This window comes from Mytilus trossulus, chromosome 7 (assembly GCF_036588685.1).
Source record: "Mytilus trossulus isolate FHL-02 chromosome 7, PNRI_Mtr1.1.1.hap1, whole genome shotgun sequence".
Lineage (NCBI taxonomy): Eukaryota > Metazoa > Mollusca > Bivalvia > Mytilida > Mytilidae > Mytilus > Mytilus trossulus.
Window position 1 is genome coordinate 78,413,564 of NC_086379.1, and position 144,179 is coordinate 78,557,742.

A 144,179-nucleotide genomic window follows, 5' to 3' on the forward strand; every position below is an offset into this window, starting at 1 on the left:
CTCTTCAACTTTGTATTTATTTGGCTTTTTAACAATTTTGATCTGAGCGTCACTGATGAGTCTTATGTAGACGAAACGCGCGTCTGGCGTATAAACTTATAATCCTGGTACTTTTGATAACTATTTACACCACTGGGTCGATGCCACTGCTGGTGGACGTTTCGTCCCCGAGGGTATCACCAGCCCAGTAGTCAGCACTTTGGTGTTGACATGAATCAATCAATCAAATCAATCAAATCAATTATATGGTCATTTTATAAATTTTCTGTTTACAAAACTTTGAATTTTTCGAAAATCTAAGGATGTTCTTACCCCAGGAGTAGATTATCTTAGCCGTGTTTGGCACAACTTTTTGGAATTTTGGATCCTTAATGCTCTTCAACTTTTTATTTATTTCGCTTTTAAACTATTTTGATCTGAGCGTCACTGATGAGTCTTATGTAGACGAAACGCGCGTCTGGTGTATAAAATTATAATCCTGGTACTTTTGATAACTATTTACACCACTTGGTCGATGCCATTGCTGGTGGACGTTTCGTCTCCGAGGGTATCACCAGCCCAGTAGTCAGCACTTCGGTGTTGACATGAACATTAATTATATGGTCATTTTTATAAATTTTCTGTTTACAAAACTTTGAATTTTTCGAAAATCTAAGGATGTTCTTACCCCAGGAGTAGATTACCTTAGCCGTATTTGGCACAACTTTTTGGAATTTTGGATCCTCAATGCTCTTCAACTTTGTATTTATTTGGCTTTTTAACTATTTTGATCTGAGCGTCACTGATGAGTCTTATGTAGACGAAACGCGCGTCTGGCGTATAAAATTATAATCCTGGTACTTTTGATAACTATTTACACCACTGGGTTGATGCCACTGCTGGTGGACGTTTCGTACCCGAGGTTATCACCAGCCCAGTAGTCAGCACTTCGGTGTTGACATGAATATTAATTATATGGTCTTTTTTATAAATTTTCTGTTTACAAAACTTTGAATTTTTCGAAAATCTAATGATGTTCTTATCCCAGGAGTAGATTACCTTAGCCGTATTTGGCACAACTTTTTGGAATTTTGGATCCTCAATGCTCTTCAACTTTGTATTTATTTGGCTTTTTAACTATTTTGATCTGAGCGTCACTGATGAGTCTTATGTAGACGAAACGCGCGTCTGGCGTATAAAATTATAATCCTGGTACTTTTGATAACTATTTGTAGATAGAAGTCTTTGTGTTCTGTTAATTTTTTCCTTTTAAAATTGTTACACGATTATGACTGCTGTACTCATATTTTGACTATCTTATGTATTATGTCTGTTTAGTTGACGCATCATTTTAAATATAACGGAATTTGAAGAGACTGTCATCAAAGTGAGAGGTTTAGTGATATAGAACCAGGTTTAATCCACCATTTTCTATTTTTGAAAATGCCTGTACCAAGTCATGAATATGACAGTTCTTGTCCATTAGTTTTTAATGTGTTTTATTATTTACTTTTGCCAAGTGTTTATTGACTTTCCGATTAGATTTTCCTCTAAGTTCACGATTTTTGTGATTTTTACTTTTGACTACTCAGACCCAATATAAATAAATTTAAATGCAAAGTCAAAATATGGACATTGCAAATATAACCAGGATGATCGCTTACTTTAACTATGCAAGTTCATTTTGTGATTGCTGCAAACGAAGTCTTGGAAATAAAAAAAATGAAAAACATCAGAACCAATAATTTATTCAGATTGCATATAGTTAATTCATAACATTTTATTGTTTTAGTTTTGTTACGGCATACCAATTCAAAGAAGGGTGAGAATATAAAACTTTTACGTGAAACGTTATATGTTAAGATAGCTTGCTGAACACGACTTTTCGAAAGTCATTTGTATCCGTCAACAATTAAACTAGAAAACCAATGGCCGTACGTGTGGTCTTACGTGTGGTAATAATAATTATCAAAAGTATCAGGATTATAATTTAATACGCCAGACGCGCGTTTCGTCTACATTCGACTCATCAGTGACGCTCAAATCGAAATATTTATAAAGCCAAACAAACACAAAGTTGATGAGTTGTGCCAAATACGGCTAAGGTTATCTATGACTTGAATGAGAAAATTCCTTGTTTTTAAGAAAATTCAAAGTTTTGAAAATAGGAAATATATAAAGAAAAACAACCAACAACAACGGAAAGAACATGCTCATTGTTTTTCTTTATATAATTTAAAGTAGCCAGCACACAGTAGCGACATTATGATTTCAACTTTACGATTGCAGTATTCAGATAAGTCAATTTTTAAATAAGGTCGCCATAGCACACAATTAAATACATATAGACGGGATTTAAAGAGGACGAAAGATATTAGAGGGACAGTCAAACTCATAAATCGACAATAATCTGACAACGCCATGGCTGAAAATGAAAAGTACAAACATACATTATAGCTTTTTGTTCGATGTGAACCAAGGCTACGTGTTGAAGGCCGTACATTGACCTATACTGGTTTACTTTTTTAAATTTTTATTTTGATGGAGAGTTGTCTCATTGGCACTCACACCACATCTTCATATATATATATATATATATATCTATAAACAATAGTACACATAACACAACATAGAAAACTTAAGTATAAACAACACGAACTTAGCGCAAAAGACAAACACAATTGGTTATTGTTTTTTTTTTAAATAAAGGTATATCAAACCAATATTACAGCTCTCTTGATCTTAATAATATTAACAATCGCATATTAATATTAATTTAGCACCATTTGTCATATACGCTTGCATAAAATGTTCGCCAAAAAAGAAAACACATGAAATTTTCTGAGAAGTTTACCAGTAACTCTAATCAAATTAACGAAATTGGTTCACGTATAATATAAATCAACCACTGGACATTTTTGCAATAATTTACATCAATTAAGGATGGCTAAACAATGTTATTGGACATTTATGAGACTATAAAAGTTCATGTATAAAAGATTTTATCAATCGGATAATTTACAGAATGACAATATTATATTAAAAAAAATGGTTTCGTAGTGTTTCTGGCTCATTGACCAATACCTCTACTACCCCATTACAGATACAGATGAAAAGTATGACATGCTAGTAATAAAGGACTTTTTAAATGTTTATGTTTGTATTTGTACTTTTTCGTTCCGTTCTTTTTCTGGCCCTTTTTTTGATAATAAAAGCGTAAAAAGTAAAATAACAAAAATACCATACTCTGGGCTTACCCTTGAAACCCTGTGTCATGGTTTTTTCAAATGCGTAGTCCGTTTCTGTGTGTGTTACATTTTAATGTTGTGTCGTTGGTCTCCTTTTATATTTAATGCGTTTCCCTCAGTTTTAGTTTGTTACCCCGATTTTGTTTTTGTCCATGGATTAATGAGTTTTGAACAGCGGTATACTACTGTTTCCTTTTTTCACTTGCTGCTGGAATTGTTAAAGTTTTATAATGATCAGAAAAATAAACAAAAAAAGGAGATGTGAAATAATTGTCAATGAAACAACAACTATGAGGATAATACGGGAAAATATCTTTGAAAAAACGTTACAAAACATATATTTGCAAGATTCCAAGCAGATATGTCTAAGTTATTGATGTCTTTAAGTTTTACCCATGCAAAGAGAGGAAATAACTGCAAAAAATTACCAAATAGTATCGTTAACATTAGTATATGGTGCTAAATGACAAAAATTGAGAAATAAAAATAAAAATATCAACTTGGAGACAAGATTGTTTTCTTTTTACTTCTCTCTCTCTCTCTTCTGCTGCTGCCTAAGTTTTTAAAATTAAGTCGATAATATAACGGAAACTTTTATTTTGATAACTTATATAATCTACGTTTTTTTTCTTATGCAACATGTAATATATATTTATAGAAATTTCTAAATGGTATAAATATAAATTTGAATTGAACGGCATCCGTGTAATTTCAATTATTTAAACAAGCAAAAAGGATTTAAGTCAATAATGTTGTATAATAAAATGTAATGTGAAAACAGATAATGACTTCATTCTGAATAATTATGAAATATTAAGCTTGTATTGACATATATTTTATTGTTATCCATTTTAATTAAAATTGGTACTTGAAACATCCTTGTCCTAAAATGAAGGACGAAAGATACCAAAGGGACAGTCAACCTCATAAATCTAAAATAAACTGACAACGCCATGGCTAAAAATGAAAAAGACAAACAGTCAAACAATAGTACACATGACACAACAGAGAAAACTAAAAAATAAGCAACACGAACCCCACCAAAAACTAGGGGTGATCTCAGGTGCTCCGGAAGGGTAAGCAGATCCTGCTCCACATGTGGCACCCGTCGTGCTGCTTATGTGATAAAAATCTGGTAAAAAATCTAATTCGGTAGGTCACATTCAAAAAAGGGAAGGGGATTGTAGTTACGACGTAAAGAACCTATCCGATATCATTTGTACAACGGTTATTCGATAACGGTTAACCAAATTTACGAAGGAATGATTTCAACTTCACCATTTGGAACTCTTGGTTTAATAGCTTCCTTGTAAGCAGCAACCCTCTATCAAGAAAATCATGATATATACCCGGTATGCAGGTGCTACTGGAATATTGCTTCTTAAAAATGGAAAGTTCACAATTGGAAAGCTGAAATTATCTCTTTTGTCGTAAAGTTTTGTTTTTAACCGACCCTCATTTCTAGATGTAAGTAAAGATATAACGTCGAATTAACTGTATCTGTAGTATCCTTTATCCCTAGTTCGATGGGATAGATGCGTAGATAGGATAGATAAAAAATACTCAGATTATCTCCGATGCAGACAAACAAAGTTTGGTGTAGCCATATTTCAAAATGTTTCAATCCATATAAAATGTACTGAATATGTCTGTTGCTGTGATATTTATTTTGATTTAAAGAGATTTAGAAATTTTACAGCATCTTGCTTACGACAAAATTCAATATAGCAAGACATATAGTGAGGCTACAATTGGTCAACATTAAGGGTTACTAAAATTTGACAATTTTAACAAAATTGCTGTTTATTCATTCTAGAAATTTGGTATTTATTTTCGGTATTACTCTATTATAATCTTTTTAAAACCTCACAGTACACAATACACGGGATTTAGGAAATTATTGGAGGGTCTTTCAGAAATATAATAGCGTCAATTTAGGGTAAACAGACGATGTTACCTTAAAGATTAGCCATTTAAACACAATACATTTATTGAATTTCATCCGACATCAACCACTTATTTAAGGTAGCACTACAGTCTAACAATGATTTTTTGAAGATATTTTTTTATCACATAATTTTGAAGTAGGAACTATTCTGCACAGTTTGTAAAAATCCCAAATTCATTATCATATTGGAACAGGGAGTAAATAGATAATTGACTTATGTAAATAAAAGCACATGGTAATTAATCTAAATATATAGGCATTTGGGAGGGGCTAATATGTCAATCATCTGTTGATGCCAGTGTCCAGCTGTTAATCCCTGACCATAAGATAATTTTTGTAGTCTTATCTCATTGTTCTGCAACAAAAATAATTTATATAACAGGAAAGTGAATAGAGAAAAGAAAAAAAATCTAAAGGGAACAAAAACTACCAAAAATAAAAAAAAAAATACTTTGGAAAAGAGTAAGAAAGTATTAAAAGCCCCTGACTGCCTGTATAAATTTATTTCCTTGGTCTTCTTCATTTGAATACAGTTTTATGCATTTAAACTAATTTTCAGTTCATGTGTAATTTTTCAATTCCATTAAATTAAAAAAATTCTGAGGAAAAGTGTATTTTCAAGAAGAGGATGGTCTAACTCTTGATCTGTTTTTTATGCACATTTTTAATGTTCAACCATATTTCAGACATAGTTTATTTCTTTTTTAAAATGTAAATGAAAATTATTCTTTATATATATAGAGAGAATAATGATGTTAAGCATTGATTATATGCAGCTGGTCAATCATGTTATTCTCTTATCTTAGACTGTCTGGAAAGAGGCGGAGCTTTGTCTATATTTAATTACTACATTATAGATGTTGGTCAAATCTGTGACGTCACACTCCCGCCAAATGCCAAGTTAGTGTTGGACAGTTCACATATAATGCTAAATTTACAGCATTAGAGCATCAAAGACATAAAGTGTGTGGTTCTATTGACATAGTAATGGTACCAGAACACTCCTAGGGTGTTCCCAGTGGAATTTTTGTATTTATATTGATTTTACAGAGGTTCTAAGGGGAAAATTCAGTTTTTAGGTCATTTCTCAGAACAATTTTTCATGAGAATTGTAATGAAAAAATGAAAATAGAAACTTTATGGGTACCCCCTTTGGCTTGACTTTGATATATATGATTAAAGGGTGTATTTTCTACAATACCGTGTCCCAGTTTTTGGATAATATGCTTCTAAATGAATTTATAGGTCTCCAAAGATAAAAGGTAAAATGAGGTTTGGAACCCAGCAGTTAAATCAACATATCTTCTTACTGGAGGCATATATCAAAAATCTAAGACACGGTTTTGTTGATTTTGTATAGTTGATTAAAGGGATGAAAACAAATTTTTACTACCATTTGACATGAATGTGCCATTTTGATTTAAGTTGCAAGACCACTTTTTTGGCAATTAATGAGCTGTATTTTGAGATTAATCAAACCAAAAATATTTTTTTAAATAGATTAACAAAGAGTTTTATTTCGGCTTTAAAATGAGTTATAGATTTTAAAAATCCATTGAGTAGTTTAAGAGAAATTAATGTTTAAAGACTGTTGATTGGAGTCAAAAAATTCTGACTGTAGTGCTACCTTAAATAACTTGCTCTTCGTGTCATATATACTGAACAAAAACGAACTTGGATAGATTATTGCATACTCTAAATCATCTCGGACAAATGTGAGAAAATCAGACTTTTTAAGTAATTCAAATTTTTGCCAACTTGAAACTATCAATAAACTAGTGTTATCAAGGGGGTCTCATTGGGGTATAAGCGTGACACGGGATTGTCGATTTTTAAGCGTAACACGTGAAAGTTAAATTATTGTGCCGTGAAACGAGAAATGAAGTCTATCGGGACACAGAAAATAACAAAAAAATAAGAATTGCTTCCTTGCATAGTGTAAACGAGATACGGCAATCTGCCAAAACAGTAAGTGGGATGCTGGATGAGACCCCTATCAAGGAATGTCGCAGTTCATGCATGTATTTAGCACTAAAAAAGTGCAATAAGTGTTATGATGGTAACCTTTTCAATTAAAAAAAAATTAGTTACAAATTCAATAAGATAATCAATTATAAATTCTAAACATTAATACCAACTCCCGAATGTGTGTGGTAGTTGTAACCTTTTTCGCTCAAATTAAATTCAAATTCTATTAGAAAGTTATGTTTAATCTATATAATTATATATATATATCAATACTAGTACTAGTTCCTGTATTCCTATGGGTTATATACAAAAAGTAATACGAAAATATGGTAAGCCTAGTCGTAGGTGTTCTAAAGTAGCAAATACCATATTGTATCCTTGTAGATTAGAATTGTTTAATAGAATTAATGACGTGGCTTTTATGGAGAACTAACAAAATAATTTGCTAACTTTACTTCTCCTTACTCCTAAATGTACTGCTTGATGGCAATGAGTTAGTAACAAAACACAACAAAAAAACTCTAATAAAAAAACTACAATTATGTAGATCAAGATGGCTTTTGATCTTCAATATTAACAAAAAGGCCTGAATCGATTCCTGTTTTGTTTTGCTTAGATCTTTCATCAACGATTACTTTAACTTTTCAATATCGATTGCAAAAAGAGGCATTTTATCCCCTTTGTTCAATTTTAGCAATAGTGGCTATGTTTCTTGACGTACCAAGACATAAAATACAAAATGCATACTAGATACTCTGAATCTTTTTCTCAAATTGACCTAATGCACAATTTTTCGTTCTTCAGATTTGCTCTAAATGTATTAGTGTTTGAGATAGAGGCTGAAAACTGCATTTTACCCCTGTGTTCTATTTTCAATTCAGTATCCATTTTTGACGATAATTTTGTGTCAAAGTTTTGTCAAAGAATGATCGAAAAAAAATATATTGACGTCATAAATTTTAAGGTCAATAAGCGGGAGGAAAAAAATAAGAAGGACAAACAGAAGAAATAACTGCATAAATTAAAAAAAAATGTATCGTCCACATTAATATGTAACGCTAAAAGCTTTCCTTTTACATCTCTCTTCTCTGCTTTTATAGAAGCTTTTTGTGTTAGTCGATAGGCGAAATTTTATTTTGATTATTTATAAAATCTTTTTTTTATTGGAACATTTACTATATTTATTACCATCTATTTTATCAGCAATCAAAGACGGGCTTCAAAGTTATTGGGAAACTGCCTATTCTAGATGTGGCGTAGCTCAAATGTGGATATATAAAAATTCCAAAGATCTACATACAATCTAACTCTCTTTCATCTTGTAACAGTAATAAAACATTGACTTTTCTACTATTTACACAAGTATTCCACATTCCAAACTAAAAGACAAATTGAAAGAGTTGGTATTGCATTGCTTCATAAAAAAGAATGGCCAATGTAGATACAAGTATCTTGTCTTAGGGAGGGATAAATCCTACTTTGTAAAGGATCGCTCAGATTCAACCAAAAATTCTCTGAAACTGATATTATCAAGATGCTTGATTTCTTGATTGACAACATATATGTTACGTTCCGAGGATGTGTTTTTCAACAGACTGTAGGCATTCCAATGTGAACAAACTGTGCCCCTCTACTTGCCGACTTGTTTCTTTATTATAATGAGGCTGACTTCATGCAGGAACTCTCTTAGGAAGAAAGATAAAAGGTAAGCAATATCCTTAAACTCAACTTTCCGCTTTATAGATGATGTTCTTTCACTAAATAATTCAAAGTTTGGTGTCTATGTGGAACGCATATATCCCATCGAACTAGAGATAAAGGATACAACAGATGCAGTTAAGTCGGCCTCATATCTTGACTTACATCTAAAAATTGACAATGAGGTCGATTGAAAACAAAGCTTTATGACAAAAGAGATGATTTCAGCTTTCCAATTGTGGACTTTCCATTTCTAAGTAGCAACATTCAAACAGCACCTGCATACGGTGTATGCATCTCCTAATTGCTACGATATTCCCGTGCTTTCATTTCCTATCATGATTTTCCTGATCGAGGGTTGCTGCTCACAAAGAAGCTATTAAACCAAGAGTTCCAAATGGTGAAGTTGAAATCATCCCTTCGTAAATTTTACAGACACAATCACGAGTTGGTTGACCGTTATGAATTAACCGTTTCACAAATGATATTGGATATGTTCCTTACGTCGAAACTAAAATCCTCTTCCCTGTCATGAATGTAACCTACCGAATAAGACTATTTACCGGATTTGTTATCATATAAGCAACACGACGGGTGCCACATGTGGAGCAGAATATGCTTACCCTACCGGAGCACCTGAGATCACCCCTAGTTTTGATGGGGTCCGTGTTGTTTATTGTTAAGTTTTCTATGTTGTGTCATGTTTAATATTGTTTGTCTATTTGTCTTTTTCATTTTTAGCCATGGCGTTGTCAGTTCATTTAAGATTTATGAGTTTGACTGTCCCTTTGGTATCTTTCGTCCCTCTCTTTAATAGAGATTTCTAATTGGTATACGGAAAATTTGTATTAACTGATATCCGTGTTATTTAATGTAAACAGTTTTTTTTTAAGTTTCTTTCTTGCATGTGACTTGGCTCTTTGATAAAACATCCTGTCATTGTATTATTGTGTCATGGTAAATGTTTGTTTATATATCTGTTTGTTTTTGTAGTGATGAAGATAATAACACAACGTTGACTAATGCACCACTTTTTTGACATGTTTATCTTTTATGTCGGTTTCTTTTGTTCACACATCGTAATAAATATAATAGATTTTTTCGACTGTAAAACCAGTAAAAGGTTTAGCTAGCTATATTTCTAGTTTTTTTCCAACCTTTTCTACAAAAGAAAATGCCTGAACCAGTTCTGGAATATGACAGTTGTTGTCCATTCGTTTGATGTGAGTGAGCTTTTGATTTAGCATTTTGATTTTTTTCGGGGTCTGTATTTTTGTAATTTTGCTCTTTTTTGTTGTGTGCAAAAAATGATTTTTTTGTGAAAACAGATTAACAAAGTATTCTTATGAATCATAAAATATGAACATTGCATTGAAATACCGTTTGTTGTCATCCATTCAATTTTGTACTTGTTTGGCTTTAAACTATTTTGACTAGAGCGTCATTGATGAATATTATATAGACGAAAAGCGCGTCTGGCGTATCAAATTATTATCCTGGTACATTTGATAGATATTAATTAAAATTGTTACTTGCAACATATTTGTACTAAAATTAACAGCGATATAGACAAAAAGGTATGGTTAGTCATATTTCAAACTATTTCAATCTATATAAAATTTTTGTTTATGTCTGTTGCTTTGATATTTATTTTAGTTTAAAGAGATTAAGAAATTATGCAACACAGGTTTTTTTCACGTCTACGACGTATTCGGAATAGTGAGACATAGTCAGTTTACATTTCATCAACATTAAGATTTACCTTTATTAGCCAATGTCATGAAAAGTACTGTTTTAAGCATTCGACGAATGTATAATGTCGTCCTGTTCGGTATTATCCAATAATAACCGTGTAAAAACCTTATAGTACAAATTACAGCGAAAAATAGGTATATTAGAAGGACTTTTTGTATTTAAATAGTCAATTCAGGAGAAATTTATTTAATATTAGTCATAAAACACAATACATGTATGAAAAATTCAATCAATACCAACCCATCATGTCACTGATGAGTCTTATGTAGACGAAACGCGCGTCTGGCGTACTTAATTATAATCCTGGTACCTTAAATAACTATTTGCATGACATACTCTTAACGTCAAATATGCTGAACGAAAACGAAGTTGTGAATTCTATTTCAAACTTTGAATCATTCCGGACTTAAACAAATTGTGAACAAATTAATCAAAAACTATTAATAAAACATTTGTTTTTTCAAAGAGTGTCATAGCCTATGCATGTACTTGGCATTAAAATGGAAAAAGACAATATGGTTTGTTGTGGTAACCTTTCAAAATTAACAAATTGATAACAAATTCTATTAGAAAATTATGTTTAATTCATATAATTATATATGTATTAATACCGGCTCCTGGACTTGTCTTGTGGTGTTAACCTTTTTAACTCAAATTAATTTCGAATTCTATTAGAAAGTTATGTTTAATTTATATAATTATATATATTGATACCAGTGGATTCCTATTGAGTATAAACAAAATGTTAGACGAAAAATTAGTAAACCTAGCCGTTTTGCAATGTCTCTAGGCATTATAAAAGAGCAAATTGCATATTGTATCCCGGTAGATCAGACTTATTTTTGATGAAATTAATTACGTGGCATTTATGAAGTACTTCACAAAATAACTTGTTTTCGTCTCCATACTCCTTAACGCAATGCTTAAGGCTATGGTATAGCATTCTAACGACACATAAACCCTCGTTTGTTTTCGCTTGTATCATACATGCTTTCAAATGCTACTGTTGTGTGTTGTTTTAAGTCTTCTCTGAAATTAAACCACCTATATTTTAATAAAGGACTATATTTTAATAATAAGCATGTTAACTTTGTTGGGATAAATATGAGGAACAATGAGCTCTCTTTGATGCGGAATGGTTTCTTTTTGTTATTCTTTGTATCTATTTGACTATGTTTATCATTGAGTTGAGCGGGTTTCCTGTATAGATTTATATTGTGAGTTCTGCTATGTATCGTTAGTTATTCAACTGAGCGAGATTCTCGTCCGGATCTTGCTTTTGTTAAAGTCATAAGAAACCTCAAATAAAAAAAAAATAATGCATGTTTATTTATTATACAATGGATAGTTTTCATTATAAAACTTATGTAAATATACTTTTTTTATGAAGAAAATTCTTAAATTTATTCATATTTAGAAGCAATTCCCCCGACATATTTTCCTTATGCAAAGTGACCTCAGTGTGACCCATCTCGTAAAAATCCGATGATCACAATACGCATGGATGTCCTTAAAATAAACTTTTATCTGAATTTACATGTTACACACGTGCTCAATTTCCATACTTTTTGTTGATTTTTTGTCGATTGTTGACAAACAGGTGACAATCGTTAAACTTCGGCTTCAAAACACGAATTTAATTACCTGCCATTTTTTCACAACAACACTGACCGATTGAAAAAAAAAACCTGACGATTATACGAAATTTACACGAACAAAATGATAAATTCGTGCACAAAGTCTAAGTTTATGATGTTTGTATGCATTGGTTCAAGAATTGGAAGATTATTATTTTTCACCTGTCACTCGTTTCTTATGACTAAATGATGGTTTATTTTTTTAGGAATATGGTTGACGGCAGATTTTTTAGGCGATAATGTCAAAGTCACAGGCAATCTCTATATAAAAAAAACAAATCATATTTCAGTTTAAATGTTTTCATATTTACACTGTTTTAATCACCTTTAAATTGTTGAAGACCATATAATATGTTGATTTAGATAACTTTTTTGTTTTCTTTCTAAGGCATTCAGTCTTCCTTCAAAGTATACATTGTCGAATTTGATATTTTCATTTACAAAAAAAATAAAATACAAGAAATAATGAATTAGGATGCTAACATAAAATATCCCAATTTGATGAATTGAAAAAATATTCGAATATTTTCACCCTCTTGAACCCGATTGAAATCTACTTTGAATCGGAAAGATTCACTTTAACCTTGTCATTGAGGGAATCTGAGTCAGAGAGATTTTCGAAAAAAATGGTTACCCTTGTATCAATTGGTCTAGGCAGCAACTGTTCAACTATTAAAGTCATATGAAACGAGTGATTGGTGAAAAATAATGTTTATCAAATTCTTGAACTAATACATGTATTATATATGACATAAACCTAGTCTTCTGTGCAAGATTTTATCATTTTTTACGCAGCTAAATCGTATAATCGTTAATTTTTTTTTCTCTATGTCTGTTATGAAGTGAAAATATGGCAGTTCATTATTTTTATGTTTTGAAGCCGTAGTTTACCGATTGTCACCTTAAGGTAAACAATCAACAAAGAAGCATGGATATTGAGCACATGTAGAAAAAAGGACAATCAGATAATAGTTTATTTCATTGACAAGCCCATTTTCGTTTTACTTTTTGGAGAAATTATTACAATGTATCTACCAAAACTATTTTATTATGAAGTATGTGTCAAAAGTGAAAAACTTATATTTGCGACACAAATAAAATTACGATGTTTTATCTTCAATCGAAGTTCTATGCAAAAACATTAATTTGACCAGGTAACACATTTGAAATACGCAGAAAACTTAATAGAAATTAATAAATAATTGAAGACTAAAACTATGCTTAAAAAAATAACACTTCGGGAATAACATTTGTTTTCATAGTTTATTTGACTGTCATATAATGGAGATATTGGGAAAGCTTGTGCAATGGTTCTTTGTTAGAATTTTGATTACTTCATAAAAGAGGGACGAAAGATACCTAAGGGACAGTCAAACTCGTAAATCTAAAACAAACTGACAACGCCATGGCTAAAAATGAAAAAGACAAACAGAAAAACAATAGGATACATGACACAACATAGAAAACTAAAGAATAAACAACACATTGTCAACTGAGGCGAAGCCAACAAGGTAGTTTTGTTTGGTTTGTTTTAGTGTGATAGTCTATGCAAAACGTTCTGAGACAACACGTAAGATTTGAGCATTGTCTTCAATTATTTGATGTAAATTTGATTTAGTGCTCTTAAAATTATTGATTTTGATTGGTCTACAAGAGAGGGTCACCTTTTCAAAAAATGTATCCCACTTTTTCTTCTTAACACATTTTATCGAGTGCAAACATTCGTTATATTTTCATGATTCGTTAAATAAGTTTACAAGTCATTTGTCGATATCTTGATTTACATGTACTTTAGTATGGGTATTGCTTATCTACACTCTGGAAGTACTATTTTTACAATATGAAATAAGGTGATAGCGAACCTTTTACAAACTAAACTAGAATGCCAACCTATAGACTTTAGTCATACAAACGACATAGCTGTTTTATGAAATTCATTTATAACACGGCGACAAATATTAAATAGAAGTGAAAAGCTAGCTTTGTTCTATAACTAATGCAATGTGACAGAATTGTCAACAAAACACAATCTTATTTTTTTTTAGTTTTCAGAGCATAATTTGATCATTCAATCAAATAATAACATCATAAAAAGAGATAATTAAATCCGATGAGACAAGAGACAGGAATCATCAGAAATCTATCAGAGTCGAAAAAGTCCGTGCGACAATGGAAAATGCACCCAAAATGTCTTATATTGAGACCAACAACGATTTATTTCATATGTATAGCGCTAAACGCAAACATTGGACAATAAGTGGTATAGAGTTGTGAATAATCATTTCTTCAAATATTTTCAAAGCTATACTAATTAAATGTTTCTTTTAATTTTGTGAGGGAAATGTTAAATTTTATATATGACCTATAATAACAAATTAATGATTTGCAAATACTGACCGACAATCAGGTCACTATAACTTCAGAACAACCGGTAGTAACGAAGGTATCCAAACTAATATGCATGACGAATATCCAGCATACGAGATTCGGAGTTGTCATAAATGAGATTATATATGAATTAAAGAAGTTGTTGCGTTATACGTCAAATAAACAGTTCTGAACCCAATAAACAAAAAGATACATATAGCTTATGCATAAAAAAAATTGATATACACACGGATCATTGATAAGTACTAGGATTAAATAGCTTTAATACACAAGGTTCAAATATCAAAAGTACAAATGTATTTTCAGAAATGTGTCTAGTGGTTTCAGAGGAAAAGATTCCTCGATAGATTAAAACTAGTCTCAGCAATAGCCCACATGGCGAATTGGAAATACCGTCTTTATCCTCTTTTTTCAATTTGAAAACAAATCTTCTCTGTTACTCTTAGAAGAATAATAAGATATAAAAAGTAATTTTCATTTGACGAAATATTAAACAGAACAATTCAATCAAACAGAAAAAATTATTTGTTTTCCAATGTTAAAGAAAATTATCTATGTCATATTATTTCCTTTAAATATATTTATTACATTGGTTGCAATGAATAACCGTGATTTCAAAACGAAATGAAACTGATTATTTCACATGGGAAATTAATAGTTCATCATATAACAAAGGTGTTTTCTAGACTTTGGTATCTTTTGAGTTTAGTGTAATGTTCATTTTCCCTGAACTAGTACATATTTTTGTTAAGAAGCCAGCTGAAGCCCGCCTTCTACGCAGGATTTCCTCGCTGTTTTGAAGAACCCATTGGTGGCCGTCGACCACTTTGGCCGGGTTGTTGTCTCTTTGACTCATTCACCTTTCCCCATTTTTATTCTCAAATTCATTTGTCAAAATTTGTATCAAAACAAGATATTCAGAAATTCAGAATGCGTAGAAAAGGACATTGTGCAGTTCCTTTCATTTTATGCTTTAATTCCTTGATCAGTGTAATAAAAAGAACAACTAATTGAAGAATTAAAATAATCTGTGTGTGTGATGCATTAAATGCAATCATGAACTAATGTACTCTTTGATAATTGGTTAAATATTTTTCTTTATTTTAATTTTGGACTAGTTATTCTATTATAACATACCTGGTATTAATGGTAAAAGAAATTGTCTCATATTAATGTTGTAGATCTCAAACAAGGATTTTGACAAACAATTAGTATATACCGATTTGTATTTTCATAGTGGGTTATTGTTTTTCTTCCATTTATTCAATTCTACCGTCTTTAAAACTAAAACAGAACTTACGATCAAATTATGAAAACAAGAAAGTGTCCATAGTACACGGATTCTCCATTCGCATATCATTCCATATCATTCCATATCATTTGCTATGTTCAGTGGACCGTGAAAATGGGGGTAAAATCTCTAAATTGGCATTAAAATGAGAAATATCATATCATAGAAAATATGTGTACTAAGTGTAAAGTTGATTGGACTTCAACTTCACCAAAACCTTTCACCTGAAGCGGAACAGACGAATGAACAACGAACAAATGGCGCACAGACCAGAAAACTTATGCCCATAAATGGGGCATACAAATTATAACATAAAAACAAATTCATTTTCAGATGTATATATTTTGGTTTTTATCTTAGTCATGACATACACAATTTTTGATGAAATGCATGTTTTATGAACCAATAAATTATAACAAAAAAAACCCATAAATAAACAAGTGCAAATATTCAAATTATGCCTAAAACAATCTATACAGATTTAAGCCACACAAAAAAGAAACTCAAAGGGTGCAACAATACTTTGAATCACCGGAACTGCCAAAGGATTACTAGGTATAACAGTTTCCCTTGTTACAAAATTGATATCACAATTCTGATCTTGAGGTCAGTTGTGCTGCCATTTGTATCAGGATAATTAATATTTTTGCCAAAGATTTTGTAGGAGTGCAATTCTGATACATATCAGGTGATGACGGATAACTATCATTGGCCTTTTTTATCAGATGAATGAAAGGAATGTTAAATAAGTTGGCACAAAATAGCTTTAAAAACTTAGTCAACTAAGAATTGACAAATATTTTTTTTCATGATTTTTTTTCTCCAGAAGTCAAGGACATTTAGCACTTGAAATTATGTTTTGTTTTACAAAAATAATGTTTAGTTTTTCCTAACTGTATGTATATCTTTGTCTATTTGCCGAACACCTTTCATGCATTTACAGGTAATAGCACGCCTCTTTTCTCTAATAAATATTCTCCAATAAATATTTTTTATATAGAGAATATATCGTTGAATAGCTATTGTTTAAAAAAAGAAGTATTTGTCATACTATATAAAATAAAAGATCAGGTGACCCATGGTTTCCTATACCAATTCATACACAATAATGTCAGCTCAATACTTATATATGCATGAAAAACATAACAAAAATCAGGTTCCTTAAATCCATTTATAACTTACAAGATTCAAATTTAAATTTATAACATATGTCACTTTAAACATGAAAAAACACACAGAAAGTTACATCATTACCAGCTTGCTTAAAATAGGTTGAATGTCAAACTACATGCATCAATCCAATCATGGAACATACAACATATATACAGACTTTAATTAAATAAATACATTAAAGGTAAACACATCACCATACTCAATGTATCATAAAAATAATGACTGGGCTAGGTGATCCATGTCAAATGCAGACATTAACATATACATGATTAAATAGAAAAAAAAAGAAGTAGACCATACACATCAAATAAAGACCAAATATGATAGAACTGTACAGATATAATAGTCATTATAATATCAAGTCATGGAAGCAAGATAACAAGGTTGCAGACTACTAATATATTTTTAAATCTTCAGTTTTAAATTAAACAATTCATGCCGCCCACCCAACCTCAAGTTGAGAATGCATATATCTTATTTCAAGATATATTTATCAGACATCATACAAACTGTAATCTCTGAATTGACTTTTTATCTTTCTTTTCTAAATATGTAAACTTGTCATCCAATGTCATATCAACAACAAGGAAGATGCATTTCTTGAAAAGGAATTTAATGATGAATATAATGAGAAAACAGCTCGAAAAGATGCATTCATATGGCACAAATAAAAATTATAGAAAAAGAAAACTTAGTTTGATTCTAAAACATCCCTGAAATGTTTTTTTAACACCTGAGATAGCGACATACATCCTATTACTCTAGCCTGGGAGTTAAAGAGATTAAGGTGCATTTTGTGTGGAAAATAGTCTTGACATAACTATTCTATTCCAAATTTGTAAATTTTACAATAATCTGTGGCTTCTTTACATTAGATCATAATTCTGAGCAAATTTTCATTTCTAAAACTGGTACAAATTGTTATTAGGGAAACAAGTTTAATCATCAATTTTTTCTATTGTAGTGCTTGTACTTTGTCAAAAGTTTGGACATTTGATTGCACTAAAATATAATAGATTATATAATTAACCATACATGCTTAAAACCAAGATTCTTGAAAGGAGTCTCATTGAAAATCGGACCGCAATGAAAACTTGCTGTTTAGCTTGTAGAATTGACATCAATGAAGCTACCAGGTTTTTCACCTATCCTTCAATTCCTGACTGGTTAAATGATTTTGGTTGCAACATTTATGTATTTCTTTTAAAATGTAAAACTAGTCAAATATAAAATTAAGCTTCATATATGAAATTATTGCAAAAGATTTAAATTAAGCATGAAAGATTTTAGCATAATAAACCAGATGCTCCGCAGGGCGTAGCTTTATACGACCGCAGAGGTTGAACCCTGAACGGTTGGGGCAAGTATGGACACAACATTCAAGCTGGATTCCACTCTAAATTTGGACTGTGATTAAATAGTTGACACAGCATAGGTTTCTGACACAGAATGAATGTATTCAAATGAACTTAAAATTTTTGTTTTCTCTTAGAGCAATACACTATGCTGTTGAATATTAATCCTCTCAAAAAAATGTTTGAAGAAATTTTCTTTTTATTTATGAAATTTCAAATGAGAAAAATTGAACCCAATTTTTTATTCACATCCCCCTTTCCCTTATTCCAAAACTAATTTCAATTAAAATATTCTAATGGAGTTTGCAACAATTACTACTCATTTAAATACATCATAAAATATTAAGATGTAAAAAAACTGCTTGTTATCACTGAATGGTAAAGATTATTTAAATTTATCAGTTGGTAGTAAAAAGTGAATATACATTGTATATTGTATATAACAAAGATTTAAGTTGATTCTGGACAAAGAAAGATAACTCCAATTAAAAAGAATTCTTGCAGATATTTCTTGCTTACTATACTGGACAAAGAAAGATAACTCTTAATTAAAAAAAAATTTGCTATTTCACAATATTGTGAAATTAGATATTTCTTGCCATTGCACAATACTGTGCAATTGAAAAGACTTGCTATTGCACAATACTTAATATAATAATTTTAGATCCTGATTTGGACCAACTTGAAAACTGGGCCCATAATCAAAAATCTAAGTACATGTTTAGATTCAGCATATCAAAGAGGCCCAAAAATTTAATTTTTGTTAAAATCAAACTTAGTTTAATTTTGGACCCTTTGCACTTTAATTTAGACCAAATTTAAAACTGGGCCAAAAATTAAGAATCTACATACACAGTTAGATTTGGCATATCAAAGAACCCCAATTATTCAATTTTTGATGAAATCAAACAATGTTTAATTTTGGACCTCGATTTGGGCCAACTTGAAAACTGGGCCAATAATCAAAAATCTAAGTACATTTTTAGATTCAGCATATCAAAGAACCCCAAGGTTTCAATTTTTGTTAAAATCAAACTAAGTTTAATTTTGGACCCTTTGGACCTTAATGTAGACCAATTTGAAAACGGGACCAAAAATTAAGAATCTACATACACAGTTAGATTTGGCATATTAAAGAACCCAATTATTCAATTTTGATGAATTCAAACAAAGTTTAATTTTGGACCCTTTGGGCCCCTTTTTCCTTAACTGTTGGGACCAAAACTCCCAAAATCAATACCAACCTTCCTTTTATAGTCATAAACCTTATGTTTAAATTTCATAGATTTCTATTTACTTATACTAACGCTATGGTGCGAAAACCAAGAAAAATGCTTATTTGGATCCCTTTTTGGCCCCTAATTCCTAAACTGTTGGGACCGAAACTCCCAAAATCAATACCAACCTTCCTTTTGTGGTCATAAACATTGTGTTTAAATTTCATTGATTTCTATTCACTTTAACTAAAGTTATTGTGCGAAAACCAAGAATAATGCTTATTTGGGCCCTTTTTTGGCCCCTAATTCCTAAACTGTTGAAACCAAAACTCCCAAAATCAATCCCAACCTTTCTTTTGTGGTCATAAACCTTGTGTCAAAATTTCATAGATTTCTATTAACTTAAACTAAAGTTATAGTGCGAAAACCAAGAAAATGCTTATTTGGGCCCTTTTTGGCCCCTAATTCCTAAAATGTTGGGACCAAAACTCCCAAAATCAATACCAGCCTTCCTTTTATGGTCATAAACCTTGTGTTAAAATTTCATAGATTTCTATTCACTTTTACTAAAGTTAGAGTGCGAAAACTAAAAGTATTCGGACGACGACGACGACGACGACGACGACGACGACGACGACGCCAACGTGATAGCAATATACGACGAAAATTTTTTCAAAATTTGCGGTCGTATAAAAACTAAATAAAAACTAAAGATGTACGGTCAGGTCTTCCACCAATGATACATGTCTATAAATGATTCACATGTACAAATAAATGAGACTGCAGCTGTCATTTTTAAAAGTTTACCGGTATAAATATAAGAATTATCTACAAAAAAATCATACAAAGAGTACAATAACTACATGTAATTCTACTGAAAAATAGGGTAGCTTTCAATTAAATTTGATTCACAGATCCTAATCATACAGTGGGAAATATATCATAAATATTACGGATACTAGTATATAAATGCCATATGAACATTCCATACCTTGAACTGATGTGAGGAGTGTGATTTGTAAGGCATCTGTTTGCAACATGGGATCCTATGTTAAATAGTTGTTTGACCCGAAAGGCATCTTAACCTCATGTATCTGATATAAGTATGCTACAATGTAAATACTATGGCAGTGGGAAACATTTTGTTCTTATAATTAAAATTGCATAAATAATTGTAAATCTATAAGTTATTGTATTTCAAATTATACCATGACAATAATTAGAAAAGTACTGAATGCGAAAATCTTTCTATGCATTGTTTTGGTCCCAGAAACTAGGAAATATCCAGGTTGCACAAACAAGTACTTTTCCTAACCTGATAGTGTCATCTCTGTCAAATCTGTTATATTTACAGTTATTGTGACATTTTTATTTTTATTTTTAAACTGATTCAAAATAACCTTTATAATTTTTATCATCAAAAGAGCATTTCTGACTTTACTTTGAAGTTAAACATTTAAAGACTGAGTATATGTTATAGGTAAATCATGGAGAGCTATATGACAACTAGGGACATAAAAATAGCCAAAAATTGACTGAGAGAGTCGGAACCTTAGTTTCCTGATAAATTCTTACATTGCCAATGAAAAATATTGACCGTCTCTCTAATATCTTTCACCCCTATTTTATAATAGAGTGATTAAAACCATTCAGTCCCAAATACTAATACCCTTCAGAACTAAGATTTCACATGCATTGGTATCATCACAGTGCTTGTAAATGACAATAACAATTTTCATATTATCATGATTTCAAATGTTAGGAGCTATGTGACCAAAAGTGACCTAAAAATTATAGCTAAACTGATAAAAAAAAATATGTTTTTTTTTATTTATTTTTTTTATTTTTTTTGGGGGGGGGGTATATTAGGTCAACTTTGCCTGTGATTAAAGAGGCTGTAATACTCATAATGTTATGACCAAATTATTACTAAAAAAAAATGTTTTTTATTCTCAAAGCAATATATTTTTTTCCTATATATTAATTCACTACCAACATATATACTGTATGAAACACAGCCTATCATTGTTATTAGTTAATGGATAAAATATTTTTAACAACAAAAATAAATAAATGAGAAAATAAACACTTTACATTTCTTTTGATATCTGAACATACTTTTCTACTTTGAGATTATTAAGCATGCTAGTTAATATACATCACATTTACAATTGCATTTGATTAATTGGAATATAACACTGGTATAAATAAACAATAGAGAAAATATAAGATGTTTCATTAATGCATTCATCCCTTCTATTTGCTTGCATAATCTCATAATGATAAACATATGAAAAGAGGAAAAAACAATAACAGAAGAAAAAAATAACCAGCAGGCCATACCAAGTCATTTTGTGTTCCTAAAATTTTCTTTGATAAAAAAAAATAAATGTGCATAAAATCATTTTACATTGATTGATTGTTTTGAAAACACAGTTCTTAAAAAAAAAGGCAAACCATATATCTGCCATCAAAAATATTTTTTAGAGAAAACAAATAATTCTATAAGCATTATTTGCATTACAAAAAAGAGAAACAATACATATTTAAAGAGAAGTATTATATCAGTATCATTTCTCATCAACAAGTGTAAATGATTTTTTTTTCAGTTTGACTATTGACTTCTTCCCTATGACCCATAATTTAAAAATAATCATCTTTGCTTTTCTAACATTTTTTAGGAGTAAGTGAACTGATAAAACAGCACATTGATTTTGGTATGGTCTAATGAAGCACTTGGTCTAGCATTACATTGAAATATCACAAGTTTTGGCCTTTCATGATTTTGTACAATTTTTCAAGGTTCGAATATGGTGAGAAATACAAAGCTACATAGAAGAAAAAGTCACAGATCCAATTAGGAATAATTGGCCACACTATTATACAAAGTACCATTGTCAGGACTCCTTTACCATGACTTTTCAACATTTGCATGGTATCCCTGTAAAATAAAACAAGAATGTCATTAAAATAAGTATAGATTTAAATTTTCATGACAATGATAACCATCTATAAAATGAAAGTAACAATGCTTTTGTCAATAATTATGTATCACATAATGTCCTCTGCTAGTGGCAGGAAAAATATGAATTATAAATCAAACAAAAATCAGAACTTGCAATTTGTAACTTGTCATTCTTGACCTTCCTACTAAAACCAGAACAATAACTACTAGCACTACAAAGTAAAGATCATAAACTGTGTAAATATAAGTCTATTCTAATTAACAAAAGGTCAATAAACAGACCACAACCATCATCTCTAAAATCTTTACAACATTACATACTCAGAATTAAACCAATAGTTCTGGCCAAATGAACACAAAATTTTAGACAAATATATCATCAGCAATGTAAATATCATTTTCCATGGTCTAAAAGCCACTATTGAGTCAAAAAGATGTCACCCACTAAAATGCATGCTGAATATATAACTTTCAATTACCCTATATACTGATGAAAATCATCACCATAAGAAATGACAACTGCTATTTCAGGCTATTATGAAGGATGCCAAGCATGAAGGATTACCAAATAAAACAAATCAACAAAAGACTAAGGGCCAAACAAATGTGAGAAAATCAGACTTTCAAATTCAAATGTTATGCCAACTTGAAATCCTTCAAAATAAAGGCTACTTAAGATATGTTTGTTGTGATTTTGTGACTCCAATGAAAAATCAATCGAAAAATTCAATTAAAAAATGTCCCTAATCAAATGGCATAATGGGATAGTTTTTAACTATTGAGTTGACCTCTAAAGTCATCCAATGACCATATGATGTCAATGTCAATAGTTTGTAACTTTTTCTGAAACAATGAAACAAAATAAAACCTGTTAATCAGTATTTGTTGAAATATATTCTCTAATGAATCATTTTAATTGGAAAGCTGTGAGAATAACGTGTGCAGACCATTTACCCATTTTGCAGACAGACAAAGGAAAAAAACACAAAAAAAAATATTGATGTATGAAAATCCAGAGGTAAAATATCAAGAAGACAATGTCAGTAATTGTGTTATCACTATTTTTAACCTGATTTCCAAAATGAATATTTTATAATCAATATGAAAGTTTCATGTTCACAGAAACAAGACATTGAAATTAGTTTAACGTGTACAGGAACAAGACATAAAAATTTAAAAGAACAGAATTTATCTTGTAACAAACTATTAACATAGAAAATATCTCATTTCGGTAACCTTATCACAAAGTAAAACATTTGTCAACACAACCAATACTCATACAACAACTGCAAATGTCATCCAGTCACATACAAAAATATGCTACAGGCAATAAAAACATTGTACATCAATACTTCCATATTTCATTGTCAATAAACATATTTCCATTGACGTTTTTTCACTTGTATTAAAGTTCAACAATTTTACCCAGTAACATATACCAGTGTTGCAGTTGAAGTGAAACATTTCAGAAAACTGACAGAAGAAATTGACATTTTATTAAGCTCATCAAAACATTTGTGGCAGATCATTTTTTTTCTGAATATAGAAGACTCCCCTCAAGACAGTAAACTAATTGAAATCATTTCCCTAGAATAATAAATATTGAAAAGGTATGCAGCAAATGTATATTGGTTAAGCCTACATATTTTCCCTGGTTATTCTTGAAAGGTCAAGTAAGAGTAAAGCTGTATAGACAGATTTGATAAACTCAGGCATATTACTTATCAAATACAGAAAGGTTACTATCAAAAAATCATTTTAAGAAATTAAATAGATTGTATTTATATGCATATTTGATATTTTATTGTGTGGTTTTCTATGTTGTGATGTTATGCTATTTTTTCAGAAAAAGGGAGAAAGTTTGGATCTATTAAAACGTTTAATCCCGCTGCAAATGTTTGCACCTGTCCTAAGTCAGGAATCTGATGTACAGTAGTTGTCGTTTGTTTATGTAAATTATACGTGTTTCTCGTTTCTCAATATAGATCAGACTTTTGGTTTTCCCGTTTGAATGGTTTTACACTAGTAATTTTGAGGCCCTTTATAGCTTGTTGTTCGGTTTGAGCCAAGGCTCCGTGTTGAAGGCCATACCTTGACCTATAATGGTTTACTTTTTTTAAATTGTTATTTGGATGGAGAGTTGTCTCATTGGCACTCACACCACATCTTCCTATATATATATATTTAATAAGAAATGTTTTTCTTAAAATAATAAGAAAGGCATATACAAACTACATTATGATTATAGTTCTGAAAGGTACCAAGCTTATAATTTGTATACACCAGATGTGCATTTTTTGTCTACATAAGACTCATCAGTGGTACTCAGATCAAAAAATTTAGAAAGCTAAACAAGTACAGAGTTGAAGAGCATTGAGGACTCAAAATTCCAAAAAGTTATGAGTGATATGAGAACTGTTAATTTCTGTACTGTAAATCCTATTATTATTCAGTATGCTTTGTAAGATTGTAGGAAAATACATGTAAAAAAAAGATCTAGAACTTTCACATATAGTGTGTGATACTAAATTTCCTTTAATTAAGCACTCATTAAAAATTGACCACCATAAAACAGCACAATAGTGTCGCAAAAGTGGTGTTAAACACCAACCAATCAATCAATCCATCGACCAACCAATCAGTCAATCAATCAATCAACCAACTAATCAATCAATCAATATATTCAATAATTGTTTAAATAAATGGACTAATACTTTTTTGGAAGCAACATTTTTTTTACATGCTTGATTCACATAAGGATTTTTTCAATAAAAAAAATCATCAGATTTAAAGTATGAATGCATTGCGAAAACTAATATTTCATCAATGAAATTTCAGTCAAATATTCTCATGAATATACTTTTTATATTAGATACAAATTTTACTGAAACAGATTTTTTTGTTGGCAAGATATTTCAGCTGAGGCAAAAGGCATCATTATGGAGTAAGGGGGTGAGGTCAAAAGGCGTCATTATGGAGGAAAAGATTAAACACTATTTCAACAATACCATTAGTTCTATTGATAGTTTGATACCTTGGATTGAACTTATTCTGACATTATCTGTAATCATACAGACAGCTCATGATTCTAATAAATGACAAGGAAAACAAACAAATACTGTGTCTTGCAAATTTCATTTTTGTCTTGTTTATTTGAAATTCAATGTTAATCTCATTTTATATTATTGATTGATATTCCATTTATATACATGTGAAAATAGTAATTTTGTCATTTTTAATATTTGAATTTCATTATCAAAGATCTATTCCTTACTTATTATACACTGTACATGTTTATTCATTTAATAGAGGTTATATTTCAGCTTACCTCCATCCTCCAGACATCAGCCATCTGACATTTGCAGCCTCTATTACTGTCAGTGCTAAACAATTGACCAGAATAAATCTTGAGGTCCAGTAATGTACACTAAGAAACTCCCAGGCAAACTGAGCAACTAAGAAGTAGGGTAGAAAAACTAACTTGGTGAAAAATTCTATCTTTTGGTTGGTGGATAGTGGTTCATACTGAAATATAAAAATAACTTTAAACAGTTTTGTATATACATTTCTGATTTTTATAGTTTGAATGGTGAAACTATATGAAAATCTTGCATAAGCACTGTTATATCTGTATACTACAAGTCAAATGTACAATTCACTTGTGCAGTCAAATTTAATAAGTTATAAAATCATACAATGATATGCATGATATAGCTGTGTAAATTTTTGGCCAAAAAATGATTGAGAATTAAATGTACAATTTTCCATACTTAAAACATATGATTAGAGTTGGATACCAAATCTACTCAATTTGATCATTTATATGTCATACTTGTCCCTTGAAGATAAGGTTCAAGTTTAGTCCGAAAGAATTTTATTATGACTAAATATCTGTTTTATACATAAGTATTCTTAATCAATACCTTTGCTCTTAACAATGATTCATGAACAATGTCTACAAAATAACAAAAACAAGTAGATGTTATGATGATATTAGTTACATAGCTATTATTTCCATGACAATGTGATCAAAACATTGCTTGTACTAAAATCACCTCTTTTTAAGTTATCATCAAGATCCCCTGGAACTATTTATCTGGAAAAATGTACCAGTACTCAAGTACTATGCACTATATAAACTTGACCTTGGTTCCAGTGGTGAAATTCTATGAGGGATCCATCCATAGATGACCTTTACCTGATGAAGCATAACATTTCAATGAATGAGTGACGCTTAGGGAGCTTTCTTCAGTTTGGCTTTAATGAAGCATACTATAGTTTGAATGACAGAAGCTTACATTAAGGTTATTGTGACTTGATAATTCATTAAGTATACTGAAGTTCCTAACCTCAATCACTTTTGCTGAACATGAAGCTGACTTTCAGGTTGTTGTGACTTGATAATTCATTAATTATACAGAGGTTCTTAACCTTAATCATCCCTATTGAACACCTGACTGGTAATAAGCTATGTTAAAACTTTCACAGGAGGAGGCACAATGTTATCAGTACAAATGAGGAAGAGGTTGAAGTGTTAACTATTGTCCAAACAGACATCAAGACTGCTGTTATATTTACATAACATCTAATACTGCACTCTTCTGGCAAATACAGGTAATTAAACCAGATTAAAAATATTTGCACCCAAGTATCTTTCAAATTATTAAAGTATTAGATGGTTTGTTTACCAAGTAATTACATAACTATTTTGTGATGGTGTTTGAAAGTCTTGTTTACTAACACTTATATACAGAATTAAACCTGAAATACTAATTAGTTTAAAAGTTTGTTGAGTCTTGATTTACAAAAATAACAAAATCATCAAAGCAAAGCATATCTTCTTATATTGCAAACAAGAATAAATGCATTGAAGAGATAAGCATACCCCACACAAATTCATAGTATGGAAAAACAGGAAGTATTGTTTACACCAGCATTGGAGAATAGTTGACAAATTTATTAAAATTTGTTCTACATATCAAACACTAAACTATTGGCAAACTGTAAATAGGTATTCTACAGATCTGAAAAAGTGCACATATATTACAACTGACCACATAGGAAATCAATCAGTTATTTAGTTCTTAAAAAAGTTTGGTGGAAAACAAGTGGACAAACAGACAGGTGGACAAGATATCTGCAATATTTGTTTTTTATTGAAATATGGTCAGCTTCGAACATTAGAAAGTACAATAGTATGTGAGATATGATTGCCATTCCAGATCGCGTAAAATCAGGTGAAGAGAGAATTATTTTTTAAGATTTAATGAATAAGTTATGCTCTGGGAGAACTTCCAAATGGTTTATTGACCTCTGACTAACAGGAATAGGTGCATGTAAACACAACATTATATTGGGTTTATAAGTGAGAGAGAAAACCCAACCTGCATGATCACTCACTAAAAGTTTGAATATTGACTTTTAAGAAAACAAATATCCACAATACCAGGCTATCTGACATTTTTACAGATTTACGTTTGCTTGTTTACTACATCTTATAGTATTAAGATATATTTTGTAAGATGCCTAACAAATACATGATTACATGTCTAGAGCAACATAGTATATTTATATTGTTTACTGCATGTGACAGTCTAAGCTTGAAGAGAGTTGAATCAGTAAGCAATAAAACTGTTTATGGTTACATGTTTATAACCTTCTAATTACTGATTTTTAATCTGCAAAACTAATATAAAATTAAGTTCAATTACGCAATAATGATATCTCCATACCAATTAATATGATAAACATGTTCCATCCTTATGTAACTAGCGGGGAAACAACTTATTTCTGATAGCAAACAAAACTTTTAATAGTTAATTGTTTACACTTGGTTAATGTTATATTGAGAGAAAGTGAATCGCTGCGGTACACAATCAGAATTGAATTAACAAAGTCTTGAGGGAGAGTGAGATAAAGATGAAGTTTGATTACTTTTTAACTTGTCTCCATCTATTCATTATGAATACATCACTACATCCCTCTATGGATGTTAAGGAAGTAAATCTAATATTCCCTCATAGTATTACCAATCTGTCAACAAACTTATATTATCACGACAAATATCGCCAATGATAGGATGTAAAAGCCAAAATGGAAAACTCACTGAATTACGAAAAACACTGCATTATCTAATTAGCAATATCTCAGAAGGATAGTAAAAATGACTTCATATAAAACTCAATTACAATACTATTATGAACCATGATGCAACAGGAACTCTTTTATAAATGATATCATAAAACTATCTTGGTATATTAACTTAGACTATAAAGCTGTTAGCTTAGTCTATATGTCACTTTCAAGATATCAGACCACCTACTATAAATTAAAAAGTATAACAAAAATAGCAAACTCAATAAGTTAATTCAGGAAGTCCATAAAAATTGAAAATGTCAAAGGTTAAAGTCTTCATCGGCTAATGCAACAAATGCCATATAGTTAACTTGGTACAGGCATTTTACAAAGAAAATAGAGAGTTAAAACTTGTTTTAAACCTAGCTTAACCTTCCAATTGTATGACAATTGTTTATAGTTTTGTTATATTTATAAATTTGGTTGAGTAACACAATCAGATATTATAAGTTAATGTGATCAAATTAATTAGGATCCAGCATCCTAGACTGTATAAACAAACCGTACAGACATTAGACACAACGGACTTAAAATTCAAACAAACAAACATATAAATCTAACAAAGACTGATTTACCACTTCTATATGCAAAGTCAGTAATAAAAGATAATTGTAGAAAACTAAAAGCATTTCTTGCAGTTCAATATGAGAACCTCATTTGCCATATTTAGAAGTTATATCTGATAAAAGATAATTATCGTCAGTGTTACATGCAATTGTTCCACGTTATCTGTACAAATAATCCATCATTTCTGATCAAATAATTCTATGAAATCATATTCTAAGAATGATAGATTGTCTTCTCAGAAGATCTTCTTTCCAGAACAGAATAGAAGTAATATCAAAATATTGTTTATAATTGAATGAATGCTTGATTTTTAAACAACAGCAAAATAAATTCCAGGTTTTTAAGTGTAGACCTTTACTCACTTGATACATGTTAAGTTGATCACAGCCTTTTGTATTTAACTTTTTTTCTCTCTTAAAAATATTTTCAAAACTTTGTGGCTATTTTGATTTGTTATGTGGTCTCATAATGGTACATCTCCGAGTATTGGTGGTTCTTGAGATAAACAGATTTTAGAGGATAACAGCACAGACTGGTTATCTTGTGGTCAAATTAACATATATAAGAGATAAGTGGAATTTCTTCTTCAAAATGTTTACAAAACTGTCTCTTGGTAGTATGCCCTTTCCTTGCAACTGCTGTTACCATATGAGCTTTCATGACAACTTCTAACATAAGAATGTATTATACTGGTATTAAATTTGGTACTGCTACAAAATGACAGATGACATGATTATAAGGTTTATGATCATTTCCAATTCTAAGCTGATCATATTGATTTTCTTTCAGTCTTTCTGTAAAAATTCTGTAACCTTTTAAGGTTCAACCTTTGTTTTAACATAAGAAATCTACGATTACAAAGTTAACCTTGTCCATACGTTTGCTCTATAAATCGTATATATCATTTAAACCAGTTTTAAAGAAGTAAAAGTTAGTTTCATTGAGAAAAAACTTGGTAGTTACATACAGCCAGACAAGGGTAAAATTTAATGCCCTCTTCACTAGAACTGCAGAGGCATAAAAATCTTATTGTCCTTTCCAATAATTTGTTTTACTCTTGAGTTGAATTTGTTGGACCTTTTTAACTTAACCTTTTTGTAATAGATTAACATAATCTTATTAAAAGAGAAAGGTTACTCTTATGAAAAGAACTGTTATATTTAGAATTTAGACTTTTAATAAGATTATGTTAATCTATTACAAAAAGGTTAAGTTAAAAAGGTCCAACAACTTCAATACTGAGACCTTTTTGGTGTTTTATGTTAAAGTTGATATTTTAGGCCATTTTGTCCCATAAGTGTCCTTCCTTGTCCTTTCAAAAGATTGAGCCATAGTGTATGTCACTTTATCAATACAACTAAATATATCACAGCTGGAAAAACATATGATTGATTGATTGTTGGTGTTTTAATGCCACTTTTAAATGCCACTTTTGGGCTATTTCGTGGTGGTTAGTTTTTAAAAGTGGTAGAAGCCAGAGTGCTACGACCTTCAATAGGAAAACTGATAATCCTCGTCAAATAAGATTGAAGTCGAGTGCACTCACAGGATCTGGATTTGAACTCACAACCTCAGTGTTGACTGGCTAGTGATTACAGTAGTAGAACTACTTAGACCACTTGGCCATCAAGGCCCAGGAAAGACATGTGGATTCTGAGACTGATGTGGTTGAAATGAAGAAAAATAAAATATCTTCAACATAAAATTTCAGTGCTATAACCGAACATAACGGTTGGCGGTGACCAACTATAAGCGAGCTAAAGGTCAGGAACTCTGCGAATTTGCCAAATCTGACCCTCGAAAATTTTGGTCGGCATTCAAACCAATGAACAAAAATAAATGTCTTGCTGACAGTGACTTACTTATTAAACATTTCGAACAGTTACTTGGTGGAAACCCCCCTGATATCTGCGAAGAAGTTATGAATTTGATTGAATCTAACTCGTTTTTAAATGACATTGTTATAGATTCGCTGGATACTGAAATATCCGAAGATGAAATTTTGCAGTCTATTTCAAAACTTAAAACTGGAAAAAGTGCGGGAAGTGACAGTATTATTAATGAAATGTTTATTGCCGGGCCGCACTTTTTTGCTCCGATATTGAAAATGCTATTTAATTTCATATTCAATAGGGGAATTTTTCCTGATTTTTGGACAGAAGGAATCCTTATAACAGTTCAAAAAAGTGGAGACTTATCCGACCCAAATAATTACCGTCCTATAATTTTAGTTAGTGTGATGTCCAAAATTTTTACATCTATTTTGACTAACAGATTAATCAATTGGGCCGATGACGAAGAAAAGCTTATCGACAACCAGTTCGGATTTCGACCAAACCGATCAACAATTGATGCCATATTCATTTTACATGGAATCATATCACACATATTACACCAGAAGTCTAAAGTTTATTGTGCTTTTGTCGATTTCCGCAAAGCCTTTGATAAGGTAATTCGGAGAATTCTCTGGTACAAGTTATTAAAAAGTGGAGTTAGTGGAAAATTTATAACAATTATTAAAGCAGTATATGAAACCGTGCGTCTACGAATTAGAACGAAAGATGGCTTATCTGATGCGTTTGTAAACTTTCTTGGAGTGAAACAAGGGGAACCACTCTCTCCTCTCTTGTTCCTATTTTTCATAAATGATATAATTAGTGATATACAAGTTGATAACAATGGTGACATATACAAACTTAATGGTTACCTCATATATTTGATATTATTTGCTGACGATACAGTTTTGCTAGCAAAGTCTCCCGATGCATTGCAAATTTTGTTAGATAAACTTTCATTCTACTGCAGGAGATGGAATATGACTGTAAATACGGACAAAACAAAAATTGTTGTTTTTCGCAATGGTTGGAAGCCCGTAACTGACCATTTTTATTTCGAAGGCCAAGAACTTGAAATCGTCAAATCATATATATACCTTGGTATGCTGCTACATTTCAATGGCAAATTTGTTCAAACTCAAAAAAGAATGGCACAACAGGGAGCTAGAGCTCTATCATCTTTAATAAACTCTATGAAAAGAGTATTCATTGGTCCAATTCAACAGTGTTTTTTATTCAATAGTATGGTTGGATCCGTTCTGAACTATGCCTCCAAGGTGTGGGGATTTCATCGGGCCAACGAAGTAGAATATGTTCATAATCGTTTTTGTCGATATATACTCAACTTGGGTAAAACTGTTCCAATCTTGTTTTTATGTGGTGAACTCGGACACTTTTCGATGTGTATTTCAAGAAAATATAGAATTGTTAAATATTGGTTGCATTTAATTAAGGACCAACCAAATATTGTGTATGATGTATATAAAGTTTTATGTATTGATGCTACTAATGGCAAAACAAACTGGGCATCCAATGTAAGAGACCTTTTGTTTAGTTTAGGTTTGAATTATATATGGATTAACAAGGATCACATAAATGTGTCATTTGACCTTATTAAATCACGTATCAACGATCAATATTATCAAAGCTGGTATGCTAATATTAATGCCTGTGAAAAACTGTCTATCTATAAATGTTTCAAACTAGATTTTTGTATGGAGAATTATTTACAATATGATTTTAATACCAATATACTTACAAAACTACGTAGTGGAAGCTTAAAATTATATTTAGAAACTGGTCGCTTTTACAATATCCCTAGAGTCAATCGTATTTGTAAATGTTATTGAAGATGAATATCATTTTGTGTTGATTTGTCCTGCATATAGATCACTAAGATGTAATTTTTTGCCAAAGTATTATTGTTCATGGCCAAATACATGAAAGCTAATTTTTCTGTTACAAGCTGGGTCAAAAAGCTTAACAAAAAATCTATGTAATTATCTTAAAGCTGCATGGAAACTAAGATTGCAAATTATCAGTTAATATATGATTATTTATATTATTATAAGTTATCTCTGCATTATTTAACCTATTTAATTGTTCTCTGTATTCTGTCATATTTGTCATATTTGTATATACCTTGTTTTATGCTAAAGCAATGTTGTTGCTAATGCAATAAAGATTCAATCAATGTTAAAAAAACATAACAAAGGTCATGAAAATGCAAATTATATTTAATTAGTACCAGTATAATTTTCATTATATTAAGTACTGATTATGTGATTGTTGTCTGGCTAATGGCATTTTATGCTTATTAAGGAAGACAAAAAACAAATAAATAGGTTGATTCTGGAACATTACTTTTAATAAATTTAAATATGAGGCTGGGAACAAATGAAAAATATAATCCCTATCCAACATTAACTGTTATTCAATTATGGAAAAAAAAAGTTCAGGCATCATTTTGTTTTATTATTTCAACATCTTGACACATTTATGCTATAACAATTACATATTAGGCATGAAGATGGGTGAGTTAATTTGGACAGTTAATTCACTAATGGCTTTTGATGTATGAATACCAATGGACTAATACACTCTGTCAGATAATTGTCATATTAAATTCACAAATTCTCCCCATAGGACTGAAATAGAGATCTGAGTCAATAATGATTGACCAAAAAAGATTAAATGTAATTATTTGTTACTGATAAATCTCCTTTAGGATAAATAAAATTCATTAAAACTTTCTCATCATCTCTTACAAAATGCACTTTGTCCTTTTCATAAGCTACAAAATAATGATAAAATCTAAGAGGTTATTTTTTATAGAGATACTTTTTTATGTAAGTAAAACTACTTACTTCATTATGTTATGTAACAGTACTTTTATATAAAACTGATTATGCTTCATGAACGTCAATTTCCAATAATTTAGAACAATGGGAAATTTACAGAATTGATGCATTATAACAGTTTTAAAAATCTGAAAATTTTGTACATTTTTCTAAATTTGAATTGTTGCATTGGTTCAATCTAAAATATTTCTTAATTCTTTTTCTACAGATTGTATTCTTCACTTTCAATCGTTCACTTTCATTTATTATTCTATCTGCATAAAATAGAAATTCATACAAACTTGAATTTCACTTAAAATATTTCAATGCAATATGCATCTGCTTTTATTTTGTTCTAAACAAAAGATTGAAATCCATTTTGTAAGGAATGTGTTTTCAATTTCTTTTTCAATTCAAATCACAACTTCTTGAAAATAATCTCAAAAACAATTTAGAACACAAACAGGTTTTTTTTTCAATTTCATCATGTAAATGAAACAAATTAAAACATTTAGACTTGGCTGGATTCAAGGATTCTTGTGTTGAATTCCTAAATTGCTATTCAAAATTTCTCCATTTCGAAATGTCATAGCTTAAGGATAGTTCCTAGCTGACTTAATCTGATAGATTATAACTAACTTGCTATTTTGGATTAAATGATTTTCTCTTCAAATTTTCTTTATGCACTTCCTAACATTTTGATAAATTGGTAATGTGTCAATAATATCAAACAACTGCAGTTTAACTGGTGCCATAACAACAGACCACTATACATGGTCCAATTTTGGAAACCTGGGTAACATGGATTTCATTTGATTGTAAAGAAATCCTGGTGACAATATTGTATAGATAATGCCAAAGCTTATTCAACAAGAACATACAAGCTGAAACGTCTCGCCTGCTTTACTGGCTTAAAATAATGATAGTCTTAAAATCAAAATTGAAGTAAACTTTACACAGGAGCATATATATTGACGGGACTTGATACTACCTAGTTGTAGACATTTTTTTCTTAGATAATACCAGAGCTTATTGAACAAGAGCATACAAGCTGAAATGTCTAGCCTGCTTTACTGAACATGATTGATGTTGATAGTCTGAAAGACATAGCTTAACTTCAACATTACAAATGATCCACAACAATGCTTGAGTTCAAGGTTAGATAAAGCAAGCTAGGAAAATTGATATTTACCAATGAACCACAAAAATGAGGTCAAGGTCAGATGAACCATGCAAATAAATCATCATAGATACCAGGACTAAATTAAGTATATACGCCAGACGCGCGTTTCGTCTAAAAAAGACTCATCAGTGATGCTCGAATCCAAAAAAGTTTAAAATGCTAAATAAAGTATGAAGTTGAGGAGCATTGAGGACCAAAATTCCGAAAAGTTTTGCCAAATACAGCTAAGGTAATCTATGCCTGAGGTAGAAAAGCTTAGACATATATTTACATCCTACAAACATTCCATACTCTAAGTATAGTTGACCTATTGTTTATAGTGTCTTAGAAGAGACCCAAACTACAGAAACAAAACATTTACCATGAACCATAAAAATTAGGTCAAGGAAAGATGATACCTGGCAGACAGACATGATCTACTACACCTTAAAATCATAACCATACTATATACAAAGTATTAAGCCTTTAGAGGTATTAAAATTGGTGTAAACTTCTTTTTAACAGTTTATAATAATATAGAGTTAAATCTTCTTTTGAAAATTAGCTGTTAAACATTTCAGTACAAAAAATGGAAATTTTATGGTAAAAGTGCAAGAACTACAGGATTGCTAGATATTTCTACTACAATACAACTAATTGACTATTTTTTATTTACATTCCCTAAACTACTGAACTGAAATGAACTTATTGTAGATGTGTGTTTTAATTCAACATAAACAATTTTATCAAGAACCACCCTGCAGTAATCTTTCCCAAATGAAAAGAAAATATACATTATCATCATCACAAACTTTTAATCAATTAACATGTAAAAATACATAGATAAAACTGACAATTTTCAAGCATGTTGTAACACTGACATTTAATAAAGACTTGGAAGTTTACCTTAAAATGCACCAGTTTTTAGTATCACACTGATCTTATGCAGCTATAAAGGTTTCTTTTTCAATATGATTGATTGTTGTTTGCTTTAAACATGTTAAACCCAGCAGAAATTATTATTCCAATTCATGACTGAATCTTTATCTGAATATGTACGTTGCAGGGCTAGTATATGGCACCAATTGCAATGGAATATTAGTCTAGCGATGTGAGAGAAACTGTTAATTCATAAAAGAAAAGAATTGTTCACTTTCTTTAAATCATTTATATCAAAAGGAAAATAATTTCTACAACTTTTAAAACATCATTTTACATTATACTGTTCAGAGAGTAGTTTTTTCTGTTCTATTTTTCAAGAAATGTGTGCCATTATCCTGAATTCAACCTCCTAATCTGGGTATTGATGAAGATTTAACCATCCAATTCTATAGTTTATAGCAAATATTCTACATCTTCTCGATAAGAACAACTCTCAGACCAGTACCATAAAAACAAAAGCAAACATATCAATCTAGATTTGTTCAACTTTAATTGACCCTTTAAGAAGAGATACATTGTTTAGTTGTCTCCCTTAGGAGGGACATACATTTCCATCAACAATTGAGAGCTAGCAGAAAGAGCAAATTTATCACCTTTTAATCACATTTGTCCTTTATAGTACCATTTAATGGAAATAAAACTTCTTCTTATAGTAATTGTCCAGAATGGACAAAGGAAAGGATTTTTTTTGAAAGTGTGTAATGACAGAATCAAATAGATAATCAATAAATGGCCTTTTGAAGGATTACTTTAACTTATAAGTTTTGCCATTTTATAGAAGAAGAGGTACAATTCTCAACAACCACTATAAGACAACTATTGCTCCATTAGTTAATAATCTGCTATACACACATCAATGAATGATGAAAATTGATGTAAACTGCTTCCAAGAGATCACATGACCTAACTTTTAAACCTAGATGATCAAAATTGTCAGCTCAGAAATTACACCCATTGTTTAAAAAAAAAAGGCTTTTTTACTCTAAAGTTTACAAATATATATATATAATAGAAAAGTATACTTTATATTATGAACTTTTTACAGAGGATGACCTTGAGGTCACTCCGATGTATTGTTATCGCTTAAATTTCCGTCATTCATAAATTCTAGTCAAATTAGTTTTGGGTTTTCAACACCAGTGAAAAAAGTGCATTTTCATACCTGTGATTTCTGTTCTCCGGTTGTACGATGTTTCAACAAAATATGGAATCATTTCAGTTGTTGATTTAGTGGTGAATATTTGACTGAATTATATCTTAATAAATACGATTTTATATGTTTAATTGGTGTTTCAGAAAGAGGTCAGGTGCTCTTGTTCATTCATAAAATTGTCGTTCATTCATAAATTTATCGTAAAATAAAAATCACTACACAGGTTATACGTGTGGTGTAAATGACCACCTGTAATCTAAAAATAGCGGTCTCACTAATAACGTCAAGAAGAACTTTTAGCGATAAGAAGCGTCAAGAACGGACAAGAAGAATAAATTAAGCGACAAGAAGACTATTTAGCGACATGAAAACTTCTCGTACCGCATGAGGATGACCCATATCAAATGAACAATTATGTGTGGGACTTAGTTTTAAGAAATGATGTCAAAGTAACACTATGAAAATATTTTTAGTAAGCTGAAATATATATTTATTTTTTACATGTTTATGTCTTGTAAGTTATTTTATTTCTGTCCCATTTTTCAACATTAGCGTCTCGAAAGGTGAAATGTTTTAACTGAATGGTTAATTTAACTTAATTATGAAAATTGTTAAAATTAAATCAATAAAAGTAATAATTGCCCAGTTACAAACACTACCAGGGGATAATCCATAATTACCCCCAACTTTAGCCTGGTAAACTTGTTGTCTCCTTGTGAAATATAAAACATATTAAAAATGATTTCCTGCTTAAGTCTTTAATTGATATAAAGTCAAAACCTTCTTGCTTTTCACTAGACAACCATGTCCTGTCAGGTTTAATTCTTATATATGTAGACGAAAAATAAAAGTGTCCAAAAACATTAACATGGCAGCAATTGCTTTTACAGCCTATTAGACTTTCATTTTTTTACAGAAGAGTGTCCACCATGCACTTGCACTGCACTATAATAATAGTAGAATAGAATTATCATATATACAAATAGATGAAAATGACATTTATCGGTTGTCCAACTGTCTATATCAATCTGCTCATCTCTTAATAAAACTCCATATCACGGCTTTGTGACGTCAAATACGTTGACCTGGCCTTAATAACTTCGACCCGGACATATCAGCGACGTTATAATGTTTGAACCGACGTTGATAAGTTTGCCCCGAACTTATCAAGTCAACTTCTGGTTGCTGATGAAACTAAGACAATACTTCCAAAAGACGCAAATGCAGCCCGATAAATCGATTATCAGGTTATCGGCATATTAATATTGTAAAATATCAGCTGCTCGAAATAATATGAAGGCTTTTTGATCTCGTTCGCTGCGCTTACTCGACAAAAAGCTTAATATTATGTCTCGCAGCTGATATTTTACGATATCAACATGCAGACAACCTGATAATTGGTACATACATGCAATCGTAATATTAATAATATATATAACAACAAACCAGTGTATTCTCTACGACTATTATTATACAAGTATAATAGTCCAAGGTATACTGATTTCTTGCACTACAATATAATAGTTATCACGGTGAGGTTGAATTTCCTATCATTTATTCATCATCCAGGCACGAACTTGTATCAGAAAAAAATATCTCTGTAAATTAACCCAAGTTTCAGGTATAGAGATGTGATCTGTTTCTGTGACATGTGCTTTTGACCATCCACAAGAACCTGCGGTCATCCGATGTTCAGTACTTCAGTACTTTGATTATTCATTACCATCTCTGACCTTTAATCTCTTAACTAATTAGATGTGCTAACAGATGTTGTACCATACAAACAAAGATTATCTCCCCTGATAAAAATGATGGTAATATATAATCAACTATAACCAAGCAGTAACACAGCATGCTGAATGTAGAAAAGGTTCTCTAATTCATCAATTCTTTATCTATTGATGCTTTAATACATCATTAGTGAAGTTTATCACTTAACAAAATAATTGATAACTTTTTATTCTGATTGAAATATAAATTATTACTTAACCTGTACATTGCATCAGTAATTTAGCCCAATAAAATCTTTTTTAAATAAATAAATGTTTAAAACATTTCTTTGATCACTTCCAATTCATTTAACGAAATGTAATAATCAAATACAAGAGGCTGTCTAAATGATAGCCAACTGGGATTTTATTACATCTTTTAATGTCAAGGGCAATAACTCCTGATCATCAATATTGAAAATCTTAATCTTATTGTACCTACATTTTGTCATGCATAATAACATTAAATAAAGAGCTGCTCCATGAGCGAATGATACACCCTTCACTTTTCAAAGAATAAAATTTCATGATTCATCAATGTCATAAAAGGAATTTATAAAAAAAAAACTAAACCGAATTTATTTTGATAGATATAAACCAGTCAACAAAGTTTCGTGAAAACCTCTCATAGCACTTTTGGGGAATAGTCTCAAAACTGGAAACCACCACCTCTTTCTTTTTTTAATAAAACTCCATAACTTGGGAACATAAAATCTACAATTTATAAAAATCAAAACGGATCGAGCCCATGCCAATAAATATAAACAATTCACCAAAGTTTAATGTGAACTCGTTAAAGCATTTTGATGATGAACATACCCATGATAGGACAATAGTATACTATAATAAGTCCTGTAAACAGGAGTAAAATCAAAGTACTGAAGTACTGAACATCGGATGACCACAGGTTCTTGTGGATGGTCAAAAGCACATGTCACAGAAACAGATCACATCTCTATACCTGAAACTTGGGTTAATTTACAGAGATATTTTTTTCTGATACAAGTTCGTGCTTGGATGATGAATAAATGACAGGAAATTCAACCTCACCGTAATAACTATTAGATTGTAGTGCAAGAAATCAGTATACCTTGGACTATTATACTTGTATAATAATAGTCGTAGAGAATACACTGGTTTGTTGTTATATATATTATTAATATTACGATTGCATGTATGTACCAATTATCAGGTTGTCTGCATGTTGATATCGTAAAATATCAGCTGCGAGACATAATATTAAGCTTTTTGTCGAGTAAGCGCAGCGAACGAGATTAAAAAGCCTTCATATTATTTCGAGCAGCTGATATTTTACAATATTAATATGCCGATAACCTGATAATCGATTTATCGGGCTGCATTTGCGTCTTTTGGAAGTATTGTCTTAGTTTCATCAGCAACCGGAAGTTGACTTGATAAGTTCGGGGCAAACTTATCAACGTCGGTTCAAACATTATGACGTCGCTGATATGTCCGGGTCAAAGTTATTAAGGCCAGGTCAACGTATTTGACGTCACAAAGCCGTGATATGGAGTTTTATTAAGAGCTGAGCAGATTGATATAGACAGTTGGACGACCGATAAATGTCATTTTCATCTATTTGTATATATGATAACTCTATTCTACTATTATTATAGTGCAGTGCAAGTGCATGGTGGACACTCTTCTGTAAAAAAATCAAAGTCTAATAGGCTGTAAAAGCAATTGCTGCCATGTTAATGTTTTGGGACACTTTTATTTTTCGTCTACATATATAAGAATTAAACCTGACAGGACATTGTTGTCTAATGAAAAGCAAGAAGGTTTTGACTTTATATCAATTAAAGACTTAAGCAGGAAATCATTTTTAATATGTTTTATATTTCACAAGGAGACAACAAGTTTACCAGGCTAAAGTTGGGGGTAATTATGGATTATCCCCTGGTAGTGTTTGTAACTGGGCAATAATTACTTTTATTTATTTAATTTTAACAATTTTCATAATTAATTTAAATTAACCATTCAGTTAAAACATTTCACCTTTCGAGACGCTAATGTTGAAAAATGGGACAGAAATAAAATAACTTACAAGACATAAACATGTAAAAAATAAATATATATTTCAGCTTACTAAAAATATTTTCATAGTGTTACTTTGACATCATTTCTTAAAACTAAGTCCCACACATAATTGTTCATTTGATATGGGTCATCCTCATGCGGTGCGAGAAGTTTTCATGTCGCTAAATAGTCTTCTTGTCGCTTAATTTATTCTTCTTGTCCGTTCTTGACGCTTCTTGTCGCTAAAAGTTCTTCTTGACGTAATTAGTGAGACCGCTATTTTTAGATTACAGGTGGTCATTTACACTACACGTATAACCTGTGTAGTGATTTTTATTTTACGATAAATTTATGAATGAACGATAATTTTATGAATGAACAAGAGCACCTGACCTCTTTCTGAAACACCAATTAAACATATAAAATCGTATTTATTAAGATATAATTCAGTCAAATTTTCACCACTAAATCAACAACTGAAATGATTCCATATTTTGTTGAAACATCATACAACCGGAGAACAGAAATCGCAGGTATGAAAATGCACTTTTTTCACTGGTGTTGAAAACCCAAAACTAATTTGACTAGAATTTATGAATGACGGAAATTTAAGCGATAACAATACATCGGAGTGACCTCAAGGTCATCCTCTGTAAAAAATGAAATCATTGCTTCATAATCTATTGCATGGAAACAACCCTAAGTGTCTCTTTCAAATCAACAACAGGCATTACTCCTGAACAGTAAAATAAAAAATTGACAAAATCAAACAAATATGAAATACCACAACAAATGACAACCACTGAATTGGGACAATCACATAAAGAATGTGGTGTTAAATGAGTTTGGCACCAAACCCTACCCCTAACCTTGGGACAGTGATGTAACAGTACAACATAAGAACAAACTATCAATATCAGTTAAAAAGGGCTTTACCTAGGTAATATGCTTCATAAGATATAAGACAAATACTTGTCGTTTAAATCCTCTTGTTTTATTTCTAGTGTTGTCAAATCGTACACTTTTGCCTAACCGGTTACTCGGATAATTGTTCGACCGATTAACCGGTTAACCGGTAGTTTGAGTTGGTGCTGTAAAGCCTTATCAATAGTACCCTATACATGTGGTATGGGTGTCAATTTGACAACCTTTCACCCAAGTCATAAATTTACGCTTTTAGAATTGAAGTTTGTCCTCTTTGTTATAAGGCTTATGTGTGAGGATTCCTGTCGAAGTTTGACTTTTAATAATCAGCTACACCGTATCAACTATAGCGTTTGTACCAACTTCAGATTGAAAATAGAAAACCCTTCTTGATCTCGTAGAATTGGATATGTCTGAAACTGATTATTCTTTCTTTTCACTTGTTGACTCCGAAAATAATGTGGAGTGTTTCAATTAAAATGATTAATTATAAAAAAGAAGATGATTGCCAATGAGACAATTCTCCACAAAGAGATTGAAATGACACAGAAATTCACAACTATAGGTCACCGTTTCTTTACTTTGTTTGCATGTTACTCGTACTATCACGTATACATTGAGTACATTCACATTGGCTTGCATTATACAATTTTTTTGGTTAGCATTTCGTTTAAAGTAAGACTAAGACTTGCGAGACGGAGGTTGTAAAATAAGGTGTAGGTTTACACACTATTAGATCAGAAACAAAGTAATTAAGTAAATAGTAAAATTTAATCGCATTACTGATTTAGAGTTACTGTTTTAAAAAAACAAATATATTAATTATGTTTCTTCAAGATCCTGCCCCGAGCTGAGAGACAAGTTCTAATTAATTAATAAATTTTATGTGTATAGGACTAACAGTAGCAATCAATTTACTGAACAATTGATCTGTCAAATTAATTACCAAGACGACAATTTTTAAATAAAACCTAACTATTTATAGATTTCAATACAATTTTATATAAAATCTGTCAAAATTGAAAAAAGTCCGGTTAAACGGTTAACGATTTTGGTATTCGGTATTCGGTCGTTTGACCGATTAACCGGTTAACCAGTTAACCGTTGACAACACTATTTATTTCTAATGAATCAACCATGTTGTGAATTGGCAGGAACAAAATATTCGAACTTCATATTTTTATACCCTTATGATCATTCCACACAAGTTTAATTGCAATTTGTTCAGTGATTTCAAAGAAGATGAAATTGTTACCAAAAAGTTGTGTTGGTCTTTCATTGAAGAAAAAAAGGTGATTTCACCATAGCCCCCACTCATAGAGTAGATTATAATCATCAAATCCTTTCAGACTTTCTCCCAATTAGTTCTAAGAGTTGCAGGAAAGAGAAATTATTTTAGAAAATTGATGATTAAACAAATTCTTAGCACAAAATAGGAATTTGAAGTACATCCAACCGGCAAAAAATTCTCTGATATTGTTATTTTAAAAGTTCACAATGGTTAAGGCAGAGAAAAAAACATTTATATTAGCAGTGTCTGACAAATACATGTAACAGTACTAAAACAACCTTAGAGAAAAGTACATTATAACTATGCACTTTTATACATGTGATTTATTCATGTTTAATATCATCTAAGACTCTCCAAATCCATCAAATAAACATTGCAATTTATTTCTAAAGAATTACACAAGGTTTTTGTCAAATTTATTTCCCACAGTAAATATTGAATATGAACCGATTATGCCAGAAACTTCCATGATTTACTTATAATCATCTTGCAATTTAATGATTTTCAAAAGATGTCAAATAAATGAACCTATTTCATATCATTTACACTAAGAAAATGAACAGTTAGAAATGCCTCAAGAGAAAGCGACTAAAATAGACAACAAAAGTACATTATAACTTGAGTCATGGTAGAAAAAACTAATGTGAGAAATCTTTATACTAAATATCTTCTAAAACAAAATGTGCATATAGCAGTTTAATGAAGCATGTTTATTTGCTCTATGCAAGGGATATTAACATTTTTGTGAATATTTTTTTAAAACCTGAAATAGTATTAAGAAATCCATTTGGGCATTACACGTGAGATATTTTTCTGCTGACATTGAATAGCTATAGAATAGTCTGACCTTAGTTCATAATATTGAATACATATGAAGTCAGTCTGCCAGTGGGTTTAGGCAATATTTTGGCGACTTAAATAGTTATCTAACTGGCAAGATTATAATTTCAGACCCAAATTTAAATTCAATATGTTTCAGCAATAACTTTTTGGTACTATTCTAAGATAAAATGGAGCACAGCACAAAGGGCAATGACTCAAACTTAAAACTGTACAACCAGCTAGTGAATGATATGTGTATGGACATATTTAAATAAAAATCCTTCCATTGAAAAAAATAAGAACAAAGGTTTGCATAAAACTCACTAAATGAGATTACAGCAGGATAATCAATGTAAGAAAACACTGAATATTTTTTTTTGTAAACTATCATACTATCAATAAACAGGGATTGACTGGAAGGTGGATGTAAAAATTGCTTCCTTATTTCTACTCAACATTATCAAGCTGAAGACTTAATATTAAAACATTCCCCATTGACAGAAACCAAGTGGACATTGAAGATAACTTTCAGTGTACAATAAGTGTTGTAAAATCGATTGCCAAAAAGAAGTTGCTGCATGGCTGATGAAAAAATTTCTTACTTAAATTACAACTCATCATGATCATTATCAAGTAGGTCTCATTGGGGTCTAAGTGTGACACGGGAGTGCTGATTTTTTTGTAAGCGTGACACGCGAAAATCAAATTATTGTGTCGTGAAAACAGGAAATGAGGTCTAGCAGGACCCGGGAAATGACAAAAAAATGAGAAATGCGAACGTACATAGTGTCAGCAGGATACTGGAATCTGACAAAACAGTAAGCGGGATCCAGGATCGGAACCCCCCAATGAGACCCCCTATCAAGCTGCAGACCAAATATTTAAAATCATTCCCTTTCATAAAAGACAGAAAACAAGTGGAAAGTTTTCTATTCTTGGTTTTTTGGATGGATGAACAGATGACCTTTAACAGTTACTCGACCTGCTTTATGCTAGATGATGTTGTAACGTCTAATTTACAAATCCAGTACACATATGTGTTAGACACCCCTTCACATAAAATCAAATGATGTATCACTTACCAAATTCATATTGAGGACATGGTTATTGGGGTATTTAACATATACACAAAACGAAACTGTGTAACTTATCATACCTAGGTCAAAGAAATACTTTTTCTGTCAGACATGTACAGTTTACAAATGGTAAGAACATGACAGAATCAAATTGTAACTTGCAATAATAAGGTTAGAGGTTACTCTGATGTTCTGTCAGACAATGAAACTATACAAATGGTATAGGACATGATAGAATGTAACAGTAACTTTTGAGAGACATGCAGATTGTACAAATGGCAGGGCTATGCTGTAGTATCTGTACAAGTATAGGATAGTACCTCTAGGTTTAGTTGTAACTTACCATATCAAGGTTAGTGACATACTCCTGAGCTAGAAATGTAGTTTTCCAGGAACACGACACAATGAAAATGTACTTACCCTCATGAAATATATATAGAATAGTATTTCTAGCTTTATTTGTCACTTTTTATCTGTCATGTCTGTAGGACAGGTAGAGTGTACAAATGGTATGAATATGACAGAAGGAAGCAGACAGTTACCATATTAAGGTTAATTTCATACTCTTCTGATGGACATGTAAAGTGAGCAAATGGTAGAAACATATTGTAGTAATTGTACCAGTACAAGTATAGGGTAGTAATTCTAGGTTTATTCCTAACTTACCATATTAAGGTTGGTAACATACTCCTCTGCAGGACAGGTAAAGTGTACAAATGGTAGGAACATGTTGTAGTAATCATACCAGTAAAAATACAGGATTGTAAGTCTGGGGTAATCTTTGATTCCATATAATAGAAATAGTGCATATCCAGGGTTTATTGACTGAAATATGAAAGGCATATAATTTTTTGGTAAATTACTAAGTAATTATTTGTTTTTTGCATAATATAAGGATATAACTGATACAAATGTAATTGTAGAATAAAATATTAGTTCTTATGAAATAATCAAAGTACTTGTAAGCATTGGAGGGTCACAATTGCTTTTAATTTATCATTGGAAAGTAAAATCACTTATTGAATTGTATAAAGAATTGGTTGTTGTACATGTTGATTCAAGGAAGACAACTCCACCTTTTAAAGATGACTTTATTAACAATAAAATTATTGATATTTTTAGAATTGATATTTAGATTCCTGTGCCTTGCAAAAGTTATGTTATTTTCTTGACAAGCATAACATAATTCTTTATCCTGCAATTGGGTGTCCTACTATACAGATACAGCCCTACAGATATCGCTATGCTGTATCTGTATACTATACAGATATCACTTTAAAGCTCCGCCCACTGCTGGACTGAGTATTATTTGAACCTGTGTGACCTCAGAATGTGTATTCCAGTTGTATTCCAATTACAATGACAATTGTCGATTTCAAATTATTGTGTTACAAACTCAACCATGTCAATTTCAGCATGCATATTCATTGAATGTCAAGTCTGAAGCGTAGGACAACTCCTACACTTCTGTTTCAAATTTGACAATGTTTTGTAATTTGTTTTTACTGTTGAAATTAGTTGTTATGTTAAAAAAGATAATTATTCACCTTGAGCGATGTCATTATTGTTGACCATTCGAGATTTTTTTTTTGCGAACCCGTCTTCAGCGTAATCATGGTAATGTGTGATTTTGATATTACTATGCGGGCCTCAAGGGATTACAAATCGAAAACAAATGCTAAATATGTTAGTTTTTGTGTTTTTAAAACACAAACAATATACAGAATTAATTGCAGGATAAAGACAATAACTGTTTAGTGTCTTTAAATATCAGCTGTATTTGTAATCGGCTGGAAACAGGTGTAGTAGCTCGCTAAAAGCTCGCATACACCTTGTTTCCTAGCCTCGTACAAATACAGTTGATATTTAAAGACACTATACAGTTGTTGTCTATGTAACTTGAATGAGCATTAATTTCATTGATTAATTTCTGGAATTGTTCATGGATGGGATGTATAGATTATGATGATTAATGCATTATATTTTGCGTGTCTCAAAAATAGTGATAGACCTTGAAAGATGTAGATATATAGTCAGCACTGTATTTTATGCAATCTTTGCCCAAAAAAAGCAAGCCCAATATTGTAATTTTTTTCATATGAGAATTATGAGGAGATAAAATGATGACTTGATCACCTGATGTTGGATTATCACCAAAACTCATTTTTCATGGGAATTAAAAGATTGAAAGTCAAACAGTCTAAGTTTTTCAATGAATCCTAGTACATAGTGCTTTTGCTGATATCAGATGTAGTCTCTATATTATATGCCTGTACCAATGTAGCCAAACTGGGGATCTTTTTGTCTTGATTTGAATCACAGTTGTTATATTTCATTGAAAACTAAAAATTGTAGATAAACATCAAAATCATGAAATTGGTACCCCACTATTGTAAGTACTATTACAGTGTTTAATCATGTTAATAGGAATTTGATTTTAAACACAGAATATATTGCCTAAGTATCTCTAAGTATTGTTAAAACATTTATCAAGTGGTAGTTTTGGGTTTTTTATAAAGTTTATAAAGTTTTGCCATCAACTCAAACAGTAACTGTGATTCATAACTGTGAATGAATAATCTGCAATAGTTTGTTTTTTTTATTGTCACAATTTGAGCAAGAGTTACTGCCCTTTTGTCTTCATGTTGGAGTTCTAAGTGTACAGTGAAGGTAACTTCATACCTTACCTTATATTCCCATAGATCTGAAGGATGTTTCATTCCAGTTTCTCTCAGACTATCTATAGCTGCTAAAATGGCTGCCTTGTGTAATGGTACAGATACATTCAATACAGATGTCATCCCTTCGTCATTTAAAGCTAGTAGCAGTCGTCCATCTAAAATTGAAAGAATCAGAACTATCATGATGAACATACAATTTATCATGAGAACAAACAACATACTATGATGTTTCCCAAACTGCAATGTTATCATGTATGAATAATTTAAAAGGGCTATGAACAAAGCTTGTCAGACATTCATGTTCATTAATGTACACAATAATTGTCATAGAATAATCACTGGCAAAATTGAACCATGTCCATACATATTATTGTTATCTGAGGAGAAAGTGTGGAAAAGACATTGATTACAGTCTACCAAATGACAAGTGTTTACCATTAATCCATCATAATCATTGACAGTTTCATTACAGATTAAACCAAAGCCATTATAGAGCACTAAGCACTAAGCATTTTTTGTACAAAATATGTTTTATTACTGTAACTAGACAACAAGCTACTTTTTTAGCACTCTCCAGCTTTTGTTTCTGATTAAAACACAGATAAATACTTTTATTAACATACCAATTGATTTATTGGTGAAATTCTCCCTGTATGATTCTGTCCACGGCATACTTGATAACCATGAGTTAACATCCTCCACTGTCCAATGTCTGACATGCTTCTTGGTCAGTAAATCATCATCAGTGTTTCTCCAGTACCATACTAAGTAGATTATCTACAAAAATGTACATATTTTATACAGAAAAGTTTGTAAGCAATACTAAAATAACTTCATGGAAATGAGATATGACAATACTAATACCAAACTACCATAGACTTCTCATTTGGTACTGCCCTTAAACTGACCTTAACATTAAAATTTAATGTCAACTTTGCAACATTCTTTATGACAGAGGAGGCAAGACCTAATATTACGCATGAAAATGAGATGTGCTAATGGTAAAACAACTGCATATCAAATTTGTTCTTAGATTCCCCTTTGACTGATCATGACCTACTCACAAACTATAGCATTGCAAATATAAGCAAACTGACAACAAGGCAGTAACCAGTTATATAAGTAAACAATTTTGGTTAGCTATTATTGTGATAATACATATTATGTTACTTTTTCATTAGCGAAAGTTTGAAACTTTAATACTCATGTCAAAGTCATAATTTCGTTTTATAGCTTGTTGTACGATGTGTGCCAAGGCTCTGTTATGAAGACTATACTTTAACCTATGATGGTTTATCTAATAAATTGTGACTTGGATGGAGAGTTGTCTTATTGGCACTCACATCACATCTTCTTATATCTATTCTGAATCATAACAATTTTTAATGTGACTTTTACCTACTACCCTTTCATTTACTCACAGTCATTATTCCTAACATGAAAAGTATCCCAGAACAAAAATCTGCACCATTTCTGTTCCTGTTTCTTTCCCAGTTAAAATTGATAGAGTTAGATGGTACAGAGACGGTCATAGCTTTGTCATAGTCCTCCACAAGTTTCTTCATTTCTGGTGTCATAATAGTAGATTTTCTTTCCTCTATTTTTTCTTTGAAAGCTTTTTCTGTCAATGTTCTGAAAATGAAAATGGTGAAATTGTATACATTATACTCTAACCATACCTACACTGTAGCATATGTTCAATTTAAACTTTGTCAAGAGCTATGCATGAAATTACATTTTAAAATACTGATTCTTTCTGTTATTTTTGTTTTACTGGAAAATATCTTTAAAACATGCACAAATTGATGCCAATAAAAATAGCAAATGAAAACATTTGATCCTAGCCCACCTTTTAATAGAGGCTATCAAGATTCTATATTGTAGTACATGTATTAGAGATCTGTTGAATCATCCTTTTCAAATTATTTTATCAAAATTCTTAAAACATTGATGAAATCTTTAAAAGTTGGTTACTACAGAGGAGGAGGTTTAGAAATATTTTTTGGAAACTCCATTTCAGGTAATTAGCTATTTGATAAAGATTTCTCTAAAAAAATCGTGAATGTTAATCCCACCATTTAAGAGGGGACTAGGAGGGGTCCTGATCCCGAAATCCCGGGCTTAAAAACAAGAAATCCTGAAATCCCGGCCTTAAAAACACGAAATTCAGAGGTCCCGAAATTGGAAAAAATAGAATACCCGGATCCTGAAAGGTTCAATCTTGAAATCCCGAGCTTAAAAGTACCCAATCCCAGAGTCCTGATAAAGATCCTATCCCCCCTCATTTAACAATTAACAGAATACAATTAATTTCAGTTTTTACCAATACTGACTACAAACCTAACGAGATTGTTAATTTCCGGTTTATCTGTGTACTTTTGTCTACAGATAGGACATTCTTTCTTCTTTGAGGTAGAAAACCATTGTGCCAAGCAAGGACGACAAAAATTGTGACCACATCGTAATGTTGTTGGATATATTAAAATATCATAACAAACACCACAGCTAACTTCACTATCGTCATCCATGTCCTCATTTCCATCCTCACTTTGGTCTTGAAGGTCTCTTTCAACAGTTCTCATCATAGACATCACATTCGACCTTTTGTTTCTTGTTCTGAAATTTAAAAAAAATACAATATAAACATGATAAACATAAGATGTTGTGTGAGTTCTAATTAATGAGACACTATATCCACCAATGCCTGATGGACAAAGGTGTAAACAACAAAAGGTCATTACAACCTTTCACAATGAGCTAATTATAACCCATCACAATTTCAACAAGCTATAAAAGGCATCAGGATAATCATGATAACATTATTTGAAACAATATTGTAATATTTTGGCTGTCTTTATGGTCTGGAAAATTTCAGGACAAGTCTTTGATAGACATGCCAAATTGAAAGTATGCTGAATTGCATTTCACTAGTTAGATAAGAATAAAACAAGCTGTAAAGGTTACATTCAGGACTTATCCAGTATTAGTTGAAATACGAGGCAACTTTAAGAGCATTTGTCAAAAGTTATTGATTAAAGTACAACACTTTAAGCTTATTGCCTGTACACATCTGATTTTTTAATAGACATTAAACTTTTTTGTCTAGGATGTGGTTTTTTTTTCAGAATTAGAGTATAGAATTTAGTAACATGTAGTAATATTCAGCAATGTTTCTGCTTTGAGTGACATGAGAAAGTCTGGGAGGGAATGCAGATATGCTGGAGGTGTCTGGTTGAGAAGGAAGGTAAAACTTTGCATACACATAAGGTGTATGAAAGCTATGAGAGAGCAGACGATGATCATGTAGCATGTACATGTAATATGTATGGGTGTGTTGTGTTTGAAGGCAGTAATGAAGATGAGGTAAATTCCTATATTCAACAGAAGAATGTGGTGGGTAAACTTCTTTCATAGTTTGTAGACAAAAATATTGTGGACCACTTACAATGACTTATAGGATTGGTTTGTTAATCAGGGTATCTCAATATGTTTAGAATTTATTAAATACTGTTTCAAGTCTTTATCATTGTTTGTGCTGATAGAAAAGGCATTCAGTATTTTCTTTAGTATCTAGAAAAACTTACTTTTCTTCTAGAATTTTCATTAAAATATTGCTTTTTAATGTTTACTTGTTTAATGTGCTTATCCTTAATTCTTTACCCATACACAAAACAAATAGTCGACTTTTGAGTTCATTGCAAAACTTTCAAAATCTTTGGTTTTAGTGAACATCATATGTGGGTTAAGGAGCGTCTTCACTTCCATTCCTTTGTTGAGGGATTGGTGGAAAAAGTGATAATGCTATATTGCACAAATTATTCCGCAAATTAAATTCTTACAATTGATATTCAGCACTGCTATCATAAGGGAATAGTGATTAGGGACCTACGGAACAAATATTAATTTTAATTTATCCTGCACAATGACAATCGCTAACATGACTAAGACGCTTGAAGAACATTAAAAGTGCAGGGGTACAGGTGATGACCTCTATCTGGTAATCGACATCAATAAGGTGTGCATACATTGTAGTTGACAAGTTTTTTCCAGTGACAGACAAACTTGAAAGTGATTTATTGCTTTAATATTTTACCAAATTGCAGTTTAAATTCATTTCTTAACTAGGTCTACAACTCATCTATTGGTAAAGCAGTTTAGCTTACATTGTTTGACTATGACTAGTGAAAGGTTGTTTGTATGAAGTAAGTGCAGTGAAATAAAAAATATACATACAATCCTATCAGGTTTGAACTCCACATCTGTCATTGAAATTATCATATAGATGTATTTTCCAACATACATTTTGTATTAATTTGAATATACATACGAAGGGAATTAAGGTAGTCATATTTTAATTGCTATGTTATTGTCAAGTCTACAGTTTTACCCTTTTGAAAAGTTTTCAATATTTATGATTTCTATGAAACATACATATTATTCTTTATTAGTTTTTAGAGGCTTTGATCTAGCTGTCAGATTTATCCATCTGATGAGTTAAGCCTTTTTCAACTGATTTTCATAGATCGTTCTTATGTTGTACTGTTATACCACTGTCCTAGGTTAGGGGAGGGTTGGGATCCCGCTAACATGTTTAACCATGCCACATTCTGTATGTGTATGCCTGTCCCAAGTCAGGAGCCTGTAATCCAGTGGTTGTTGTTTGTTTATCATGTTTATATGTGAACATTAAATATTTGTTTTTCGTTCATTTCTTGTACATAAAAAGACTGTTGGTTTTCTTGTTTGCATTGTTTTACATTGTCGTTTCGGGGTCTTTTATCATGTTTATAACTGACGATATGCGGTATGGGCTTTGCTCATTGTTGAAGGCTATACAGTGACCTATAGTTGTTAATTACTGTATTATTTTGGTCTCTTGTAGAGAGTATTCTAATTGTCTAATTGGCAATCATACCAAATATTCGTTATTTTATAGAAACTTGAATTAAAACAAATATGATGCAATATTCATTAATATATAAATAAGTACCAATGTAATGTTAAAATAAAGACAGAAGCAATTGAATAAGTTATGTCACAGCTGTCTGTAGATAAGGTTCAGGCACAGTACTGACTATCTTATAAATTTGTCATGCTGTTCTAGTAAAAGCATCTTGGCTCTTGCACCTTTAAAAAAGTCTGTTAGTCTGAGTTAGTACTTTTTATCAATATATTAGTATACTAGTCTCAATTAAACCACAACAACTCTTCATGCTCTAATAATTTCATAAAGATGTTTACTCAATATGTATAAGGGTATAAACTCTTGATGTTGGTTATTTTCTCAGATCTAGATATATATGTTGTTGTTTTCTGTTTCCAAACAAACCGAAAGTATAAAGCAGCCGCTTGTAGCATTTAAAATTACGATACGTAATTGCATTCAATAAAAATAATCATTTATCAAACAAATAATTTACAGAAATTATTCTAATTTAAAGTATCTTTTATAATTATTTCTTGAGCTTATATTAGTTGTATCATCAATTTTGTACATGTCGTAAGCGACAAAATGGAAGTCACACGAAAAAGTGAGAGGGCTTTTCAAATCCATATTTTATAACTTTAAAACCAAGTAATCGAAGAATTTCCCTGTCGAACCATGTAGTAAAAAGATTAAATATTACTTTGTCAGCAGAAATTATTTATTGTCATTGTCTGACAATTATGTGAAATGTAGTGTAATCATAATTATTCTGTCGACTACAAAAAAAAATCATTCAAAACGTTTTTCTACATGTTCTATTAAAGACGTTTCGAAACCATTCGGCCTTATGTCGTTTCGGCCATAAACCAGATCGTTTCGGTCAATAATACTTGTTTCCTCTATTTTCTATCATAATTAAGAAGAAAACAAATATATATTTATGTAAATGAGATATTGTTTTCATAAAAAGGATAAGTATCAGGCATAATGCAGAGTATGGAAATGTCACATTTAGAATTTTTGGGACCTTTTATAGCTGACTACTCTGTATAGGTTTTGAGTAGTGTAAACTTGAACTTATACTTGTCATTAAATTATGCAGGAATATATAAATTCTCAAGCCATTTCGAACATTTAAATTATTTTACAGGATACATCAATTAATTATTTTGGAAATGTCCTCATAACCTAAATTTCAATTCATATAAATTCTACTTTTAGAGTTTCTATTTCAGATTTTAGAGAAGTTTTGCCAGATGTTGGTAAAGCAATAAAAGAATGTTGTTTCATTGCAATAGATGGCGAATTTTCAGGTAAATTCATAACTGAAGCAAAAAAATTTGCTTGTTTTTGTTTATATTATGTTAATATCTGTAATATCGAAATAAAAAAAAAGAACTGAATTACAGAAATCCCTTAAATTTTACAATAAGTTAGTTTATCATGTTTATGTACAGCTCATTCGAAAACAACAATAAAAAATATAGGTCACTGATGAGTTAAATAAGATATTTCAATTTTAATGCCAAAAAATGGCATTTTTGCACCAAAATGAGATAATTTGGAGCTTTTTAAATAATATCAAAATTTTAAAAGTCACAGAGGGCTAACACAAATTTATTTTTATGCCCCACTTACGATAGTAGAGGGGCATTATGTTTTCTGGTCTGTGCGTCTGTCCGTCGTACCGTCCGTCCTTCCGTTCGTTCGTTCAGGTTAAAGTTTTTGGTCAAGGCAGCTTTTGATGAAGTTTAAGTCCAATCAACTTCAAACTTAATACACATGTTCCCTATGATATGATCTTTTTAATTTAATTGCCAAATTAGACTTTTGACCCCAATTTCACAGTCCACTGAACATAGAAAATGATAGTTCAACTTTCAGGTTAAAGTTTTCAGTCAAGGTAGTTTTTGATTTAGTTGAAGTCCAATCAACTTGAAACTTTGTTCACATGTTACTTTGGATATGATCTTTCTAATTTAAATGCTAAATTACATTTTTTATCCCAATTTCACGGTCCACTGAACATAGAAAATGATAATGGAGTGGGGCATCCGTGTACTATGGACACATTATTGTTTTGGAATAATTTTTGGATCATATGATAAAGTAACAATAAAATTTGTAAAGAAAAATTAAAGTTTAATTTTTTTCAAAAAATCTTGTAACCCTGAGCCTCCTTAAGCATGAAATAGACGTGATACATTCATAAAAGTCATGTGCTTTGGGTTTTTTTACAAATTGTAAATCAAAAGGGAACAGTCAGAATTAAGGTTTATGGATCCTCAAACTAGTTGGTATGAAGTGTGTTGACCTAGCCATTGTTTATGTAGATATCACCTAGACAAATGTAAAAAGAGAATAAAAGGAATTCATTTAGAAAAAACAAGGAATAATTATGACCAGTATTGATTAACATTTTGTATTTTGAAAAAGGTTTGGATGCAGCAAACCACAGCCACATTGCACCCTTTGATACACATGAAGAGAGATATGGTAAAGTTAAAAAGGTAATAGTATTTTCATGCCAAAATAATTTATAAGAAAAGTACTTACTGTACCTTTCATGATATTCATGATATTCTTGTCTACATACACATGATACACCACTAAAAGGTGAATTAATTGGAAAATATTTTCAAATGATATTCTTGTCATCATACACATGATACACAACCTAAAAGCATGTGAAGAAAAATCAAAACAGACTTTTGAAAGCATTTTTTTCCCAGTAAAATGTTAATTAAAACTAACAACCACCAATCATCTCTTTTTGCCTATAATCTTCTTTCGTCCTCACTCTAATTATACCCCCGCTTTAAAAAAGGGGGGGTATACTGTTTTACCTCTGTCTGTCCCTCAGTCCGTCCGTCAGTCAGTCCGTCCCATGAAACTTTCGTCACATTTCAGGAACTACACATCCACCCTTTCTGTAATTTGGTATCAACATTTATATATGTCACCCATACTGTGTGATGCGTTTTCAGATTCATCATTCATCGACTTCCTGTTTACCGAACACTTGTATGATTTTACACTTGGATTTCTGAAATTTAGTTTCAGGGTTTATCTAGGTCAGCTATACCGTGTGATGCGTTTTCAGATTGATCACTTGACAACTTCCTGTTTACCGAACACTTGTATGATTTTACACATGATAGCCAAGTTGAAAATTTTCGTCACATTTTTCTCAGGAACTACAATACAAGGATTTCTGAAATTTGGTTTCAGGATTTATATAAGTCAGCTATACAGTGTGATGCGTTTTCAGATTCATCACTCGACAACTTCCTGTTTACCGAACACTTGTATGATTTTACACATGATAGCCAAGTTGAAAATTTTCGTCACATTTTTCTCAGGAACTACAATACAAGGATTTCTGAAATTTGGTTTCAGGATTTATATTAGTCAACTATACTGTGTGATGCGTTTTCAGATTGATCACTTGACAACTTCCTGTTTACCAAACACTTGCATATTTTTACACTATTAATATTATCCACTTGCGGCGGGGGTATCATCAGTGAGCAGTAGCTCGCAGTTTCACTTGTTATGAGCTATATTCTGTTACATTGTGAATTGTAGAAAGTAAAATAATTCTATATATTTCAATTTCCTTCTTCAAAAAACATTTGTTTAATTGATTTTTGTAAGATTTTAAAGAAGGAATATTCATTTATAAATTGGAAAATTAATGATTAAAATTTATCTTATGATATTTCAGAGTTGTAGTGATTTCCTGATGTTCCAAGTCGGCATTTGTACTTTTAAATTTAACAAGAAAACAGAAAGGTAATGAATATAATATATGTTTTACAGAAGTGACAAAAACAAAAATGTAGTCGTTGTTGAAAACACAAGAGGAAAATGTATCTTTATTTCAATGACCAATAAATGATAACTATTTTGTAAATAATAATCAAAACCATCTAGAGGATGATTATGAGGATGCAAAAGGATACTGATTTGAAAGATTGACTGTAGAAAACATGGACATTCTTTATATGTTGCTACTTAAATTTTCTCTGGAAATATTGGAACCACTACTGAGTACTGACTAGCATGACAAGAAAGCTCAATTATTTTGTTTAGGTCAAATTGAAAATGTGATATTTTCAAAAGAAAAAGTAAATAGATGATTTTATTCCTTTATTTTGTAGGTATGAAGCCAGACCATTTAATTTCTATGTGTTTCCTCGACCACACTCTAGAGTAGCTCCTGACCTCAGATTCTTATGCCAAGTATGTTGTGTATAAATCAAATATTTAACTGTACTTAATATATAGAATACTTTAGCTAGGCTCCTTCTGTAAAAGATCAAAAATATTCAGCAATGGTTAAGACAATTTTATGTTCCATTGTCATGATTGAGGTTAATTATATTAATTAGATGAATTACAAAGTAGTTAGTTAATAATAAGTGTTATTGAAACTCTGCACTAGAAACAATTTTCAAAAGATTTAAGCATTTTTAGATAAATTTCCTTTCCTTAAGGAACTTCTTTGGTCTACAAGTTTTCCTAATTCAGACACATTTAAAAAATAATTTGAATGTAATTTTACTTGACAATTACCAACTGATCAAGTTTAAAGCAACTGAGTCATGCTTTCTGTGATCTTCATATGGAAGTTTTTAGTGAAACCAAGCTTGATATTCAAACATAAAGCCAATATTGTATAAGTAAATATCTAAAGTAAGCAGATCCTTTAAATATTATTTTTAATAGGATTCAATAACACCACCTTGTGTAGGATTATATAGTATTTTTTTTTTTTTATTAAATTGACATTTTTCAGTGTTGATTTGTTTTAATCAGGACCTGAAACATGTTGATAATAAATGCACCTTTTAAACACTTTGGTAAACACAATGATATCTCATCGTAATGAATGTATAGTCAAGTCACAGTAAATACTAACAAAGTTTTCTTGTTGTAGGCTTCTAGTATAGATTTCTTAGCATCACAAGGTTTTAACTTCAATAAAGTCTTTCTAGAAGGTATGTAATGTACTATAACTAAATTCAAAGATACTAAGAACTTAAAGTGGATACATTTCTATTCCTTATCATTAGTTTGATGTATGGGTAAAAAAAAATCTCATGAAAGCCAGCTCCTCTTGATTGCAGGAGGGTATGGTTTTGACTTAAAAATTGATATTTCCTGCTTTTTGACTTTTAACTTCATATTAAGGTACATGTAAAATAGACTTGTTGAACTGGAGACAGTGTGACACATCTTCTTGTGGACTATTACTTGGTGAACTATCATGCTAAAAATGTGACTTAAGGTTTTATGTTCTTGTCACATCAACATGTTCTCAACCTAATATGTATACAAAATTTACCCCTGAACACAATCTATCCATCTATCTATGTAAAAAAAATAAAAGTCATAAAAATGAAATGTTGATAAACAGAGATATAGAGATTTGGGCAATTAGGTTTTCTGGAATGTTGTTAACAAACATGTGTTGTCAGAGAAGAGTTTCATGTTATATAGCTAATAATACTCTGATAGGGACTGTGGATTTATTATTATTTCGATACCAATTTTCATCAATTTCACAGGTTCATGTATATGTGAAATTACAAATTGAAAGGATTAACAAAGTACAAATTTCTATAGTCTTGTAAGCAGACCTTGTCAAAACAACTTAATCTAATATCAACTAATATACTATTTTCCTCTAGTCACTAACAATTGGTACTCACAAACAAATGCATGAATCGAATGCAAAGTATTATAAAAATGAATCTCTATTCCTGGTAGATGAGAAAGCTAAGGATAGATTTTATTTATTTGTTGTATTTGTCCTAGGTATATCATATCTGACACCAGAACAGGAAGGAAAATTAAGAGAGGTTTTAGCACAGAAACATGGAGAGGTTTCATTGTTTTCATCGCCAGCCTTCACTACTCCAGGGACAGACGAACAAGCAGGAGTAACTAAAGGTCCTATACATATACCAGATGAACAGAAAGCATTCATTAGCAATAATTGGTTGGTTTTATATATAAAGCATTGTTATCTGCAATCAAATATATTGTATTTAGTTATGCTACAAACAAAAAAGGGAAATTTCTCTTCAACAATGTGTATTATCATTGGCTGTCATTTTTTTAGTATTGTAAAAAGTAAAGGGATCCGTAGTTCTCATTTTTTACAGATTATCAACATTTTTTTTTTGTCATGCATGGATTTGTTATAAGATTTCACAATGTTTTTGATAACTGTTTCTGAAAATGATGTTTCCAAATAAACAACCATGTGTCTTCGATATGAAAATTGAAATATCAAACCTAATATTCATATTGAAACAATTTCTGCTTGTGATGAAGATTTTTTTCTTGAGGAAACATACTGATGGCTTTAAATTACATAATGGAGTCTGATCAAACTATTCTTTTGTCATTGTCGGGATAGTGTCAAGGGCTGAAAAAGAATTTCAGAATTAATCATGTAGTTGGCTTGTTCAGCTATGTGCCTATGGTCATTTATGTTTTGAAATTCTCTTTTGAACAATATGATTTGATATTGATGTAATTTATCATGAATGAGGTATTTTTTTTTGTTCCAGTGAGTTTATACAGAAATTTATGGATGATCCTGCAAAAAACACATTGAATTTACCACCCAGTAATGGTTTCCAGAGAAAGTTACTGTACCAAACTATTAGACAAAAGTAAATATCCCTGAATTTTTTATGACTTATATGTATGTAAAACCTCAGCCTGACTCGGAGAAGAAATAGACTGTAAGGAAGTACATAACAACGGAAATTACAATTTTTAAATTTTATGCTTGTGAAGCCCTTTTTAGCTCACCTGGCCCGAAGGGCCAAGTGAGCTTTTCTCATCACTTGGCGTCCGGCGTCGTTAACTTTTACAAAAATCTTCTCCTCTGAAACTGCTGGACTAAATTTAACCAAACTTTGCCAAAATCTTCATTAAGGTATATAGTTTAAAAATTGTGTCTGAGGACCCGCCCAACCAACCAAGATGGCCGCCATGGCTAAAAATAGAACATAGGGGTAAAATGCAGTTTTTGGCTTATAACTCAAAAACCAAAGCATTTAGAGCAAATCTGACATGGGATGTCAATACATGGGATAAAATTGTTTATCAGATCAAGATCTATCTGCCCTGAAATTTTCAGATGAATCGGACAACCCGTTGTTGGGTTGCTGCCCCTGAATTGGTAATTTTAAGGAAATTTTGCTGTTTTTGATTATTATCTTGAATACTATTATAGATAAAGATAAACTGTTAACAGCAATAATGTTCAGCAAAGTAAGATTTACAAATAAGTCAACATGACCGAAATGGTCAGTTGACCCCTTTAGGAGTTATTGCCCTTTATAGTAAATTTTTTAACCATTTTTCATAAATCTTAGTAATCTTTTAAAAAAATCTTCTCCTCTGAAACAACAGGGCCAAATTAAACCAAACTTGGCCACAACTATCATTTGGGTATCTTGTTTAAAAATTGTGTGGCGTGACCTGGCCAAACAACCAAGATGGCCACCATGGCTAAAAATAGAACATAGGGTAAAATGCAGTTTTTGGCTTATAACTCAAAAACCAAAGCATTTAGAGCAAATATGACATGGGGTAAATTTGTTCATCAGGTCAAAATCTATCTGCCATAAAATTTTAAGATGAATTGAACAACCTTTTGTTTGGTTGCTGCCCCTGAATTGGTAATTTTAAGGAAATTTTGCTGTTTTTGGTTATTATGTTGAATATTATTATAGATAGAGATAAACTGTAAACAGCAATAATGTTCAGCAAAGTAAGATTTACAAATAAGTCAACATGACCGAAATGCTCAGAATCATTATTAGGCTATCTAGTTTAAAAATTGTGTTTTGTGACCGGGAAAACCAACTAAGATGGCCGCCATTGCTAAAAATAGAACGTAAAATTCAGTTTTTGGCTTATAACTCAAAAACCAAAGCATTTAGAGCAAATCTGACATGAAGTAAAATTGTTTATCAGGTAAAAATTTATCTGCCCTGAAATTTGCAGATGAATCGAACAACTCGTTGTTGGGTTGCTGCCCCTGAACTGGTAATTTTAAGGAAATTTTGCTGCTTTTGGTTAATATCTTGAATATTTAGATAGAGATAAACTTTAAAATACAATAAATGTTGGCAAAGTAAGATTCATAAATAAGTCAACATGACCTAAATTGTCAGTTAATCCCTTTAGGAGTTATTGCTCTTTATAGTAAAGTTTTAACCATTTTTTTATAAATCTTAATAATCTTTTACAAAAATCTTCTCCTCTGAAACTACTGGGCCATGTTAAGTATAGATAGAGATAATTGTAAGCAGCTAGAATGTTTAGTAAATTAAGATTTACAAACATTTACCATCACCAAAACACAATTTTGTCATGAATCCATCTGCTTCCTTTGTTTAATATTCACATAGACCAAGGTGAGCGACACAGGCTCTTTAGAGCCTCTAGTTTGGTCAACTTCCATTATAAGCCCTCAAAACCATAACTTTTAACAGCAAGAATTTATGGCTATTTGAATACATGATGAGTATCTGACCAAAATGGACAAAATGTGAAGAGCCAATTTCATCTTTGCCAGAGGGATTTGCAACCTTGGTTTCTTAATATTTTCTATTTTAAAAAAAGGCGAATTAGAAAAAGTTTTATGTTTTTATATTTTATATTTTTCCTGTTGTTTCAGGTTTTCAGGTCTTCACTTGGAAACAAAAACAGGAGAGAAAAAAGAAAGATTTATTGTAGTAACAAGAGTTAAAAGTGAAGATGATTTAAAGAAGAAAGAAAAAGAGAAACAAGCTAAGGAAATTGTAAGAAAATATGACATAGTTACTGTATATCTGTTAAAGTGTCATTTTTAAATTTCTACAGGTTGCTATATTTATGCCCCCTCCATTAGATGGTTGAGAAATATAGTGAAACCCATGTGTGTGCATTGCGGTTTGAATCATCTTAAGGGCATACGATACAGTTACAGGGGAGGTAATGACGTTGCTAATGTAAATGTTATTTTCGCGACTTCAAACTTTGACATATTGGGAAAAGATTCATTTTTTGACTGATTTTTATCATCCAAACTGATTTAATTTGAAAACGAATGCATGGACCCCCATTTTTGAAAACAACATTTTGTTTCTATTTACCGGGAGGTTATGTGGACCAAATTTTATAAAACTGTAAATAGTGCAATTTTTTTAATTTCTGAAAAAAAATGCATAAATTTTAAGAATATTTATAAAAAACAGAAATTACAAATTATTTAACAAAAAAAGCAAATATACCAAATTTCGACCTCATTTAACTCAAAAAGTAGTACATGAAGGTATATTTTTTATTTCATATTTGATTTAATCAGGTAAAAAATGGCCTTTATGCAATTTTTCATCACTTGTAAACACGGGATCAAAACTGTATTGTATGCCCTTAAGGTTTATGATCCCTTCTGTAGCTATGTTATTTCGAAAAAGATGATGGATAATAGAAATGGGCCATTGTATACATATACTAAGGGGAAACTAATTGCAAAGAAATGTTTTTATTGTTTCATTGCATTTAATAGAAAAACAGGATATTGTGGCCAATAAAACCAAATTTTGTAGAAAATCCACAGACTTTAAAAAAGAGAATTTTGTTAATATAATCAGAACATAGATTACTTACTTGTTTTTTTATGATGTGTAATCGTTTATTGTTGACAAAGAGTCAGCCTTTAAATTCAAAAATACCTTGTGCTGAGTCACAAAAGTCGAGTAAACCCCAAGGGGTGTACTTGAGTTGATCCATATTTATATTTGATTTCACCAATATCTAAATTTATAATAAAATTGAGAATCGAAATGGGGAATGTGTCAAAGAGACAACAACCCGACCAAATAAAAAAACAATAGCAGAAGGTCACCAACAGGTCTTCAATGTAGCGAGAAATTCCCGCACCCGGAGGCGAATTTCAGCTGGCCCCTAAACAAATATATACTAGTTCAGTGATAATGAACGCCATACTAATTTCCAAATTGTACACAAGAAACTAAAATTAAAATAATACAAGACTAACAAAGGCCAGAGGCTCCTGACTTGGGACAGGCGCAAAAATGGGGGGGGGGTTAAACATGTTTGTGAGATCTCAATCAACCCTCCCCCTATACCTCTAACCAATGTAGAAAAGTAAACGCATAACAATACGCACATTAAAATTCAGTTCAATAACCAAAAGAACCAAAGAAAATAAACAAAATGACAATAATACATAAATAACAACAGACTACTAGCAGTTAACTGACATGCCAGCTCCAGACTTCAATTAAACTGACTGAAAGATTATGATTTCATCATATGAACATCAGGCACAATCCTTCCCGTTAGGGGTTTAGTATCATACCATCATAACATATATAAGAAGAACATAACCCGTGTCATAAACTTGTTTAAAGGAAGTCATTGCTAGCACTGCATGCAATAACCCTCTATCTACAAGGCACCAAATTGCCAAATATGAGAGTACAAGGTGAAAGGGTGTGGATTTTCTATAAAATTCTTTATGTTTAACATTGAGTCAACACAAGGGTACATAATCCTTAAAATTAAAAATATTTCAGCGTCAAATGGACAAAACTTTGTAAAAAGCAAAAATATTGTCTAACTGACAATTTAGGAGATATTTGATAATTTATTTACCGGTACTCACCAAGGGTCCGGAAACGGTCATATTTGCCAGTCATGTCCTAAACTGAAACTATAATGTCCTAAACTTTTAATTGGGATTTAGGTCAAATTTTATTTTTCTACATTAATAATTTCGGTCATTTCGGTGAGATCGACTTTCAAAATCGCCATTTTGAACATATTTTTGTTTAATTATCGATTTCCTGTAATTAAACTGCCACTCCAATAAAGTGTTATAATCCTGAGGGCCTCCTAATAACTATATTAATGCCTCGGAGAGCTATTGGCTAATGATTACTAATCTCTTTACCTGTGTTTTTAATTCATTGTAATTCACACCTGGCAATTAATCACAAGCTCTAAACTATTATTATAAAGAAATGAAAATTCCATACCAACTGGCTTCAATATTTAATTACTCAACAAGTCAGACAATTGTCAATTATGATTTAAAATCAAATTAAAACTTGGTTTAATTTTGTAGAAAAAAATTTTTTTTTACTTCTAACACACGTGCTTTGTTTACTATGTAATATGCATGCTTGAAATTCTCTTCCACAGATTTAGACAATTAATTGTAAATTTTAAATAATTTCATCCTAAGTAAAGCCAGTGCAACTACTTTAATTAATATTTTTACACCATTAAAGATAAAATATTAAAAAGCCGATGATTTCCTGTGATTTGGATAAACAAAACTAATCCCGGAAATGAGTCCGGAATTGTTCGTTTTAGTATTGTCGCAGTACATCCGGTTTGAATTATGACTTCAGAATTGAAAGAAACGTAAGCGATAACTGAGAATATTATCGTTTTGAGTCATTAAAATCATTTTATTTTTAGACTGCTGCCTTCCCTTAATTGCCCTTGATCGATTTTTGGAAAATGGTATGACAAATCATGAAGTAAATGCGATGCAACTGTGAAACAAGTTTGTTGATGCTACGAACATGACGATCGAGTATGAGCATACTCATAATGAGTCTCATGCAGTAATGTGATTTTGGCAATCATCTTTAGAAAAGGGGTATCAACTTTTAAGTTGTATGAAAATGACGGAAATTAGGTGAAAAAATTTCCGGATCCTTGGTACTCACCAAATATTAGTCAAGACTTGAACCAACTACAGTTTTTAGACACAAAATTCAACAAATCAACACAATGATCAATTGCTTCTCAATGGATGTAAAATAACCAATGTTAACTAATTTTGTATATCCTCATCAATACAGGCTGAAATAGATGATGCTGTAGGATTTACACAAGTTATAAAGATGATTTCTCAAAGTGTAAGTCTATTATCAAAATTATAACACCAATTTATAGTCAGATGTTTGTTTTTGTTTTTATAAGAAAGTGAGAAAAAAAGAAATCTTTTTTAATAGAATGTAGACAATGTTATAAGTGCATTTTAAAACGACAATTCTAACATGACGTCCTTCAAACGCTTTGAGTACACACCCGTGGTAAAATATGAATATATTGATAGGGCTGTTCCTATTGTACTCCCACGTCATATGTATATTAATGAATGAGCTACCCGACGTCATAGAACAACGACGTCAGAATATAAGCATATTACGGGAAAATACACGCTTGTGAAACCGAAAATCATCACAACTAGAAAACGTTAACAAACGATGCTTAAATGTGATATAAGCCAATTTTTTTTTAAATATATAAGACATATAAGTAAATTATCATTAAATTCACCCAAAACTATCTAAAAACATTATTGTAAATAGTTTAGCATGTCACTTATTCAGTTTGTTCCGTTCTTTTACGCCAATTGAATGGTGCGTTTATTCATGGGAACGGCAAATATCAGCCTCTACCTAGAGCGCTTCGATCCCAAAAACATGCCGTATTTGTCCTATTAGAATCGAAATAATTCATGGGGGCTTGAATATATCTAAATTTTACCACGGGTTGTCCCTTTATGCCGATATTTTACCCCTCGCTATCGCTCAGGGTAAAATATTTGTCATAAAGGGCCAACCTGTGGTAAAATCACGATATATTCAAGCCCCCATGAATTATTTCTTAATTAAAACTTTGACTAAAATTTTATTGAATTTGATAACACATGCATTTTGACTGCAGAACAAGGCACATTTAACAATAATTGGACACATGCAGGAACCTTAATTGTGAATATATTTATTACAAAAAAAATATGTTAGTTTTTGTTTTAAATTTTTATCACATTATTTATTTCAGGGCAAGCTGTTACTGGGGCATAATATGTTATTAGATATCATCCATATATTGCATCAATTTTATTACCCATTGCCAGATGTAAGTTTATCATATAAGTGTACTCATTTTTTTTTTTTTTTTTACTTAAAATTGATAAGAAAAAGTAATTGTTTGAAAAAAGAATGTTTTATATTTTAGGGCCCAAAAATTTAAGAAGTTAGATTTATAGATTAAATTGAGAATGGAAATGGGCAATGTGTCAAAGAGACAGCAATCCAACCAAAGAGCAGAAAACAGCCGAAGGTCACTAATGGGTCTTCAACACAGCTTGAAAATCCTGCACCCTTAGGCATGATTCAGCTGATCCCTAAACGAAATGTGTACTAGTTAAGTGAAAATGGATGCTATACTTAACATATAAACGTACTAAAATTATAAATCATACAAGACTGATCTTTTTAAAGGTGTATGAGATGCTTGAATTCATACACCCTCTTCACATATATTAAGAATCATAATCATGATTTTATTTTTTACCTTACCTTTCATTTCTTTTAAGCTCATTATATCAGTATTGGACAATAGAAATTGATGTAAATTTAAATTTAATGAAAATTACACATTTGTTAATAGTCCATTTTTATGCTATTTGTTAATAGTCCATGTTTACACTATTTGTTAATAGTTCATTTTTGTGCCATTTGTTAATAGTCCATTTTTATGTCATTTGTTAATAGTCCATTTTTATGCCATTTGTTAATAGTCCTTTTTTTATGCCCACTTAGGGGCATTATATTTTTTCAGTCTGTGCATCTGTTCCTTCTTTTGTTTGTCTGTTAGTTCATTATTTGTATGTATGTTAGTTCTTTCCTTTGTGTGTGTGTCACTCTGTTCGTCTGTTTGTCCTGGATCATGTTACAGTTCTTGGTCAAGGTAGTTTTTGATGAAGTTGAAGATTAATCAACTTAAAACTTTGTACCCATGTTCCCTATGATTTGATCTTTCAAATGATGAATACTTTTTTTACCCCAGTTTCATGGTCTACTGAACATAAAAAATCATATTTGTACTATGAAAACATTCTTGTTTTCTGTCTAACATAATTTATCCAGGAGGAAACCGATAATAAATTTAAAAAAATATTGATATATCTCACATTTAAAATTACTATACCTTTGTATTTTTTTTATTTTGTTGTTTTAGAGTTATGAAGATTTTAAAGCGATGACTCACTGTGCATTCCCTAGGTTTGTATAATGAATAATGGAGCCATATTTCTATATGTTTAGTGGAAATGTCTTTGGTTTAATTTGTACAAAAATAAATTAAAAATGATACTGTAAAGTTCTAACAATATGCTTTTGAGAATAATTCCTAAGCAGAAATGGATTCATCCTTTCTCTGCCAACTAGACTTAAAATGGCATTGAATATATATATATGCACATTAAATGTAATAAAAATTAAGAAATTGTGTCTCATACAAGAAGAAAAAACCTTTCAGTCAAGGTTAAGGTCAAAAACTAAGTTCAACTGTAGAAAAAAAAATCTGCTTTAAAACTGCATTTTTGGTTAACTAAAATTGGCATGAAGTCACAGGAAAAAGACGCGGGGAAAAAAAGGTCACAAAATCCTTAGGAACAAAAGTCACAGGAAAAAAAGACACAGGGAAAAAAAGTCACCAAATCCTTAGGAACAAAAGTCACAGGAAAAAAATGCACGGGGATAAAAAGTCACAGGAAAAGAAGAAACTATATATGTTTGAGTTAAATTAATCTATAGTTTTTTAAAGCATAGAAAAAAGTCAAAATATATTTGGATACAAGGAAGAAAACCAACCATAAAAAGTGATGAACAAATCTCTTGTTCATCTTTGACATTGCTGTACATTTGTAAAAAAATTGTTTCAGTTAGAAAAGCCATTTTGGTTTAGGAATTTGTGGTGCATCAGAATTCTCTGCCCTCCATTGATATAAGCTTTATCGATATTCTAACAACCCTATCACATATAACTTGTTTACTCTAGTGGGACCTCTGTAGTGCTTACAATCACTATACTCTAGTTAAGTTCATACTTTTTATAGTCAATTGCTATTTAGAGGGATAAAGATGGCGAAGAATATTAATAATAAAATGCTTATTTCAATACGTGATTTTTTTCATTAAGCTGAAAGTTGTTGAATTTAATATAATAAAAAAAAGGAGGAATCGAAACTCAGTTCTGGCTTTTAAAAAACAGGAAACAAGAATGAATGAAAACATTATATTATTTTATATAAAATTGAGAATGGAAATGGGGAATGTGTCAAAGACACAACAACCTGACCATAGAAAAACAACAGCAGAAGGTCACCAACAGGTCTTCATTGTAGCGAGAAATTCCCGCACCAGAGGCGTCCTTCAGCTGGCCCTTTAACAAATATATACTAGTTCAGTGATAATGAACGCCATACTAAGTTCTAAATTGTACATATGCTTATTTGTGTTTAAAGAGAAGTTCTGTGCCTACAAATTATTTATAGTGTTTCTTTTTATATAGAATTGTTGATACAAAACTGATGGGAAGCATGAACCCCTTTAAGGTAAGTAAATATACAGAAGAGAATTCAAATTAAAACAAAATTTTGTATACCAACTGTTTTTACAGGCAGATCTATTTATGGTTTTACTAATTCTTTTGAAGTATGTGTAAAACAAATCATTTGTGATGAATTGATGGATTACATTAACTTTAGATCCATATTTTAAATCTCACAAACTTTAGATTGAGAAAGTACATGTATAACTTATTTGAAAGCAGCTAATACATAAGATAGAATTTTAAGGAAAAGTCGGATTCTATGGTAAAAATTATTAAATAAACTAACAAATTTTTACACAGATCTGATTTCAATTCTTTTAATGCACATCTAGCTATTCTAGATATTTGTCAGACCATTTTATTGATATTAGATGTAAATAGGAATGAAGGATTCCATATATGTGGGGTTTTTTGTATACTATCTCTAATAAATTCTTGTCAGACTTCAAACATCAACTAGATTAATTTAACATTCCATGATAATACTTTTAATCTCTAATTTGTGTTTCAGGAAAAAATTCCAAGTACTGCATTAGGTGATTTGCAGAAGTTTTTAGAATTTCCTCCATTTTGTAAGCCTGAGGTTGGTACGTAATAATCATCATAGTTTATCATGCATGTCTTAATAATTGAAAAATCAAATATTTTTTTCTATATTGCTTGGGTTGGAGTGGATATCATCCTAAATTCCCAGAAAAATAAATGCTAAATCCTGAATTCCAGAAAATAGAAGCTAAAAATCATGTATTTTGAAATACATATATACATGTATTAGTATTTTAATTGAAAGGAAGACTATAAAAATTAACAACAATTTTAGTTCATTCAAAGTTGTAGGTAATTCATTTGAAGCTTTGAGAGTTTTGTTAAGAATTGTTTACTGTTTCCAGCTATAAATTTTACATGTGTTTAATGATATATTTCAGATTTAGCGGAAGGTTTTGGTAGCTACAACACACCAGACCAACATCATGAGGCAGGATTTGATGCTTATCTTACGGGACTGTGCTATATAAGTATGACTAACTATCTAGGTAAGGACATTTTAAATTAAAAAAAATTGAGACAATGCCTTGCCATCTGACCATATTTCACTTAATCTTTGATATGCCTTTCTAAGGTCTATTTAGAGTAGAAAATTACAGGGATTTGAAAGCAGATGAGAATTTAGAAATAATTCATTTTGATATATATGATAAGAATCAGTGATGCTAATATTTGTCTGTACATTTCCATAATCATTTTATTGCTATAGAAATTAATATGAAATTTGTCATTATAAAGTCATTAGAAATCTAAGCAAGATTAAAAGAGTGAAATTGAATAAGTGTTATTCATTTGAATTTTGTTTTTGTTTTTATAAAAGACTAAATACAAATATAATTTTAATGTACTTAATTTATTTTATTTTCAGGAACTTTACAGAAAGATACATCTGGTAGAGTTTCTCCAACTTCATCATTGTTAGATCCATATGTAAATAAGTAAGTCATGAATCCACACAAATATATGTAAATAAGTAAGTAATGAATCCACACAAATATACACAAATATATGTAAATAAGTAAGTAGTGAATCCACATTAATATACACAAATATATGTAAAAAACTGTACACAGATTTATGAGGTTCTAATTATTTAATAGTACCAGTAATGATGACTGTATCTACATTTTAGTAATGAGAATGTACCTAGGTGAAATTTCAAAAATCTAGAAACTAAAATTGACACTCTTAAGTCAGAAGAGCATTAGTTTTAAAGGAACAAAATAAGCTTGAAATATTGATACCGTATTCGGCCGTGTATTGTCCGCATTTGTGTATAGTCCGCACCCCTTCTTCATCCCCAAATATCGAGGAAAAAGTCTAGTTCGCTTGTATAGTCCGCGGCAACTTTTGACAAGATCGGGTCCGCGAACAATGACGGAAAATGTCGAATTTGTGGTATTTTTTTTTTATTTTTTTTTTGCCGAGATCGGCAATATAGTAAGTATTGTTGTTAAAGAGATGGATAGTCAGTTAAAACTTATGATAAGTTTCTGAATGGGATCTTTAAAGATATATTTTTAATCTTTGTTTAAGATTGCAACACACTAATCATTGTGGTTAAAAGATCGATGATAAATATAAAATTATGATCAGTTTGTAAAAGAGGACTTAAAAGATATGTATTTAATCTATTTTAAAAGTCTTCAAAAGATTCTATTTAATTGCTTAATTAAATCGTCTTACAGACTATCATTCTTTACTAATTAATTTAAAGTCCCAAACAATGAAAGTAAGAACTGTATTCATGTAATAAATGTTAATTAATTCAATCATGTACATTTAACTATCGGCTTATCACTTTTGATATCATTGTAAGTGGTAGCTTGCCCAAGCCAATAAACTGTTTAAAATTCTAAAAATAAATATTTGGTATGCTATCAAACAAAAGAAATTAAAGATCAAACAGTTAAGATCGAAAATGAATTCAACAGTGACTCAGACTGTAAAAACCAAGCTTATCCCTTTTGGTATATTAAATTTTTATAACTCTTTAATCTTATCATTTCTTTTATTGATTTGAAGAACTGCCTCAGGTTATTGAATTACATTCATCACTTGTCAAAAGTTGACATGGTTAATTAATAGCTTTCAACACACACCCGTAAACTCATTCATGTAAGACAATACACCTGCACAATATGACCTTTCACCTGGAAATATAGTTTCGTATACAAAATTCCACTTCTTTCGGGTTTACACTTTCAGTATTAATGGTTACGATTTACAATTAAAAAATGTCAGGTCTTGATTCATTTACGTCGATAAGTTAAGAGTTGAACACAAAAAGTCGGAATACGAAAATATTTGATACTTTAATCACACACTTTCAAAATGGCGCTTCGTTGTTTACCTGTTACACACGCGAATAATATTAAACACAATCGATCTTGGGAAGATTTCACTAGGTTTCAACTTGACTATTACGGTTTTACCATTGAAGGGTTCATCTTTCATTGATATTCAGGATTCAGGTACACTGTTGAGATGAAATGACACAAATTTGACCAAATCCGAAACAAAGCGGACATTTGATCAAAGGCTGAATTTTATGCAAATTACTAAGTCAACACGGTTAAATTGTTTATTTTATTTTAAAAAATACAAAGAGTAGTCAAGAATACAGTTGGATTGTTTATTTTATTTCTAAATAATACAAAGAGTTGTCAAGAATACATTATAACATTGACAACACATGATGTTTCTGTTTCTTGGCCAAACCTCGTTCAACATCGTATCCGAACTCTGGAAAAAAAAGGTCATGAAATCCTATAGTACTGCATAGTCCGCACCCCTTCCATCAATTTCATTCCCAGGGTAAAAAACCGCGGACTATACACCCCTTTATACGGTAAATGATGCTCCTTTTCGAGATTTTTTTTTTTTTTTTTTAAATGGCAGGAAATGGCTGATTTAGACTTTTACCTTTTATTTGTATTGGTATTATTTGGGTCTCAAATCAAAATAAAAGAATTCTAGAATCTGCTTATAAATTTTTTAATAAATAACCTTTTTATGAGCTATTGAAGACTAATATGAAAAGAAAAATGGGATTATTGGGGCAAAATATTTTACCCTGTATTGTTCACAACAGTCCGGGTGGATTTTGCTATTTTTTTAAACTATTGATTACAAATGCTAAAACTGCTTTTTTCAATTGATCGTACTTGCAATTATATACAAAAGAAATTACATGCCTACTCCTATGGTTAGGCAGAGTGGACAAACTAGAAATATTGCCCACCCAGTGCCAACTCCCACTGTGGACGAGTGGACAAAGCAAAATGGACCTGACCTGTAGTGTAGGAAAAAAACCAAGGAGTTTGAACGTCTAACAAAAATTTCTTAACCTGACTAGAACATCCTTTAACCAGAACTAAAATGTGACTTAAAAATCAGTGAAATAAACCTGACTTAAGAACATTCAAGTTTTGGGTGCACCATAAGAGCACATCCTAACGTTATTTTCTTATTTGTTCACTTCTATGTAATAACAATGTCATTATCATAATAAAAATATTATTAACAAAACAGTAATTGATATTGGCCATAGGTATATCATATAACACACAGTTTTATTATTTGTTTACAGATTGTTTCTGATGAGAATGTCTGATGCTCCATATATTGACCTTATGGGTCCTGACTGTAAGTATTGTAAACTAACAAAATTCATGAACACAGGGCCAAAATCACAAAATGAGTTGTCTGGTATTTCAATAAGGATTAACTACAACTCTAAAGAATAGATGTAGGAAGATGTGGTGTGAGTTCCAATGAGACAACTCTCCATCCAAATAACAATTTAAAAAAGTAAACCATTATAGGTCAATGTACAGCCTTCAACACGGAGCCTTGGCTCACACTGAACAACAAGCTATAAAGGGCCCCAAAATTACTATTGTAATACCATTCAAATTGGAAAACCAACGGTCAAATCTATGTTAACTGAAAAATCAAATATATTTGATATAAAAAAAGTCAGAAGAGCATTAGTTTTAAAAGGAACAAAATAAGCTTGAAATATAGATAAAAAAAAGGAGAAACATGTATAAATTACATAAACAAATGACAACTACTGTACATCAGAATGTATGAAAGCTATTATATTTAAAAGGATTATTGGTCAATTCTTTTCTGTAATGTACATTTGTTTTGGATTTTATGCCTACCACTTACTTCTTATGTTATTAGAATTGTCTCCCTTTTCCCAGTCATAATAATATGCAATATATCTCGATTTATTTGTTTAAACTGACACCTTGATTAACAGAGTTATTAATTAAAATTTGAATAGAATTTTGGAGACGGTTTCACAAAAAAACTTACAACTAAGATTGATTGTAAGTCAAAAACAATTCAGTATACTTACCATCAATTTTAGTTGTAAGATTTTTTTGTGAAACTAACTCCTGATGCTTAATGTGTTTCCCCAAAAAAAGTAAAACAAAAGTTTACTTCATATAACTGGGTTAAAAGAGATTTTTTAAAAATTATATCAGTAAAAAAAGTAGTTTTGAATAACAATACATTTTTTTTTAATAAAAATATCACAAAATTGTTTCATATTTAGCTCTCTCTATTGAATGATGTATTTGTTCCAGACCATATAAGTATTTGGACCGTATACGTATACTCGTACGGTCGGACCGTATGAGTATACACGTACGGTCCAGCTGACCATACATGTTCAGGATCATATGGGTTAAATTTAAAGAAACATTTATCAAAATCTTTATTTCAAGTTATATAATTATTATTATTACAACTAGATGGATAAAGTCAATAAGCGAACAATTGAAATTACATATTTGTTTAATTGTTTATCAGTGAGTTCTATTTTATTACTCAAGGCCAAGGTGACAATAGCTTCTACAGAGACCGTCATATTTGTTTTTAATTCACATGTTTTGATAATGCATGTTCCTTTGCGTATGTTTATTTTTGGTAAAGTTCATAAATATTAAAAAAAAATTGTCCTCCCACATTATTATGTTTACTTCAGATAACTTCAATTTCAATGAGCATACTAGTCTCAAATTCATGAATTACTGACGTGCTAAATACAGGAGATTAATAGATTTAATAGGCGTGATTTTTCTAAATAGTTGAAATTTTAAGTTTTTATTTCAATTACTGTTGAATTTTTTATACTATAAGTTATGTTGATCTGTTATATACATTTGTATCTAATAAAATTGACCAACTTCTTAATATTAGCCAGACTGTACACGTACGGTCCAAATACTCATACAGTCTTGAACATATACACACAACACCTAATTCATAGAATACCCCATGATATAACATATCAAATTTCTTTTTTTAACACTAACAATTGTTGTTTAAATAATTCTATTTTATTATGCTGATGTCATAGTCAAAACTGAAATTTGGGAAAAAAATTAGGTCTGTTCATTTTCAACAACCTGGCATCCCATCTGAATAACATTGATGTTGTACTATTTACAGATTACTTTCTAGTATTATACTAAATATTATTTTATTTACAGTAAAACTTAAACGAGAACATGTATTCAATGTAAGTTTTCCTAAGGAGTGGAAAAATGAAGATCTCAACCAGCTGTTTTCTCCATTTGGTAAATATAACTTATGTCATCGTATACCTTCATTGTGGTTCATGTGTCTATTTTGATAATTTGATTTTGTATACATATAAAAAAAAGAAGAAATAAAATAACATTAACAGTCATTCAATTACTTTCTGTGTTTTGTCTCGCTTTGATATAGTTGGGATTTGAGACTCATGCATACTGTATATATGAAGTAACAATAAAAAAAAAGATTGTGATTAGGTCAGTTTAAGGGAAATAACAAGTAATAGGTCAATGATATATGGAATGCTGTTGTATTAGCATTGACACATCTCATTTCCAGGCCAAGCCCCCCTTTTTCACTCATTCATGGTGTATTGAATTGGAAACTTTTGCTTAGTTTACACATAAAAGTTTGTTATTAAGTAAAGTTTAAGATGAAGCACTTATGGTAAAACAATGATATTTGGTATTATAGATAAATTATTAACTTCTAGTCACATCACAATTCAGTGAGAAGTTCATACATTTATATAAAGAAAACTGAATGGCCCTCATCTTGCTTCAGTCCTGGGCCTCATCTTGCTTCAGTCCATAAACATTCAAATTTTAACATATTTTGTAGGCCAGGTTGCTAAATGAACCTGAGGGTTTTGGTGAAAAAGATAATCACTGATACTTAATTTGACCTTATGTGGTTTAGGTAAATGCTGTTTTTTAAACATACATGATTTTGTCTTTCAGGTAATATTCAAATATCTTGGTTAAATGACACTTCAGCATATGTATCATTATACAGAAAAGAAGAAGCGAAAAATGGTAAGTTTTTAGACAATTTATTGACATATTTAAGGTTCAGTCACATGTCCAAAGTCCTTGACCTCATTTTCATGGTTCAGTAACCACTTGAAAAAAAAGTTCAGATTTTTTGTAATGTTGAATTCTCTCTTATTATAAGTAATAGGATAACTATATTTGGCATGTGCGTACCTTGCAAGGTCTTCATGCCCGTCAGACAGTTTTCACTTGACCTCGACCTCATTTCATGGCTCAGTGAACATGGTTAAGTTTTGGTGGTCAAGTCCATATCTCAGATACTATAAGCAATAGGGCTAGTATATTTTCGGTGTATGGAAGGACTGTAAGGTGTACATGTCCAACTGGCAGGTATCATCTGACCTCGACCTCATTTTCATGGTTCAGTGGTTATAGTTAAGTTTTTCAGTTTTGGTCTTTTTATCTGATACTATACGCCATAGGTCAACTAAATTTAGTGTATGGAAATATTTTATGATTTATATATTAGTTGGGCAGGTTTTATTTGACCTTGACCTCATTTTCACGGTTCATTGCTCAGTGTTAAGTTTTTGTGTTTTGGTCTATTTTTCTTAAACTATTAGTATTAGGGTCAACTATATTTGTTTTATGGGAGCATTGTAAGCTGTACATGTCAGCCTGGCATGGTTCATCTGACCTTGACCTCATTTTCATGGTTCATTGGTCTTTGTTTAGTTATCTTGGTTAATGTAACGTTTATGTGACAGTTGTAATAAAGCTTTATACTCAGGACTATCAACATTATATCAATGATTAGTAAAGAAGGCGAGACATTTCAGTGTGTGCACTCTTGTTTATGAAGTTGAAGTCACATCCACTTGAAACTTAGTACCCATGTTCCCTATGATATGATCTTTCTAATTTTACGGTCCACTGAACATGGAAAATGATAGTTGGAGTGGGGCATCGGTGTTCTATGGACACATTCTTGTTAAAATATTAATCCAGTTATCTCCTATAAAATAATTGTTTTATTTACATGACATTGATTCATAGGAAGTGAACATTAAAAACTATTCTGGTTTTCATAAATCAAGAGTTAAAGACTGAATTTGGTTCATTTATGTTGAACCTTGAAAAATAAAGTTTGCTCTTTGTTTTGAGTATGTAGAAATTCAGTTATTTCATTTAAATATATTTTTTAGTGATGAAATCACTTTGTAAAGATGATACAGTATACCAAATTAGAGGCTACAATGATCATAAAACAGTGATTACTACCAATGTGAGGAAAAGGCCTATGTCAGCTCCAGATTGTCTACCTCCATCTAAGAAACAAAAATCACTCAATGCTGAGTAAGTTTATTTATATGATTGTCTGTCAGTTTATTTTAAATAGTTTTGCACTTGAAACCTAGATTTGTAAAAAAAATAATTTCAATTATCAATCATTTCTGACAGTGATTGTGATAGAATGGTGTACTCAATTTATTAATCCATTTGCGTCATTTGCCATTGGGAATGCTGAACAATTTTGTCTTGTCTGCAATTAATATTTGAGAATGCATGAGTAAGGGTTGCCAATCCTGCAATGATGGAAGTGGCACATTTTTATCAACCTCTTTTTATCAAGTTTTATATTTCAGAAGGAAGAAGACCTGCATGCTTTATTTATTGTTTACAAATGCTTTTTGCTCTGATGTTGCATTCTGGGATATGTCTGTTTTCGAGGACCTCATATACATGGTCAGCAAGGTGTACATTAGATACTTTTCTCAGATACTATCCGTAATAGCTTAACCTATTTTTTGTATTGAATGATTGTTTAAGTGAAATTGTCTGTCAGACTGGGTCCATCTCATCTTGACCTCATTTTCATGTTTTTTTGGACAATGATTTTATGATCTGTTTCAGTGACATTATAGGAATAGTTGTATTGAATAATTGAAAGGTGTACATGTTCATCTGTCAGAGTTTATCTGACCTCATTTTCATGGAGATTGTATAGTTTCTGTTATATTTGTATGTGCAATGTACATTCAACAATGATTTAAAGTGCAGGTAAAAAACACTTCAGCATCAACAGCATGTGCATTCTTGTTTTTTATTTTATTCAAACTGGATGAAGATGACAGATATTTAGGATTGCATATCAACACTTTTATTTCCCAAAGGATTGCACATTTTGACTTTTTGCTTACCAAAATTACACTTGCCAAATTAAGTAAGGGTTGTTTGAGAAAGTCTCTGTGATTATTTTGAAGGCTAAAATATTTAAATATTTTGGAAGGTGGGGCGATGAAGAAAGATTTGAGTGTAATAAACAATATACATATTAAATTGTGGCTGTATAAAGACCGTTCCAAGACTGCGGTGATTTCTGGTCACTTTCTGGTACACAATGTATTAACAGTTGCTTAAATCACTATCATGAGTATTGAATTAGTACTTTTTATGCACAATCAGTTTTTCATTTATTCAAAACAGATCAGCTTTAAGCTGGCAATCAGTTATTTATTTATAACTGGATGTATCAATCTCTCAAAATTTATCAAATGTCATCAACTGAAAACACAGTCTTTCAGAACAACTATAAACCAGATCAGAATTCCATATTCCTGACTTTGTACAAAGACTACCAAAAAAAAATCAAATTTGAGTAGTTATAAAGAACCCTTCTTCAGTGGTGTAAGTCAATATAGTGTATAAGATGTGTTCATGACTTTCACACCAGGGCTTCCAAAACGGTCATATATTCCGGTCATTTGTATAATGTCCGGCAAAAGACCGGCTGGGAAAAGCATGAAACGGTCATATACTTTTTAGTTTTCAAGGCTTTTTCGGTCATTTTAATATAATTCACGATCTTTTTGACCCAACATTTTGTCTTTAACAGCCATACATTTCCGGTCATAAAAGTGACATGTTGATTAATTACTATCAAAACAACCCTTACTTCGATACTTTCTAATTTTAATCACGGCTAATTAGTTGTTGGACAGCTGAAAACTACCTGTTCAGGTGACAGGTAAACTAATTTTAGTACCGGACATCGTATAAATTAATCTGTCCATTCACAATTACTTTCGTACATTTCAGCGGTTTGTATCTAATTGATTTAGTCCAAAAGATCAAATTTATAATAAATTCATTTATAAACTTGATTTCTTGAAACATTTAAAAAGGTTTTACATGAAAAAATCGTCAGAACTACGTTGTATGAACAAGAACACGTGTGCGCATGTGCAGAGGTGGGAAATTCAATTATGCATCCTACATTTCTTCAAAATTCTAAAACTATCATTGATACCTGTACCTAATGTTCATTTCAAGTATTTTGTTGAAGAAATAACGTGGAAAGAGCTTCTTTGCTCAGTCGTGCTATGTTAACGTACACGGATTTTACGTATCCATTTATGGTCCATGTTTTACCATTGTCAAGTCAACATCCAGTTTTCAAAAATGTGACTTTAAAAACGAAAATAAAGTTCTTGACAACGTCATTATGCACAATTAAAGAGTCTAATGCAGATATGAGCATGCTGATGTGCACACTTTGAATGATGCAATGCCAATTTTAACAGTTTATGTCAGAACATCAAATTCATATCAAAGTAAAGTTTAATATCGTTTTTAATCTAATGTCAATCATTGGGATGGCCATCTGATTACCATAATTGCCTTTTGTGACTTAGTCTTGGGGATTAAAATTCGGATCAGATATAAAATGTCCGGCTGGCTCAGAAAAATTTTGGAAGCCCTGTTTCACACATGCATGTATTGTATAAATCTAATTTCAGGGAATGTTCTAGTGAAAGGTAAATTTGAGTGTGTTTGAGTTATAGTATAGCAATTTATTATTTATGTATGCTTAATTCCTTGCTTAGATTTCTGTATGCTTATATATTTTCTGTTCCTTCTATATAATTATTGTATGTTTTATATTCTACAATATGCTATTGCACAGTATTTATATGTTTTAACCATAACGTGTATAAAACATATTTGTAAACTATTTGTTTGACTTGTTCTAGGTAAAGACCATTAAGTTCACTCAGTTCAATATAGGGTTAAAAAAAATAACTGAGGATGTGAACATTATTTTGAAAGTACTTTTTTGGTAAAAGCTTTTTAAAAAGGTAAAAAGGGAATTTCTAACAAACTTCCTGTTTAATACAATATGGCATTTAAAAATTGCAGTTTCAGAAATCATAAAGAAAACAATATATGAATTATTTATGAATTTCAAAAGGACAAACAAATGTGCTTCCTGAATGATATGAATGGACAAACTTGTCAACCAGAAATACACAAATTTTTAACTAAATAGGTGATGTGAAATAAATAAGGAAAGTTTCTTTGTTTTCTTAGATTTCCAGTCAACTTCCTCTTTCAAAATTATGTAATTTGTTATCATGTATGAATATAATAATAATAAAAAAAGATTGAGCACTGTAAGTGCAGACAACAATCTAATCACTTAAGTGCAGAAAAAATTGTGATAACTTTAGTGCAGAAATGTCAGTTGTACTTTCCTTATAATGTAAAAATTGAGTTGTATGACTTAAAATATCCATTTTACTTATAGTTTTTTTGCAACATACAGAAACCTATAACAAATTTATAACACATCAACATGATTGGTATTGCATATTTAGATATAAATGATGAGTTTATAGGCCAGACAAAAATGGCCTTCTTATTTTTTTGTCTTTATTTGAATGTGTAATGTGCATTGAAATTGCTTTAATTTGCTAAAACATGCATATGTCATTAACTAACTTTTAAGAACTTCAGTATGTCAGAGTTTCCCCCTTACCATTGAAAGACAGTTTTACATTCTGTTTGGATATATTTAACCCAACTGTAACACTCCATACGTTCATGTTTCAAGTTAATATCTACTGATAAAAAAAAAACAAGAAAATAGGTGCACATTGAATTTTATTTAAATGAACAGCTGTCATAGTTACCTTATTTTGTGTGACCTTGTATCATTTTAAGATCTTAACTCTAATTTTAAGTTAAAAGGTGGTGAATTGACAGAATTTGATATTATTAAAAAAAAGTGTTTTTCACTCATTTTGCTGGCAATAGAGTGTAGAAGTAAATAGTAATAGTAATAGAAAAGCTGATTGTTGTTTTTTTGTGTATTTTTGTTGTTTGTTTGTTTGGTTTGTTTTGTGTTTAGAGGGGGGTAATCATGTGAGTCAAAAAAGATAAGACATGAACTCTTTTCTTTTGGTAGCACTATCAGCGTCTACAATTCAATTCATGATAAGGCATTAGCGGATTCAGAAGGGGTTCCAGGGTTGGAACACCCCACCCCCCCTTTTTTTTTGGCTGATCAATGCATTCGAATGGAAACATATAGTTGGAACCCCCCTTTTTAAATTGGCTGGATCCCCCCTGTTAGGTCAGTTTAAAACAAATGCTTTTTAGTGAATTATTAGTCAATGTTATAGAGTATGCATTTATCTTTGAACTTATCTATATAATTAGCCACATAAATGATGCCAATGATTAGAGAAATTGATTAGGAATGAGTAAAACTTACAGTTAAGAAGTTTAACTGACTTGTCAAATGTTTCAGTAATGGAAAATTCCTGTATTCTCACTGTTGAGAATTTTAGTCAATTTTATTATAAACTGGTTCATTCCTTCAGTTTTTAGACAGATATTTAATTTTTAGACATACATTTTAGAAGAATAAATAATATAAAAAAAGAACTTTCCTGCAGAGAAAATGAAACCACTGTTGATTTTGTTTTCACTAAGTTAAAATTCAAGGTTCTTGCATATTAGAAAAATCTATTTCCCCCCCTTGCTATAAAGTAGCAGAGTATATACAGTTTATGATTCATCTACCAGTCAGTCATTCTCTCTGCCCTATTATCTGTTGGTAATTTTCATTTGTGCAGGAAAGTGGTTTCTCTTTTTATGTCACTTGGTCAAAGGTCAAGGTCATAGTAGCCAAAAATGTTCAGAAAATTGGGATTTCCATATATAACTTGAATCAGTTTTGTTAAATGCTCATCACACTTAGGTCTGTTATTTCTCCTTTTAAGAGGAAGATCCTTATTGTTTTTGTGGGTCAAGGTCTCAGTAATTATAAATAGTTTGATGTTCTAAAATTAAAAGGACTTTAAAATAAGATCAAATACCCTTGATAAGGCATCAGATATCTATTTACATATCAAGCAGTTATTTTTGTAACTCCCTAGCCATAAATACATGTATGTCATTTCGTTGAATTTGATGAAATAACAGTGAAACTTGCCCTACATTTACTATTTCAAAGAAGTTTTGTAGAATTAGGTTTTACAGTCTTTTTAAGCATGTCATTAAGTTGATAAACTGATTTAATAGTAACTATTTGATTACATTTTAAACATGCAATATGAAGACCAAATCTTAAATCTACATGCTTAATGAGCTTTGAAAAGTCATTAGAAATGGTGTTAAATGTTGTTTACATGATAGGAGGTCTTAAAATTTTACCCTTGACATGTTCTGATAAAGTGCAGAATAGAAGAATAGAAAAATATATAATGATAAATTTTGTTCAATTTTCCTGATCTTAAGGAAGCATGACGTAGAGAGGACTTTTCTTAAGTTATTTACAGTTTCTTACAGTTAATGAAATGGAAATTCTTGGTAAAATTCGGTTATGTGTATTTCCTCTCGCAAATATTCCAGAGGTTTTGTATGGGTACCAAGCTATTACTTGTGATTTACCAATTTTGTGATAACAGTTATTATATTCAGTTTTAGCTAAGTGTACAATGCATCTGTTAATATGAATGTGCATACACACCCAGTTTCTCGATAGAATAATGAACCAATACATAGATCTTCTTCCTCACGTGGACGCTAGTTTTTAACCGACACGATATGAGAAAATTATGTAACAATCAACAGATAACCTTTGAAAAGTGCAATCAAATGTTACTATTTTCTACATTTAGAAAAAAAGTTTAATTGTTTAATTTCAGACATTTATGGTTTTCTTTAATAGGAATATGTTAATTTAAATCGTTAGTTGAATAACTTTAAGACTTTACAAAAAAAATAATGGTATAGAAATACTTTTTTGAATAAGATCAAAGAAATATATTTCTATCTAAGCTAGTCAAAAGAGATGTCAGGTGTGACATTATTTTGTGTTCTATTGCAATTACATGTCCATTCTTATTGGATTAATTCTTGTTTTTACTTTGCCTTGTTCTTCTGCTTTGTTCATGTTCGTTTTTTTTACGACCATACTATTTTTGTTGTAATATGATTGCATGACGTTGTTGTTGTCTACATTTGGTTTCCAGAATATTATGGAAGTTGATGTGCAAATTTTGTAATAATGACTAAGAATGCATTTCAAATGTTTAAAAGTCATAATTTATACTTCCAGACATTGGGTACATGTGCACCAAAGATATTAACTCATGTGGAACAAAAAAGAAAATGATATCTTGAAATGGCCATCTAAAAAAATATTTTTATCATTGCTGAAAAATCAACTTAAGATAGTTTTATACAATGTTCCATGTAGATAGGTTTTAACTATAGTCCATGTTATGTGATAGTTTAAAAGTACATCCATTTCCTGAGCAAATCTAAATGCCAAATCAATATTTGTCATTGTTTAGTGGTAATTCTAGTACATGCAATTAAACTGATATATTATTGCACAATCACCTACAGCTAAGGTACACATTTGCTTTATTATTACTTTATAGCCACAAATCTGTAAAATTTTGTATTTATGTTTCACAAATGCAATCTTCTTTAAAAAATATTATGATAGACTTCTCAAAATGAATTTTATTGATTTTTTTTTGACACCATTCAAATATTAATCATGTCTTTCAGAAACAATGATTTTTTTTTAATTTTTTAGACTAAATGAAAGATTTATCAGAAATATCTTATTACTGAAAGCATTACATAAGAATGTGTTTTTTCTATGTCCATAATATATATAATGATGGGTTAGACAAACAATGAGTTGCCAAGAGGACAATCACAAACATAAGTTACAAGAAAGACATGTCTTTTAGAAATAGGATGAACAATCATTTATTATTTCATATCAGTCTCTTATTTGATAACAGGGGGCCACATGATGTTCTTTATTCTAAAGTAATATTTTCTATCAGTTTTTAACAGAAAAAAACAAACCAGAAACCAGTCATTAACAGACTTTTACATGTTAATGACCATTGGGGTGTGGTTTCTCTGTTTAGAGAGATGCCCTTTAATAAAACATTTTTCCTGTTTTCAATTTTATATTGAAGTTGTTGAATTATTTACCATATGTTTCCATTTATTATAGAATTATAGAAAACTTTATTTTGTTTTCATTTACTGAAAAATTGCACTGAAATGAATGGAAATGACTATAAATTATCATTTTGACTGGTCTTCACCCTTTTATATATAAATTGCACAATAACTGAGTTTGTTTTGAACAACTTGAGTTTATGAGAATTTTGAAAATCATTGTTTCTAAATGAAATAAACATAATAGTTATTGAAGAACTGGTCATTATTGTGATATATGGACTGCCCATCCAACTCAGTCATAATTGCTGTCTTAGTTAATGCCACTGTACTTTCAGCAGTCCATATATCACTAAAATGACCAGTTTTTCAATTACTTTTATGCACATGATTCTTCTTTTTTTAAAATGAAGAGAGTCAAATAAACCAATCAAATATATAAGATACAGAACAGTCATGTTAGGAAAAATACAAAATGAAAAAAAAAGGGTCAGTACACAAAACGTCCTTCTTCTATGATAATGAAAGGGAAACAAGCAAGGAGTTGCCAATAAGACAATCAAACACATATGTTAAAGGAAACTTATGGACAAGGAATAGGATGAAAAGATAAATGAAAGCAATCTTGAAATTTCTAAACAGGCTGCAACTGCACAGAAATAATGTGGTTTTTTTTAGGTATTCCTCCAAACATTTTACACATTCATCTGCAAGGATGCATCTTTCTGCATAACAATGTAAAACACTTTTATTTATAGGGTGCATAAAAAAGAAGATTGTTTTTCAACATATTTTTTAAATTTTACAATGATATTAAAAATAGGAATAATTCCCAAAATGTTGTGACAATGCTTAAGTGCCAGTCTTTGTAAAACAGGGCTGAAAAAAAAACCCACCTACCTAGCCATCCTATTTTGAAGTAACACTCATCCTGAGTTAGAAATGGTATGTCTTAAGTGTCTGAGTATCTGGTAACTATAGAAATCTTTAGATAAACTTTAGTTAGAATGATAGCAAATAACAGAGTTAGCTCCCCTTAATTGTTAATTTCTAGTGCATTGTAACACAATTTTATCTTCAATTACCAGATCAGAACATGGAAACAATGGTATATTTTTGCATCATTATACATTTTGTACATAAATTAATGTCAAACTGAGTGAGTTTTTGTTTGTCATGTTTTCACCACTGCCTGATTCTTATGTAGACCAACACTTAACACACTATTTATTTAATGAGCACAAAAAAGAGGTTCTCAATTATACACCAGACGTGCGTTTAATGGATAGAGACCAATATTATTTTATATCTGTTCATGTACAAAACAAGTCATCTAAAATATTTGCAACAAAAAAAAACAACATTTTCTTATGTAGTCTGCTTTAAACTTGCATTCAAAATTTTACCAACAAAATTTTTAAATACAGATTCAAATCCTTCAGTTTACAAATTAAAATCTTTGGGCAGTGTTAAAAATAGATCTTATTGTTAATATGTTGACTTATTTCCTGCAGCTTATTTGTTAAAATTACATCAGTTGTACTATATATATACAAGGAGCAATTACGCTTTTCCTGTTATCGGTCTTTTCAGTACGAGTATTTTTATTTATATATTGGACTTATTTTTTTCCCATCATTTGCACTTTAATACTCTAAATGTTAATTTGTTGAAACTGCTGTTACATGTATTTAAAAGTACATTTTAAATGACATATTTGTATCATGCATATTCCTTTTATCTGTTTGCACTTTTGGAAACTTGGTGAAATACCTAACAAAATATTTTTTATTAGGTCAAAAGTAAATATATTTGGTATTTGTTTTACAAGCTAAGATGAATGTTATCTGGTCTTTGTCTATCCAGCCAAGAATTTAAAGTTATCTGGTCTTTGTCTAACCAGCCTAAAATGTAAATTTACCTGATCTTTGTCTAACCAGCCAAGAATGGAAAGTTATCTGATCTTTGTCTTACCAGCCAAGATTGTAAAGTTATCTGGTCTTTGTCTTACCAGCCAAGATTGTAAAGTTATCTGATCTTTGTCTTACCAGCCAAGATTGTAAATTTACCTGATCTTTGTCTAACCAGCCAAGAATGGAAAGTTATCTGATCTTTGTCTAACCAGCCAAGATTGTAAAGTTATCTGGTCTTTGTCTAACCAGCCTAGAATGTAAATTTATCTGTTCTTTGTCTAACCAGCCTAGAATGTAAAGTTATCTGGTCTTTGTCTAACCAGCCTAGAATGTAAATTTACCTTATCTTTGTCTAACCAGCCTAGAATGTAAATTTACCTGTTCTTTGTCTTACCAGTCAAGATTGTAAAGTTATCTGGTCTTTGTCTTACCAACCAAGAATGTTAAGGTATCTGTTCTTTGTCTTACCAGCCTAGAATGTAAATTTACCTGTTCTTTGTCTTACCAGCCTAACATGTAAAGTTATCTGGTCTTTGTCTAACCAGCCAAGATTGTAAAGTTATCTGGTCTTTGTCTAACCAGCCTAGAATGTAAATTTACCTGTTCTTTGTCTAACCAGCCAAGAATGGAAAGTTATCTGATCTTTGTCTTACCAGCCTAGAATGTAAAGTTACCTGGTCTTTGTCTAACCAACCTAGAATGTAAAGTTATCTGGTCTTTGTCTAACCAGCCTAGAATGTAAAGTAATCTGGTTGTTGTCTAACCATCTAAGAATGGAAAGTTATCTGGTCTTTGTCTAACCAGTCAACAATGTAAAGTTATTTGGTCTTTGTCTAACCAGCCAAGATTGTAAAGTTATCTTTTCTTTGTTTTACCCGCCTAGAATGGAAAGTTATCTGATATTTGACTTACCAGGTTAAAATGTTAAGTTATCTGGTCTTTGTTTTTTATCAGGCAAGAATTTAAGTTATAGAATCTTTGTCTTACCAGCCACTATAAAGTTATCTGGTCTTTGTTTTACCAGCCATGTAAATTTATCTAGTCTTTGTCTTACCAGCCATAGTAAAATTAACTGGTCTTTGTTTTACAAGCCAAGATTGTTAAGTTATCTGGTCTTTGATTTACAAGCCACTATAAATTTGTCTGGTCTTTGTTTTACTAGCCATATAAATTTATCTGGTCTTTGTCTTACCAGCTAAGATTGTTAAGTTATTTGGTCTTTGTTTTACAAGTCTAGATTGAAAAGTTATCTGGTCTTTGTTTTACCAGCCAAGATTGAAAAGTTATTTGGTCTTTGTTTTACCAGCCAAGATTGAAAAGTTATCTAGTCTTTGTTTTACCAGCTAAGATTGTTTAGTTATCTGGGCTTTATTTTACCAGCCAAGATTGTTTAGTTATTTGGTCTTTGTTTTACCAGCCAAGATTGAAAAGTTATCTGGTCTTTGTTTTACCAGCCAAGATTGAAAAGTTATCTGGTCTTTGTTTTACCAGCTAAGATTGTTAAGTTATCTGGGCTTTATTTTACCAGCCAAGATTGTTTAGTTATTTGGTCTTTGTTTTACCAGCCAAGATTGAAAAGTTATCTGGTCTTTGTTTTACCAGCTAAGATTGTTTAGTTATCTGGGCTTTATTTTACCAGCCAAGATTGTTTAGTTATTTGGTCTTTGTTTTACCAGCCAAGATTGAAAAGTTATCTGGTCTTTGTTTTACCAGCCAAGATTGAAAAGTTATCTGGTCTTTGTTTTACCAGCTAAGATTGTTTAGTTATCTGGGCTTTATTTTACCAGCCAAGAGTGTTTAGTTATTTGGTCTTTGTTTTACCAGCCAAGATTGAAAAGTTATCTGGTCTTTGTTTTACCAGCCAACATTGAAAAGTTATCTGGTCTTTGTTTTACCAGCTAAGATTGTTTAGTTATCTGGGCTTTATTTTACCAGCCAAGATTGTTTAGTTATTTGGTCTTTGTTTTACCAGCCAAGATTGAAAAGTTATCTGGTCTTTGTTTTACCAGCCAAGATTGAAAAGTTATCTGGTCTTTGTTTTACCAGCTAAGATTGTTAAGTTATCTGGGCTTTATTTTACCAGCCAAGATTGTTTAGTTATTTGGTCTTTGTTTTACCAGCCAAGATTGAAAAGTTATCTGGTCTTTGTTTTACCAGCTAAGATTGAAAAGTTATCTGGGCTTTATTTTACCAGCCAAGATTGTTTAGTTATTTGGTCTTTGTTTTACCAGCCAAGATTGAAAAGTTATCTGGTCTTTGTTTTACCAGCCAAGATTGAAAAGTTATATGGTCTTTGTTTTACCAGCTAAGATTGTTAAGTTATCTGGGCTTTATTTTACCAGCCAAGATTGTTTAGTTATTTGGTCTTTGTTTTACCAGCCAAGTTTGAAAAGTTATCTGGTCTTTTTCTAACCAGTCTAGATTGTAAAGTTATCTGGTCTTTGTCTAACCAGCCAAGACTGTTAAGTTATCTGGTCTTTGTTTTACCAGCCAAAAATTTTAAGTTACCCAGCCTTTTTCTAACCAGCCTAGATTGTAAAGTTATCTGGTCTTAGTCTTACCAGCCAAGATTGTTAAGTTGTAGAATCTTTGTCTTACCAGCCACTATAAAGTTTTCTGGTCTTTGTTTTACCAGACAAGATTGCAAAGTTATCTGGTCTTTGTTTTACCAGTATAGATTGTTAAGTTATAGATCTGGGTTTTGTCCTGTTGAGTTATATATCTGGTCTTTGTCCCACCAGCATTTTTTCCAGGAATCAATTACAAAGCATATATATTGTAATAAACATTCATTTTTTCTTTTTTTCTTTTTCAGTGCTCCACCCTTTGTGTCCAGATCAATCACTCCTCCTTTATCAGAGATCATAGCTCCTGAAATCCCTTCTTATGCTGATGCTTTGAAAAAATCTGCTAAAAATGGAAAACCTAACACAAATAAGAATAAAGGTATATATCAATAGCTAAATTATTTAAAGATGAATAGTTGTTAACAATTGGAAACCAATAAAACTTAGTTCACATGGTGTTTTTTTATGGTGCACAAGCTAATACAATAATAACTTAAAAGACAAATCTGTAACGTTCTGTGAACACTGTCTTGCACACAAAAATCAATAGACAACCCTGCTATATAAGCTCTTATGTATACTTTGTAGTGGGCCACAGGTGGGGGATAGTGTATGTAGGTAATTCAAGCATTCTTAAATAGTTAACTTTTAATATAATAATAGATGTTCTAGCCTATCATTGGATAAGTTAAACATATTTTTTTGTTTTTTCAGAGTTTTCTAGTTTCAATAGTCTCCTAGTTTTATATTCAGTAATTAAACTTTATAGTTTTTAAAAAATGTGTAAAGTATTACCAAACAAGCCAAAATAAGATATAGTATAAAATGATTCATGACACCTTACAGAAGGAAACTATTGTTTTTAAGTAATAAAAAGTAGAATAACAAATATTCCGAACACTGAGGAATATTCAAAACGGAAAATATGTAGTCTAATGGCAAAATCAAAAGTTCAAACACATGAAATGAATGGATAACGACTGTCATATTCATGACTTGGAACAGACATTTTCTTATGTAGTAAATGGTGTAATAAACCTGGTTTTAAAGCTAGCTAAACCTCTCACTTTTATGACAGTAATATTCCTTTAATTTAGTTTATTTTCCTGGTATTCATTGCCTTTCATAACTTTTTTTTGCAGTACCTGGAGGTGATGGTGACGTGAAGATGTTTGAAGAACCAGAAAATTGGGGATGATCTTGATCATATCTGTCCTATTAAACTGGGGAATTGAAACAATAACAAGTGCTAAAGATAATTCAAGTTATTGTGTTGACCATAATACAATTACAAATGAAATTAAAAATTGTTGAATTGTTTAAGGCATTTTGTTTACCTTGAGTGTGAGATAGGTATTGAAATATAGACATATCACACAAGATTGCATGAAGATAATTTACCTTTCCACATTTTTGAGCTAGAGTGATATCCTGTTTGTTTTGATTTTAATAAAAATCACTGAAGGCAAAATAAGAATAATATTGGCATAGAAATACATTTAGATCTGTCCAGAGTTCATATTTTCACTTTTTTAAATTAGAACTCTGTCAACTGGTTTATTTTGACTTCATTTTAACACTACCAATGGGATAAAAGCATTTCTCAAGATGTACTTAAAATCGTTTTCATGCTTAATTTTTCGACATTAACTTTTCATAATTGGTAAAAGTTATGCTATATTTGGTGGTCAGTATGATAATCACAGCACAAGTATGACTCCAGGATGTATAAATACACAGCCACGTCTGATTTTTTTCGAGCCTTCGACTTTAGTCGAAAAAGCGAGACTAAGCGATCCTACTTTCCGTCGGCGTCGGCGTCGGCGGCGTCCACAAATATTCACTCTGTGGTTAAAGTTTTTGAAATTTTAATAACTTTCTTAAACTATACTGGATTTCTACCAAACTTGGACAGAAGCTTGTGTATGATCATAAGATAGTATCCAGAAGTAAATTTTGTAAAAATAAAATTCCATTTTTTCCGTATTTTACTTATAAATGGACTTAGTTTTTTCTGCGGGGAAACATTACATTCACTCTGTGGTTAAAGTTTTTAGAATTTTAATAACTTTCTTAAACTATCCTTGGTTTGAACCAAATTTTGACAGAAGCTTGTTTATGATCATAAGATAGTATCCAGAAGTAAATTTTGTAAAAAAATAAATCCATTTTTTCCGTATTTTACTTTTAAATGGACTTAGTTTTTCTGCGAGGAAACATAACATTCACTCTGTGGTTAAAGTTTTTAAAATTATAATAACTTTCTTAAACTATCCTGGGTTTGTACCAAACTTGGACAGAAGCTTATTTATGACCATAAGATAGTATCCAGAAGTAAATATTGTAAAAAGATAACTCCATTTTTTCTGTATTTTACTTTTAAATGGACTTAGATTTTCTTCCAGTTAACATTACATACAGTCGGCAGTTTAAGTTTTCAAAACATTAATTAGATTCATTAACTATCCTAGATTTTTACCAAACTTGGACAAAAGCTTCTTACATTCAAAAGATAGTATCAAGAGGAATATTTTTATTGATGTTTTTCCTCATTTTTTGTTGAGCCTGCGATTTACAGCAAAAGTAGGCGAGACACTGGGTTCCGCGGAACCCTTACAAATTTTGTAACTAGATATTGTTCAAGGATGCTTACCTGTTTTCCAGTGTGTAGTCATCTTTCAAGTTTCAGTCAAAGTTTGTTTTGCCTTTAAGATAACAGTCACTTACACTCATATAATTAGACACACCTTAACTAGACTGAGTGTCACGGATAAATCTTATGTAGATTAAATGTTCGTCTGGTGAACAAAAAAATAAAATCACAAAAATACTAAACTCCTAGGAAAGTCCCAAATCAAATGGTAAAATCAAAATCTGAAACACATCAAACGAATGGACAACAACTGTCACATTCCTGACTTGATACAGGCATTTTCGTGGGTAGAAAATGGTGGATTAAAGCTGGTTATATAACTAGCTTAACCTCTCACGTGTATGACAGTCGCATTAAATTTAATTATATTGACAGCAATGTGTGAACAAAACAAACAGTAACCGTAAAAATGTTGAAACTATGGGAACAGCAGTTAACATTGTGTTATCATCTCAATCACTATAAAAACTAACAATATGTGAACAAACATTTACCATTGGATGTGTCAGTACAAAACCACATCATATGTAATAAAGAAACACAAAAAGGCATACAGCCAAAGCATTTAAAAAAAATGAAGGACAAGAATACAAAAATGATCTTAAATAATAACTGCTAGGTTAATTATAAGCATGGTATATATATGATAAGTGTTAACAACCATGGGTTTGTCGAAACACTAACGTTCAATAGCACCCCTCCATGTTCAATCTTAAATGGCACGCAGTGTTTCCTTTTTTTTCATATACGTATTTGATTTGGCCTTGCAACTGTCCTGATTCGAGCATCACTGCCAAAATTCATGTAGACGAAAGTGGCGTCTGGTGTATTTATTATTACAACATTATTTCATTTATACCTACATAATACGCTTCAATGACTTCCAACCGCATTCATTCAGCTCATTCATTTCAGGAGACCTATTATTATACGACTTAATATAAAGACATGGGTCTCCTACTCATGATATGATACTTTCATTTACGTTAGTTGGTGTTGGGGAAAGACATTTGCAAACGAGGTGAATTTTGTAATTATAAATTTACTATGTGAGTATGCATCATTTCCTATTTGTCTGTGTACACGTCTTGTTGCTTTTGATATAAATCGTCGGATTTTGTCTTCCTTCTTCACTACTTATGTCCTCATTATTTTAATACTATGAAGATATGCTATTTGCTTTTTCAGTAAACACCATACTTTATAAATCCTTACAAATAACCACTCCTAGTGTTATAAGACTGTCGTTTTCGACATTTAAAATTATCCCCGTAACAACAAGATTCTGAGTGATATTCAAAATTATGTTGACAACATTTACCTTTTCAATATAGAAAATTTACAGATATCTTTTTCATAGGACGATATACAGTTGACTTTGTAAGAAAGTGCTTGTACAAAATACAAATATGCTATTTCATTCAAGTTAGTTGAAAAAGGATATATTCTAAAGGAATCAAAATAAACAAGTAAAAGTATAAAATAGTTTAGCGCTCTTCATCTTTTATATTTGAAATATTTTGGCCACGAGCATCACTGAAGAGACATGTATTGTCGAAATGTGCATCTGGTGCAGGAAAATTGGTAATGTTAATTTTATTACCAATGTTAGTCCAAATATAAAAATTTAATGCATACCAGAATGTGTTACGATATATGGTCAAATTGTAGTTGTATTAAACTTGTCATTTTTGGGCTCTTTATAGCATGGTGTTTGGTGTGAGACAAAGCTCCGTGTTGAAGGCCGTACTTTGGCCTATAACTGTTTGCTTTTTATGTATTGTGTCTTGGATGGAGAGTCGTCTCATTGGAACTCCTATCCTATCTTGTTAATTATGTAAATATAAATGATATTACAACTGATTACAAAATCAATAATGATACCAATAAAAAAATAAATTCAACGATAGTATTCTATTATATTGTTGACTTGGTACTAGTCACCTTTTAGAATAAGTTTACCAGTATCGTATATAAATTACCTGACTCTGTAATGCCCGCGTCACACTGTCCCGATTTTTTACGCCGATGGCAACACGATTATGGAAATTTTCAAAATCGGGACTGATCGTATCCAGATCGGGCTATTCGTAGTGCCATCTTTAACCATCGTAGAAACATCGGCCACTTTTTCTAGCCATCGGGGACAACTTCGGGAAGGGTTCTTAATTTTTTAACATGTTAAAAAATTCCCAAAGGTGCGCTCGATGTTGAGGGTTCGTATTGAGTTCGTATCACCATCCTCACCATCGTAATGTCACCGGGAATGCAACTTTGAATATCGTATTGCATTCGTGTTTCCATCGTTTCCATCGGGCAGTTTTGACATTACGATGTCTACACGAATGAATCACGAAGCTACCCGAAGGTCTTACAATAGCAACACGACTTCGCGAAGACCTCGTAATCCCGTCGTGTTGCCATCGAATAAAAGTACGAAGGCGACAAGATGGAACTACGACGGCAATAAATCCAGCTAAATGTAAGTTAATTTTCGCGCTTAAATAAAGGCAACAGTAGTATACCGCTGTTCAAAACTCATAAATCCATGGACAAAAACAAAATCGGGGTAACAAACCAAAACCGAGCGAAACGCATTAAATATAAGAGGAGAACAACGACACAACACCGAAACGCAACACACACAGAAACGGACAAAGCATCAGACAAAACACCACGAGAATAACAAATATAACATGAAAACCAAATACATGAATTTGGGATAGACAAGTACCGTGCCACGTCTTATCTCAATATCTCAAAAATAAGAGGAAACACAAACGACTCAACGTTAAAATGCAACACACAGAAAAACGAACAATAATATAACAATGACCATCTTCCTGACTTGGTACAGGACACTTTTAAAGGGAAATAAAAGTGGTGGTTTGAACCTGGTTTTATGGCATGCCAAACCTCGAACTTTTAACTTTTAAAGCGTTAACTTTTAAAGCGGAATAAAAGTGGTGGGTTGAACCTGGTTTTATGGCATGCCAAACTTCGCACATTTAAAGTGCCATGCGCGATATGCACTGGTCAGTCTAATACGACAGTTATGAAATACGTTCACAAAACATGGAGCTCATATCATATGATTCTTTGATAACAAAAAAGGCGACAGCGTTGTTATTAATTCAAATGGAACAAGAGCAGCTATTACAGGCTTAGAAAAAAGTAAAATCACAAAAATACTGAACTCAGAGGAAAATCAATTAGGAAAGTCCATAATCACATGGCAAAATCAAATAACAAAACGCATCAAAAATGAATGGACAAGAACTGTCATATTCCTGACTTGGTACAGGCATTTTCAAATGTAGAAAATGGTGGATCAAACCTGGTTCTATAGCGTTAACCCTCTCACTTTAATAACAGTCTCATCAAATTCCGTTATATTTACATGATGCGTTAAATAAACAGTTAATAAAATAGTCAAAATATGGGTACATCAGTCATCATCGTTTAACAATTTTAAAAGGGGACAATTTAACAAAACACAAAAACATCTTCTATCTACGAACACATTAATTGATTTGAGTGTCTGACGTCAGAAAATTTTATACGTCACATAAATTTGTCGTTCAATGTGCATACAAACAGTTATAAAATTTACATAGGCAATGTAATCATACAGGGTTAAAAAATAAAAAGTATGTAAGAATAAATTACAGAAATAGACCGATAGTCAAACTAGTCCAAAAGTTATAGGTAGAATTTATGAGAATCCAAAAATAGTTAATACCACTACGCGATTGAATGATTTTGACGTTTGTGGTTCAACATATATAGTAATTCATAATAGAAATATATCATAATGACATATAATAGACCAATATAACACTGACGGGATCTTTTAAACTACAGAGTCACGTAATAAGAACAAAAGATATACAAAAAGTCGCATATACAAAACAAACCACAAAAAAATGAAAGCCAATACAAATACATTGACGAGATGTATAAGTACCGAGCCATGTCAAACTGATATCACATAAAACCATTCAACAGTTAAAGTAATATTAATAATAGAACAAAGAAAATTGAAAGAACAATAAAACATGTTGTTAAGATGATAAACAACATCAGTACGCAGAATCTATACATCAAGACCATCGTGTATTATTTGAGAAGTTGATACGGAATATTTATCAACAAGGTCTTGATACCTTCCGATGAACTTTTTTAGAAAAAGGACGAGACGTTCTTTGACATATCGCTGGTTCATCAACTTTCTACTCAGACACTGATGACGTTTTACAAAGTCTGAGTAGGAGCTGCAAGCTCTTGAATATCGAATAAGTTGGGAAATATATATCCCATATGCAGGTGAAGTTGGTATATTGCTACTAAGGTGGGGGAAATTTATAATTTCAAAATTAAAATCGTCTCGTTTGTCATAGATTCTGGTACTGAGATGACTGTGTAAGTCAAATTCGAGATATAAGTCTAAAAATGAGGCGGAGGAAGCTGTGTCTGTTGTTTCTTTAATCTCTAGTTCTGGGGGATATATCAATGGAACCCAATCAGAAAAGTTCGGATTGTTTATGGAAAGAACATCATCAATATATCTGAAAGTGAAATTAAATAATCTGGCTTCTTTGATCCTCTTGTTTTTGACAAGTGTCTGGAGAAACTCCGATTCATATGAAAATAAGAAGAGGTCGGCAAGAAGAGGCGCACAGTTTGTTCCCATAGGAATGCCGACAATTTGTTGGAAAAGTCTATCTCCAAACTCAACAAATATGTTGTCGATAAGAAACTCCAGCATGCTGACCACTTGTTCTTCTGTGTAGCATGTTTTACCTTTTTCTTTGTCACTATTAACGAAATATGCCTTATGAAATCCCAAAGTAATAAATTTATATAGTATGCTACCATTTTTATGTTGAAAGGCATTGTGGATAATTTCTTTTAGGCGATTTTTCAATTTTACATGAGAAATGGTGGTATACAGTGTTGAAAAATCAAAAGTTTTGATGGAACTAATTTCAGAAAAAGACCGAGATTTAAAATTGTCTAAATTTAGTAACTGGAAATACCTTTAATATTGTCTTAAGAACCTGCAGGTAAAAAAAATGAGCAACCAATTTCCTGTGTATTATGCCATTTCAAGGAGAAAAAACAAGTCCATTTACATGACTTTGCCTTTGAACGTAAAACATGTCATATCATTACAAGGAGGAACAGTATACCAAATGTGGTTAAAATCTTTGGAAGCATATTGGTTTTAGAGTGTCCACAATGGTGATATTGCCATGTATTACAACAATGTAAATGCATTGTGAGCTGTACACAACGTCTTTTAGACATCGTATGGCCATCGCGCCATCATCGTAATCCATCGTTTAGGTTTCGTTATCCATTGTGAAGACTTCGTGATCCATCATGTAGGCTTCGGATGAGATATATCTTCTTTTTGTCGAGCCTTCGACTTAAGTCGAAAAAGCGAGACTAAGCGATCCTACTTTCCGTCGGCGTCGTCGTCGGCGGCGTCCACAAATATTCACTCTGTGGTTCAAGTTTTTGAAATTTTAATAACTTTCTTAAACTACACTGGATTTCTACCAAACTTGGACAGAAGCTTGTGTATGATCATAAGATAGTATCCAGAAGAAAAGTTGTAAAAATAAAATTCCATTTTTTCCGTATTTTACTTATAAATGGACTTATTTTTTTCTGCGGGGAAACATTACATTCACTCTGTGGTTAAAGTTTTGAGAATTTTAATAACTTTCTTAAACTATCCTTTGTTTGAACCAAACTTGGACAAAAGCTTGTTTATGACCATAAGATAGTATCCAGAAGTAAATTTTGTAAAAAAATAAATCCATTATTTCCGTATTTTACTTTTAAATGGACTTAGTTTTTCTACAGAGAAACATCACATTTACTCTGTGGTTAAAGTTTTTAAAAATTTAATAACTTTCTTAAACTAGCTGGGTTTGTACCAAACTTGGACAGAAGCTTATTTATGATCATAAGATAGTATCCAGAAGTAAATTTTGTTAAAAGATATTTCCATTTTTTCTGTATTTTACTTTTAAAGGGACTTACATTTTCTTCCAGTTAACATAACATACAGTCTGCAGTTTAAGTTTTCAAAACATTAATTAGATTCATTAACTATCCTACATTTTTACCAAACTTGGACAGATGCTTCTTACAATCAAAAGGAATATTTTTATTGGTTTTTTTCCTCCTTTATGTTGAGCCTGCGATTTACAGCAAAAGCAGGCGAGACACTGGGTTCCGCGGAACCCTTACAATTTTTTTATAAATATCCGTCTTCGGTTAACCTTCGTATGTCCATCTTTTGCTATCGTATATAATTTCGGCACCATCATATAAACTTCGTTATTCATCGTACTTGCTTCGGTCACTTTTTGGTATTTTAACGAGATCGGGACCAACTTCGTGCGAACTTACAATTTTCGCATTCGGGTGTCCATCGTATATAAAAATCGGGACAGTGTGAATCGGGCATCAACAATACCTCCGTAAAAATTAGAATGTGTTATCCCGTTGGAAATAAGTTTGCTGCAGGTACACCAAAACTTCCAGCCCAAATCTTTATTACTATGGAAGAATTTAGTAAAAAATGAAAATACTCAATAAAAGGAAGTCCGTGATATAATATAAGCAATCATTATTTATTATGGATTATTTTGATATTTGGTCAGAAACTTTATACTAACACGTCGTTCTTTGCGCTCAATCACTTTATCAATTGCAAATGAGACTGGGAGTAGTAAAATGACAAATAATTGACAACGAAAGTTTCTAATCAAATGACAAAATCAACAGCTCATACACATGAAACAAATGGATAAGAAATGAATTTTTTCGTTGCATATTACCTAAAACTTTATAGTATGGAATTTGATTTTTGATCTGCATTCCCCATTTCCATTCTCAATTTTATCCTTTCTTAAATGAGATCTAAAAACTTGACCCAAAGGATCCGTTTAAAACTTAGTTTTAAAAGTTGTTCAATTGTGAACTGTCCATTTGTATAATCAAAGTCTATCAGCAAATTCATTTCCCCCTTGATATTACATTAAAGAACATTTCTAACTTAAGCTTCCTTCTTACACGGAAGATATCACCAAGTGCAGCTTGTTGCAATTTATGTCGCCATGAGCAATACGACTGTTGCTAACTCCTCTGGAATGCCTAGCTTATCCTCTTTTTTGTTAGGTTACCGTTTCATCAATCATAAGTTTTCTCTGTAGTGATTGGTTGAATGATGTTGAATTTTGTCTTATTGATTTTTTTCGTTATTTTGACTTGACACTTTTAATTTGATGTTGGCTTGTTCTGTATCTTATCTTATAACACTGGAATTATTTTCAAAATGAATGTAAAAGAATAAACTCACCAAAGAGACCAGGATTTCCAATTTTTTACGCCTTTTCGGCTTCACATATTTAAAAAGTAAAAAAGACCGAATAAAGTATGAAGTTGAAGAGCAATGAAAGTACCATTTATCAAAATTTCTGCTTTTCGAGATTTACATTCCAGAGAATCGATCAAACCTAAATATTTGAAAACAAGTGGTATACAAGTTTGAGCTACATTGCTATATTTAAGATAATATGTGTGCATGTGGTTGTGGATTAAGTTTGTAAATGTGATACTTTTATATATTGATTGGTATAAAATGGATTTACTTTACACCCATGCTTTAAACATTTTTTTCTCTCACTTTACTGAAAATTGAATGAAAATTGAATCATTCACAAATAAATACGTCTCTGGACGTGTGCTTAGATTGGCAGAAGTTATAAATATACTCATCATAGATACCAGGACTAAATTTTGTATATTCGCCAGACGAGCGTTTCGTCTACAAAAGACTCATCAGTGACGCTCGATTCCAAAAATGTTATTAAGGCCAAATAAAGTATAAAGCCTTAGTATCTTTAAAAAAATCAACATTTTGTAAACAGTTTATTTATATATATAATCATATCAATGTTAATTCATGTCAGCACATACATAAAGAGCTGACTCAATCTTCACCAGCAGTGGCATCGACCAAGTTGTCGTAAATAAACTCATCATAGATACCAGGACTAAATTTTGTATATACGCCAGACGCATAAAATATATATATAGAATAACAAATCGTGCATATTGCAAATCAACAAAGCAAAAAAAGTATATGTCGTATTAATAATTGACATTTCATCATTGAATTTCAGTTTGTAAAAGATAGAGATAAACTGTAAACAGCAAAATTTTCGATAAAGATATACACAAAAATCAAAATGACCATAACAATCAATTGACCCTTTTAGGAGTAATTTTTTTACAATTATTTTACAATTTTTGTTATCGTTTACAAAGTTCTTCTACTGAAACTACTGAGACAAATTTAACCAAACTTGGCCAAGTCAAAGAAACTAAACAGACTAAAAGATCAGATATACAAGATCAACAAAATAGATATTTGTGTCATGGTTTGTTCTCTTCTGCAGTGCTGGCGAGTGTGCTTTGTTTGATATGCCCATAGAACAAGGTAAGCGACACTCTTGAGAGCCTCTAGTTTTTTTTTATAAAACTAATCACATCTTTTACTTCAAAACAAACAGTTATAGAAGTCGATTTTTAGATAAAATATAAGCTATACAGACGCTGTCTTTATTTTGATGTGAGATTCGAATATTTTGTTTCGAACACGATAGTGAATTGTTATATGGCAAATACAGTGTCATCTAGATGATAACATTATTCTGAACAAATTGTTAAGGTATGGCCTTATTTTCCTGACCTGACATTGAATGTCTGTTTGCTCATATTTTCATTGTATAAAAATCTTATGCGGTTGAAAGCGATATGATCATTTATAGAGTTTAAAGTGTATAGTAATTTTTAAGTTGTGGTCATTAAAAGAGGGACGAAAGATACAAGAGGGACAGTCAAACTCACGAATTAAAAATAAACTGACAACACAATGGCTAAAAATAAAAAGACAAAAAGACAAGTTATAGTACGAAAGACACAACATAGAGAACTAAAGACTAATCAACACAAAAGTCAGTTGTTTTATAGTGATTATGATTTTTATAATGTTACACGTTTTTAGCTTTCATGTGTATTTGTATGGATACATAAAGTTGTCAATATAATGGAATTATATGCAACTGTCACGCAGGTGATAGCTTTAGCTAGTTAATAACACCAGGTTTAATCCTATATTTTTTCATGAAAAATGCCTAGACAAAGTCAGGAAAGTATCGTGAGATGTATTTAAGCTTTTGTTGTTTTACATTTTAAAAAGTACAAATGTACTTTCCGTTTTGAATTTCCCTTGGAGTTTTTTTTTTTGTAATTTAACTTTTTTATGTTGTTAATCACTGTATTGAAGTGGTCATTTTGATCTGAACCTATCTGTATATGACTTTAGAAATGTTGTTACATTAGTCATGGTCATTTTGTAGAAATTCAAACTAACTTTTGAACAGAGATATTACTGGAACTTGTTATATATAAGATCCATTTCCATGCATTTATTAGTTTTTGATCGATCTAAATGATATGTGAAAAAAAAACTTTACAATGTATAGTTACTAATCATGAGTCATTATCTGTATTTAATAGTTGTTAAATCCATGTGTAGAAATGGTCATGTTAACCGGACTGTGATTCATAATGACTTGCAGGTTGTCACTTGATTATAGCATGATCTCAAATGACTACATTCATCATTTGCTTTTATCGGAAATTGAAATGACTGTCACGGTTATTTTATATTTGTTTACGTACAGAGGTGTAAGAATATTTTATTTTGACCATTACGTAAAATTAAAGTACAAACATGATAATATTGATACGAACGAAATATGAAATAAAATTACCTGACGTAATGTTGTGACACAATATAGCTGCATTGGTCCATGTGCTCTCTTAAAATTGCACAATTATTGGTTTCAGGGATATCATTAAACTAATGATAAAATTTATGACTTGCAGAAAGTTTATACATTGACATTATCTGTTTAGTGTTATTATATATCAGCTGTATTTGTACGAGGCTAGCTATGAGAAACAAGGTGTATGCGAGCTTTAAGCGAACTATTACGCCTGTTTCGAGCAGATATTCAAAGACACTAAACAGTTTAATTCTGTTTATTATTTGTGTTTTGAAAGACACAAAAACACAAGTTTTGCATTTATTTCCGATTTGAAATCCCTAGAGGCCTATGTAGTAATACGATACCAGTAATCACACATTCAGCTAAAGACGGGTTCTCAAAAAAGACTCTCGAATGGTCAAGAATAATACATCGCTCAAGGTGAATAATTATCTAATTTAACAGAACATTTAATTTCAACGGTAAAAACAAATAACAAAACATTGTCCAATTCGAAACAGGAGTGTATGAGTTGTCCTATGCTTCAGACTCGACATTCACTAAATATGCATGCTGAAATTGACATGGTTGTTTTTGTTACACAATCATACACATTCAAGTTTTGAAATCGATAGTTGTCATCGTAGAAAAGACTGCTGTTCATGTGTGTTTGTTATAAAAAAATTGGTGTGGTTTTTATTGGTCTAAAGAAATGTTTGAAAGCAAACAGAACGTATAAAAGTAATCGTGAATTCTCAATTGAGACGTCATAAGAATGCGACTTCAATACACGTTCTGATGTCACGCAGGTTCATACAACACTCAGTCTGACAGTGGGCGTAGGCACCGAGCTTTTAAGCGATATCTATATAGTATACAGATACAGCATAGCGATATATGTAGGGCTGTATCTGAATAGTAGAACACCATATTGCAGGATAAATCATTTTAATCATCTGCTGCCAACTTTTCACATTTTATTTGACCTTAAATTAAGAAGAAACAAAGAATAACTATCTTATATTAGACACTAGCATATCTTTTGATAAGATTTATGATTATAATACTATGTATTTAAAATAAAAGATGCAGTATGGTTGTCAATGACACAACTCTCTACAAGACACCAAATGACAAGGAATACACACTTATAGGTTACCGTACGGCTTTCAACAATGAGTAAAACTCATACCGCATAGTCAGTTATAATAGGCCCCGAAATGACAAATGTTAAACAATTCAAACGAAAAAAACAAATAGCATAATGTATGAACAAAACAAATGAACGTAAACATATATGATATACAGCAATCAACAATAACCCTGAATTACAGGCCCCGTTTTACTTATGAATTTATGTTAAAAGGTAATAAATCAATTTTAAGCAGATGGCAAGAGTTATGAATATGTTTTTCAACTTCTTTTGCTCGAGTAAGTAAATGTATTAAATTTATTAAATGATGATTATTGATATCACAGAAAGTTCCCAAACTTTTTTCAAATGCTGTATTCCAATTATTTCATAAGGCAAGTTGGAATATTTAATCAATGCCAGTAAGCTTGATAAGTGTCATGATTTATAAACAGATATGAGTATTTATTGAATTTACGTCCACCGAAGTGCCAATCAACGATATCTATATATATCTTGGAGCATTTCATTCTTGGAGACGTTAAGCAATCACCAATCAATCAATTTTGTGGTTTTTTTTCAATCACTTTTGTTGTCAGAAGTACCTCAGAAGATGAACAAAAATTTCTCCGAATTGCATGAGTTGCTTTTAAATGAAAAATAAACGACGTTCTGTATTTCAATCTATATGTCCATTTTTTGTGTTTCCCCTTAGACTTGGTTTGTGACCTAGATTTATTTTCGCTTTATAATCGATTTAATTATGACTATGGAACCGCGGTATACTAATGTTGGTTTTATTTATTAGATTTATGATTGGTCCATTCATCTCACTACTATTTAAATGTATCCATAATTTATGTTTATTTTGAAACGTCTTACAAGAGATAGAATAAAAAACCAAATATGTTGTAATTGAAATAAGCAATCAATGTCTGACTAGCTTTAAAAATAATTCATTACAGCACCAACATTGGTTTGATTTTGAGACGAATTTTCACAATTTTCTGATACTACAAATTAGTAGAGCTGCTGGTTATTTCTTTATTGTTTTTTTTGCCATTTGCTTCACGGTTAACATTAAAAACGTGATTCACACAAACCGGATCAAACATTTCTGTATATATATCTAGGTCACCTCAAATCACAAACCAAGGTAAGACAAACTTTTTCCGAGAAATAGTGATAGATGGTACAGTTCAAGTATAACTACTTGCAGATTAATCGAAAATCTTGTACCCGCCATTTTTTTCTTGACATTGAATTTATTAATTCATCTTGTTTAACATGTTTAATATCGCGTTCGGTGCAACACACAACACCTAAAATTCACAATCATAACAGGATGCTTGTTATGACCTTAGGCAGTGCACATTTTTACAAAGTGTCATTGGGTTTTCCCCTGAAAGACATCCGATTACTCATTCAAAATTTCTTGGTACTAACCCGTCGACACCTCAATAAAATAATAAAAAGGTTTTTAGATAAAAAGACAGGAAAGATTTTATATGAAGATTCCGCAACTTTCAAAGTGAGAATAATATGTTGTCATATGTTGAAATCATAATCTTTCTTTAGTTTAATTGAAGTCTGGAGCTGGCATGTCAGTTAACTGCTAGTAGTCTGTTGTTATTTATGTATTATTGTCATTTTGTTTATTTTCTTTGGTTACATCTTCTGACATCAGACTCGGACTTCTCTTGAACTGAATTTTAATGTGCGTATTGTTATGCGTTTATTTTTCTACATTGGTTAGAGGTATAGGGGGAGGGTTGAGATCTCACAAACATGTTTAACCCCGCCGCATTTTTGCGCCTGTCCCAAGTCAGGAGCCTCTGGCCTTTGTTAGTCTTGTATTATTTTTAGTTTCTTGTGTACAATTTGGAAATTAGTATGGCGTTCATTATCACTGAACTAGTATATATTTGTTTAGGGGCCAGCTGAAGGACGCCTCCGGGTGCGGGAATCGCTCGCTACATTGAAGACCTGTTGGTGACCTTCTGCTGTTGTTTTTTATTTGGTCGGGTTGTTGTCTCTTTGACACATTCCCCATTTCCATTCTCAATTTTATTATTTTGCAATTTTGATATATTCTAAATAGGATTGCTTTATCTATGTGTCTGTGTGGACAACAACAAACCAGTATAAGATTAGTTGACCTGGATTTGTTTGTCGAACCTTGGACCAAGATGCTGCTTAGTTTGCTGAAACATGACTTGCATATACGGTTCCATACTGTTATTTGTTTACTTGAATAAAACTATTTTCGACATTTTGTTGGACAACATATTTGTATTTAATTTTCTTTCAGTAAATAATTGTAATTGATAAAGGTCGAATGATGATGTTATTCTCCAATGCATCTTATTATTTAACCCTATATAACTATTTAATGCAAATACTCATCAAGCTCAAAATGTTTATCATGACTTTAATAAGGAAGACTGTTGATTTAGTTCATATCTTTGGTTTTGGTTTGTTTTGGTAGCTTCATCATTGACCTATATCCCACATATCTTTTTTTATTATTTGAATATGTTCGATTAGTAAATATAGTACATTATTAAACAATGTATTTGCGTCTGTCATTGTTTGTATTGGTCTTTAGACTTGTCTTTAGAAGTCACCTTTCCAGTGCTGGAATCTTTAAAATTAAGAAATAATTCCTTCATGTCATGCTCTATGCTCATTTGAACATGGGTAGGCATTATATTTGTCGATATTTTACACTGAGCGTTAGCGAGGTGTAAAATGTAGTCAAAAATAATGTCTACCCATGTTAAAATGAGCATAGAGCATGACATGAAGGAATTATTTCGATTCTAATAGGACAAATATAGTATTTGTATAGGTCGAAGCGTACGAAATTACCGTAAAAATGTTTGGCTGTTCCCGTTTCCTCCTCGAGGAATCTGTGCATTGCATTTCATATTTGATAAGTTTAAAAACTACTAGCAGGATAGATATATGTTGTTTCATAAAAAATATATAATAAAAGTTTATGTTAGCTGCCTAAATGTATGTATTTTAAAGGATAACGATGGGAATAACGTTAATATAAGCAGTAAGTCCTTGCGCATGTGTCAAGCATATTTTTTGTGCTCATTAGAACACGGCTTTGTTAACAAAGCGTAATAAGGACGTCATATTAGAATCGAAAATCGAACATTGCTCACTGTTGCATATTGCATATACATTTGTCAACTATTTTCGGCTAAGATTATACAAAAACATACACAGTGCCTGAATGGTCTGAGTAGTTCATTTACCATAATAACTAGCATGTCAACTCAGAGTTTTGTTATTTCAAAACACAATCGTTGCTAAGTGTATTCCAGATCGATTGTAATTGACAAGGATTCCTAGTTTTCCAGCTGAAGTTCGGTGGTTCTCTGTTCCACACACTACAGGAAAGCTCAGAGGTTAATAAACAAACAACAAACAAACAAAACCATATAAATAGCTGCAGGTATTTTAAAGGAGCACTAGCAACGAGATATATGACAAATATAAAATCTGATATATCGCTTTTAGAAGCCAGTATGGTGCTATTTTGTCAAACTAAGGTAAGAAACATTGATGATGAATTATTATTTACTTGCAAGTGAATAATTCGACCTCATTGAATCCGTATTCATTTGAACTTTAGTTGAACCCTTTTGGCTAGAGATGGATATCGCATGAATTATGCATGTTTAATAATCTAAAAGAAAAGAATGTCAACATTGAAAGGGAATCTAATGTAAATCATTCAATTGAATGATTCGATCCACAAAAAAACCCATTCTGATACAGGTAAAAACGATGATTAACAATTTTTTTTAATCTGCAATATGAAAATAGGCAGACATAGAAAAATCCAAATGTACGAGTCAGATAAATATTTAGATCTCTATTTATGATTATATGGCTCATAATGCAATCGGAGGTCTTCGGGGGTCAATTAGACAGTTAATTAGATTTCGTACGTATAAAACACGAATTTGACAACTAGTGTACCTTTAAGATGATATATGAACTAAACTTTTTTTTAAACACTTTTATTATTAGTTTGACTGTATTTTGTTCGAATATTTAATAATATTATCAAGTCAATAATCAGATGGAATTTGGGAGAAAGTGAATATTGGAGATCTCAAAATAAGGAAAACAATGTTCTCCATAACCGTGATAACCTTAGCGTTATGATCGAAAACCATAACAGAAAAAAAAGATAACCATAACAATGCCGAACAATACTTTCCTGTCATAAATCTTATTAATCATATAATTCTAAAATATAATCTTAGATTATTTTTTTTTAAACACTTAAACTTAAATCTCCCCAAGAAATGTTGGGTGCGGAAGTTTGATCACTTTACAAAGTCCACGGTATCACCATCTCAACAGTCAGCACTTCGATGTTAACATGAAAATCAATCATTTATATAAATTTCGTGTTACAAAACTTTGATTTTTTTTGACAAAAAATAAAGATATTCTTATCCAAGGTATAGATTATCTTAGCCGTATTTGGCACAAGTTGTGGGATTTGGGTCCTCAATGCTATTCACATTTGTACTTGCTTGGCTTTATACCTATTTTGATCTAAGCGTCACTGATGGGTCTTATATATACGAAACGCGTGTCTGGCGTATAAAATTATAATCCTGGTACCTTTGATAACAATTTACACCACTAAGTCGATGCCACTGCTGGTTGACGTTTCGTCCTCGATGGTATAACCAGCTTAGTACTTCGGTGTTGAAATGACTATCAATTATATTGATTTTTTTTTATAAATTTCCTGTTACAAAACTTTGATTTCTTTGAAAATCGAAGGATTGTCGAATCCCAGGAATAGACTATCTGCCGTATAAAATAATAATTTTGGTACCTTAGATCGATAATCGGACATTATTTCCGGTTTGTCATCTTCCATGGTTTTACGAATAGGTTAAACGATATGATATGTTTGTGTCTTAAGTTTGCAAGTGACCTGTTGTCGTAGTTTTAAATATTTGTGTACCAGATTAATTTCTAATATTTAACTTAACCAACTGTGTCCTATTCCCGACTTAGACTGTGATTTGCTGAAAGTTGACGCATTTGGCAGTAACGCATGCATAGAAACTAACGTTTAACTTGGCAATGCATCCTGTCTAGCTCCGTAAAGAGTTCGTGTAATTCCGACAGTTTTTGCAAGGTGCTTTTCTTGTTAATCGATTAAAGAGGCTTGTTTGGCTTTCTAACTATTTTCATCTGAGCGTGACTGATAGGTCTTATGTAGACGGCACGACCGTCTGGCTTATCAAAATTATAAGCCTGGTACCTTTGACAACTATTTACGCCACAGGGTATATTCCACTGCTTGTGGACATTTCGTCTTCGAGAGCATCACCAGCCCAATAGTCGGCACTTCCGTGTTGACATATCTTTGTGTATGGTTTGTTTTGGTATCTTTCTCAATGACCTAAATACTATATCTATTTTGTGTTATCTGTATATGTTCGATCACTTCATATAGTATATTATTAAACAATTTATTTGTGTCTGTCATTGTTTGTATTGGCTATAGATTTGTCTTTAGAAGTCACCTTTACAGTGGTGGAATCGGACATTGCTCACTGTCTTAATATTGCATGTAACTTTGTCAACTATTTATCAGCATTGTTTTTTTTTATCCGAGGCGACTCTTTAACTAAGGTTATACACACACAAACACAGTGGCTGAATGGTCTAAGTAGTCCTCGGGGCTCAACTCGACAGTTAATTACATTGCGAATGTACTTAAATACACACGAAACGAAGCTACATATTATCGATCCTATGATCGGTATATTGTTTAATTTTATTTTTTTTATAATTTGGATAAATGTTTTAAATTGTTATAAATCACAAATGGGAATTTTAGTCGAATCGGTGAATATGAATTTGATAGATAGTGCACCTTTAAAGTCATAAGAAACGAGTGACCGGTGAAAAATTATGTTCCTCCAATTCTTGAACCAATGCATACAAACATCATAAACTTAGTCTTCTGTGCACGAATTTGTCATTTTTTTCGTGTACATTTCGTATAATCGTCAATTTTTTTTTCAATCGGTCAGTGTTGTTGTGAAAATATGGCAGGTAATTAAAGTTCGTGTTTTGAAGCCGAAGTTTAACGATGGTCACCTGTTTGTCAACAATCGACAAAAAAGCATGGAAAGAGAGCACGTGTTCACTATGTGAATTCAGATAATAGTTTATTTTAAGGACATCCATGCGTATTGTGATCACCGGATTTTTACGAGATGGGTCACACTGAGGTCACTTTGCATACGGAAAATATGTCGGGGGAATTGGTTGCTGGAAGCAAGCAATTAAAATCAAGTAAACTTCTTCTAAATATGAATAAATTAAAGAATTTTCTTCAGAAAAAAGTAAATGTACATAAGTTTTATAATGAAAACTATCCATTGAGTTATAAAAAACATATGCATTATTTTTTTTGATTTGAGGTTTCTTATGACTTTAAGATGATGAAACTTAACTTCTTTTAAAATCTTTTATTATTAGTTTGACTGTATTTTGTTCGGATATCTCATAATATTATCAAGTCAATAATCAGAGTGAAATTTGGGAGAAAGTATATATTGGAGATGTCCAAATAATGAAAACAATGTTCTCCGTAACCTTAGCATAATTATAAAAACCACAACAACAAAAAAGAAAACCATATAAAATGCCGAACCATACTTTCCTGTCATATATCTAATAATTCTAAACTATAGTCTTGGATTTTTGTTAACCAAACTAGGTAATATTTTATTCTAACATGACGTCCTTCAAACGCTTTGAGTACACACCCGTGGTAAAATATAAACATATTGTTTGTTCTCCCACGTCATATGGTTCTTTTTATAAATGAGCTACCCGACATCGTAATTCTATGACGTCAGAATATAAGCATTATTAGGGAAAATACACGCTTGTGAAACCGAATATCATCACAAACAAGGAAACGTAAATAAACTATGCTTAAATATGTTTCAAAGAAATTTTTAGTATACCAATAAGACAGATAAGTACGAGTGTCATTTAGACTAATCCAAAACTATCTAAATATTTTATTGTAAATAGTTTGAGCATGTCACTCATTCAGTTTGCTCTGTTCTTTTACATCAATTTAATAGCGCGTTTATTTATGGTAACGGCGAATGATGTCTTCAGCTAGAGCGGGTTGTCCCTTTTTGTGCCTTCAAGCCCATATGAATTATTTCTAAATTAATTTTAACAAATCAAGTCCTAGGAAACTTTAAATTTGACAACATATAATTTATTTCCGATATGTACAATTTTTATAGAGATTCATGATTTATTTTTTGCCGGAATAACCACTTAAACACTTAAATTCAAATCTCCCCAAGAAATCATGTGCGGAAGTTTGATCCCATATCGGAAATAAATTATAAACAAGAAGTTGGCTGATTGAAAGTTTACCAGGACTTGATTAGTTAAAGTTTATTAAAAAAATATTCATGGGGGCTTGAAGGGACATAAAGGGACAACCCGTGGTAAAATCACGAAATAGTCATGCCCCCATGAATAATTTCGATTCTAATAGGACAAATACGGCAATTGTTTTTGTTTGAAGCGCTCTAGCTGAAGACAATAACAAAATTAGATAGGTTTGGATGAATCTAAATGACAATCTTACTTATATGTCTTATTAGTATACTAAGGCACAAAAAAGGACAACCCGCTCTAGCTGAAGACATCATTTGCCGTTACTATAAATAAACGCACTATTAAATTGATGTAAAAGAACGGAGCAAATTAGATAAGTGACATGCTTAAACTATTTACAATAACAAAATTAGATAGGTTTGGATGAATCTAAATGACAATCGTACTTATATGTCTTATTAGTATACTAAAAATGCCTTTATAACATATTTTATAGTTTGTTTACGTTTCCTTGTTTTTGATGATTTTCGGTTCCACAAGCGTGTATTTTTCCGTATAATGCTTATATTCTGATGTCATAGTTATATGACGTCGGGTAGCTCATTCATAAAACAAACATATGACGTGGGAGAAAGATCAGAACAGTCCAAACAATATATTCATAATTTACCACGGGTGTGTACTGAAAGCGTTTGAAGAATAAGATATAACCTAGTTTAGTTAACAAAACATCAAGACTATATTTTAGAATTATGAAATGAATACGATTTATGACATGAAATATTTGGCACAACTTTTTGGAATATTTGGTCCTAAATACTCTTCAATTTTATACTTGTTTGGCTTTCTTTCTATTTTGAATTTAGCGTTGAACTGATGAGTCTTATGTAGACAAAACGTGTGTCAGGCGTATCAAATTATAATCCTGGTACCTTTGATAACTATTTAATCATTGGTAGACTATTGTTACCTTAATTTAAAGACACGTGAATCAATGAATATGTTTGTAAATAGATGTGTTTGTGCTCTGTTAAATTGTTCCTGTTTAAATTGTTATTCGATGATGACTTCTGTACCCATATTTTGACTATTTTATTCATAATGTCTGTTTAGTTCACGCATCTTTGTAAATATAACGAAATTTGATGAGACTGTCATCAAATTGACAGGTTACGTGCTTTAAAACCAGGTTTACTAGCTGTCAGATAACTGCGATTACTCTCAGATATGTTCATTGTGTCTTTTTGTGTCAGGATGTTGTCCATCTGATGAGTTAAGCCTTTTTCAACTGATTTTTATAGTTCGTTCTTATGTTGTACTGTTATACCACTGTCCCAGGTTAGGGGGTTGGGATCCCGCTAACATGTTTAATCCCGCCATATTATTTATGTATGTGCTTGTCCCAAGTCAGGAGCCTGTATATTCAGTGGTTGTCGTTTGTTTATGTGTTACATATTTGTTTTTCGTTCATATTTTTACATAAATTAGGGCGTTAGTTTTCTCGTTTGAATCTTTTTACATTGTCTTATCGGGGCCTTTTATAGCTGACTATGCGGTATGGGCTTTGCTCATTGTTGAAGGCCGTACGGTGACCTATAGTTGTTAATGTCTGTGTCATTTTAGTCTTTTGTGGATAGTTGTCTCGTTGGCAATCATACCACATCTTCTCTTTTATATTAATCCACCATTTTCTACATATGAAAATGTCTGTACCAAGTCAGGAATATGTCAGTTCTTGTCCATTCGTTTTTGATGTGTTTTGTCATTTGATTTTGCCTTGTGATTATGAACTTTCCGATTAGATTTTCCTCTGAGTTCAGTATTTTTGTGATTTAACTTTGTTAAACTTTGTTGCTGAATATGAATCGTAATATTTACATTCTTGATACGTCCGGTCTCCATTCTTTGATATAATATGCAATTTACCTCTAATGTTCTTCAATTCAACACCAATGTCAATGTCATGTATAGGTATATGTCTACAGTGAAAATTTTATTGATCTAAAAATGTATCATGTATATGTATTTCTACGTAAATCACATTTATTTGAGGGCAGAAAATCAATCATACTGTTGTTTCTTAGCTATGTTTTGTTTTTATTCTTTGTCACCAACAACCATTTATTTATTTCAAAAGAAAGCTTTAAATTTATGAGAAAAAATAACCAGACCAAGCGTTTTATGCTAAAAAGAAAGACATGTTCTAGCTTGCTAAATAAACGCTTAATTCAGTGCTATAATAATTTCTTTAAATTTAATTAAATAACAAATATGAATAATTTGAATTTTAGATGTGAGTTTGATAATCTTAGAGATCCTGACTATTTTTGAAATTTTTGAAGATTACGAATAGATGAACTCAGCTTTATTTTGCAGAACACTTTTAGAATTTCGGTTCCTTCAAGTTTTCAACTTTGTACTTTATTTGGTTTTTTTGCATTTTTGTTCATATGTCACTTGTTAGTCTATTGTAGACAAAACAGTCGTCTTGCGTACAAAATTTTAATCTTGGTTTTTATGATGAGTTTGTTTGCTGCTTATGTATTTCACACTTGTCATCATACCAAGAATGGATATAGGAAGATGTGGTGTGAGTGCCAATGAGACAACTCTCCATCCAAATAACAATTTAAAAATTAAACCATTATAGGTTAAAGTACGGCCTTCAACACGGAGCCTTGGCTCACACCGAACAACAAGCTATAAAGGGCCCCAAAATTACTAGTGTAAAACCATTCAAACGGGAAAACCAACGGTCTAATCTATATAAACAAAACGAGAAACGAGAAACACGTATATATTACATAAACAAACGACAACTACTGTACATCAGATTCCTGACTTAGGACAGGTGCAAATATTTGCAGCGGGATTAAACGTTTTAATGGGCCCAAACCTTCTCCCTTTTTCTGAAACAATAGCATAACATCACAACATATAAAAACAAACAAAAAAGAATGGGTCCTGTAGTAATATGTATTATATAAAACGTGAGCGTGACTCTCCAGTATTGTTTCAATGTTTTAAGTTAGTTAGTTTTTAAGACGAAATGTACTTTCTCTGGATAAAACAGTCCTCGTGTTATTTTTGGATAATCTTAAATTGTATACCTATACAAGGGAGACACGACAGGTAAAACGAAACATCAATAATGATAAAAGCGTAAAATAAGTATTAAAACACTTCTATTAACTCAGAGTCGAGATCTGCATTTTGGCACAACATTTCGAAAACGGATGTTTACAATTTTAACCCATTTATATTGCGTTTATCATCATTAACGAAGCTACTGGTTTTGGGAAGGACCATTTCAATGATGTAAAGAAAACGGGGTTAAACTGTTTTAATTTTTCAAAATTGATCATCGATAAACTGTTGCTGCCACTAATATTCATAAAACCTCCCTGCATCACCTCGTGACTAACCACGTCGTCTTCGATGTAATTAAGGAGTTATTTATTTTATCTGTAGCTAACTTTACATATAATTAAATGTAAAAAATCCTAACATATGGGATATGATTACAAGATGTTGTATACAACATGACGTTATTGAAGACTTTTGTAGGTGGACTATCGTTTTAGTATTAATATCATTATAATTCAATATCTGCTTATCATTGTATGTGTGCGACCATCCCAAAAATATAATATGTCAATTATTACATAATATTCGATTTACGTACCATAAAACGTTAGCAAACACAGATTCACACAGATTTTTTAAAGGAAATGACAGTCACGTATCATCCACTAAACTCTGGATAATTTCCTGAAGATTAATCGGTACGTGTCCATTTTAGTACTTACCTCTTTATTCTTGAGTACATACTAATAAATTTATTATCGATACCCGGATTAAAATTGGTACACCAGACGATCGTTTCGTCTTCAAACAGTACATCTTTGACGATCGAATTAGAATAGTTATGAAATAAACTCATCATACATACCAGGACTAAATTTTGTATATCCGCCAGACGCGCGTTTCGTCTACAAAAGACTCATCAGACCAAACGGTGACCTATATATGTTAATTTCTGTCATTTTGGTCTCTTGTTGAGAATTGTCTCAGCGGCAATCATCCTACATCTTCTTTTTCCTATGAAGGCAAAATAATGTACGAAGCTGAAGAGCATTAAATATCCCAAATTCCGAAATGTACGACTAATGTTATTTATTCTGGGATTAACAATCCTTAATATTTTGAAAATTTGAATTAACAGTTGAGCGTCGATCGTGAGTCTTATGTAGACGAAACGCGTGTCTGGTGTACTAAATTTTAATCCAGTTACCTTTGTTAACTACCAATTGAATTATTATTATTACCATATGAATTATAATTCATGTCTCTATAAAACTGAGCGAGGACGCAAACAACAACTCGTATAGTAGATAACCGCTAGAGATCCTGATTCTCTTTAATTAGGAAAGGGAAAGATATAAAGCACCTTGTTATATCTGTGCTAGTAACGCGATGAATTGTATTGTTGTTGGTTTGACCAAATTAAAGAAAATCTATCCAAGCCGCCATTAATCGTACTTAATAGGAATTGTTAAAATTCCCTGAAGAGCAGCAGCACAGGAAGTCTCTGGTTTGTTCAAAGAAAAAAAATCAAATTTCAGCATAATATTTGCAAATGCGTAAGTTCAAGAAACAGAAATTATTAACATGATAATTTTAATATTATGTCGTCACAATGACGTTATGGCATGCACCTACCGTTAATGAAAACAATGAAACTGCAGAACTTATTAGGTTTTTCGTCGTTTTTTTACATTCGTATATCATTTTGCGCAGCCAAAAAACATCAAATAATGTAAGAGAAGATTTATCAGAACTTTTGCCATATTATCACCAAGCATAAAGCTGTTTCCCTCATGCTTTTCCAATTTGAATTATACTGACAAATTGAGGTGAGACATGAAGTATCAAGAAATGTGGCATGGTTTGTTGCCATGATATCTTGTTAAATGTGATTTTTGTTTTAATTTTCTGAACACCTTGTACCTTAGTGTAGATAATAAATGTTTATGATTATGTGTGGCGACTTTTCAGTTTACATTAATTTTATTGTCAAACTCCTTTATCAGTTTTTTTGCAAAAAATGATACAGAGAAATGGTAAGTTTACGCAGGTAAAATTGAAGTTTTCTTGTCTAGTTATGACATTTTCAGGAGCGACTTAGATGGAAAGAATATTTCAATATTATATTTTTGATTTATTCAAGCTTATATCTCTCATAATATCAAGTTATCAATAAGTGTGTTTGTTTGAGGTATTTTGTCTTACGTTATAATTACATGTTTTTACTTTATCAGATTCAGACGACCGTAGTTTACCGATGTTCAAATCTCAATAATCTATTAAAAAGGATAAACGAAGATAAAAAAATTAAAAACTAAGAGAATCTCATAAGTCCAAAAGGAGAGACACCTATTGCGAAAACAGGGTAAAAAGTATAGTAACAAAAACACTGAACTCCAAGGAAAATTCAAAACATAAAGTACTTTATCAAAAAAGCTCATACATGTAAAACTAATGGATAACAACTGTCATATTCCTGACTTGGTACCGTCATTGTCTAATGTAGAAAATGGTGGCTTACACCTGGGTTTAAAGCAAGCTAAACCTCTCACTTGAATGACAATTGCATCAAATTCCATTATGTTGACAATAAAAGGTAAAAATGTAAAAAAAAAAAGGGGGTACAGTAATCAACATTGTGTTATCTATACTATTAAACGAGAAGACCTCATTTTGGGTGTCGCTTCTCTTCCTTCCACAATAAATCAATCATCATGCCTCTGTGTCCTATAGGTAACATGCATAGTCGCATTTGTCATCCATTTTTATGATTATTCAGATTGAGTTATTTTGGGAGAAAAACGACAAAAAAAGGAGTCCGGATATGAATCCATCATCGGACTAACTTTAAATCATAGATTAGATTTCCGGTTTGAAAGATGCACAAATACAACCGTATGATAGATAACTAAATTATGAAAAAATAAATAAGCCAATCAGAGCGTTCACCATAGCATGGGGCTTAGATCGCATGAACCACATCTATTATTACCTCCTTATAGAGGACAATAATTATTTTTCGCGTTTATCTATACGTACACTACGATTATGATACTTTAATATATGGAGACTCTCTGTATTCTGTCTACTGTTTTCTTTGAAATGTTTACTTTTTAAGGGGTCATACCAGTTGTATATATATATCTATTAAAATAACTAAAATATTTGACACAAGTACAACCAATCGTATGATGGATAAAAAAAAATGGAGAGAAAAAAATAAGCCATTCAAAGCGTTCTCCATATCATGATGTTTAGATCGCAATAATCACAACTATTATACCTCCTTAGAGAGGACAATTACTTTTCGCGTTTCATATCACGGTGTTTAGATCGCAAGAACCACAACTATTATACCTCCTTAGAGAAGATAATTATTTTTCGCATTTATCTACATGTAAACTACGATTATACTACTTCAATATATAGAGACTATCTGTATTCTGTCAGGGACTTTTTATGTTAGTATATAATGTCGGCCCTGATTCTGTCTACTGTTTTCTTTGAAATGTTTACTACTTAAGGGGTCATACCACTTGCATACATATTAAAATAAGTAAAACCTGCTTAACTTCATCTAAAACTACCTCGACCAAAAACTTTAACCTGAAGCGGGACAAACATGGACGGACTGACGGACGGACGAGCGAACGGACGGACGGACAGACTAGCCTGAAAACATTATGCCCATAAATGGGGCATAAAAAATGTATTGTTGAAAGGGAAAATAGTGATTTGGCAAAAATGAAAGTAATGTAGAGATTAAAAGTAGGCGAGCATTTTTCGGGGCGTCGGGATCGTGTGTTTTTAAGCTCGGGATTTGGGGATTGATCCTTACTGGATCCGGGAATATACTTTTCGATTTCGTGATTTCGGGATATGCATTTCTTTTAATTCTGCATCTCTGGATTTCATGGTTTTAAGCGCGGGATTTCGGGATCAGGACCCCTCCGACCACCCCTCAAATTAGCCTTAGTCATTTATACATGATGCATATCCTACCATTGACATCTTAATGAGGCTCTCAAATGAAAAAAAAAACACGGATTGTCCTAGAAGCATATTTTATTAGACTAATAATGGTCTATATATAAGCAGTTATATTTATTTCATGTTTGAAACGGTGCAAATTGTTAATTTTATTTGACTTTTACCAAAAGCAGCATTGTAGCAAAGTAGGATAATAATTTTGGTCTGAGGCCAGACACACGAAAATATTTGAATTTAACAGAAAGGAAACAAATATCGGACTTTTGAACAAGGGAGAAGGCTGTTGATACCTTTAATGAAATTTCCCATACATACTATCTTTTACAAAAAAAAATATCCTACAACAGTCTACAAGCTGTATATACCCGCGATTTCGCGGGTGTGTTCTAGTAATCTTAATCACTATAAAACAAAAAAATATAAGAAAAAAGCACAAAAAGGCACGTAACACATTTGCAAAATTGAAAGAACAGAACCACGTCATATGTATCAAAGAAAATCAGTAATATTCATAAAAAATAAATAAAAGAATACTATTACACGTTATTAATTTAAGATGATAAAGCATATCATTACCCAAAATTTATACTTCAAGACCATCGTGTATCATTTAAATGAGGCTAAATAACTTCCAATCAGCATCAAGATTAGAACACATACAATCATTTCTAAATAAGGTTAGAATTTAAGGTTAAAATGCAACTAAATACTAAATTTCCATCTACTGATTATTGAACTGGTTTATACTGGTAACTTGCTTGTGTTCAGCATACTATAGGTGCCCCTTTTGTTAATTTTCCCTACATTCTAGGTGCCCTTTTTATATATTTTGCGCGCTTTCAATTGCCGTTTTTTTTTTTATTCATTAAGTTACCATGCCCTTTTTGTGTGATAGGGGAAACACTAGTGTTAAGCGTCTCATAATATGCAAACATCAACCGCAATGCAAGTTTAAGCGTCTGCATATGGTAACAATACAATAAGAATACAATAGTATTGATACGTTGTTACAAATGAAGTACAGTAATGTACATTAGTAAATCTTACACACTTTTTGGGCATTTTTTTCAAAATTGTTGACTTTTCAAATTTTCTAATAGATTGCTTTTTGTTAAGCAAATAGTTCTGTGAATAATCAACAACAACCCAGAGTATTTCATACAGAGTTCCAGACGTAAACAAAACAGACGTTGTGCTGTTGTCAGTAATATTACTATTTCTTATGAAATATCTTCAAATTTTACAACAGCTAATTGTGTAAAGGACAAAGTAGGAAAATTTTATGGCATATTGTAGAATAAGTTATAATAATTAATACACAAATTTAAAATTTAAAACATGCAAATTGAGAGAAAAAATTGGAGATTTACAGAACTTTTATGATATATTTTTTTGTTTCTACTTTAGCACAAAAGTAATGCTCATTCTATTCATAGCATGGTGCTTTCGACAAAAAGTCTTTGGGGGGTGGGGGTAACTTTAAGTAAAAAATTGAAACATTGTGAAACAACTTTTACGTATTATAGACGCATGTGTGTATGTTTTGTTAATGCTGCTTTGATATATTGTGCTTGTAGATATTTATATTATTTATGCTACTCATTTTTAACCACTTTAATATATTATGTCGAATATAACTATTGGTAGCGTAAACTGCAGGGGTTTATCAGAAACAGTTAAAAGAATTGATATATTTACAAAATATAAGGACTTATATGATATAACTATATTAGTAGACACCCATAGCACATCTGAAAAAGAAAAACAATGGCTTCATGAATGGGGATATGTGGGGAAATTTAGTTCTTATTCTAGTAAAAGTAGAGGGGTAGCTATTCTTTTCAAAAATACTTTCGAATTCAAGATTCATGATGAAACTATAGACCTGATGGGTAATTTTATTATATTAGATATCACCATTCAGGACTACCGTATAACTTTGGCAGCTATATATGGACCGAATAATGATGATCCAGTATTTTTTGAGAACATAAAACAGAAAATATCCCGCTACAGCAATTCGTCAATTGTAGTAGTGGGAGATTGGAATGTTGTTCAAGACTATGACATGGACACATTACATTATAGAAGTGAAAACAACCCCAAGTCAAAAACCAAGATTCATGAGGTAATGCATGAACTAGATCTATTAGATATATGGCGCCAGCAGCACCCTTTTGATAATAGGTACTCATGGCGGGGTCCAAATCACAAACAAAGTCGTTTGAACTACTTCATGATTACATCAGATATAGAAGCATTTGTAGTTTCATCAGATATAGGAATAAGTTATAGATCGGATCATTCTCCTGTATCGATTAATTTAAAGTTTTCTAGTCAGATAAGAGGGAAGGGTACATGGAAATTTAATAACAGTCTTTTAAGGGAAACTGAATTTATTGAGAAAGTAAAAGGGGACATCAAAACTGTCATTGAAGAATATGAGTCTGATCCATCTATTGATATTGAGACAGAGGATAAACAGTTTAATATAAGCTATCAGCTTTTATGGGATATGATTAAGATGAAAGTCCGTGGGTCTGCTATCTCTTTTTCGTCTTTCCAGAAAAAAGAAGAAAAGAAAAAAGAAAAAGATTTACTATATAAGATATCATTATTAGATGAAAAACTTTTGGAGAATAACTTGCCATCAGTATACCAAGAAAGGGAAGGGATGGAACTAGAATTAAAAATATTGAGGGAAAAAAATGTAAAAGGGATAATTACAAGAGCTAAGGCAAGATGGCAAGTAGAGGGGGAAAAGGGAAGTAACTATTTTTGTAATTTGGAAAAAAAACATTACACAGAAAAAATTATTCCCAAACTTATTTTGGAGGACGAGACTGAGATAACAGATCCTAGTTCTATTAAAAATGAGCAAAAACAGTTTTATAAAAAATTATATACTAGTTGTAAACCATTGTTACTTGAAACTCACAGGGACACATTTCTTCAACATGATAATCCTTTTATTACAAAACCAAATGAGGAAGAGGTGGGTTCCTGTGAGGGACTTTTAACAATGCAGGAATGTCTGTCCTCTCTTAAACTTATGAAGAATTCCAAATCACCTGGTATAGATGGATTTACTGTTGAATTCTATAAATTCTTTTGGAATGATATTAAGATACCACTGGTAAGATGTTTAAATGAGGCTTTAGAATATGGAAAGTTCTCAATCACACAAAGACAGGGACTCATTACTTGTATACCAAAGGAGGGTAAGTCAAAATTTTATTTAAAGAACTGGCGACTTATCACACTTTTGTGTGTAGACTATAAGATAGCTACAGCAAGTTTAGCAAATAGACTAAAAAAGGTGCTGGTAAATATAATAAGTCAAACACAAAAAGGATTTCTTAAAGGTAGGTACATAGGTGAATGTACTAGATTTATTTATGATCTAATGGAAAAGATGGAGGAAGACGACATTCCTGGACTTTTACTTTTAGTCGATTTTGAAAAAGCTTTCGACACGGTCGAATGGTCTTTTATACTAGAGGCGTTGCAGTTTTATGGCTTTGACCAAACATTTATAAGTTGGATTAAGGCATGCTACTGTGATGCCTCTAGTGCAGTGTTAAACAACGGATATATTTCAGATTTTTTTTCATTGAAAAGAGGGGTTCGTCAAGGGGATCCTCTGTCTCCTCATCTATTTATTTTAGTTTTGGAACTACTCAGTGCAGCTATTAAAAATGACCCTGATGTTGCTGGAGTAACTATTAATGACTCAGAATTTTTATTGAGTGAATATGCTGATGATTCTTCCCTTGTCCTGGATGGTGACCAAAAGTCTCTAAATCAATGTCTAAATTTGTTTGATAAATTTTCAGAATGTGCTGGACTCAGGTGTAATGTTGACAAAACTGAGGCCATATGGATTGGGTCAAAAAAGGGTAGTATGGAAAAACTTTTACCAGAAAAAAATCTTGTTTGGAACCTTTCTGGGAGGTTCAAACTATAAGGAATATGGTTTGAGCTTGCTAAAAGGGATAAGACTCTATGTAATTTTACAGCCAAGATAAACAGTATCAAGTCACTTCTTAATACTTGGGCTTATAGAGAACTAACATATATTGGGAGGGTGGTGGTGATTAAAACTTTAGCACTTCCCATTCTGGTTCAAGTTCTGACTGTCCTCCCTAACCCCCCAGATGGGGTTTTGAAGGAGATTCAAAATATATTTTTCAATTTTTTATGGAAAGGAAAACCAGATAAAGTGAAAAGAACAGTGGTTATGTCCGAACACTGTGATGGCGGTCTTAAGATGCCTAATATTTACTATTTTTGTTATAGCGTTAAAATGTCTTGGCTGTATAAATTACTAGACCCCCAAAATTACTCTCCTTGGAAAGTGTTGCTGCTTAGTTATATACAAAAATTTGGGGGGGACAAAATTTTACATTTAAGTAAGGAAGGATTGCTTTATTTAGCAAAAAAAGTCAATCCCTTTTGGCATGATATCCTGGTTAATTTTTCAAAATTGAAAAATAAACTGAAAGTTGAAAACAACACCGATATTCTGTCCCAGTCCATATGGCTAAATCCAAACATCAAAATGGATGGCAAGATGATTTTGAAGGGTAAATATATTGAAAATTGCATATTTTTCATCAATGATCTGGTGTCAGATAATAATACATTATTCTCATATGAAGAATTTGCGAAAAAGTATAATTTCAATACTAATTTTGTAGAGTTTTATGGTATTTTAAGTGCTATTCCAAATATATGGAAAAGTAGGATAGTAGGTAGTTCTAAACTTGATAATATTGAAAATAAATTAGTAGATAAAGTTAAAAAAGAACCTAAGTCTTGTAAATTTTTCTATAATTTATTTCTGGAGGATAATAAAGTATTATCTCTTTCTTCCCGTAACAAATGGGAAAAAGACTTAAATTTACAGATTGAAGATTGGAATGCTTTTTATTCCATGCCCTTCATTATAACCAAAAATTCGTTTTTACAAAATTTTCAATTTAAGATTGTTCATGGGATTTTACCATGTAATTCCTTTTTATATAAATGTAAATTAAAAGAAACTGAACTATGTACATTTTGTTCAGAAGTTAAAGAAAATATTTTTCACATTTTTTGGGAATGTAATGTAACACAAAACTTCTGGTTATCCATTATAGATTGGATTAGAAATTATGAAATCTTCTTGCCTTTTAGTGCAAAAGAGGTCATTTTAGGTGTGTCTGAGGATTCTGTCAACAGTAAAACAGTTAATAATATCTTGTTGTTATTTAAATACTATATATACAAATGTAGATGTAAGAGTGTATTGCCCACAAAATATGGTGGGATAGAATATTTAAAGTATTGGATTACAATAGAAAAATACTCTGTATGTTTCTTAACCCCTACACAAAAAATAAAAATGGATCAGAAGTGGCAATTGTTAGAAGCAGCATTTAATTAACAAAATCAATTGTAATATTTATATCTTGTTATACCATTATGATTTAATCGATCTGATAAGTATTAATTAACTTTTTATACCTTGTGTCTAATACTGTATTATGTAATTTCACATGTTTCATCTTGAAAAATAAAAAAATTACAAAAAAAAAAGTTATAATAATTAATTATTATTTTATTAGTACAAACTTTACAGGTATTTTCTTTAATTAAGCAAAATCAGAAGTCCCATTTGCGACTGGAAATTTTCATAGTTATTTGTACTTGGAAGATTATAGATCCTACTGAATCACAATTTGTATTCTAAAATATATTTCTAGATAAGTATACCTATTTTGTAAAAATTCATGACAAGCCCTACAAGAAAAAAATGAATATAAAACATAACTTGCACGAAAAAATACATAGATCAGGAAGGATTATAATATGATTATAATTATTGTCATCATTATTTCCACCATTATCTTGGTATGCTGTTTTATATCATCTGCAATTATTTTATTTCACTAAATAGTATATGTTTTTAATTTGTTAAGTGCTAGGAAATCCCAAAGGATCCTAAAACATTTCGCAACAAAAATGTTGCGTGGGTTTTATTTAGTAACCCATCCCTTTTCTTTTTTTTTTATACAAATATGTGTAGAATTTTTGCCGATTACGATGCTTACAATTTGAACTTTAGGATAACGGGTAGGTTGTGTATTCTAATATTTTTATATTAGATAGTGAGATATGTTGGTATTGTATTAGTAAATAATAGTAACTATCAGTATGAAGCACGCTTTCGTGTTTCTTTACATGTTCCTGTTCACATTGTGTCAAGTAACGGGTTAAGATTTCTGCAATCTCAGTTTCTATGGTGAACTTGCTCGTCTCGGAAGTGCAGAGATTGAAATTATTGTGAAGAGTTCACAGTTTTGCGTTCGACATAATGAGCTTCAAAATGGTATCGTACTTTTATACTATGCAGTTTGTTGTTGCTGCTTCGGTTGCATCTATTTAGTTTTCGTGTTTGATATTAAACACTCAAAAGCTGTTTGCAGACTTATTTATAGTACGGATCTTTCTATATTCATGTTGTTATAGTTCTGATTGCGATCAAACAAAAACAAAGTTGAGTTTCAAAATCACTTATTGACTACCAACTTCTGTGTGTCATTTGAAAATTTGATTTGTTGGTTTTATTCAATAATTCTTAGTTGATGACATATTTTTATGCATGTAATTATTTTCTGTTTTATATATTCATAGCTTGTCTAGATGAGAGTCTCCGTTCAATATTTTTAAACTGTTCAGGCTTTTTCTTTTCTTTTCGTTATAAATGTTGCATATTCATCTCTATTCTTTATATTTTTTATCAGCTCATTATCCCCCTTATTTTTCTCTATTCTTTATTTCTAATAGATATAAGAATATGTGGTATTTTAGTCCTTTATTCTTTAGTTTTTGACCATTATTTTCTGTTATGAACACCCAAGTCGGACCCTTCTAGATCTTAAATGATTGGATGCATGACAGATAGCATAGAAACTTGTTTAGGGTTGAAAACTGTTTTTTTAAAAGAATTTAAAAGTAATTATTAAGCTGTCTCATTGCCATATATCGTTTCATGTCAACAACAACTGCGAGAAACCTTTCAGAATATAAGAAACGTTGTTCATGTTCTGTATTTTTGCACAGGGTCAATAGTTATTTTCTTTGTAACCTGTAAAAATTAAATTTTCAAATTCAAATGTATTCCCTTATTTGGTCTTTCCCATTATGATTTCTATGTCAGGTCTTCTGTACCAATATTTGTATGTTTATCTTTTTAATTTTTAGTCATGGCGTTGTCAGTTTGTATTTCTATGAGTTTGACTATCCCTCTGGTATCTTTCGTCCGGTTCCTCTTTTCTACAAAAAAAACTTGTCTTGAAAGATAAGAATATGAATATTTAAGAATAAGAATGTTTAGTTATTCAATCAAGGGTCCTTGATGGGTAGCATGACATGTACACATAAAAAAGTATATCATGAGTTGTTACAGAAAATCATTTTTGTATATTGAAGGAAATGGAACATTAAAAAGTTCAGGCATATGTTATTATCATCCTTCTATAAATATCACATACATTTAATTCCAGGCAGGACCAGACCCATACAAACATTACAATTATCTTTGTTATTACATACATTAATTAACATTTCGTCTAATATCTAGACATTTATTATGATAGATATTAGATCAAGGTCCCTTGATAATAACACTAAATAATAGTTAAAAATACAGATTCTACATATTTTTTTTGGAAAATCACACGAAATCAGGCTTCAAAAAGAAAGTTGTAATATTTATGTGTATGCAGAGATAACTTTGTTACAGTGTAACAAAAATAACAAACAGTGTTTAATTACGAGTTTAAAAAAGCAAACGCAAAATTAAGATTAAAAGTACACGTTAAGCTATCAAGATAAATGAATAGATTAAGGACCCTCAATGTCAGAATCAGTGTTCCTGAAATTATCACTTTTATTTGAATAAAAACTATTAGGAAATATTCCATTTAGTGTTTCGTTTTGTACAAATTCGTTTGCTAAGGTTTTATGGCGATTGTTTCTGTTCGTTCTATTGGCTGATAAAGTCTCGAGTTCGATTTTGTAAGTTTTTATGGACTACCCCATTTTTATTTTTACCTAGAGTCCTTTTATTTCTTCTTCAATGTATATTTTTATATAATTAATTATTCAGCATGAATATTACTGTCCTGAGTGTTTTTGGCATGTTTTCGTACTGTATTCAAGTCATATTAGTGGTATATATAACATTGCCATGAAGCGTGAGGTTTGTCTAGCCACAAAACCAGGTTACACCCTCCGTTTTTGTTTTCTTAAAATGTCAAGTACTAAGTCAGAAATATGGCAGTTGTTATCTAATAGCTCGTTTCTATGAATTTTGCATTGTTGTTTGTTTTTTATAACACTTCAGTGTTTCTGTTGTTTCTTCTTAAAGTTGGTGTGTTTCCCTCGGTTCTATAAAAAAAAGATGAGGTATGATTGCCAATGAGGCAACTCTCCACAAGAGACAAAACAAAAACACAGAAATTAACAACTATAGATGGGTCACCGTACGGCCTATCAAAGCTCATACCGCATAGTCAGCTATAAAAGGCCCCGAAATGAGAATGTAGAACAATTTAAACGAGAAAACTAACGGTCTAATTAAAAAATTGAACGAAAAACAAATATGTAACGACAACCACTGAATTACTCACTCCTGACTTGGGATAGGCACATGCATACAGCATGTGGCGGTGTTAAACATGTTAGCGGACTATAAAAATCAGTTGAAAAAGGCTTAACTCATCAAATGGACAAAAATATTAGTGACCGTGGACGGGTACATCCCAACAACAACAAAAAATCAATAGAGATCTAAGAGTATTAGCAGTTAACTGACAGCTAGTTCAAAGACTCTAACAACTAATTAAAAAATGTGTGCATCTAGTACTAAATTATCAATCCGTACAAAAACAACATCAAATGGATTCCGTGTGAAGACGTCACAAACTGTCAAAGAAAAAACATGACCTTGTGCAATGGAAAGATACAGGTATCGACAGATTGTAGATCCGTGAATGTGGGTTTTTTTTTTATAAAATACAAGCAATGTTTAGTTTGCTTTTAATTTACTGATAAAAAAATCCATAATTATACCAATAAAAACAATATTTAATGATCTAATTAGAATTTTCATTACTTTCTTACACTGCAAAAAAATCTACATTCACAGTTAACTGGAGTACTTCAATTTTACTTTTTGGAAATCTTATTACAGTGTTGAATTGGTAACCTTTTAGAATAAGTTTATTTAACGGATCGGCAAGTTTACCAGGATTGTTTCTAAGTTTTCGTTTGTAACCAGAATTTGTTTTCTTTCAATCGATTTGTGACTTTTGAACAGCGGTATAGGTGGCACGGTAGTAATTCCTGGCCCATAAGGGATAGTGATAGCCTTTTTAGAATTTTCATCACTTTCTTACACTTCAAAAAATTCTCATTCACAGATAACTAAAGTACTTTCATTTTACTATTTAGAAATCTTATTACAGTGTTGAATTGGTAACCTTTTAGAATAAGTTTATTTAACGGATCGACAAGTTTACCAGGATTGTTTTATTAAATTTCGTTTGTAACCCGAATTTGTTTTCTCTCAATCGATTTATGACTTTTAAACAGCGGTATAGGTGGCACGGTAGTATTTCCTGGCCATTAGGGATTATGATAGCCTTTTTAGAATTTTCATCACTTTCTAACACTGCAAAAAATCTACATTCACAGTTAACTGAAGTGACCGTTTACTTTTTTTTTTATTTGTTTAAACTTAAGGCCACAAGTGTTTAATGTCTTTTATCATGCAGTGAATACAAAATTTAAAAAAAAATCAAAAAAATCATTTTGATCTGTATGTAAAATTATTTCATATTTTTCTACACCTGATTCATCCCTCAGTTTGGGAAAGTGTGTTTATCGTTAATACTGTATTTTTTGTCCAATCACACTGTTCAGATACATTCAAAATAGCAACCTAAATTCTGGAATGCAGATACTACCGTGCCACCTATACGACTGTTGACTTTGTTAACAATTCATCTATTTCCCCGTGTCTACAAGGATAGCTGAGTTAAAATCATATTCTCTTTTTTCATAAATAAGCCAAAATGGTTTCTTTTATGGGTGTGTTGCGTTTCGGTGTTGTTGTGTCGTTGTTCTCCTCTTATATTTAATGCGTTTTCCTCGGTTTTAGTTTGTTACCCCGATTTTGTTTTTTGTCCATGGATTTATGAGTTTTGAACAGCGGTATACTACTGTTGCCTTTATATATGCAATCAGATTTCAATTCTAAAACGAGTGTTAGGAAAGATAACAAGTTCGTATTTCACCAAAAACTTATTTAGTTATGAAACAGGTATGACCATGTAGAGAGAAGTAAATTGCATTAATTTCACCACCCTCTGTCGTCATAACGAGGCACTAAACGTTGTTGTTTCCATTCACCTTTGACCTATTTTACATGTTCACGTTGCAAATTGTCATATCCTTGTTAAATAACAATATACATGTAATTTATCATAAGAGATGACAAAGACATTAAATATTTAAAAAAGGAACTAAAATTAAAGCATGACGAGGTATCTCATCAATATGATGAATTAAAAAATGAATGTCATTAGACAAAAGCATCACGTGACTTTGGAAGAACAACATCTCCTATGTATCTTTGATAAGTCTTTTTTTATAATTTTTATTCGGAGTTAGAAAACTTGAACAGAATAAGAAATCATGGAAGAAATGCGGCAATAATTTCCGTACAATCCAAAGATGATTGAGATAAAAACAAAACATGCAAACTAACCAACGCAATGAACATTCGTTATTTCAAATAGATACTAGTATCACGTACTAAGAAAAAAATGTCGTTCAAAGGTATCGTTACCATCAATTTATATTTTCAGAATTAAAAAAATATATATTGTTTACCAGTTCCAAAGAGATAAACTAGACATTATTGATTAAATAATTCATAATTATCAGAATTTGTTAACAATAAGTTATATATTTATGAAAGTAGGAAACTCCAATAATCCAACAACACAAATAACCAAAAGACATCTAAAATATAACAGTCCTTGATTAATTTGGTTGAGTTGTAAGAGCTTTTCTGATTTATCTTATCTAGGTGCTCTCAATTAAAATAAGTGAAAGTCAGGAATGACTAAATACAAAGCCAGCGATGGGATAATATTAAAAGAGACATTTAAAGAATATACAAATACCATTTATGAACATATATAATCTTTCAATAAGGAGTACTAATAAAAATGTGCAATTGACCTTAAAAATCATACCCAAACGAGGGTAAAAAGTAAACAGTCTCAAAACTAAATTGTAATGCTATGTGGCTTTGAAATGTCTTAACTTAAGCGTTTAGAGCCATCACTAAAAATATAATGAAAGCTCTTCTAAAAGAGGGACGGACGAAAGATACCCGAGGGACAGTCAAACTCAAGGATTAATACATCTATCGACAAATTACAATTTAATTGATTGTAAAGATATTCTACACACCAAGGAAAAGCAACATTTCAGTCTCTTGTCGTATGATATTATAATTAAATTTGAAAAACGCAAAAGAAAAAGGGCTTTGGATAAGACTTGTATTTCTCGTTTGCTTAGATATAGAACATTCAATTAAAAAAAAAAGTACTAGCTTTGGTAAACTTGACTGACCCTTTGGTATCTTTCGTCCCTCTTTTATTCCTGAGAATTAAATCAAAACTGATTGAGTACTTAGCACATTGAAAACAATGCATAGAACAGTTTATATGTGTGTCTTCCTCTTTTACAGTCTGATTGTATACTGTTACCACTTTTTTCTCTCTTCCAATTACCATCGTTTCTCATCCATCTTATATTAACATGGATATATTTAGACGTTGTGCAATTTAGAGCTTGACCATTCAATAAACACCTTTCTATTGTAAAGACTGTTTGGTGACCTCTAGATGTCTTTGAGCTGTTTGTGACGCTGGGTTTATGTGCCATTGAAGTAAACCAATTCATCTCTACTTTTTCATATACATATTTTTTTAAATCAATGACATAAATCTGTCTAATTCTTCGAATAAATCTGCATTCGTTGTAAGATTTATTTAATTTAGATGTCTATACAACAGATCAATACAAAGACAGTCTCTATAAGCTGATGTCATAACATTCGATCTGACTATCTCATGAACATTGTATTTGTCATTTAACATCTGACAGTGATTGACTAACAGACTGGAAAATCATACTTTTGAACAAGCTTGACTATGCGGTATGGGCTTTGCTCATTGTTGAAGTCCGTACGGTGACCTATAGTTGTTAATATCTGTGTCATTTTGCTATTTCTTATGTAATAGAACATTTCTATGTATTAATTAGCGTGTTTAGGTTATATTATTAGACATTTATATAATTTTAATTCAGTAACTGTATCAGTTTATTTTCACAAACTGATCCACGATTAAATAGATTTAATGTTGATTGTTGCTATTTTTAGACATGATATATATATATTTCTCTATATTTTTGTACGATGACGGCTTTGCTCAAATTGATACATTTGTCAAGTTATGAGTAAACAGAAAATACTTGAAAACAATAAAACAAATGTAATCTTTTACGTCATGATTGATTCCAGAAATGTATGTTCAATATTTAATGGTTTTCAAGAAACAACATTTAACCATATTTCTAACGATTACTTAAAGCAGTATGTGTCAATCGCTAAAAATTATTAATATTCCATGATTTTCAAGTAACTTTTTTGTGTTTATAGCCATCGTGGCCGAAAATGATGGATTATCAATGACGATCGAGCGTACCAGTCTGTTTTTAAGAAATCATAAATTATTAAACTGCAATTGCTGAACCAGGTACCTGGTTATTATATTTCTAACTTTGTCAACTACAACCAGCGACAGTTATACAGAGACGTAATAAGGTAGGTTGAGCATCCCTATATAATTTCGTAATATCCATTACCATGTGTTGACATATTTTTGTTTAATATTTTCAAAATTCACAAGATAAAAATAGTTTGAACAAAGTACCTGCTAAACGAAACAAAGAGATAAGATACATTTTCTGATTTTCTTACATCATTGAAGCATAAAACCATGTGTTTATTAAACATGATTCAAATATTGTTTTAACAATAACTTTGCCTATTCAGCAGATTAATGGAATTTAGGGATCGTCAGGAAGCCACTCCTTTAACGTATTTTCTACTATATGATTAGTATGGGGGAAATACTTGGGGATTCCTAGTTTTAATTATTGCATGCCTATTTTTAGCAGCAGGATGTTAAGTAAATGTTTTGTAAATTAAAGATTTTAACAGGATTCTGCATAGCTTAACACTAGAAAATTACCAAAGGTTAACGAATTCCAACACTATAGTTAGATGTGACCTAATGATATCATTTTAAGTTAAGAAATATTTTTAGACATTGCGTAACTGTGATTCACAATGTTGTTCAAAAAGCATCATCATGATGACGAATGGTCAGTTTAGATAAGAAAAAGAAATTATACTGCTGTGGTCATTTACAAGAACGAAGTGATTCGTGACACTTTTCAACCTTTTAATTATTATTTGAATGGATGAAGGCGTTTAATCATTACTATTTATTTTTTTTAAATATTATCTATGGATACGACAAGTCATATATTAAATGGCTCGGCTTTTATCATATAAATTGTGCGAAAAAAATCATGTCGTTAATAATGTCTTTATTAATGACAGTGTGTTACGTAATACCATGTACATACGTAAACATTCCAGCAATCGATTAATTCTTTAGAAAGACGACTAGTATATGGTAAGTTTATCGAACTGTATGTAAACTATAATTTATGTTTCTGACGTATACAGCTGTTGTAAGACTTGATCATTACTTCAATATAACACATAGCAAAAATACAATTCTCTCGAATTTATAAGGATGTGAGATAATAAGGACTTTTCTGTCATTAAAACAGCAATATGAAAACATAAAAAAATACTTAATTCGCTTGAATGAAATTTCTGTTCAAAGATAAAAAAAAAAAAAAAAAAAAAAAAAAAAATTAAAAAAAACATTCATACTTAATCTAAAACTGAAACAGAATATACGTTTACAGAGATGAATAAAAATTTGCTCTTGGAACACCAAAAATTAAAAGTGCAAAATTAAAAGGAAAAAATTAAAAAAGCTAGTTTTTATTTTAAAAATCAATAAAAGTTAGCTATGCTGATATATAAATCTTTTTTGAGAGCCCAGGTGGTCGTGTGGTCTAGCGGGACGGCTGCAGTGCAGGCGATTTGGTGTCACGATATCACAGTACCATGGGTTCGAATCCCGCGAGGGAAGAATCAAACATTTGCGAAAGCAAATTTACAGATCTAACATTGTTGGGTTGATGTTTAGACGAGTTGTATATATATATATATATATATATATATATATATGTGTGTGTGTGTGTGTGTTTCTGATAAAGATTGTTTATTCCAAGTAAAAACTGATCAGAACAATGTTTTACTATTGATAGTTCCTTAGATGTGAAGGATATTTAACCACCTTTTGTTTATATAGATTAGACCGTTGATTTTCCCGTTTGAATGGTTTTACACTAGTAATTTTGGGGCCCTTTATAGCTTATTGTTCGGTGTGAACCAAGGCTCCGTGTTGAAGGCCGTACTTTAACCTATAATGGTTTACTTTTTAAATTGTTATTTAGATGGAGAGTTGTCTCATTGGCACTCACACCACATCTTCCTATATCTATTAAATGAAATCTTTGAAAAGAGGAAACTTATTCTTTTTACAAGAGATAAAGCATACCGCAAACTATTCATTCTGTAGTAAATTCCAGTTATATCGTACAGACACTTCGGTTAAAGAAATAAATCGTTGTGCGGTAAACGTGTTTTGAATATTATCCAGGTAATTTTGTTTGTGGACTTCGTTAGTATTTGAAAAGTGTATCTCTATATACAATACTGTTAGAATATACTTTTTAAGCCCTGTACCAAGTCAAAAATTTGGCAGTTGTTATCAAAAAGTTTATCCTATGTATTGGCGTTTGATTTTGTTGCACTTCAGTGTTTCTGTTGCTCCATTGTTTTCCTCTTATAGTAGATGTGTTTCCCTCAACTTTAGTTACCAATCCTGATTTGTTTTCTCTCAATCGATTTATGACTTTTAGTCAGCGGTATACTACTGTTGCCTTTATTTAATCTATGTCAGTAACATATTATTTAATTCAAATATTTGTTCTCCAACATATGCACAAGTGATTTTTTTTTATTCGAGAGCTACGGGTGAGTCTCGTGCAGACGTAACGCGAGTCTTACGTAACAAATCATAAGCCTTGTATCTTTGATCAGCTGGGATCAGACCCAGTAGTTTGAAAGTTAAACTTGGAATATCAATTTCTGTTAATTTTCTGTAATTTTTTTGTTTATCGTTACTCAAGTTATTCGAAAAACTAAGTTTTATCCGTAAACATAGATAGACTTCGTATTTGGTTCAACTTTTCATGATTGTTTAGAGGAAATGCTGTCCGTTTGTGTACAACATACCTTAACGTTTTTAAATTATGTCGATGCACGTGTCTCACTCCTTTTGGAGTTAATAATTTCCCTCGTGTTTTGTTTGTTACCTTGATTTATTTTGTCTTTATATTTTGTAGGATTGAACATTGGTAAATTAGTGTTGCTTAAATTTACTCGTTTAGTAACACAGTACTACTAATTAGTTCTCAACTAGACTCTCTAAATGTATTTGGGTTTTTTGTCGTTGAGATGCTACTTCCTTCCCTAAACGTATTTGTGCATATCACATCATGATTTTTGTAACAGTGAATCTTACTTCCTAATGAATAATTAAAATGTTAATTTAAAATTCTAAGTAAAAATCTAGTACTATAGAGTTCTGTTTCTACAATAGTATATCTTTGACGTTTTCAAAAGACTCTGATGCTGGAATAAAAAAAAAGTTGACAAGCCAAATAACGAACGAAGATAAAGAGCACTAGGGATCTTAATTACCGAATAGTTTTGCCAATTGCAACAAATTTAATGTGTTCCTTTGATAGAAAATCCTAAGTATTAAAGACAATTTAAGGTGGTACCTAACACTTTAACTAAAATTAATTTGGCTCGTTTAATTTTCTTAAAATTTTTACGAAGTATTCACTTTGACCCTTTGACAAAAATATAAAAATTTCAAAAAAATTGAACCAACCGTTTATTCAGAAAAATTACACTGGTTATATAGCAGTTTGACAAACACTTATTTGGATCATTGATAAGCTTAATATTCCCTTATGGACACAACGTCATTAAGGTGGTATGGGAGTCTAAAATAAAAATGATAGAATTTGTTCATACTTTGCCAAAACGTAGTATCTATATAATTGATATATGTTGAAATATATAATAAAAATGATAGGTCTCCGCTCATTTTCTCAAGCTACAAGACGCGACAAAAATGACTATACAGGAAAAAACACCATTTTGTGGTTAGACACTAAACAAAATGATAGAATTGTTAAATACTTAAGGAAAAGATAGCTTTCAGACAATGCTTTGAGAATTTCAAAAGAAAAGATAGGGTCACCGTGATTTTTTTTTCCGGCTAAAATACAAAATAGGAAAATTCCATGTAGAATCCTTCAGAAAATGCACTATTTTAGAGTTACCTCCCCTTAAAATGGCAAATTAAAAAAAAAAAAAAAAAAAAAAAAAAACCAAAAAAAACGAAAATAAATCAACATTTGCAAAAATATTAATATTTAGAAGTTATATTCTTATAAATTGGTTCTTTTAAATGAAAATTCATATTAACCATCTGCATTCCTGCATAAAATTTTGCTAACTTGATAGAAAATCTGGACCTTTGGTTCACTGTTTTTTACAATCCAAGATGGAGCTTGAACTTAATAATAGTTCAAATAATTTTAAAAGCTATGATTTATCTAAAATGCACGAAAAAAGATGCATTTAAGTAGCATTGGTGCATAGTTCATTCATCCAATCCCTGTTAAATTCCTTTAAAATGTCTATTTATAAAATCCTTGATAGAAAAGGCTTGATACAATCGATACACCAATTAAAATCACTAAATATTTTAACAGTTCATTTCATGTCATTATCTTATGAAAAAAAAACGTGACCTTAACGTCATTCAAATACACTTGAAACACTTTCTAAAATATCCTCCTTGCGTTTGCCATGTGATCGAAGTGTTGTATTATTGATAAGTATCCAGAGAAACATCTCAAGCAGCAAATAACAGCTTTATGATCAGTTCTTAGAGAAACAAATCATCTATAACATTTGTAAAGGCAATAGTAAGTATTCACGATTTTTAATATTTTTGTGCATGGATTAATGAGTTTTGAACAGCGGTATACTACTGTTGCCTTTATTTTAAAACACAAAAATATTTTTAATGAATAATTCATAGAACAAACTATTGTCAGTCATGAACAGACTGATACTTTCAATTTCCCTTGAGTCATAATTCAGCTTAAAAAAATTTTTTTAATGCAGGCAGCATGAAAAGTTATGTTTTAAGACACTTCATAGACCGGCTTAGACATACAAAATCTTCAAATTAGATTCAAAAACAAGTATAGATAATTGCTTATTTGACACATAATTTATAGTAAGACACAAAAATAGAACGAAGTCTAAAAATGGTAAGAATTAAAACTTAAAACAATGAAAATTGGCATTGAATACCAATTACCATACACTATATGATCAAAGAATGTTAAAGAATTCAGACAGCATTGTTTGAATATTTCCCACTCGAATATGCTTTATTAGTATAGTTCTGGTGATTGGCACATTTTTAATATATACTCGAATAATAACAAAAGAAGTAACGCTATAGCAAAGTGACAATCAAAATGATATACACTATGGAAAAAGAAAATAGAAGGTTAGAAAATCAACAGTCCACAAAAATTCTCTTATTCCACTGACCGAGTTTAAAGAGAGAGAACTTTTACTGCATTGACTTTTATTTTAATCAAATTGAATTCAATTCAATATTTTATTTAAGTCTCATCTCTCAATAATATATAATACAACATTACATTAAATGTAAAAATATATAAATATAAAAAGAGAGCCATTCTGTATAGAATTACAAGAGACTATAACATTGAACGTTGTTGGTGAAGATAAATCATGAGAAGTACTTCGGATGAACTTGCTAAATCCATCAATTTTGACTTTCTCTTTAATCTAAAGTAAAGTTGGATTTGTGGAATAATGGTCTACAGACAAATTGTTAAGGTTTTTTTTTCACTACAAAAATTTCTGTTCTTTCAAACGTGTGCTTAAATTTAACAAAACTGATAATTCAAAGCTATATTAAGCCATTAGATTTTTGCTTGATAAAAGTTGTTTTTTTTGGGGGGGGGGGGGGTTAAAGTATACCACCAAGTGAAACTTACTACGATGGAAACGAATTGTTACCCCCTTACAAAGGTTTTTTTTATTTTTTGTTTCATTATCAAGAATAGCAGCCGATAGTTGAAATCCATGCATAGTATTTATTTCAATCGAAAAAATATTTGAAAGATATTTCAGCAACGCCTGTGTATGCGGTTATTTGTTTTTAAAATAATCAGTCACGTTTTTTTATAAATGTAAAATGGTATTCCCCCTAATTACTTTAATTATATTCAAAGTTAAAGTTTAGTAGTATTATAATGTCTCTTAATGATCGTCATACGATAAAAAGTAAAACATAAAAAATGAAAAATACCAAATTCCGAGGATAATTCTAAACGGAAAGTCCCTAAGCAAATGACAAAATCAAAAGCCCAAACATATTAAATGATTGGATAACAACTGTTAATTTCCTCTTTACAAAAGTGTGAATTTTTCGAAAAACTAAGGATTTTCTTATTCCAAGCAAATATTACCTGAGCCGTATTTGACACAACTTTTTAGATTTTTAGGTTCTCAATGCTTTTCAACTTTTCACTTGTTTGGATTTCAAACTGTTTTGATCTAAGCGTCACTGATGAGTCGATGTAGACGAAACTCGCGTCTGGCGTATTAATATTGTACCCAATAGTATGTATTTGTAAAAAAAAATAGAACCATGTATAAATTTATGATATTAGTTGATATTTGTTGTATGATATACTATCGAGAACACCTGGTACAATTGTTGAAAAGATCGATATAATTTTAAAGCAGCACTTATGTTCAGTTTCAATTGTTATGAGAATACTAAATATGGTGTTACATGTAAAACTCACCATTATAAAAATAATTTGAAGGAAGAACATTTATTTAATACATAGATTTATATTTTGTAAAAAAAAGATAATTTCGCAGAAGCGCGTTGCTATACTTATAAAAAGTCATCAAATATACCAGATTTAGAAGTTTAGTATTGTTTGTATCATTTCCTATTCATTACGTTGCGTTGTCCTTTGCATATCCAGCGATACTCCTAATATAAATGATGCATGTGTTTTATAGTTATATGTATTCAGACCATACGAGAAAATAGAGCAAGTATCCATAAAAAACAGATAGCACACTTCTTTACCAGAAAAGAGTTTTGATTAAATTTTAATAATATAAAAAAGAGTTCTATGCGGCTTTGGCGCAACATATATCACTTGCTTATTGATCGTTTAAGAAAATGTAAGAAATGACTTTCCTTTTCCACTAAACAATTGTTAACGCCATTTTATCGGTCAACTTAATGTTACACGACCTTATTATGTCGGTAAAAGAAATTAGAAACTTTAAACTTCCGCTTTCGGCAAAAGCATATAAGCTTTAGTATTAATCGAAGAAGTATTAGATATGGCTTTGTGTGTAAAAAGGCGGTCATCTATCGTGCTGGGTCTCGTCGTTTCGCGCGTCATTTGCTGTTGGAGCTATGGAAATTTTGGTTTCCTAAAAACGAGTGAAAAATGTCTTGTCAGCATTAAATATTTGGCAATTAGTTTTTTCAAATAACATGAATGTCTTTGTTCAACCAATTGTAGTTTAGACAATAGAACAATCAAGTAATATCTTTATTTGAACGATAAAGTCGTTGGTTCATATCAATTTTCTTTTATTTTGTTTGTCAATGACACACAACCGGAATGTGGCCTTGAATAAAGTACAAATATTTGTTAACAGCGCGTCTGTCCTTGATGGGGTTTCCCCAACTGATACCCGTTACCATGTGTAAACAGGTACAGTTATAATCTCACGTTATTATTTCTAGATGTTTCCGGGGTGGGATTACAATGACGGGTGTATACAGCAGTATGAATATAATATATACAAATGCAAGATTATGTAAAAATACTGTTTTATACAGAGGTTGGTATAAATGACATTTAAACATACATTATGCGTAATTATGTTTGATTCATTGGATGCAAACTTAAAACGTATGTCATACCATAAAATGTTTTATATTGCTTCAACATTTATATCCGTGCTAGCGATAAATGGGTATATGGTAACGAACGACTACTAAGTTTCAGAATACGCGTGGAAGCTATTGCGTTGGTAAAATTGGTTGTTTTTGGGCGTAATGAAATATTTGTGGTTTTATATTCCGCGATGTAAACGAGGTCGTATCATCAGAAATGAATAGTAGAAATATATAGTTCCTTGCCACGATTTTCTAATTTAGTAGAATACAGCATTACTTCAGTGTTATTTGATCAAGAGTATGTTGTGTTTTGTTCTTTTTTCCTTTTATTCATTGCGTTACATCCATTTATTTTTCGATTTATGAGTTTGAATGTCCTTTTGGTATCTTTTCCTCTCTTAGTGTTCTTGTATATGTTGCGATGAGATGAGAAAAGGATTTAACCCCGCTTAAATTACAAGATGTGTACGTTTTTATGTAAATTATTCCTGTCAAGACTGAGATACGCCGTTTAGATACAAATATCATAATTCATTATATAAAGATTTACGTGACTTTTAAATAAGCATGAAATGCATTTAAAGATGTTCTATTTATTGAACTTTTTACTTGAATGGTTAAATCGAACGATCAGGCAAAAAGAAGATAATACGTCAATTTCAGTTTCATTAGTTCTTTTTTCTCCCACTCATGATGATAAAGAATCAATAATGTCAGGAATGACCTCTGGTTTTATTCCTGATCGAGATATATATATAACTAGCCGGATATATCTTAGCCATATAATACTAACATATTTACGACATTTACATTAATTTATCATACAACATTTCAAAATACGTGCGGTTATGTACAAGAAATATGCAACATTCATTCATAAATTCAAATTATTGATTACCTCATCGTCACGTGAACTGCTTACATGGTTATTTCGACATATGACGTCAAAAGACACACCCACATACTATTTTTGTGAATGGATTTTACTACTACAAGAGTACACTTAAAAGCACATGGTTAGGCGGGAAAATAGTGATATAGAAGATTGCGTTAGTGACACATTAAGACGAATTTTATTTTTAAATTAAGCAATATCATGCGTTTATATTAAATATCGAATTAAAATGACGGAACTTCAGATAACATTCAGAAACATATGGAGTAATCGTATATTGATCAAGTCAGTTTTTTTATTAAATGAAAATTTTCATAAAATGGATATACGTTTGAAGCGCAAAAGAAGAAAAATTTGACCGAAATATTAATCCCTTTAGAAATTCCCAAGCGTGGGTGTTATTCGTTTCCTCTGGCTTGTTTAATTTGGACAAATAAAAGTATGTGAAAAAACGTTAACTTTTTATCTGTTGGGATCAAATAACCTGTAAATATTTAAGGTAAGTATTTTAATTTTTATACTGTTCTTTAGATGTGCATTTCCGCATCATCATTCATAAACATATATTTACCGGTAAAACACATGTTCCCCATATCCTGGAACAAACAAGTACTAGCCAAACTAATGTCACGGACGTGAAAGGTAGCATCTTCAAATAATTTCTTAATCAGAATCTATATTTATACATTACACCATGTTATATTTTAGATACTCGGTGTTTGCAGCATGGACCCTTCTCGTTTATTCGGGATTTTGTTTGACAGTCATGTTGATATTATCATACTGGCCTGCAAAATCCCAAATGGGGCGAGAAAAGAACGACGAAAGAAAAATAATAATAACAGATTCAATAAATAATGGATTGGATAAAAGTATCTCAAGAGGTTTGATGAAAGGATTTTGGTTTTGTGGTTTCTTTTTCTCACTGATTTCTTAACGATAATGTGAACTTAATGACTTGTATATTTTATTGTGGTTAACCCATTACTAAAAATCAATTTTTATTAATTATAGATTACGGATAGCATGTGTTTTAAGTCTTACGTGGCTATATGCGTATGGTCGTGACGTCGTCGCACGACTTTGATCCAATAAAGAATCTATAGAAACCTATAAAAGTGTTTGTTGATATTTTGATTCAGTGTTATGGCTATCGTTGTCAATACATATCGTCGGTGCACATACATTACTAATTTCTCGCTGAAACAAGTCACATGGGTGGATCCGGATACAGTCGAACACCTTTGTATAAAATAACTAATTTGGATTATTACCAATACTAGCTTTTGTTAAGTCACGAAACAAATACAACTCCATATTGTTATAAACAGAATATTTGACCAATATAAATCTAACCGCAGGTTAAAAATTAGAATGTGTCTGGACTTTTAATCCTTCTAATCTTCTGAGGCGTTTTTATTTGTTCTTTTCCTTTATGTTCATAAATAATGCATCAGTGGAATTATAATGTCCAATCTTTAAAAAAATAAATAAATTCAGAATTTTATAGCCGACTGCTTTGAGTAATTATCTATTGATTTCATTTTTTTTTCAAGAGATTAAAAATTATTTAACGATTAATGTAGGCGATAAGAATTTTGTATATATGGATTTTTTAACACAAAATGTGATCAAATTAGCAGAAAATGGAGAAATGGAGTATGACTTAAAACAAAAGCTGGACAAATTTATATATATATATAATAAAAAATAATCTCGCCTTATCTCACCGTTTAAAAATGTGATATTCTTCAAATGAATTCTAAAAAACTTCCGATAATTCTGATTATCAACCCGACAAACACAATTGCAATTTCATGTTGCAGATATATATGTATTCCCATGAAAATAATGAGATGTGTTGTGAGTGCCAATATAATGTGGAAAGCAACTATTGGTCTTAGAATATCCTTCATAATGGGCAAAACCCATACCGTATACCTAGATATAAATGTCCCGACAAGACAAATGATTCTTTTAATTCATTTTTTATTAATTTGTTATTTTTTTATTTTTTTTTGTAATTGGACTTGAGGAAACACTTATCAATTCTCTCTGATTTTCAATACTTTTCATTGAAATAAATAGTTTTGAAGTACATGAAATGTTTGCCACTGGACGTTAGCAACCACCAATCAATCAATCGATTTACTAATGCAAATTCGATTCAATATTAAATGAAAGTATAAACTATCAGTAAGTAGTGTATATATATAGTTACCCTGCAGTATTTCTCAGAATTTTCAAATTTCATGAATTTGATACGATTCTAAAATAAATTGAATACTAAATAACAAACTACATGTATTTAAATATTAGACATGTATCTTCAAACATGTATCGATGTTAAAGACTGTCTTATTTAATATATATATATATTGTAGTTTGATTTATATTTTTAAAGGTGTGATTGCCATAGATCACTCACAAATACACATATAGCCTATATGATACATGTATATATATTAAGTAAATAAGTAAGTGCGTAAGTAAATTGTTTATTATAGTGACATGTGTAAGTCAGCATAAATATATAAATTTGTACAAAATATAATTACATGTATAATACACCCGGCCCAATGGACCAATAAGTCACCTTTTACTTTTAGGTCAATATAAATGTTATAATATCACTTATATATGTAAATATATTTCTGTTGTTTTTGGGTTGTTGTTTTTTTTTCTTACTTTTCGCCATCTTTAGTCTTTGTTTTAAAACAAATGTGAAAAAATATATGATTATAAGTTCATAACCGGACAGCCATAATAAATTATCAATTAAACGTTTGAAAAGGGATTTTTTTTTGTAATCATTCGAGAGTATCGATAACAGCTATATTATTGCCAAATCATTTGTCTTAGTTGTTGATAGAAATTAAATTTGTTATTTAAAAAAAATGGATATATTATTCTTATGTATGAACAAAAAATAAATATGAAACGTTTTAGATATAGAACAATATATAAAGTTCTAGATATAGAACATTATAGAACGTTTTAGATATAGAAAATTAGATATAGGACGTTTTAATATAGAACGTTCTAGAATGAGACATATGTATACTAAAAAAACATAGGCGAGAAGATAGCGGGAAAGGAGAGGGTTTTTTTAGGGGGGGGGGGGTAAAAATGCACAAATCGAAGGACAGATTTACTTTTTTTTTATCAACATAGTACAGTTTGTCAACTATTAGAAATTAATATATAACTTACGACCAATGCTCATACCAAATTTTTTAAATGTTTATTTGAAATGACTCCTGGTTAATATTTATTTACATAAATGTGAATTGGCACTTCTATTTAAATTAAAAAAAATTACCAATAATTAGTGTACTTATTAACAAGATATTTGCTACTAAAACATATGGTAAAGAATAAAGGTTTAAAGATTAAGGACAAAAATATTCCAAATATTAAATTTCGAATTATCAAGATGGCCTAAACCCCTTAGTTGAAAAAGACTACTAGATTGACGATCGAGTGTAAGTTCCACGTAACCAGGCACGCTTAGATGTTGAAAAGCAGAATATAAAGTTAACAACATAACCAAAAGGAACATAAAAGACCACTGCTATATAAAATCAATCTTGTCAGGAGGAACAAGAAAAGAAAAGATACCAAGGGACCAATCAAAGTCAATAAGTCGATGAAAAAAAACCACTATGGTCAAAACATATACTATGAAAATAAAAACAACAGTCCACAAAGAATACTACACAGAAAACTGAGCAGCAATTATTTGACATTTCTATAAATATTGGACATACGAAGACACTCTTTCAAGTTTCGAAATTGACAGAAATAAGCTCTTAAATCTGTTTTCTGAAGGATAACTGCAAAATTATACATCCAACAATATTTATAAAGAAAAGAAACACGTTTTGTTTGCAGGATCATTATACACGAAAAATCATTTATTTATTTGATTGTATATGTATTGGCTTCTTGTAATCCGTGACTTGGTTCATCTTTTTGAAATGCTAAAATCGTTGACATGCGATTTATCTAATTGTTTTAACCAGCATTTAGAGTTATAAAATGACGGGATTGTCTCCTTTTGTTTGTGTTCTTGTTAATTTTGAGATGAAGTCGATTAATATTTGTATATTAACTAAGTTATGTTGAAGCCAGCATATCAAAATCAATTAGAAATGGGCTTTTGACAAATCTGTTTCAGTAGCTTATAGAAAGTAGCAATTTCTTCGTAATAAGGGAAAATAAGTGACTCAAACAGCTAGTCTAATAAAAAACCTGACGCAACAAAGTAATTTATTTTGCTGATTGAACTATTAAGATTTAGACATTTCCGTCGGAAACATTCGTGAATCCTCGTTTCATACAGGCCAGCAGGCGGAAATAATTGGTAAATGTTGATTTGAAGAAGAGAGGGAGGGAGAAGAATTTAATTCCAAAACATTAGCTAAGATCATGACTTTGAAATATAACAATCAAATCAATAATGCAATATATGATATCATTTGAATAATTTAAGATTTAAACAAAATTAAGTCAAAAATACATGTTTTAAAAAGTTCAAATATAGTTATTCAAATGTATTACATTTAACGAGACATTTAAGCTCATGATAGTATAAAGCACAATGAAAGTTTAGCCCCTATAATATATATAAATATATACACCATCGTGTATCATGTATTATTTTCCTTGATTGCAATGAGATACTATGATTTCTCACTAAAAAATATCTAAAACAAGTAAGATCGTGTAAAAAAGAAATAGTCCCTTGTATTTTGTATGGGTTTTTTTCTTTTCTTTTAAAGTCAAAGTTATAATAAGAGGAGCTAGTCACATATATAATGTCGAAAACTATTCGATTCCTTGTTTTATAAATATTAGATATGTTAGGACCTCTTGAAATTGAAAAGATTAGCATTTTTTTTTTTCCATTTTCCATTCTGAAAGACGCCCAAAGATTATTCATCATAATAAAGACATCAGTCTGAATGTCAAATTCCAAACTTGCCCCCTCAATGAATCTTGGCCTTTGTGTGTCCCTGTTAGTCCTTTTGCTCTTCGCGTGTTTAGGACTTAGCTTTCAATTATTTATTTTTTTGTTAGAGCGTTTCTGATGAAAGTTAACCAAGAAAAGCGCCTAGAACATTCAGTAGTACCGGAGGCGAGTATTTCGATAGTCACAAAATATTTGGAAGAATAAAACCGAAGTAACTATGAAAGAAAATAGCAAAACAAATTCCTGAAGTGAAATTACCCTATGAAAATCGGCTAAAAGTCAAATTACCCTACGAGTTGGTATGATTTTTTTCGTTGTTGTAAAAATAAAAAACAAAAATAGCGACCACTATATAGGCTGAAGATAATGAAGGCAAGTGATAGTTTTTTTTAACCATAAATATCAAACAATAGTTAGTACATAAAAGTAAAAAATGTTGGAATTTGCTGTGCGCATAGTTTTCCATATCTAAAAAAAGAAAAATTAATTAAATAAATTAAACCATTTCCTATTAATTATGGACAACAGTTACTTCTGCGCCTACAAAAAGTACTTTAATCGGGATACATTTATTGTTCAAATACTGATGTTTTTAAAAGCTCATTAAACTAAATAATAATAATAATAATAATAATAATAATAATAATAATAATAATAATAATAATAATAATAATAATAATAATAATAATAATAATAATAATAATAATAATAATAATAATAATAATAATAATAATAAATATAATAATATACGGAATTTTAATTTCACAAAATATATAACACTAAAACTGTTTCGTAACAGTCAGTAGTAAATAATTGATGACTATTTTTTTCGAAATTATTCTTGCAAATGCTATCATAAAACCTTAATTTCACATGTTTATTTATTCTATATTACATGTTTTTTACTTTAAAAAAATAAATAAAACATTGTTTCGTAACAGTCAATGACGCACTATACCACTTAAGCGAAAAAGGTAAAAAGTCATATCTGATTAAAAAAAAATATAAGGCAGTCGTACGTTTCATTTATCATTTTACAAGGCTATTTATAACAATAAGTCGTGTTGTCCTCAGTTAGGAAACAAATTTGTTAAACTGTCGTTGAAACAAACAGACCACCATCAATTACAAATATTTTTTTCTTGAGATTTAAAAAGAAAGAGAAACAACTCTAAGTCTTCTCTTGAATACATATAGTACATCAATGTAACTTACTATTTGACAATTTTTTTTATTAAAACTTTCTTTTATAAAAGTCTTTCGTTAATGAAAGAATCTTTATCTAGAAAATAATATGTTTCGACGTCGTTGTTGTTGATTATGCGTTGTCTAAAATCTTTTGAATCCACACTTTATAAAAAAGAAGATGTGGTATGATTGCCCATGAGACAACTATCCACAAAAGACCAAATGACACAAACATTAACAACTATAGGTCACCGTACGGCCTTCAACAATTAGCAAAGCCCATACCGTATACTCAGCTATTAAAGGTTCCGATAAGACAATGTAAAACAATTTAAATGAGAAAACTAACGGCCTTATTTATGTAAAAAAAAATAAAAACAAATATGTAACACATAAACAAACGACAACCACTGAATTACAGGCTCCTGATTTGGGACAGGCACATACATAAATAATGTGGCGGGGTTAAACATGTTAGCGGTACCCCAACCCTCCCCCTAACCTGTGACAGTGGTATAACAGTACAACATAAGAACGAACTATAAAAATCAGTTGAAAAAGGCTTAACTCATCCGATAGACAAAAAATACAAGTGGACGTGGCCGGGTACTTATACATCCCGACACAAAAAGACACAATGAACAAATCTTAGAGTACTCGCAGTTATCTGACAGCTAGTT

General features: G+C 31.0%; 2 protein-coding genes across 4 annotated transcripts; one reads left to right on the forward strand and one right to left on the reverse strand.

The window, feature by feature from the left end:
• Positions 1-22,267: 22,267 nt before the first annotated feature.
• LOC134725901 (bifunctional apoptosis regulator-like) lies at positions 22,268-53,202 on the reverse strand. 2 transcript variants are annotated; one of them, XM_063590172.1, is made up of 9 exons: positions 53,101-53,196; positions 52,093-52,118; positions 50,200-50,475; positions 49,281-49,491; positions 48,483-48,636; positions 47,866-48,014; positions 45,845-46,003; positions 25,951-26,147; positions 22,268-22,598 (listed from the first exon to the last, which is right to left on the reverse strand). In XM_063590172.1, exons 2-9 carry the CDS (start codon positions 52,116-52,118, stop codon positions 22,418-22,420), a joined length of 1,353 nt encoding a protein of 450 aa, XP_063446242.1. In that variant the 5' UTR covers positions 53,101-53,196; the 3' UTR covers positions 22,268-22,417. The 2 variants fall into 2 exon arrangements, with proteins under 2 accessions (XP_063446242.1, XP_063446243.1); XM_063590173.1 differs by lacking the exon at positions 52,093-52,118 and having other exon boundaries at positions 53,101-53,202.
• A 133-nt stretch (positions 53,203-53,335) lies between these two features.
• Positions 53,336-89,287, forward strand: LOC134725902 (poly(A)-specific ribonuclease PARN-like). Of its 2 annotated transcripts, XM_063590174.1 has the most exons (23): positions 53,336-53,390; positions 54,022-54,099; positions 55,223-55,296; positions 56,514-56,581; positions 56,950-57,031; positions 57,729-57,789; positions 58,610-58,793; positions 59,371-59,475; positions 61,497-61,620; positions 64,702-64,758; positions 65,690-65,767; positions 66,872-66,915; positions 68,207-68,249; positions 68,760-68,835; positions 69,175-69,282; positions 69,663-69,732; positions 72,387-72,442; positions 74,308-74,394; positions 75,094-75,168; positions 76,332-76,482; positions 78,927-78,944; positions 88,135-88,265; positions 89,029-89,287. In XM_063590174.1, exons 1-23 carry the CDS (start codon positions 53,372-53,374, stop codon positions 89,082-89,084), a joined length of 1,845 nt encoding a protein of 614 aa, XP_063446244.1. In that variant the 5' UTR covers positions 53,336-53,371; the 3' UTR covers positions 89,085-89,287. The 2 variants fall into 2 exon arrangements, with proteins under 2 accessions (XP_063446244.1, XP_063446245.1); XM_063590175.1 differs by lacking the exon at positions 78,927-78,944.
• The last annotated feature ends 54,892 nt before the right edge of the window (positions 89,288-144,179 follow it).

Excerpts from the sequence above, each read along its gene's own strand:
- LOC134725901 (XM_063590172.1), bottom strand. The coding sequence starts at position 52,118 with ATGTGGAGTTCAAACCTGATAGGATT. Across the intron at positions 48,015-48,482 it reads TTTCACCAATAAATCAATTG|ATGGACGACTGCTACTAGCT; the intron begins GTATGTTAATAA and ends TTTCAATTTTAG. Across the intron at positions 22,599-25,950 it reads CTGATGTCTGGAGGATGGAG|GGATACCATGCAAATGTTGA; the intron begins GTAAGCTGAAAT and ends TTTATTTTACAG.
- LOC134725902 (XM_063590174.1), top strand. Across the intron at positions 68,250-68,759 it reads GAAGCATGAACCCCTTTAAG|GAAAAAATTCCAAGTACTGC; the intron begins GTAAGTAAATAT and ends TTTGTGTTTCAG. Across the intron at positions 69,283-69,662 it reads AAGTATGACTAACTATCTAG|GAACTTTACAGAAAGATACA; the intron begins GTAAGGACATTT and ends TTTTATTTTCAG.